Genomic DNA, 144,179 nt, shown 5'->3' on the forward strand with positions numbered 1-144,179 from the left:
TAGACCTGGGGACCTGGCTCTGCACCCACTCCTAAAATACCCGGAGAAAATTTGAAACCCAAGTGCTCTGGGACTCCCAGAATCACAGGGACACAGGAACTTCCACACAGCCAGGGATACCATTTCCTTATGGTTTGAACCTACACTGAAAGACCTAGGTTTCTAGATCTGCATTCATACCTAAGGCACTCAGAGGGAGACTGACTTCCAGGTAGTCTGAAACACACAAGATCACAGGTGAGACCACAATATCTGCCCTAACACCCAGAGTAACTGGGGACCCTTTCCCACCCGGGGATCCAGGGATTCAGGAACCCTCAGCAAGCCAGAATCATAGGTTCCTTCTGGTTTGAATCTCTGCCTGGAGCAGACCTTGGGCACTGGCTCTGCATCCACTCTGACAACACCAAGATCTTTCATGACAAAATCAAAGTTGAACAATATCTTTCAACCAATCCAGTCCTAGAAAGGATAATAGAAAGAAAACTCCAAACCAAGGAAGAACACTACACCAAGAAAAAGCAAGAAGCTAATTTACAACAAACCCAAAAGAAAAGAACCTCGTGGTATTCGGGGGGAAAAAGCTCGGAATACCCATAATACAACTCACAGATAATATAAAACCCAAGAAGAAAGATCACACCACAGTGTGGATGCTATGGTTGTACTCAGAAGGGGAAAGAAAATAATTTCTGTAAAGTAGAGGGAGAGTGGGATCTGGGAGGGAGAGAGAGGGGGTCAGTTCAGATATGGAAGGAGATGAGGGAGAAGTACAGAGGTTCAGTAATTTGAAAGTGTGTAGCAGGTGCCAGGGACCCAAGAGTTTCCAGGACCCAACAGGGAGGATGTTAGTCCAAATACCCCAAAAGGGGAGATAGAACCCTTAGAGACTGTATCCAGTGGATAGGCACAGCCCCCAGTTGAGGGATGGGGCCAGCCACCCACCTCAAAAACATTAATCCAGAATTCCTCCAGTCAAAGAAAATGCAGGGACAAAGAGTGAAGCAGAAACTGAAGGAAAAGCCATCTAAAGACTGCCCCACCTAAGGACCATCCCATCTGCTGACACTAAACCCAGACACTATGGCTAATGCCAAGTGGTGATGATGACAGGAGCCTGATACAGCTGTCCCTTGAGAGACTGTGCCAGAGTCAGAGCAATACAGATGAGGATACACACAGTCAAACATTGGACTAAGAGTAGGGACCCTAATGGGAAAGTTAGGACAAGGACTGTAAAACCTTAAGGGGTTTGCAACCCAACAGGAAGAATAACAATATCAACCAACCAGACCCCTAAAGCTCACAAGGACTAAAACATCAAGCAAAGAGTACACAGGGAGCAACCCATGGCTCCAGCTGCATAGATGGATAAGGTAGATGGCCTTATCTGGCATCACTGGGAGGAGAGCTTCTTGGTCCAGTGGAGGCTTGATTATCCAGGATAGGGGAATGCTATGGAACTGAGGCAGAAGTAGTGGGCAGGTAGGGGCACACCCTTATAGAGGCAGGGCAGTGGGGGGGGGGGAAATAGGCAGCTTGTGGAGAGAAAACTAAGAAGGAGGGATATCATTTGAAATGTAAATAAATAAAATAACTACTAAAAATGGAAAGTCAAATACTAATATAAAAGTAAAGAAAAGGAGGAAGGAAGGAAGGAAGGAAGGAAGGAAGGAAGGAAGGAAGGAAGGAAGGAAGGCAGGAAGGAACAGAAGAAAGCTGAGCAAGCCAGGGGAAGCAAGCCAGTAAGTAACATTCTTCCATAGCCTCTGCATCAGCCCCTGCTTCTTAACCTGCTTGAGTTTCAGTCCTACCTTCCCTTTGGTGATGAACAGCAATGTGGAAGTGTAAGCTGAATAAACCCTTTCCCCCTCAACTTGCTCTTTGGTCATGATGTCTTGTGCAGGAATAGAAACCCTGACTAAGATTCCCACTGAGCCTTATTAGTGCTACACATATATGTTTGTCCCTTTGAACCAACCTACCAGGAACTATATACTGAAGAAAAATCACCACCCGCTCCCTCAGCACCCACTCACCAGTTGCTCTTCTTCTAGGGGTGGGGCTCTTGTTTTTATTAGCAGCAGTCCTAGGTGACCTGTAGGTTTTACAAACTTTCTGCCATCTCTGTGATATTCCCTGATCTTTGGTATGGGAGTTAGATACCTCTTTAGGGTTGAACATTTCTCAGTTACTTTTTCTCTGACCTTTGACCAGTTGTGAATCTCTCTACTAACTGGTGCTTCCCTGAGGAGCACTGAAAGCAGAGCTAATCCATAGGTACAGTAACAAATATTTAGAAGGGAGGCCAATACTGTGTCCACTTAGTAGAATAATAATAATATTAGGTTTTTCCCTGGTGCTTATGAACCCCTCATTAGCCACAATTTCTGGACAGGAGTTTCCTCCTCTGAAGTAGGCCTTTAATTCCTTTTTTAAATGAAATTGTTGGTTAGCCACACGACCATCATACCAACATTGCAGCAGTAAATCTAGATTTCCTGGCTGGTCATTATTTTAGCTCATTGCTAAGTAAGGATGCTGATCACTTTTCTCCCCCAGCAGCCTGCATATCACCTGGCACAGAAAAAAGATACTTTCAGCTGAGTGCCAGGTTAATCTCCACATATTACACAGCTAAAATTTGTGGTATCTTCCTCAACAGGGTCTTACCATCAAGTTCTGGTAAACAACCAAACCATGTATTGTTTGTGTGGTCTCTGGTAGTTTTTTTGATGAATGATACCGGAGATGGTACCAGGATCTTTGTTTTATATTTTATGGATTCTAGGAAGAACATTAACCTTCTGGGTAGGCTACCTGTGCTGGAAAGTTTTATGTGAACCTAATACAAGTTGGTCACCTGAGAGGAGAGAGCCTCAAATAAGAAAATGCCACCATAAGATCATGCTGTAGGCAGGCCTGTAAGGCATTTTTATTGGATATTTTAGATATTTGATTTATATCTTCGGTGGTTTAGTCCTGGGAGCTCCTGGGGTTCAGTTGGTTGATATTGTTGTGCTTCCTATGGGTTGCAAACCCCTTCAGCTCCTTCAGTTCTTTCTCTAACTCCTCCATTGGGGATCCTGTGCTTATTTCAATGGTTGGCTACGAGCATCCACCTCTATTTGTCATACTCTGACAGTTTTCAAATTAGTGATAAGATAACAGAGGTCCCATCCCATTGTGGGTATAGGCCCTGTGTTCTACAAGAAAACAGGCTGAACAAGCCAGTAAAAAGGAGCAAGACAGTAAGCAGATCCACGTCATGATCTCTGCATCAGCTTCTGCCTTCACGTTCATACCCTCTTTGAGCTCCTGTCCTGACTTTCTTTGATGATGAACAGTGATGTTAAAGTGTAAGACAAATAAACATTTTCCTCTCCAATTTACTTTTTGGTCATGGTGTTTCATTGTGGCAATAGAAATCCTATCCAAGTCAGTACCTTCAATAAAAAAATTTTGTATAATTTTACAGAGTTTGTAAAGTGGTAAGTTGCATATTTTAAGCTCCATAGTGTTAGTTAGCACCCTCCAAATCTCTGCTTTACACCTACTGCCTTAAAACCTCCCACTTCATATTAACTCTGCTTCACTAACTCTCTCTTCCCACTTGTGATCTCTCTCTGTCTCTCTGTCTCTGTCTCTCTCTGTCTCTGTCTCTCTCTCACATGCGCGCACACACATACACAATTGCTTTTTGCTAGTTTTCTGGCTTCCACAAGTCAATACATGGCTACTAATTTATAAAATCCCTCAAAGTAATGAAGATGCAGGCATGAGACCCACAGAGGCAGAAATAGCTCAGTGATAATGGGACTGGTCAGTGTGTGCTCTTTACAGATCTGCCTTTCTGGGTTGCTGCTGCTGTTCAGTAAAATATTCATGAAAGTTAAATAAATATTTCCAAGGTGATGAACATGTATTATACTACTGTTTTGTGACTTCTTTACCAAAGGGACCGTCTGAAGCTTTGTTGGGAGTAAACATGCACATGATAAGCTCTGGTCCTCTAGACAGTGATTCAAACCTCTGGAAATGCCATTAAGAAGCAAGAAAGCTGAATGTGTAATCTCTAACTACTAACTAAAATGTGCCCATTGATGTAAGTGCTAATCAAGCTTCATTGTACTCGTTGAGGAAAATATTACTTTTTCTCGCCTATGTAATATATCACATTTATTATAAGCAAAGATTCATATAGAAAGTTTCTCTAGAAAAATGTGTTAACTAAAGTTAATTTGTAAAGTTTGCCCATAATTGTGAATTTTAAGTTTGAGGAGAGATACAACAACAAAAAAAATTGTAAATTACATATTACACTTGAACATAATTATTAATTATACATTTTTGCTGCTCTATACAATGCATCTTCAAAATTCTGAAGAGTCATCAGAAGAATGGTTGGTTTAATTACAGCTTCAGAGAAACAATAAAAATGTTTACACATTATGTTTGTCAATGTTATTGATAACAGCACAAATTATTGGCACTCTGGACCAAGAAGTAGCAACAAATATCCCCTAAAACGAGTTTTCAAAAAAATCCCATTTTATTTCTCTAGACATTGGTTCTGAGATTGCGCAGAATGATAATCCATGCGAAAGGAAAAACAAATTAGTTGACTGTCACAATTGCCCTGGTTTATACCATAGGCAGAGTTTTCCAGAACTCCAGAACAATGCAATCCAGCCTGGGAGTCTCCCAGGGCTAAAGAGACAGGAATGAGGCTGGAGATGGTAAACAGAAAACAGAAACAACTGTGGATGGTCAATCTGCCCAGGCATTCCTCATATCTGCAGCTAATGATGATCACTTATATGAGGAAACTCTGTAAGGGCTTCCAAAGATTCACCCAAGACAGTGAAAGGGTACGAATCAGTTATTACACATGATAATCCTATTTCTGTCTGTAAAAAGCTGTAGGCTAGTAAGCTGCTCTGGTAGAATGAATGGCAGAGAAAATGAACACAGTTGTATTCTGTAGTCTTTATACTCAATGTTTTTAACATCCCTGCACCAGGTGCTGTGTTTTACTTGAACACTGGTTCAAACGGCAAAACATGAAATTGAATTCATAAATATGGCAGTAGGGGAGGGATTTGTAAGAGTGGGGACTGGGAAGGGAGGAGGGAGGGGGCTGTGATCAGAATGTAAAGTGAATAAAAAAAACCTTTTTTTAAAATTTATAAATATTAGGTAATCATCCTGAATGAGCAGATTTTAATTGTAGGATTTAAGGTATGTTGAGGAGTAAAGGAAATATTCTGGGACTGAGGGAAGAGAGGTTTAGCTGTAGAATCATTATCTGGCAAGGGAAAAGCAAGGACCCTGTGTGAGAAATGGGGGTGTGGTGGGGGAATGAATAGAGAGGGGTGAGGAGGAAAGCAAACAGAGAGACAGAGAAAATATAGCCTAGAGAACAAGCATCACCACAAGGGAGACATGTCATTGTCATTTGTCGTCAGAGAAACTGACTACAGAAATTGACTAATTAAAAGAATGGAGACAAGGTCTAATATGGAGGTATCATAAAATGTTGGTTATTTGTTCTTGAGGACCTTTGCATTTCAGGTTGTTACATTGGGTTTTACACAACCACTTAACTCCCATTGTGTGACCTTTTAAAACTTGATCCAAAGTTTAAATTTATGCTAATTACTCAGAAAGAGACTAATGACTCATTTACAACAGGCCATCTATTGATTAAATTCCCCTGCCTCTGATTTACTTTCCTTAAAAACTGTCTTTTAAAATGTTCCCAAGGACCTTCAGTTTGAGCAAAATTCTTTTTGGACAAGGAGGTTGATTACTGTATTATGAAAAGACTTGGTGTTTGGAGTGTTTGTTAGTTTGATCAGTAGGGGAGGCTTAGCCATCCTTGAAGTATTTCAAAATTTAAGACCACCAGAATGAATTATTAGCTGTCATATTATTTTCATAAGATGTCTGCAGATTTATTGCTTTAATATGAAAACAAGGTTTATTTTCTCATTTCAAATCAACTAAATATTTTTAGAATAGATAACTTGCTTATGACCTTTTAAAATGTTTTTGTGAAGATATTGTACTCATGCTTTATGTATCGCATGCCTTTATGTATTTACAAATGGAACTCTGAGATTAATATTTTCATTTGCAATTTTATAAAGGAAAAATAAAACACAATTTTTTGGAAGGAGAGGTCAGATGCTTCCAGCTACAGTACATCTGGTTTTGCAGCCTATCCATTGCATATCTCAGAGCTATCCTTTTCTTAAATTCCATTTGGCCTTCTAAGAGCTTGGGTGTAAAACTTTATTCAATGAATGATAACTAAGATGGTTATATTTGTCACACAGAAAAATAGTATGTAAAATGAGAAGAGAAGAGGGGAGGGAAGGGAAGGGGAGGGGAGGGGAGAAGAGAAGTAGAGTCTGGCCATGAGCATGTGGAGAGAGAGAGGGAGGGAGGAAATGGGGGGAGAGCAGGAAGTAGGAACACAAGGGCAAGAGCAAGAGAGGAGAGGTCACTTCTTGAGCAGCAACCATGACCGTAATGCATAGTGACCTGTATGTGGTGCAGTCTTTACACTCTCAAAGCTCACTTCCAGGAATGCACACCTCCAACAAGGTCACTCCCTCTAACCCACTGGTTCTCAACCTTTCTGATGCTGTGACCCTTTAATACGTGTTTAATTCTCATGTTGTGATGACCCCCCCAACCATAAAATTGTTTCATTACAAATTCATGACTACAATTTTGCTACTGTTATGAATCATAAAGCAAATATTTTTTATGCAAGATCTCTGATGTGAGACCTCTGAGAAAGGATCACTAGACTCCAAAAGGGGTCGTGGCCCACAGGTTGAGAACCACCGTCCTAAACCTTCCTAAACATGAACAACAGCAGGGAAATAACCATTCAAATATTTGAGCCCATGAGGGACATTCTCACCCCAACCATGCTATTCATTGTATAGTGGCTGGAATATGAACAAGAAGCTAAGGAAAACCTTACCTGCCATGACATTTAAAGCCTGCTCAGATGTGTTGTGCTTCGAGGTGCTGACCAGGCAAAATGTCCATTCTTCTTTACACAGTGTAAGCATAGGAAATGTGGATATTTGTTTAGCAGGGACACTATTTGACATATTACAGAAAGACACTATCTTTTTTTAATCTCAAATGCTCAATACTAAATTAGCACAAATAAAAAATTTATAGGATATTTTTTCAGTAGAGTTATGGGGTTCAGACCTATAAAAAATAGACAATCACTAGAGAAGAGCTGTTGGAATTCAAACCATTCTTTTTTAGAAATTGAAAGCTGAGACTTATGGCCATCTAGTACCCTGGGACAACCAATATCATATGATCTCAGAAGACTATGTAACAAATGGGATTGAGCACCAGGTAGCACAACTTTACCCCCATAACTACTATTCCCAGTTTAGCAGATAAATTGAAGCAGAAATAGTCTATTCTGTAATGCACATTTACCTGAGATAAATAATGTATGATATTGAACAGTGCAGAATTCAATATGCCAACACCCACTGCCCCATCACTATATTCACTATGGATACTCATTCCTTGGTTAAAAGCCATAAAATGAAAAATGAGATGGAGACTTCTGCTTTCTTTAACAACTCAGTTGTGTCATGTGATGTTTTTATGGAAGCTGTCTTTTTAACGGTCATGTGATATTTGTTGGAAACAGACACCTCGGAGGTGTTTAGATATTTAGGTGTGATGTTTAGAAAGAATATGAATGGAATCCCACAAACAGTGAGAAGATGCTCTTGCATTGTTACACAACACAATGCTTTGCCAGTCTTTGCCGTTCTTCATCGGTGTTCACTTCATAGAGAGAAACACACCAAAGAACTTGTGGTATTCCGGCTAATCTGTGACCACTTTCACTGACTCGTTCCGATTTGTCAGAGCCTTGCTATTTTTCTGGATTGTGCCACTGCTACTGATTCATGTTTGGTGTTTGCTATTAAACTGAATTGCTAGTTTCCTGGCAACAAAGAGTAAAATCACCCTAAGAAAGTAAATCTAGATGGGTCAACAACTACCTTTTCCTATTAACCTTTTTCTGCTACCTCTGGTCAGAGTGTTAGAAAAGAGGTTGAAGTGTTTGTGAACCCTAAATAAACTAGGTTTTGAACAAATCAAACCTACATAAGAATGACATGACTCTGCACAGATGGAGTTGGGAAAATAAAATTCACCACCACTTAAAGAGCCAAGAACATAATGGTAATATCCCATTGCAAAAGACACTACACACTTTGGTCATAGAACTTGAAAAGATCAAGCTTGTACTACCCTGGCATCTTCATGTCTGCTTTTGTGGTGTTAGAAAGTTGTATGTAGACTACTTGCAGAGAACTGTCATCAGTATACTTGTAAGCCCTGCAAGCTGTAGTAACAACCAACATAACAAGATATACCCATTAGTGGGATATTACATCAATGTTAAAAAAGTAACAATAACTTTCTGATTGAATTTAAGGCCCATTCTATAGAAGTGAAATCATGACTAATACTTTTATCATGATCCTGAACCCTAGATTGGGAGGTCATAGGCTCTATGCAGAACATATTCCTATTGCTTCACTAAATGGATATAGTATGAAACAGCCTTTTGCATACATCTGGCTATGCGGTAGATAAGTTCTCAGCCCTCATCAGAGAAGTTTTGTTTTGCAGCGAATAAGAGTTTCCATGAAGATTCCCAATTGTTCAAAGTGGAGAGAAGTGCAAGTGATTATGGAATGTTCAGTCCTAGTGAGACATCTGTACCACACCCCTTGCCCCAAAGCTCAGGAAACACCACAGAAGAAGAAACCGGAAATAGAAGAGGACGACTGTGAAGCAGTGCCTTCTGCACATCACAGAGCCCGAGCGTTCATACACTCACAGCAGCTGTGCTTCCCTGCACAAGACCTGCACAAAACCAAGCTAGGAACAAGATCAATGCTGCTATATGAATGGAGAAAATGCTCATGAGTCCCATCATTGCCAAGGAGCTAATTGCTGCTGAGAGCTGCGGGGGAAGGACAGTCAGTTTTCTTCAAGAGTGTGACCCATAATAAGTTGCCCAAGCTCTACAGTGAATAACATTATACCTGTTCACATTCGGGCAACATAACTGGAAATCCTGGGTCATAAAAACAAAACAAAACAATTAAGACATTAACTTTGGGAAGCAGTGTAGGATATGTGGAAGAAGTTGGGGGAGGTCAGTGGAAGGTAAAAGGGGTGGCACGACCAAGAGCTTGCAAACATTTTTGTTTAAGATGTCAACACATAAAGTGATAGTCTTTATCTTCATTATTTTTTCTTTGAAACACAAAGGTTAAAAGCTGTTACCCATAAGACAAGAGAGACATGACTTCAATTTTCTTAGGAGAATTCTTGTATATTCACTAACACTATGCACTGAATTTCAAGCCAGCCTATTTGTGTAAAAATTAAGTTAACTGAAATATACAATATGCATGGTTCTATTCTATCTTAATCCCAAATCTCAGACAATACATACTTTGTGATAAAGTAAAGCCTCAAGCCATTAGCGATGAATAAAACATGGTGTATGATAGATCACACGCTGAAGACAACAGAGCTTGGATATGAAACACATCTGGCTAATCTCTAATGCTGACGCCTCATGTGCTTTGCTGGAGGGTATGGTAGAGAGGTTATGGATAAATGTAGTTTCTCCTCTGGTTCTCAATATCTGAGATTTATAGTGCAAAGTGATTTATTATAGCAAAGAAAAGCAGAGATTTGGTAACATCTATGCATCAGCAAATACAGTGGGGATAGCTCTGTTATCTTCAGTGCTTTCAAAAATCTGATTTTTGTAATTATTTCACTGTTGTAATGGAATTCAATTATCATTGCTCTGTTTGTTTTCGAAATTTCAACTTTCTCTTTTAGAAAAGAAGACTCCGCCTAAATCTGATAGACAGTCCAGTCAGCCTAGAACTTTATTTGACTTTCAAACACAAACAAGGTAACAAGGTTGCTTGCAATTGATTTAAATCAAATTAGAGAATAACATCTTATCAACATTAAATACTTGGCTGATGTCTGTCATTATTTCATGGATTTAAACACTTTGAGTCTGATTTTATGCTTATTGCCTTATGTGCATTGGTAAATTGTTCATATTGTTATTTTTCACTTGAATGTATTGGTGTATTGTTTTGATTTATCCTAAATTGCTTTTTAAACTCAAGCATCTTATCAGGACTGCAATACTCATCAACAAACTCGTTTTCCTAGTCTCTTCTGAACTAAACTAGGTTTGCGTTCAAGTGCTGGGGGTAGAAATCCAGGCAAGTTACTTTAAATTCTTTATGGGTTCTTTCCCATGACAGAGTTAGGTTTCTCAAAACAGGTTTAGAGACCCTACAGTATCTTCAGAGCCCTTCAGAAATTTTTTGTTCATTTATTTTTTTAATCTTTTTGAGAGAATCTTACATGAGTACTCTAAGTACATAACTTTCAAACCCCTCTTCCCCTCCAACACCTTCCATGTTGACCTGCAACTCTTTCACCTTCACAACCAGTTCTTTACTGTTGTACACCTTCATGAGCACACACTCGAACACACACGTGCACACTTACACGAATGTGCTGACACGTGTGCACACACACACATCCTACTAAGTTCATTTCATGTTGCTTGTATGTACTTCTATTTAGGCTACCCCCTTGAGACTGGATTAGCTCTCAAGAGACTTGTCTCCCTCTCTCAGAGGGCATGGATTACCTACCTGAACCTTTTTAACTAGGAGCAGGGCTTTGTAAACCATTCCCCAGCCATATTGGCATGTGGGCTCTCTCAAGAATCTATGAAAAGAATTCATGAATGAGCCACGTCTAACTTGTTTGTGAATCTGATACATTGCTTTAAGGTTGTCATTAAATTATTTCCTCATGAAGATAACATTAGATACTCTTGGCCTATACATAGGGCCAAAGAGTTTTTGTTATACCAATGCTCCCACCTAGTATAATGGGAACACATGGTATCCCCTCAAGAACATTATGCATCAATGAAGATGCAAAGGACCAACCCCAGAACCTTACTTGGCACCCAGCTTTTACATAGCAAACCTTTCCTGACTTTTAATCAGTGCTCCAGAAATTGAGATCACAACAGAGAACAGCCAAGAGACACAGAAAACAAAGCAGCCCTGTACTGGCTGGTCTTGTGTGTCAACTTGACACAAGGTAGAGTTATCACAGAGAAAGGACCCTCCCTTGAGGAAATGCCTCAATTAAACCCTGCTGTAAGGTATTTTTTTTTCAATTAGTGATCAAGAGTGGGAAGGTCCATTGTGGGTGGTATCATCTCTGGGCTGATAGTCCTGGATTCTTTAAGAAAACAGGCTGAGCAAGGCAGGAAAAGTAATCCAGTGGGCAGCACCCTCCATGGACTCTGCATCAGCTCCTACTTCCAAGTCCCTGCCCTGTGTAAATTCCTATCCTGACTTCCTTTGATGATGAACAGCAATGTGTAAGTGTAAGCTGAATAAACCCTTTCCTTCCCAACTTACTTCTTGGTCATGATGTTTTGTGCAGAAATACAAACCCTAAGACAAACCTCAATACCCAAGAGACTGAGAGGATTTTTTTTTCCTGTGCAATTTTTTCATCCTGATGTTTTATTAATAACAAAAAGACCCTAATGAATTGAGAAGTATATAAAAAATAAGGAAGGGATCAAATTTTACATGGGGCCTTTAATTTGAGATCATAGCTTTGAACCATTCAAGTGCAAACATAATAATATGTAAACACATCAATGTATGTGTGTGTAACTCAGAAGATAGGCCAAGCTTACCACCTGGATGAGTTTATTCACCTCCTAGTAGAGGATCCCTAAGTTTCATTAATACTGTGCAGGATTCATAGCTTCCTTGAACAAGAATACATGCACTGTACAATTCTTATTACCTCAGTTTTTCCCACCGTCATCAGAATTCATATGGCTGAAATTAAACCAACATATTTTGAGGATTGACTAGAAGTCTGAGAGGGATTTTTAACTGTGGAATGAGGGGGAAACTCGGGGTTTACTACAAACATCACAGAGTAAACATCACAGCAGTCAGACTAGTCTGTGCTACAAACCTCCTGCCCTGCAAAAGCCTAAGCCTCAGCTCTGCCACTGAGATCTTCCCAAACAGCAGCTGTCTCTGTGCTCACACCAGGATGATAGAATCCTGAAAGCACAATAACAGTGACTAATTACAAAAATGCAGAACAGCCCTGCCTTTCTCAGGAGCCAAAGCACAAACTCCTTAACAAAAACATCATCACACAACTTTGTAATAGTTGAAAAAAGTAAAACATACAACCCAGTTTGATTGACTTCCAGTCACTGAATTTTGGCATAACGTATAAAAATCAGTCAATGTAATTTGCCACATTATCAAAAGAGGCAGATGATGCAGCTCATGGTGAAATGGTAGAAATTCCTAACCATTCATAAATCCTTACACCCTTTTAAAATAAGACTATCAAAATTAAATTCTTAATTTAAAGAAACCTCAAGTAAAAATATTTTCAAGGTGAACATAGCTGAACTGACATATTGAATTAAAAAGATCATTATGCTTAATCTATACTCACCAATAAAACTGTTTCCATGTTACATTCTGTCCTACATGCATGCTATCAAACCTCTAAAAGAATTAAGTACTGACAAAAAAAATATTCATATAGTGTTATGCCAAAATGCCTTTAAAAATCTGTATATTTATCCCTCTTTTTAAAAAATAATGTTGTAAGAGAAAAAAAACTTTAAATTAGTGTTGATATTATACAAGTTTTTCATAAAACTAAATAAGAAAGCAGCATTTCCAATTCAGTCTAGTATCAAACTCAAATTCCCCAATTCTAGAAATTGCTGTCTTCTCTGAAGTGGCTCCCTGCTTCTGCACATGGTGATTTATTTCGTTTTATCTCCTGTTTGCTTGCAAGATTATTGATGTTTCGGAAGATGACAACATATCTACATTCTGACACAACTAGCAACAAGTGCTCTTAACTGCTGAGCCCTCGTTCTAGGCCCAGCTTTTGCACCCATGTTCATACTGATTTTCTTCTGTCTTCTGTTGTGCTGTCTGGATAGTAAGGCTGACCATTATTAGAATATCTGCTGTTTTACCATCAAACTCAAATTGCTTAATTCTAGAAGAGTCTGAAGTGGCTGGCTGCTATCATGTATTGTGATTTGGAAAGTCCAGTTCCCCTTCAGGATTCTTATAATCCCATTATAGCATTTGTATTTGGTTTCCTGGGTTTCAACACCCATCTAAACATCCACAGGCAGTATTTTTGTTTTGGTTTGGTTTTGGGTTTATTTTTTTCCTTTTTTTAATTGGATTTTCTCTATATTTATATTTCAGATGTTATCCCCTTTTCGCCAATCCCACGGGTAGTATTACATTGGGACTTCTGGTCTACAGACTGGCCCTTCACACCATACTTGACTACATGGTGTGCTTTGTCCAAGCAAGTGAGCAAACATTCTTCACCATCAAATGAGCCTCACCATCTGTTCTTGTGGGTTTTATAGTAACATTCATGATGGAAGCCAGGTTCCCTGTCACAACACTGAGTTTAGGCCTCTTCTCAGTTTTTTTCTTCTTACCCCATCTGGTCACTCAGTGCTTGTGGATACAGCATGAAAGTATCATGTGGTAGATAGAGCTATTCTGGCTACTTTCAGCATGGCTGCTTTCTTACTCCCAAGCCATGTCTTCTATAGTATCATTCTGAATTCAGGGTTTTTCTAGACAATTCCGTATCTGTAATCTTAATTTTAATCCAGATAATGAAAGATTAATCTCTAATATTTTATTGATTCCTCCCAACTTAGTTGGATACTTTGCTTTGTTCTAGAACTTAAACTCTGGAAGAAGAATGAATCTATTGTCCAATAAAGGTGAGTGAGCTCCCTGCTGATGAAAGCTGACTACTAAAATTTGAGTAGTTTTCTCATCCACCTATAAATCAAAGACATTGTTTTCAATAGATGAACTTAGGGCTAGTAAATGGCTCAGTTGTTAAAGTGTCTGCCACACAGTCATGAGTACCAGAACTCTAATTTCAAAGCTGTATGAAGAGCCAGGAAGAGTGATATATACCTGTAATTGTAGCACTGGGGAGGCAGAAAAGAGGATCCTTAGAGCTCACAGGCCAGCTGGTCTGGTCACATAGGCCAGCTCAAAGTTCATTCAGAACGTAAGGTAGACAACGTTAGAGGAAAATACTTGCCTGCAGCATTTTACACACTCCCTATAACATTCATATTCACCTACACATACTGGTATATATACACATACATACACTATACACCTATAACACACACACACACACACACACACACACACACACATGAGGCAGAGAGAGAGAGAGAAAGAAAGATAGATAGATAGTTAGATAGATAGATAGATAGATAGATAGATAGATAGATAGATAGATGATAGATCGAGAGAGAGAGAGAGAGAGAGAGAGAGAGAGAGAGAGAGAGAGAGAGAGAGAGAGAGAGAGAGAGAGAGAAACTTTTAAACCATTGAGGACCCAAGTTTGGTTCCCACCAGCACCTGTGTAAAACCCAAGCAGAGTTGTGTCTGTTACCCAACTCTGAATGGGAGTGAAAATAAATAAATCTTTAAATTCAATAGCCAATCAATTTAACCTAGCAAATAAGTTTCAGGATCAGTTAAAAATCTTCTCTCAAATACAAACAAAGTTTAAAAAAATTTGAGAAAGAAAGTCAAAGCCTATAGGTGCATATATACAAATAAAACACACACACACACACACACAATTTTCTCTGCTGTGCAGACACATTAAAGGAAGTATCAGTCCACAGCAAGGATAATGCCCTCCACATGTTGCATGTCTGGGGACCTCTGTGCTGCTTTCTAAATGCTAGTGCCTCTGCGGCTCCACTTGCTTGACCATTCTTAAAAGCCATGGTGAGAAGTTAAAAATCCATGAAAAAAAATGATTTGTTTCCTTCAAAATATCCTCTACTATTTAACATAATTCTAGAACTTCATAAGTTCTACTTATGGTCTAATCCAATCCTCAGAAATCTTAAGACCTTAGCGCTATAGCAATACCCAACTTTGCTTCCACAGAACATACTCTTTCCTTATTCCCAGGGGCTCCAGATTTTCTCTCCCGGGACCCTTCCTGATTCATTCTTGCTGATCTTACATACAACCCCAATGCCTCCGTTCCATTATTTGAATCAATTTCATTAGTTCCCAATCTCCTCAAGGCCCTTTGTTCTGTACCATGGATTCTACAAAGAACCCTGCAAACATGGGTCACAGATTAATTCTAAAATCTGCTCCTAATCTTGACTTTCAAATCTTAGAAAGACTGCAGTGAGTGGACTGGGGCCACTTCAAGCTGAGCAGCTTGTCTTCCATCTTCACGCACTAGCTCTCTACCCTCAATACATTAATATACTGAAAAATTTTCCAATGATACATAGGGGGCACCTCTTAGACACCTTAGCTATCACTTATTCCTCTTTATTCAAGATTCCAAAGACAAATGCTGCTTGATTTAAGGTGAAAGAGAGGTGTGCACTGTGCCAACAGACAGGAGGTACTTGCAGGACAAGGATTAACAACTCAGAACAAGCAGTACCAGCTGCTCAAATAGAACACAACCCCAGAAAGCAAATACAGACTGAAATAAGATTGCTGGAAAGTGACTTTTTAAAAGCTTTTTTACAGTTCCCAGATGGTTAAATTTTTCATTATGAGAAACTTGCTCCCCAACACTGGAGGAGAATGTAAAGAAAACATATAGGTGTTAGGTTCAGATTTCGCTTAAACAATGTAATAGTAAGCATGAAGTTCTGACCGTACACCTGCTTTACTTTAAGAATGAAAGATTCTTGGGTTGGAGAGACAGGTGGTCTCACAAGTATGAGGGCCTAAATTGTACCTACAGGAAAAAGCTAACCATGGTAACGGCCCGTAACCTCAGCACTGAGGAGTCATAGACAGATAAATCCCAGATGGTCACTGGCTGCCCAGCCTAGCACAATTCTTCAAGTACAGGCCACTGAGAGATTCTGGTTCCAGGAAGGTGGGTCAAGGCTACTGAAATGACTACTTAAGCCTGCACGCTCAACATATGAAGAAAACAAAAGAGAAAGTAAGATTAGGAATCTTAATATGTCTTGTTCATTTCTCTTGTATACTCTGACATAGCATGGACTTCAGATTCCCAATGTGAACTGAAACACCATCATTATTATATTTTTTTAAATTTAAAATTATTTAAAACATTATTCTTAAATTAAATGTCCTAAATGTAGAATAAATACCACTTGGTGGATAAAAATGCTTGAATTCACATCATCCTATTTCATGATTCTTTTGTTGTTGTTGTTATTTTACTAATGAACTAGATTCCAGTAAGTCCTATGCCAAGTTATTAGTGTTGTGTTTTAGTTTTTGTGCTCTCTACTCAGTAACATTGACCTAGTAGCTTGGAACTATCAATACACAGGAAATTACAGAACATAAATGAGCAATTGGTAAACTGGTAAACATTCACCAGTATATCCAGTATATCCATGGCCATGTGGCAACATTTTTCTTATAATCAAAGAATACTTCTTTGACCTTGCTATGCCCTTCCTCTCCTCTCTCTTTCTTGGTGTTTATCTAACCATTGGTTGCTTTCTGCTTCAATTTTGAAAACACCTTTCACCCTCTCATGATTCTCATGCTTCAGATGCTTCCTTGTCGTTCAAACCTCATATTCAAAATGAATAATAGAGTAAGTCCTAACTAAGGCTTTTAAAATAACCCAAACTTCAATTTTTTTTCCCAAATTCAAATTAATGGAGGTGTGCCAAAGAGGATTTATGAGAACCCATTAGCAACAATTTGTTGGTCCTGAGCTCTGAAGAATTCACAGTGGCAAGTTCATCTCCATACTTGACTTTCTTGGCATTCAGTCTCAACTCATGTAACCATCTTAGTCTGAGAGATAGAGATCTTGTTTGCTCTAATTGGGAATTAGTGAAAACAGTCATTGTGTCCCTTTGGTATCTTCTGTAGCTATAAATATCCTAATGCAAAAATCTGAAATTTTCTAGAATTTTTCCTTATTGGAAAATGTTCCCCCAACCCTGATCATTACATGGTAGTAGATATCTGTAATAACAGTATTTGAGAAGCAGTTATGGGAGGACCATGGTTTAGCACGGCTACAGAGTTGCAGACTCTTCATATTCAAAAAGACTTCTTCATCCCGTCTTCAAAAAGAACAAAGGAATACAAAAATGGGAACAAAAGTCCTGCAGAGAAAGGTTTGTATGTCTTAAAATTGTTAATGGAAAAATATACCCAGCAAATTAAATATACAAAATATATATATTATATAATAAATATATATAAATTATAGAATCTTAACTGAAAATGTGCATTAAAGTGCAGAAGTGCTGACAGAAAATGCAATTCCTGAATGGCGAGAATGCGCTGCACCCTTAACTATAGGATTTCTAGATTTACTCTCATGAACAGCCATGGTCCTTCACAGAGGATTTAACAACTTAGTGACAGAGACAAATGCTAATCAAATAAACACAAAGCAAGTACATAATTGCGCATTGTGAAAAGTATGAACAAAACCAGGCTGCTATGAATAGCATCTGATTAGTACAAATGACAGATAATTTGGCTTTGTGTTAATTAACTAATGCTGCAAAACACTACAACTTCACCTGGTTAGAGAAGGTAAAGAAGAAGTTTATGAATGATTTTCTCAAGTGCTTTCTTTCCCTTCCTGACTTAAATCTCTACCAAATACATGTTTTGTTGCTGATTAGAAGCAAGATAAAGTAGTCGCTTTGTAAAATGACCTTGTCTGATTTCTTATTTCATCTGAATACTTTGTACTAGAAGAAAACTCTTACCATATATACCATTACAGATTATATTTTAAAAACTATATTGGGGGCTGGAGAGATGACTCAGTGATTAAGAGCACTGGCTGCTCTTTCAGAGGTCCTGGGTTCAATTTCCAGTAATCACATTGTGGCTCACAACCACATGTTAAAGGCATCTGATGCCCTCTTCTTGTGTGCCTGAAGACAGTGACAGTGTACCACTCGCTGCCCAGCCCTACCTCCCCTTGGGGATTGGAGAGAAACAAACTCTGGGAGGAGGTGAGAAACACCACAGTAAGCTTTCTGAAAACTGCTGCAAGCTCCCTTAATACCCTCCATCCCCACCTCCATTGTTCCCAAGAAAGCATTCCTTTTAAACAGCAGGTCTTGATAGGCTGGCATTGTCTGCACCATCAATCCTTGGTCTCTCAGGCAGTCCTCAATTAGGTCTGCCTTTTTTGCACAGATGCACTGTGCAGTCCCAACATCTACACAGAGGCAGTCCACAGTTTCTGCTACATAGGGCAAGATATATTTTACCAAAATTCTAGAATTGATGGACAAATTTGAAACAGAAAATAACAGTAGTATAGATTAGCTGATATAAACATACTGATTATATAAAATAACTTTATATACTGTATTAAATTATTTTCCTACTGCTATGATGAAATTGGCCAACAAAAATCAATGTAAGAGAGAAATATTCCAGACAAAGGATAACACTACCTAGTGGGCAAAGCTCCCTCCTCGATTAATATATTCAGGGTGGGGGCAGCGCCAAAGTCCCATCTTCCAGGTGATTCTAGAGTCTGACAAGTTAACAATTAACACCATTACAAGAAGCAAAACAAAGCTAAAGAGACTTTGTACAACTGAAGTTGGTCTGTCCTTAGCTAAAAAGCAGTTGATTCCACCATAATTTATTGCTGAGGATGACTGGAACTGAGGGAGTATTGGAAGTGGAGAGCACAAAAGGATACACTGAATTAATTAAAGACACTTGATCAGTCAAACAAAATTCAAGATGCTCTAAATTTCAAAAAAGAAAACAGCCCTAGGCAAAATGAAAATAAAGCCCACAAGAAAAAAGGACTTGTTGCCTCTAAAGCACCAACAAAGCAGTATTTTCAACCAGAGCTATAGAAGCCAGAAACAATGACATGACACTTTAGATGTCAAAAGGGATGAACTGCTAAGCAAGGATTTTATAAACAGATAAAATATTCTTCAAAGAAGTATTGTCAGAAAAAGAAAATGGAATTCCAGGCTATGTACTTTCTGTCGTTCAATAAACTGCTAAAGTATGGACTTGGACATAAGGAAAGTGAGCCATATAGAAGCATAGAAAGACAGGCTCAGAATTAAATGGTCCATATGTGGCTATATTTGAGCAGATACTAACTTGATAAAGCAAGAAAAGTAATAATGTGTTCTCAAACTTGTAATATTTGTAAAAGTAAAGTAAAATACAACAGTACAATTGCTAATTTATGTTCAATTAGAGAAAGCAAGAACATGTGTGTTGATTTCCTAGTGAACATTAAAAGAATAACAGAAACATAATCACAAACCTAATAGAATACTCAAATTATTTGATGTATTTCAATTGTTTTTCTTTTTTTTTCATGGTTAAATTTGTTTTAATAGAACAGATATTCAATTGTTTTTCTAAAAGAAGATTAAAGGGGCATGCAATAAATAAAATAGTATATAGAAGCTGAAATAAAAAATGATATAATTTATATGTAAAGCTCTCTTCAATAAAAAATGAACAACTTTATGCTATTTTCAAGAGGTATGCTATAAAAATCTCAAAATAAAAGATAAAAAGTATATAGGAAGAAGTCACCAGTTACTTAAAGAATGAGCAAGAAAATCCTGGCTATTATCACTTCATTGTGATATAAGACAGTAACTTCCTACATAACAACTTCAACTGTGTAGGCAGTGTAGGAGCCAGAGGAAAGCGGAGAGAAGATTACGGAGCAGTGCATAGATACTGTAAATAGATCCAGTGCATAGATACTGGTAAAGCACTTCTCACAGCCTCATAGGATGATGCTTTTGTGAACTGTGTATTCAATGCTGATTTCTGTATCCAGAGATCTGGCTGTTATTGTCATTATAAAGAATCTCCTGACTCAGTACTTTGTAAAACATTGTCTTTTATCCCCTTCTATTGGTCAAATAAAGAGCTGAATAGCCTATAGTCAGGCAGATAAGGGAAATGGATTTCCTCAAAGAGAGAGATGGAGTGGGAAGAGAGAGTCTCAGGTGGGGACCAGAGGAGTTGCCATTAGGACACAGAAAAAAAAGGAGGTGCCTGAGCAAATCTAAGATGGCAGGTAACAGGCCAAGTGGTTGGGAAGTAGGCCAGGCCAATGCTTTTGTGTTAGAACATGTCAGAACCTGCCTAACTATAGTGCTTGAACCTTTTAATAAACATAAAAGTTTATTGTTGACTCCATGTCAACATTCAAAGCAAGGATATGCATAGAGAAGCCCACAGGTTTGCAAACATGCAACTGAGTTCATACAGATGCTAATACTCGAAGAACACTGTGCCCAGATTTAAAAGAAACTAAAATCAATATAAAACTATGGCATGAGTTCCTCAGCAATGCTGTAACCAGAAATTCTGTCATTCTTTAAGTCTACATGTATATGAATACACATATTCTCACATGCCAGGAAAATTTGCTATATGTATATATCCACAAATGTACAAACTAAACTTCAAAATATGGATGAATCTATGAAGCACTAGAAATCAAATTTAGAATTACTTTAATTTGAATAACAAATCAACACATCAGATAATAGAATAAAGGTAAATTGGAAGTTAAGAAAAATTTAAAATCTAATGTATATACAAAAAAAGACTTAAAGCAAATGAAATTAGTATATAATATTTTAGAACAATTAATTTTAAGATAAATTGGAAAGAAAAGTAAGAGTAGAAATTTTAAAAGCAGGAAAAATTCTGAAAGGAAAAAATCAATAAAACTGAAAGTTGAATATTTAAAAATACCAACAAAATTGAGAATAAGAGAACAATTAGTAATAATTTTAAATCAAATAATTATATTACTATATTTGAATTTTTATACAAAATAGAAGTTAAAAGATAAAGTCTTGAAAAAACAAAAATTAACTTACTGAAAATGATCCAAGAAATAGATTATCTGTTTAGTATTGTTATGTGGAACCTAAATCTGAATAAGCCTTGAAACTCTTCTAGAAAGAGTCATTTAAAAACCTTCTTTATAAAATAAAGTTACCACAATCTTATATTAATTGTTGAAAATATAATTCAAGAGTAAAACAATATAGAACAAAGTTACATAACCTTATATACATATTAGGATATTAAAGACAAATTGCACTCATTCCCAAAATGTAATAGTTGTTTGAAATTCAAATTTCAATTTCTGTGACACTCTCATACAAAGCCAAAAACAAGGGCTAGTCTAAAAATATCTGACCTTTATTCCTCAAAATTGTCAGATCCTTGAATGAAGATAAAACCTTAGCACACCCTTCAGAAGCTACAAGACATAGAGCAGCCTTTGGAGGAAATGAAATGTGTGATTTTTTAACTGACACTCTGCAGGACAGAAAAAAATTCAATAAAAGATGCTATTCTGATTATTAGTTTTAATAAAACATGATGTAAATGTTTGTTTCTGGATTTGTTCCCTGTGCCTGGACAAATGGAAAGGGCCAAATGTTTCTGAAGAAAGACCTCGTGCTCAGAATGCAAAGACAAAGAGCCCTTATTCTGTAGAAATAACCAATATGTGGGGGTCAACTATCCTCCAAAATGGTGACTCCAGATAAAGATAGGCAGGTAGGCCTTCTTATAACAAACTAGGGAAGCTCTCTAGAAAAAATAGGTAATCTAACATTCCATTGGTGGTTGCTCGGGGTCATAGTTTGTCAGTGGTCTGCATTCTTATGTCATGAATGGTTAACCATAGGAAGAGAAATGGCTACCCAACACAGATGACACTTTTGAGAGAAGGTATTTCCCCATTTTTGTGATTATCCCCAGCCTTCTCTTTGGGAGAAAGTTTTATGTCCTTGTTTCTAGATTTTATGGTCTATTTCTAGAGCTGGTGCTTTATGACATTCTTTTCAAAATCAGGCCTAGTCTTTAGATGAAGACAAATGGGGTTTCTGTTATTCTTTCACAGAGAGTAAATTTGTGAGCTATAATATACTAACAGTAGAACATATCTTTGCTATTTTTGACGCATCTATCAATGGAAAAATTACAAATTTAATTGTTGGTCTCCTGAGCTTTTCTTTGCTTTAGGAATGGAGCCAACTCTATTCTCTAGACGTGAGTTCCTCATGCGTGACTGCAGAATTCAGGAGGACATAAGAAGAGGGAAATGAAAACCCCAATGTTCCCTTATTCCAGGTTACTTTTCAGTGAGAGCTCAAGCCAAAGGGGCTTCCTTGTTACCTGGGGAAACAATCTGTTTTCAGGAAAGGGTACAGTGGCAAATTGCTTTGTTTGGGGATCTGTTTGCTTTCTTTAAGCTTCAGTCTAATTATTTGACATTTAAAAAGAATGAAACAGTTTTATGTGTTGTTTGTTGAAGCCTTGTGGAGTTCATTCCAAAACAAGGCCCACTAGAAGTGTTTGCCTATGATTCCCAAGCCTTAGAGAACATAATAATTATACTAAAGTAAACTATTCACATCTGCTTTCAGCTTGCCAGTTGGAAAACTGCGGGTCTAGTTTAATCACATGCTAGTCCATGCTAAACATTTTTCATACTGCCAGGAAGAGGAAGCTCCTGGCCTCCCTTACCACGTGACAGGGCTATGAATGTACTATGTCCAAACCATCTTGTGAATTTTGCATTTTGAGCTGGCTCATGAGCTTTCCCACTTACCCACTCAGTCTATTGTATAATTGTTTTTCCCTTGTTACTTTTCTCTTGAAATACTCCCAAGATGGAAAAGGGGGCATTTTTATTCAGGGACATTTTCATTCAACCATCCAATTCTTGTAGAATAATGAAATCACAGTTCTGTGAATCTAATTCTCTTGTGCTAACTTCTTTTTCCTGCCTCTACTGACATACACCTCCCTAGTGCACAATATGGCAACAGTATCTGCTAATCGCTAAGTGTCAGCTAGAGAAGAAACCATAGAAACCAAAGCATTTGTTTATTATACTAGTCCCTGAGGCAAGTTCAGCTTCAGTATAAGTGTGTATCTTTCCCCCACAGTAGCATAAATTTTGTGTGTCTTTTATGCATATTCACACAAACACACAAACACACACACATACACACACACACATACACACACACATTGATACAAAAGATTAGAATGGCTAATTTAGAGAAATTCAGGGTCAAAGTACTCTAGCCATGAGAATGTGGTGTAGGATCAGAGAGGAAGACAGTGTGTTTCTCCTTAAGTAGATGTAGTTAAGAGATAAATTTCATTCTCACTTAAAGGCTGTAAGAAGTTCTGGTTGATATGGTAGCTGAACACATGAGCTCATGTTCATCAATCTCCTGTTACAACAGAACAGAAAAAAACAAAGTGATGCAGGCCTGAAGGATGGAGAGAATTGGGGAAATCCTGTTTCCATGGTTCAAACAGTTCAAAGAGTAAAAAGCAAGTGAATGACACTATTCAGTGCCTTAGGTATGGGATGATATATGTTAAAAGGTGAGTACTGAGGTGAGTCAGTTTTTGCCTGCTGGCTGCCAAGGCAAAGGTCTTCTGACTCAAACAGCCAATTATTTCCCATCTTGTTCCAGGAGCAAATGCCATGCTTGGAAAGTCAGATCTTACCAGCAGTAGCGAAGAACACCAGAAAAATAAAATAAAATAATCTATAAAATGAACAATTGCTTGTGTTAATTTTTAACAAACACATAACAAAGCTAAAGTCAACTTCCAACCTTCATTACTTCCCTGAGGAGTAATTGCTGTTTTCCCGTTGGGATGTGATAGGGATTGGCTGAGGAAAGAGGTTGACTATCCATAGAATGGGTCATCCTATCTATTTGATTATTGAACTGATCCTCAGCTGAAGTCGCTTTGATGAGCATTTAAGTGGATCACAGGTATCTTCACATACTTGGACCACAGAGAGATCTATCCACATACTTCTACCCTAGTTTTCCAATCATACTCTTTCCAAGACCCTGACCATCTGGGCAATCTATTAGCTACAGCCATGAATCAGTGACAACCACCCATCTTGCCATTTCTCCTTCCAAATAAAATATATAAGAATGTGTACTGCCCAAAGTTCTGGCCATTGTCAAGATTACCTTTTGCCAGTCTTCCAGGGCTGTGCCAAAAACTGTGTTATAATGTTGTAGCTGTCTACTTCTTGGTGGTACCTGAATAACATACAAAATCATCAGTAAACCAGGCCCTACTCTTCTTTTCTTCAGTCAGCCAATCATAAGGCTACATGTTCATGCTTGGTAACAGAGAGCATTTTAAAGGCAGTAGAAACTATAGGCACTTACACAACGTTTTCACTTCCTTATGCCTTCAGGACCTACTTGGGCTGGATCACAAATACAACACTTCTATTTAGTAATAGATTTTTGTTGCGCATATCCTACTGTTAACCTAGTGAGACACATAACACTCAGATAATAATGGGAAGCTCAGATATCATGGTAATTGGTGGTCCACATTCAAGAATTCAGTTACCACTAAGGCTCAATAGCAGGCAAAGAGCTGTCAAAATGAAAATGGTTTTTGCTTTGTTTGGGGGTTGGGTTTGGGTGGTTTTGTTGTTGTCTTTGTTTGTTTGAATTTTTGTAGATGATGATAGAGCCTTTCTCTAAAATACCAAATATCCTTGCTGTGATTCATCTATAGGGTCCTGCCATAATCTCCAAACAATATCCCCATCTGCCACTGACATCTTAAATTCCATCAGGCATAATGGATCATATGATCCAAGTAATATGGCAGCCTACACAGCAACCTGCACCTGTTGAAAGAGCCTTCTCTTGTTCTAGGTTCCACTAGCTACCTTCTGAGTCACGTGGTATAAGTGAGAAATCTACTGTCTCTAGAATCTAAATAGGTCCACTAAATATTGTGTTTCTTTCTTGATGGTATGGCAGGCCAGGTGCCTTAAATTGTCCTTTACCTTAGAAGAAATATCTCTGCACACCTCAAGCCACTGGACTCCTAAGCATTTCACTGAGGTAGAAGGTCTTTGGATTTTGGATGAATTTATTTCTCCTCCTCTTATGTGTCTAAGTATTACCAACAAGTTCAAGGTGGTTGCTACATCCTGTTCACTTGATCCAATGACCATAATCTCATCAATGAAGTACACCAATGGGATACTTTGTGGAAGAAACTGATTATCAAGATCTCTTCTAACTAAGTTATGACACAGAGAGAGAGAGCGCTAATATACCCTTGAGATAAAACTGTGAAAATACACTACTAACCCTGCTAATTGAAAGCAAATTGTTCCCGGTGGTCCTTGTGTACTGATACTATTTGCTAAATAATAGCTGCATACCATGTACCAGGAGATGTATTAATCTCCTAAAGTAAGGAGATCACATCTAGGACGGGAGGTGCCATCACAGTCACTACTTGACTGTTTTTCAAATACATGTATATAGTTATGCAGGTTTGTAGGTGTGTGTGTCTGTGTGTGTGTGTGTGTGTGTGTGTGTGTGTGTGTGTGTGTGTGTGTGTGCCGCCTGTACTGTTGAGTTTTAGGATAGTCAGTTCCCATTATCCTTTTGACTTCTGCACTGACCAGATAGGAGAGTTAAATTGAAATACCACCCCTGCATTTATTAAGTCCTAGATAGTGGCACTAGTTTCTTGTAGCACCACACTGGTTTTTGACTCACTGTTTTCTCAGGCAGAGGCAATTCTAATGGCTTCCATTTAGCCTCTCCAGCCATAGCATCTCTCACTCTAAAAGTCATGGAACCAAGGTGAAAATTCTGCCAACTACAAATATCTATCCCAATTATATATTATTGGTTTTGGAAAACAGTCATAGACTGAGTTCAGAGATGCAATGGACCTACTGTGAGTCAAACTTACATCAAAAATCCATTAATCACCTGACCTCCATAAGCCCCTAATTTAACTGGATGACCACAATGCTTCTTGGGGGTATAGAGGAATCTGCATCAGTTCAGAAAGAATATTTAATAAATCTTGAAAAGTCTGAATGCTTTCTGTCCCCAAGTACATCTACCCTCCTAAAAGGCCTTAGGTCTCTTGGGGAAGGACTGGAGAAAGGCTAATGGTAAAACTCACATACTTCAGCAAAGTTCTTTCTCAACTTGATCTAAACTTCCCTTATTCAAGGACTTCTGGATCTGCAAACTGGCTAAAATCTGGAAATTGGTTCATCGGCCAATTCCCTTTTGACATAATAAAACATAGCCTTTCTTTCACTTTTTGAGAATTGTACTGCTTACACAGAGCAACAAAAATAAAGTAGGCCTCTTATTATTTCATACTTGAAAAAAAAAAAAAACATGATTGATTAGCCAGTACCAAAGGTTCGTATGAGTCATGCCACTATAAAACCTACTTTGCCTGTACTGCCAATTTACAGAGCAGGCCATTAAGGACATTGCTTTGTCTATGTTGTTTACTATGATAACTATGATTACTTTGGCTTGATGATTCAATGCTGCTGCCATCTGTCCCCTGCTACTTAGGGGCTCAATTAAACCCATTGTATTTATTTCATCCAACCGAGCAGCAGCATCTCCAACCCTCAGGTCTTACCTAAATAAAAGTATACTACAATTTAAGCTTATCCCTGACTAGCTTGCAAATAAATGAGACTTAGACTATGGCTTCGACAATAACTGGGGTGTCACCCCTAATCTACTCTTCTAACTGTAGGCCAGGCTACCTGCTTAGAAGTGTGCCCCAGATTCTTGGTGTTTCTCCTGGCCATGTGCTTATGATTCCTCTCCCTTCATGTCTACTTCCTCCTCTTTCCCTTTTCACCCTCTCTCTCCCTCCTCTCCCCTTCTTCAACCATGTTACTCCAAACTCACCTACCTCTAAGCCCTCCAGTGACTGGCTATAGCCAACTTTATTTAACCAATAGTTTTAACTCAAGGAACAAGTTTTTTATAGCAACAACTTGTAAACATGAGAAGTAACTTGTAGGCCTAGACCTTCTGATATAGAATTTAGCATTAAAATACATAGCAGTAGACCAAACCTCAACAATTACCCTTTTTTGTCTCAATAGAAAAATACAATTTTTGTTTCTCTTACAATAATAAACAATGTACCCTAGGCACAATTATGAAATATTATGAACATTATCAAGTAAAAGTTGCATTTTAAAAATCTAGTCTGTAAACTTAGAAAAGGTATTTTATTATCTATTCTATCTTGGTGAATTTAAAGTTCTGAGTCTAAACCAATTTCTAATCCAACGTGTATTATGCTCCTAAAACTCATTAAGCTCTTAATTAATGTAGTATACTTCCTCATGGACTACACTTTCTATCTCCTGTATAGGAGCCTGCTTAGCCTTTATCCTGGTTATATATCTAGAGGCAACTATATATGGGCCATGAGGGACATCAGTATTGTCTTACCTGGCATTTCCTTCAGGTAAAATCACTTCTGGTTTAGCTGACAATGAAGAATGAATTTCATTGTGGATTGAGATTGATGTTTATATGCATGTGAGGGCAGGCACAAGATAAGGCAAGGCCTAAAATTGGGCAGTGAAAAAAAAGACAGAGGCAGAGTTTTTGAGAGGTAGGAGAGATAGGGGAAGAAGATAATAAACCAAGGTAGAGAAAGAGAAGAATGACCTGGACCCATGTGGCTTAAATAGCCACAGGTAGCTATAAATATCTTATAAGGGATGGATTATTTTAGGACAATTTATCTTATCTAGGTGGGCAGTTTATATCAATATTAATTGTCTCTGAGTTTATTGTGTGGATTTTTGCATGGTGATAATTTACTGATATAAATCTGATAAATTACAAGCCTCTAGAGTTTTGATTTTACCAGGTTGATGGGAATGTGAGCAGAGTCAAGAGCAGAGAGCCACAAAATAAGCAACCATTGCATGGGCTAGCCATGGAGGGGGAGAGACAACCAGGGACAGAGAGTAGCAGAAGGGAAAGGTGCACCTTTATTTTTATTAATGTATACCACTACAACAAGCAGAAGAGGTAATATTTGGTGAATGGAAGTATATCTTCTGCTAAGAGTAGACAGATTACTTTCTTGGGTTAAATAAGCCCTTGAGAATCTGAGGGTTCAAAGTTTTCGGCCTCAATAAGGTCCTCACAAACATCTCCATCCCAAGGTACAAGATCCCATTTACCACTTAATGCCCTTACTGTGATTGTCAACATCCTTCAGGGATGGGACTTTAATATCCTCTGTAATTCAGAGTTATGATGAGGCTTTCACTTGCTTTTTCTACAACTCGAGCTCTGTGGCTACAACAGAGGAGATTCTTTCATGGATCACTTAGACAACTGTAGATTATTTACACATGATGAAGCTGGACAATTTTATCAGAGTTCATTCTTGTCCTTTACCATTTTTCTAAGATGCTAGGAGTTGGTTAATTTTACACATTCTTTTCCTTTGTATCCATAGATGATAGGAGACCCAACCAGCATTATTATTTTGCTTATGTTTCTAGAAACTGTCAAATTATTACAAATAGAGTCAACAAACTTATTGTCTCTCATAAGTGCTAAATCCAGATGAATTTATTAATTCCTTAAGCTTGTAAAATACTTTACACCATGGACTTTCAGTATCCTCTGAGCTTCTAGGAGAGGCTTCAGTAACTGTAGCTGTCAACAGATTAAAAAGCCTATTCTAGATACTTAGAAAAAAGTTATCCTTATACTTCTGTTGCTCTAGAGCAACTTTGTACCAAATTATGTATTTTTCAGGGTTCTCTAGAGTACTAAAACTTATAAGATAAATGTATAAATATTTATATTATACCTATCATAAATGAAAAATATACTCTCATAAATCTCATTATATATACATATATGCATACATACATATATACACATATGCATATATATATATACATATGCACATATGCAGATAGACAGAGAGAGAGAGAGAGAGTAAGATTTATTAGAATGACTTTCAGGTTGTGGTCCAGGTGGCCCTTTACCAATGGAAGTTACAAGAATCCAGAAGTTGTTCAGTACATGAGGCAAAATATCTAAGCTGATCTTCAGTATATGCCAGTCAGTGAAGGAACAGACTTGCTAGTGAGATTGAAAGCAATCAGGCAAAGACCAAAAGCTTGCTTTGTATAAACTTTCATATAGGCTGACACCTGAAAGTATGCCCCAGATTAACATTGGCTATTTCCACCTCAAAAGATCTGGATTAAAAGTGGGTCTTTCCACTTCAAATGATTTAATTTAAAAAAAAAAAAAAAAACTATCACTCACAGATCTACCCAGTTGCTTGGGTTTTAAAACTTCCAGATGTAGACAGGTTGACAACCAAAATAGCCATCACAAATTACAACAGTATATTGTAGCATTTTCATAAAAACTCCATACCAAAAAAAAAAAAAAAAAAAAAAAAAAAAGAGGAAGGTTCCAAAAAAACATGGAAGCAAGATAAATAAACATGGTATCAAGTGCTAAGAAATGCAAAGAAAGATAAGCAAACAAACAAAAAAACAAGGCTTTTATTTAAGGCAGGGAGAAAAACCAAAGTGGTAGAAAGGTTCAAAAATGCAGCTGTAGTCATTTGCTACTTCAAGTTTCATATTTCTGGGGTTTTTCTTTTTTGTCTACATATGTAGATATTTTAATAAAATAAAGAAAATATTTTTAAAATATAAAATTAAATCTACTAAGGACGCATATCAGAATTATTTTTTTCACCTACCTTATATAAGAGCCTGAGAGCTGGTTGCACAAAGTGATTTTAAGTCTATTGAAGAACCATAGCACAGGAGGCTGGCATGATGTGGCCAGGGAATACTTAAAGACTATACAGGACAAAAGAAAGAAAACCTCCTCAGAAGACGAAGACTTCTAATTCCTCTCCCATCTATTATTTGCTATAGTGCCTTGGCTAATTGATTAAATGTCTTGGGCCATATGTTCTCCCTTATTAATAATGCATTCTGGCATAAAAATAGGTACAGTCGCACCAAAAGTTTGAACATCTTTTCAAGCTCAAAGAGCATAAGTCTAGCACCTTCATTCTTTCTCTACACACTCTTTCTCTACACACATTCTTTCATACACTAAAAGGTTCAGGATCAAAAGAGGTCATTTACAAGGTAGCTAATCACATGCATTTGCATCGTATGTCACTTATGTGAGACCAAGTAAACTCAACAAAAGTATTCCACTTAGGAAACACTTTGCTCTTAGTGTCTCAGCAAGAACTCTGATCTTCCTGACCTGTTCTTTTTCTTTTCATAATTTATTTTTTCACATTACATCCTAATAACAGCCTCCCTCTATCCTCCCAGTCCTACTCTCCCTTCACCACTCCCTCCCCTTCTCCTCTAGTTCCAGTAGGACTGAGAACATCCTTTCCCACTGAGACCCAACCAGGCAGTCCAGTTACGGGAAGGTGAGTCAGTGGCAGGCAACAGAGTCAGAAGCAGTACCCCTTCCAATTGCTAGGGGACTCACATGAAGACCAAGCTATACATATGCTACAAATGGGGTAGAGGAAGCTAGGTCTAGCCCCTGTATGCTCTTTGGTTGGTGGTTCAGTCCTGGGAACCTACAAGGACCCTGATTAGGTGACTTTATAGGTCATCTTGTGGTGTCCTTGACCCTCTAGCTCACTCAATTCTTTTGCCCACTCTTCCATGAGACTCCCCTAACTCTGCCTGATGTTTGTCTGTGGGTTTTTGCATCTGTTAATATCTGCCTCTGTATGAAGCCTCTCAGGAGAAAATTGTGCTAGTTTTCTGTCTGAAAGCACAGCAGAGTATCATTAATATCTGGGGTTGACTCTCTCCCATGAGATGGGTCTCAAGTTGGGACAATCATCACTTGGCTGTTCCCTTACTCTGCCTTATCTCTATCCCTGTGCATCTTGTAGGCAGGACAAATTTTAGGCTGAAGTTTTTGTGGATGGATTGATCTGACTGTTCTAGTTCCATTATTTATACTGTCTGTAGCATCCTATTTCATAGCCTGAGTCAAATTTATCATAATCTTTTTATATGTCTTTCTTTTTTATGTAATCAGTTCTGTCTCACTTGCTGTAAGCATGTCCAGTAGAATACTATTGATTTAACTCACAATCCCTTCAAATTTTAAAATGAAGTCAGGCTTACAACATACTTTAATATTCACTGTTAAGATGGAGCTACTCGGGTTAAATAAAAACTGCAGAAACTTGACCACATTGATAGGAGATCTCCTGTAAAAGTAAAATGAAATGACCCCTAAAGAGCTGTCCCCTGACCTCTACTTGTTCCCCATTCTGCACACTAAACACAAATGGTTCATGATTTTTTAATATTGTAAATTTTCACACGAGTTGTGAAATAATTGATCATCTTCATGACATCAAATATGGATTGGGTGATTAATAAGTAAAACCCTTTGTCAGGTCATAAAATGAATACACAGAACAAAATCATTAGCTATGTTCTGGAAGCAGTGGACAAACAGGAAGTAAAGAAGCTTGGATTCTCTAACAGTCATATGTCAACAGTTGGGCTTCTTATGACTGAAATTGTTTTGAATTACTAAGACAATGTTTCATCAGAAATGAGTTATTTCTTTAAAGTCCTTAAACATCTTAACAGTCATTCCTTGTCTTCCTTGTTTGTCTCTTCCCTGAATGCAATCTGATAATTTATGTAAAGATGACTGGGAATTTGTGTCTTTCACTGCCAGAAAAAAAAAAGAAAGAAAGAAAGAAACACACTGAGGACATGTGGGTAAAGAGGTTTACTTGAGACAATGTTCTTACTAAAAGAACTTTAGAAAGATTGATAATTCTTTGTATCTCAGGTACTTCCTTCTGCCTCAGTAATCACAGGATCAACTACCATGAGCTTTCTTTAGGAGCTGTCCATGGTCTCACCATTCAGAATAAAATCTTTTTTCTCAAAGCATTTGTCAGAGCAATTTTGAGGACCCAACATTTTCTTCATTTTCCTTATGACCTTCTTTATGACTCACAACCTAAATAATACTCTGTCAAACAAGTCCACGCCATGCATTTCAACAGCACACATAAAGCTGAAATGGCTTCATCCTCTCATTCTGTTCTCCCCTGTTCTGTAGACAGGAGTTACTACTAGGCCTTACCAGGGGCCACATGGTCTGGTATCTACCCATCTCTGATTTTTTATCTCTGCAGACAGGCTTTCTCTGCTTTCTGCAGTTGGCTTTATCGAACTCGAGTCTCTGAATTTCACTTATATAAAAAAACCATCAACTCTGTGGGACCTGTAGGGGATAGGAACTCCACAGAAAGACCAAAAGAGTCAACTAACCTGGAGCTTTGAGGGCTCTCAGAGACTGACCCCCCCCCCAACCAAACATCATATAGGGGCTGGACCTAGGTCCCCTACAGGTGTATAGCATATGTATATCTAGGTCTCATTTGGGTGCCAAACACCTAGAGCAGGGCCTGGCCTGTGCGAAATACTTACTTCTAGCTAGGCAAGCTTGTCTGGCCTCAGTGGGAGAGGATGCACCTAGTCCTGCAGATACTTGATGTGCCAGGGTAGGGGGAATACCAAGGAGGGGGTCTCTCAGAGGCAAAGGGAACAGGAATGGGGGGAGGGACATTGTGGAGGAGGGACCTGGAGGGGCGGTGGTGTTTGGGATGTAAACAAACAAATAAATAAGAATGGTTTTTGGTTTTAGAAGACACATCTATATATATTTGAGTATACTATCAGAGAAGTGAAAGAAACAATAACTTTACTTTTTTTTTTGTTTGTTGCAGTTCTTTCATCTCTATACAGCAAAGATAATATAGGAAAGGGCTCTGTAACTGAATACTCTGTTATCACCATTGATTCTAACCTCTCTTCTCTGTTCCATTCACTGGGAGCTCTTAGCCCAACTCTTAAACCCTTCTGTATTTTTTTTCGATTTTATTGGATATTCTCTGTGTTTACATTTCAAATGTTATACCCTTCCCCCCCACACACACACTCCTCTCCCTCCTCCCCCACAACTTGCTTCCATGAAGGGGCTCCCTCTCCCAATCACCCTCTTCACCTCAGTGCCTTGGCTGGTTGATGATGTTTAGAAGACACATCTTTAAATAAATATTAGAGAAATGCTTCTAAAAGTCGTGGGTTTTTTTTTTCATTTCTTCTTTATCTACTGTAAGAAATTGCAATTTCTGTGAAGTCAGAATCTTTCACTAATTTTTTTTTGGTTTTGTTGGTTTGGTTTGGTTTTTTTGGTTTTTTGTTTTGTTTGCTTTTGCGTTTTATGCTGTTTAAGGGGATGAAATGGGTCCAGAAGTGAAATTTTTAAAGTGAGTTAATAAAACTATTTAAAAACTGATAATGTTAATAAATAAAGTTCTCCTAAGAGTAAGAGAATGAATGACTAATTACACAGAAAATATACTGTATTTGTTGTTATGACTTTTAACATTTCTTCTGTTTATTTTATTCTCTATCATTTGTTGTTGAAATTTCCAAACAAAATGATTCCCTTTTGAATATTTAGCCCCAGTGTATACCTGGGACCTAATGGAAGAATAAGAATGCATTGAATCAAAAAGGTTAATCAAGATAAAGTTATAGCCTATGAATTTTAGATGGCATATTCACAAATGTGAAGCTTCAGAGATATGTCTTTGGTAATAGTATTCAAGATAACTGAGGCACTAGAGGCCAAATATCAAACCTGAAAGTTGACTCAAAAGTTTACAAGGACCTATCTACCTCAATCAGTGATACCTTCTCACAGGGTTCTGAGTTAGTTATTATCCATTCCAGGTTTTTCTAATATGCTCAAGGGCTAAACTACACAGCTTTAGCCCATTTTCATGTCACTCTCCAAGTCCACAGGAGCTGGAGGTGGAGAATTAGCCACAGAAGTGGAGGTAAATCAGAAAAAATGGGGAAAGCACATACACTCCAAAAGAGGAACTACAAAGTCATCAAGTGAAAGACGTACAATGCAGAAGAAGCGCTTCTTATGATATGTATTTTCTTTTGGAATTATCAACAGGATCTAGCGTAGTCAGGCTGGTGAATTAGGAAACAGCAGAGAAAAACAATGATTAATAAATCTAAGAAATAGGTGAAATTTCACAAAGAAATAAAAGGAGAGGAGGAAGAAGGGAAATGGGGTGAAGGTAAAAATTTCAGGTAATTAAATATTCACAGAGAGGGAATGGGGGGCTTCTTGAGTATCCAGCAAAACGCAGGCATTGTGGCAGGTTCAGGAAACTAGGTGGATTAAGGAGAAGGTGCTGTGGTTGTGATATAAATAGTGGAGGCTGTTGAGAAACAAAAATGGTGTGCAGGCTAATCGTGTCAGGAACCTAGAGCAAAGTGTGTGAGCATGAGGACATTAAACACAATTAATTTAAACTCAATTTCTAGTAATTTTTAAAGTAACACACACACACACACACACACACACACACAAAAGGAAAAGGCCATGGTAGCCCAAGATATGCCTAGTTCTTCTGTGTTGAAGAGTTTCCATCTATTGTTTCCTAAGCAAAGCAGTGTAATTTGTCACTCCTCTTGGTCTACCCAATTACTCACCAACAAAGTACATTCACTGCACTTGTGAAGGCGAATTCGAACCTACAGCATTTGTCTGCTGTAATGATCAGGTGACATATGGGTACACAACATGGGAAAGGCCTGGTTGGTAGACAGACTCAACTTTTCCACTGTTGGTTGCCTTTGACTTGGGGTTTTCTTGGCAAAATCACTTGACTTTCAACCTATTGTCATTAGGAGAGAAAAAATGGTTTCTAACTGAATGCATATTCTCTAAGAAAGATAACTGTTTCATTTTTTTACAGATTTTAAAGGCATTTTGGCATAACACTATATGAATATATTTTTGTCAGTACTTAATTCTTTTAGAAGTTTGATAGTATGCATTGAAATCTACTAGTTACCATAAGCATAAAGTACATGTAGAACAGAGCGTAACATGGAAACTGTCAGAGTTTTCTTGGTGTGTATAGGTTAAACATAATGATCTTTAAATACCAAATTTGCCACAAGGCTATCTTCCTAGCTCTTGGATTATTAATGATTTAAAGACCAGGAGTACCACACTCTGAGAGGGTGCTTCGCTTTCATTCTCTTCTCTTACACTCACAAGTTTTTTTACTAATCAACTGCTAACAGCTTTACACATTATGAAAAGGACATTTTATTTTGATTCTCAGGCCCTGCCAACACTTTTGAAGCCCCATGGTTGCTGAAACACTTCAGAGAGTTAGATTCCTAGTACGTTGGTTCCCCAGCAGCTAATGTCCAAGTATGCCTTACAGAGTACATAAATTCATTATACACGAGAAGAAGACTTACATGCAACTTCATATGGGCACTTCCATCCCCATCTCTAGAATAATCCCTCACTCCACAAGACAAGTAGAATCACACCTACTTTCCAAAGATTTATCTGCAGCAACAAGAGCTATTGCAACAACCCTGAATGTGGAAATCACTGAAAAATAATTCAAGACCATAGAAACTGCTATGCTTAGAATTTTAAGGTTTCTGCTTATCTAAGCTAATTATTTCAAAAGTCAGAGTTTCGACACAATGTTTATTCTGTCAACAGTTTAGGTCACTGTTAGGGCTTTTGGACTGTACCGTCTTGTGTTGCCTAGTAGTATAAAGAAGAACTCTCTGGAGTACCACACAAACCCCTTCTTACAGGGGTGCCTTTTGTTCTTACAGCCATTCACAGTATAGGTTCCTGAACACAGCTGGGTCGCTTTAAAGGTAAGTGATTTAATGATTTCTATCTCCATTCTAACACCTCAAAATTATAGATTATGTTTCCAAATGACTCCCCATGTCAGACCATCAGTGTTTCTTCGTCTTCCTTTTGAACTAAGAAATATCTACTTCATTTGAGTCTCAAAAGAACCAAAGGTTTGTAGACTTTAAGTCACTTGTGAGTTAAACTGAAGTAAATGGAAGAGCAAACACACTCCAGCCAAGGTTAGCTGTGTCTGGACTCCCAGCCAGCAATTAGCAGTGGTAAGTATCTCTTTTAGAGCCTCTGGGGTACCCATAGGGGAAAGTGTGAGCAATGAGCAGGTCAAGAAATCTGCAAACAGATGAAAAAGGAAAGCTGAGCATAAACTGTAGCATCTGCTGAGATCTGTCAGGTCAGATGCACTGAGCTGCCCTGAAGATATGTTGTTTATGTGAGTAATGTGTACCCTAAGGTGACGGGGTACCATGAACTTTCTTCTTAATCAGGATTCCCTAATGCTCATGAGGCCATCTTCAGTGGTTCAGCAAGACTGTTGACTTCTGGAGAGGTCAAGAGGAGATAGCAATTACCAGAAAACTGCAAAAATCAGCTGCTCTTCCACCATGACCCCAGATTAGAAGCTGTTTCTCAACTATTCCAAACAATTCTCTCTCTGTCCCTCTCTGTCTCTCTGTCTCTGTCTCTCTCTGTCTTTCTCTAACCAATCTCACTGAACATTAATTGATATTTTCATTAAACATATATGGCAGTGAGTCACATTTTGCATTGACTATTAGCTACCCTTAAAGTATTTTTAAAAATTGAGAATCAGCAAATATATGTGGAGCAATGATAACTGCAAATTAAATAATATTTCTCTTTGTTTGAATGAGAATTCCTCTTTTAACGTAAAATAACACTTTTTGTCCCTAATTTACTTATCTTAGTGCTTGGGAAATACACTCAGGACCTTGTACATACATGCCAGGCAAGTAGTCAAATGCTGTGCTAGTTGACACCGAAACCCAATAATTTTTCATCAAAACAAAAACTCTATAAAGCGAGAAGTTGACAGCTCAATTACTAGCATCATCAAATAAGTTTGGAGTCATCATCTTTTTTATATTGTTATCCAAATTTCCCCTAGCAGAGTTATGACCAAATGACAGATCAGAATATTTTATTCAAGCTTTGTCCTGGAAATTTTGATGATAATTGTGAAGAAAATCCACCTCTGATTTCAAACATCTACAAATCAAAGCAGATGGTATTTGCTAAGTACTGAGGCCTGATGATTGATGAGTCACACGTTGCCACTATTCCAATTGTTCTCATGTTAAGTCTACAAGATTAACAGCTTGTTTATTTTCTAATATGTGTATGGAGACTCTAGAAGGTGTACAACTTTGCCAAGGATGTCTATTTAAGACTTGCAGAATTTACACAAATAACCACCCAGATTTTCTCTGAACCCTCTCATCCCTGTGCTGTTAAGATGCTGAGGCAAGCCTGTGAAGGCTTGTTTCCCAGTGTAGGGGAATGCCAGAGTGGTGAGGTGGGAGTGGGTGGGTGGGAGGGGGAGCATCCTCATAGAATCGTTGGGAGGGAGAATTCGAGTGGAGAGCGTGGGTGACAGGAAAAAGAATAACATTTGAAATGTAAATATGTAAAAAGAAAGAGGAAAAGATGAAAAAATAGGAAATAGTGAATTACTTACCAGTGAGCAAAAGTGAATAGGCAAGTTGAGTGGTCTGTAAAGAAGACCCATTATTACTACAAAATAGACTAGGACTCAGAAGCTTAAGAGTTGGATTAAGAGAGGTTAGATCAAAAGCATGAGCAAGATCTTTACCTGCCTACTCTTTGCAGACAGTAACATTGGCTTCCATTTCTTTGTATCATATTCATGGCCCAGCAGCATCAAATACACAAATGCAGGTAGATTGTCATTTACATTGAAGAGTGTATTCAACCTGTGGAATGTATCTGGTTGTTTTTATTCTATCCCTTTCCTCTGATCTGACAGATAAGAGTTTAACAAGAAAGTTATTATGTGAGTCCATTGGAGAAACAATTCTGACTGACACCCACCCTTGACTTAAAATAAGATCTATTGTCCTGTTATATTTTTGCTGATATATCTTTTTATCACAACTAAGCAATGTAAGCTCATTACATTAACATATAATCAGAAAATAGCCCTCTGAGACAGCTAAAAGAACTATAATTCAGTGGGATAATAGGGCAATATTAAAACTTTTATGTTTGCTGTCTCCATGGATATGCATCTAAAGTGTACTAACACCTAATTACAGAGTTACAGCAATTGATTATACTGAATTTCCAAAATGGTAATAATTGTTAAATGCAATTAGTGCATAAAATTATGCAGCCAGCAGTAATGAAAAGAAATATCCAGCATTGTGGCCTGAGACTGTAATTCTAGCCATAAGAAATATGAAGAAAGGATTGTAAAATTTCAGACCAGCCTTAGTGATCATTTAGTGGGTTCAAGACTTGTGAAAAGAGGACTGGAGACATAGACAGTGGTGGAATATTTATTTAATATGCATAACGCCTTTGGTTGAAAATTTAATACCAAAACCATAACAAAACTATTATTTTAGAGATAAATAAACTGAGACATAGAGAAGGTAAGTGAATATCATTTTTTTGTTTTAAATGAAAGTTACTATATTAATTGCAAGAGCATCATATAGATATTGTATGCATTATTAGAATATGTAATATCAAATATGAATGTCAGGAAGTACTGGTGACTTTATAAGTAATACCCAGATACTCCAGGCCCTATGACACACTAAGAGAACATACTCATTGTGATTTTTATTCAAGCATTGGTCATGTAAATTCCTTGTACACAGGCTAGTAGAACTCTGGAAATCCCAATGCTCCAATAATCTGATAATATGTGGCACTTCATTCAAGAGTCAAGAGTTTTGAATGAGCTCTTGTGCCGCCTCTACCTTACCTGCTTGGATTTCACTGTCAATGGAGTAGAGAAGTTTGTTTTCTTTCTTTCATTCATTTTTCTTTCTTTCTTTCTTTTTCTTTCTTTCTTTCTTTCTCTCTTTCTTCTCTACTTTCCTTTATTGAAAATAGATTGTTTACTAATCTAAATTTCTTTTTCCCCTACCCCTCCGAGTTTCTGCCTACTCTCCCATTCAGATCCACACCCATCTGTCTCTCTTCAGAAAACAAAGAGCCACTTTTGAAATAATAATAAAATAGAATTAATTAATTATGAGTAAATAAACAAGTACCAAAAGAAGCACAAGAGATGCTGTGAATATTGCAGAATTTCTTTAGGACTCATTTTACTGCTACATTTCTTTAGCAGATCATTTGGGTTTTCCCTCTTAGGTATCTTTCCTATCTAGTCTCAGATTCTTGGCCACTCAGCAGTAATGGGTATGGGTTCCACCTTATGAAGTGGTCCTTAACACAAATCATATTTTGATTGATTACCCATACAAGTTTTATATCACTATTTTACCTGTGCATCTTACAGGCTGGTCAATCTTGTAGATCAAAGTTTAATAGCTATGTTGGTTTTGATGTTTCTTCTTTGGCAACCTGCAGAGTACCTTTCAGTATCTTGAATGATAGTCCTTAGGAGGGAAGGCTTTAAGCACTAGCTCAAGTTCTCCATGCTCAGTGAGTGTGTGTGTGTGTGTTGTCTTCAGCAATAGGGCTTCATTTGGGGCATTTTGTGGAGAATCACCAATAACCTTGGCAATAGCTTGGGTTGTTTAAAGGCTCTTACGGGACCCCTGTAGCCAACAACTCAATTAGATATAACATATTTCAGATGCTGGAAGTTTAATTTGGTGATGAGGGATGTCCAGTTGAGTTTCTGTTACCTCCCCTCCCTATTATTAGGCAGTTTAATTTACATCACCTTCATATATTTATATATTTTAAGAAGATTCTACTGCATTCCATTTCCACATGACTCCTCAATTTGCCGTTAGTTTTCCCTCTCTATAATTCACCCCTTATCCTTTTCCTTTCCCCTCTCTGTTTGGTTCTTCTGTTCCTGTCTCCTCTCATTCCTCACCCATAACTATATTCTATTTCTTATCCTGGAGGTCTCTAAAATGTATCACAGCTCTAACTTTCTATGAACCATCTATAGAGGACCAAGGCAATGAAATCCCTGAGAGGTTCCTGCAGAGTAAGACTGCTCCCCCAGCCTCCAGAGAGTATGAAAAAGTGAATGTGCCCAAGGTAGCATAGCACAAAATGAGTGGCTATTCTGAGAAATATATTATAAAATTTTCAATATTTTGATGAATTAAATGTCTTCCAAATACATACTACATAATTTATCTTGTTGATCACTAGTTACTATAATATAATGGTTATCACTGTTAATATTTATCCTAAAAATATTTTTTAATTAAACGTATATGAATTTACATATGAATTTATGTGTTACCTTGCCCCATGAAACCTAGTGGAATAAACTCGTTTTCTATAATCGCATGAGTCTGCAATTCTCCTTACTTATCTATCCGGCCATTCTATTTCAGAGCCCAGAGACCATGGAAGCATGGCCCGACATCTGACCTTGTGTTTCATCTTGCTGATCATACTGATTGACAAGAGTGAAGCCTGTTTCTGTGACCACTACCCATGGACTCATTGGTCCAACTGTTCTAAATCCTGCAATTCTGGAACCCAGAGCAGACAGAGGTGGGTCTGACATATTCATAATATTCTGAAGGATCTCAAGGATGAGATAAATAATATCAAATAGATCAAACTGTGCAATGAAGATCAATTATACCTCAACCAAGAACTTAGTATATTAGAATTCACATGAAATTAAAATAAAGTTTCTACTTTTGTTCTTTCTATAAAATTACAGGGCTTCGTAAAAACTATTAAGAATTTGTACAGTGTGTTTAGCTTTTTTTTAGCATCACATAACTCTCTGCTTGCCTACAGTTAGTGAGTTAATTATACAGAACTTTGTAGTCATTGAACAGAGCCAAACTGACAGCAACTGAGCAGCCCTGCGAGCTGTTGGCTTGATTGTTGTCACAGGTAATATGGCAGGAAAGTTGTGCTTACTTGCAAATATTTAATAATCCAGTCTTCTAACCTACACATTCAGACTCCTCACCTACACATCTTGCTTGTATCTGTTAGATTTTTCTGTACCCTCAATTTGCTCACATGATGTAGAGAATTTTTTTTTTAATTCAGCAACATGGCTGTGCTGGCAAGGGGTCACACCCAAAAACCTAGATCTGTGGGATCTGACTGGAATGAAGTCTTTCCACACACCTTTAACTCCTCTGGCTGTAATACAGACACTGCCTTAGTACACCTTTAAGGTAAAATTAATTTGTAGAAGAAAGCAGCTAGGTTTGAAAGTGGTGTCTAGTTGAGGGGCAGACAAAATAATGCCTCAGAGAACGATTAGACAGAATGAGTCAGTGATAGGATATGCCCATCTCTCATGAGAATATCACAGAAAAGAGAAGCTACCTAAGGGAAGCACAGAGAGTCAGGCAGTTGGGAGTCAGTGCAGTGCAGTGGAGTTGAGTTCATTTGTGAGTTCATGCAGTTCAGTACAGGTCAGCAGATGCAATTGAAGCCAGGGAATAAGAAAAAGCTAGAAGATTAGGAAAAAATGTCTAGAGTTAGTTTGAAACAGAGCAATTCACTAAGAAAATAAGAAAAGCCACACTAATCAATCCACTTGGAGAGGAGTTTTGAGCCAGAATAACTGAGTTGAACCAGCCAGCCAAAGTTCTAAAAGAACTAGAAAGCTTATTCATCAGTAAGCCTCCAAGACGATTACATCAGGAGAATAAAAGTTAATTTCACAACCTGACTTATGAGAAGAAAGCACAGTTTTTGCTACTATACTTCTTTTATAGAATCATTTTTAAATTATTTTCTATATCTCAATAAATCTACCAATTGACTTCCAATAAACTGTCCATGAGGTGTAAGAAGAGACTCCACTCTTCAAGAGTCGTTCTATAGTTCTCAACTGCCTCCCAGAGGGAACATGATGTAGTCTATCCCTCTCAGCTATGTACTGTCCAGCTCCTCCCTGGATTCTCAAATGCCCTTCAATCTTTAATATTCACTGCTACTTCTATATGCCCTTCCTTTTCTACTTAGGGAATTTACATCAATTTTTAAAATTCTCTCCCATATCTTAATCCAACTCAATCATTGCATTTATGTATTCGCATCTTTCAAACAGGGTAATTCATAAACAAACCTGTATACTTAGAAGGGCTTCTTGTGTGACTTAATGATCTGCCATCACTATCTTAAATTCTCCTCTTTGTATTAAATTCTCCCATTTTTATTATGGTCTTGAGCTCTGTTAAGTTGTACAGATTATATATGCAGCATCCTTACTGATTTCTATGATCCTATATTTTTACTCTTCATAGGTAATGCCACGCGATATTTTATTATTGATGTGAAGGCATTATGAAAACACTGACTCTGAGTAGCTTTTTCTCACTGTTACAGACAAATAGTGGTGAATGATTACTATCGGGATAACTCATGTGATAAGATCTGTACCAAGCAGGAGACCAGACAGTGTAACCTGCAGACATGCCCAATCAACTGTGTCCTGGGAGACTATGGACCATGGTCAGAATGTGATCCTTGTGTTGAAAAACAGGTACGTGAGCCACAGTCACACCCAGATAATCTGAGTCCCAAGTAAATTCCAGTATCCCATGGAAGATTCAATATCAGAGACATGCTAAATTTCTGAAAATAAACTGTCTTAATTTTGATTAGTGGGAAAAAATGTGTTTAGTGGTGATGGTTGTGGAGGTAGTGGTGATAATAAAGCTCCTTTTACATGAACTTTGGACGTATGAACACCAAAACAAAAGTCAGCCTCTGATCACACTTATCCATATCAGAATTGAATAGGCCTCCTGAGACTTCTCAAAGCAAAAGTAAAGGCCAAAAACTTCTGCTTTCATTTAGTGCTTAAAACAAAACAAAAATAAGGGAAATAGGTCAACGTCCTGGCTCTTTGTTCTTCCTCTAAACCCTGTCTTCCCGTGAGAAAGTCCCTCAACTTGTTTATCTCTCACAGCTGCAATATTTACTCAGCACATAGTCATTCCTGTAAAGACCATGTCCTGTGACCAACATTAACTTCAGTCAGTGTCCCGTGCTTCCAACAGCTACATATTAGAGAGGAAAAAGAGACTTCATTTGTGGAAGACAATCTCTGAGAACTGTGCTGGTTCCCTTAAAGAAATCCTGCAAACCACATCCTAGTTTATGTTTATATACAGTATGTTTTCCAGCTCCTTAGGAGGTTTTTAACCAAGACTGTACCATTAATTAATACTGGAGCTATATTTTGAACTTGAGCTTTCCTGCAATTTAAGTCAGCACTGGCTAATTCTGTCATATGTCTCTATCCTCGCTCGCCATCTTCCTCCTCGCTAAAATGTGTCAGTGTGGAGATTATGTCAAACCAGTTTCCATAGTGATTTTCTAATGCAAAAGAATCTCAAGTTCCTTTCCCGTTTATCACTTGACACTGTCAGAGGTATAAAAGGGCTATTTTATTGCCCGCAGACAGGAGACACTCAGTAAACACTTTTCTATTTACTGCTGGTATAACTTAGAATGATATTATTTCAGAGTTGAGAAACAAAGGCAGACCAAGTACTGATTTGCTAAATATTCACCCTGTAATGAAATTGAGGAAAAGTATTATAGCCCAGGTTCTGTCACCATGGGAAAGGTTACAACTATGACTGACAAGGACATCCTAGGACGGATTCTTTACTTTGACTTTGGCCTTGCTTTGAAATTACTCACTCGCCTCTACTTCTCTTTCAGGTTAAAGTTAGATCTGTCCTGCGCCCAAGTCAGTTTGGGGGGCAATCATGCACAGAACCCCTCGTGACCTTTCAACCATGTGTCCCATCTGAGCTCTGCAAAATTGAAGAGACCGACTGCAAGAATAAATTCCTCTGTGACAGTGGTAATATATTCCGCTAAAATATTCAGTCTCCACTAAAAATACTGACTGGCAGGAAAAGCTATGAAAGAATAGTCTTTCTCTAGAGTAAGCATGAGGGGAACTGTTGTTATGTTACCAAGGCACTCAGGTTTGAAATTAGCTTTCAAGGCAGAATAATCTTGATCAGTTACCTGATCCATTTGCTTAAGTAATAGTGTTCAAAGCCCTACTTTGTTATAGGTGTAGAGAGGGAAAGAAGAGGACAAAGGAAAAGACAACAGCAGATTTTTTAATGAATAGATATCAATACACAGGAATCTATAATGAGGATTACTCAACAGAAGTGCTGAGTTGGAAGAGAGAAAAATGTCTCAGTGGATAAAGTAGCCTACACCCAGCCTAAAACCATGAATTCAAGTCCAGATGCCCCTATGATCGAGAGAACTGACTCCTGACAGTTGCTCTGATCTCCACATGTCTGTATAGCATGTACATGTGCACACACACACACACACACACACACACACACACACACACACTAAATAAAATAAATAAATTTAAAAAAAAGTAAACCAGTTTAAATAAGATTTTTAATTGTTGGAACAAGACTGATGAGATGTTATTATGTCAAATGAATCTTAAATTTTCATGATTGGTGCCCAAGGCATACCCCCAATATCACAATAATTAAAATCATATTGGTTTAAATTTATCAGCATTCAAGTATAATGTATGAAGATATTTGTAAGAACTGATAATTAAGTTACATTAGAACATAGTCAAGGCTTATATACTTTAATCATAGGTACTTGTCTGTTAATTCCTAGCTCATTAACTCCTACCACTTTGAACAATTTATATATAATTTCTAGAAATGCTTCAGCAAACATCTCAATGGCCAATGTCAGCTTTACATTTGTCTGGAGTCAGGACTATCTTGCTATCAGCCATATATATATATGGGGGGAGGACATTTTCCAGTGAACCATATTTACAGAAAATCAGTGCAGGACAATTTTAGCATATGAGCCATAGTTCTTTGAACTCCTACATAAATAACCAATTTGTAATTGTAAAAAAGAAAAATTTCAGATGAATAAACCCTGTATTGCTCCTTCATACTAGCAAGTTTTAAATAGTAGCTAGCAAGTTTTAAATTTCATAGATACTTGACTTAAGACATTAGAACTAAAATTCTTCCTTCCTTACACATTGCTCTTGGCCTTCATCTCTGCCAGCTTCTTCTAAATACAGATGGAGGTGAAGTGTCAGGATTTTGCTAATCTAGAAAATGAGGGTAAGGGTTGGGTTTGGAGATATACCTTGTACCTCCATGATGAGGTCACATCATGAATTAACATAAGAAAGAAAATAATAGAAATTTTGATAGAATGGCTGAGAATAATCCAGACTTGAACATTACATCCAAAATCTTAAAATCTAAATTTGCAATTGAAGTGTAGCTATTACAGGTTGTAATGCAGTTATTATAGTGAACAACTGAGAGACTCTATGCAGCAGGAGATAAAGTGATAAAATTGGTTATAGAAGAGGTCAGTGTAGATAAGACGTTCACGAGCCTACAAAAGCCTTTTAGAGCCGCATAGTGATTGCTAATGCACTACAGCTAATTTCAGGCAAGTCTGCAACTGCAGCTGCTGGATTCCAGGTCCACAGCAGTATGTCCACAGTGACTGTTTAAAGACTGGAATGACAAGATGGTTCAGCGTGCTGATGAGCAACCCGAGTTCATTCCCTGAGACTCACATGATAAAAAGAGCACCTAATCCTGCATATTGTCTTCCGGTCTCATGTATCCCAACCCCAACCCCTGTGGCTGCGATGCCATCACCCCTCCAACAAAAACTAATTAAGTACTGCAATAAAATTAAAAATCAATACATCCAAAATGCCACAATGTCTAAAATTGTTGGTAAGCTATTTCGTCCCTGAGCTCTATGCTTACCAAAACATCGTTTGCCTGATTTGAGATGATACTTAGTCCCTGACCTAACAAAGCCATTGTCCTGTCACAGTCTTGCATTTTCTCCTTCATCATACTTATCTTTCAGTCTTCCCAGAATCCTCAGGGTTACAATATCTTTTTAATATGTGTATGAATTTTGAGCCTTATTATGACATTGGTTGTAATGCACTATGCCAGTTTATCTCTCAGGGCTCTAATTTTAAACACTGAATTTAAAAGTAACTAGTTTTTCGGGAGTTTATAAAAATAATATGTAATCACAATAATACAGTCAGTCTAGTTTAAAAACAAAGATGCATAATGTCTAAATGATCACGTGACCCCAAGTAGCAGTCCATTTTATCCACGATTTCAATTTTGTGATTATAGTCACTCATGGTCAGTTACAGTCTGATAGATTAAATTAAAAAGTCCAGAAATAAATAATTTTATCTATAAAATTCTATGTCAGTGTAGAACAAGTAAACCATCTATCACCCCACAATGTCCTTCCCAGGATCCTGATCACCTCTCTGTCCAGCATAGCCACAGCGTACACCACCTGACTATTGTGTTAGATACAAGATCACTGTAGCCATCAGCTATTCATGAACCTTGATTTTACTTATAAATGGTCCCAAAGTACAAGGGTTGAGGTGTCGTCAATCCATATGGCCAAAGAGAAGCATGAAGCATCAAGGTGAAAGGTCTTGACTGAAGAAACATAAGAAAATAGTATGCTGTGAATGCTAAGACTCAGGGTAGGAAAAAAGCTAGTGTTCATGCACTTGTAAAAAAGAGAAAATAAACTAGACTAGTATAACTGTTACATCTCAAACTGCAGGGGTTCAGGACAAAGCATATGATGGGTACTTAAGACATGGATTACAAGGCTTTGTACTCCCCGAAGTGTTAGACATGGGACTGTTATGAATTGTCCCCTACAGATAAGGAAGACTACTGCATACATATGCACTGACCTTAATTAATTCTGCAACATTCAAACTGCTCCTCAGCTTCCCACTCCTCCCCACTTTGGTATAGGCTACATTCATGGCTTATAATGTCACCTCCTTCCTGCTTTTTACTTTATTGAGTTGGTGTTTTCTATGGTCATTCTGAGCTGTGTCCCACCTGGCCTATGTTATCCTGGTCCCCTGTAACTAAACACTACTCAAAAGGTATCTTGGTGTTGCCTTCTCAGCACTTGTTGGCAGTTCCCTGTCAATGTCTAGAAGTGTCAGAGCCTAGTAAATAACTGTGCTCCATGAGTATCCATCGTGCTATCAAAAAAAAAAAAAAAAAAAATATAATGCCTCTGTAAAAGAAAGTACTACCCAAAACTGGATTTTTCATCAATATGTTAGTACCAAAAGTATATTTTAAATATATCATAAGTCAAAACAGCACTCCTTGTTTCAAGTTAAATAACCTGCTCTGTTCTCTTCTTCACTAAAAACAAAATTAAAAATACATAAAACAAAACCCCTAGATTTTATACATAACACTATAATGTATAGTTCCCTAAAAGTAACTTCTTCTGGTCTACATCTTAAAACCAACAGAAACCCAGTCCCATCTTTTAGTTCTGTATGATCATGATGCTCATAGCCACAATTATAATATGTTCATCTTCATTAAAATGAACATAAGACAAGATCTTGAATAATCTAAAGAAGGCAATTAATTTTGAGTATACCCTACCTTCTACATGGAAACTATTAACCAAAAGATGTAAAACTATGTGTTCTCAAGAGTACTCTTTGGAGTAATAAGAAATTTAATTCCACAAATACTCAAGGCCCCCCACTGTCAAGCACTTATTTAGTTTAAGTAGTGGTACAATGTAAGGAAACCACTGGTCACAACTTCTGAAGCTAGTAATCACATGAGATAGATGAAGGCTGGGTGTCTGGCTTCTTCCACACAGCATCAACTTTTAGAGATTGGGAGATGTATTGTTTGCACAAGTAGATTCCAAAGTAGATTTTTGTTCTAAAACAAAAATAATATAGACTCTGCCATAGAAATCAACTTCTGGCTTTCTTCAGACCAATATCTCTATAGAAAACTCACTCTAGGGTAATTTTAAAATTGTCCTTGAAGAAAAAGAAGAAAAGAAAATTCTCTTCTTGCAAATACACCCAAAGCGACTAAAGAATCTTACCGTGACTCTTAGACTCTCTTAGGGCCCTAATGGTGACATCAGTTTGTTACTTTACTTTATGTGTTCCTATACCTTACTGTCAACTCTCTCTTGACATTGGACACCGTGGTTCCTGCCCAAGAACACATTCGTGATGCTGTGGTGTGCTTTCTCGGCCAGGACGCTGTATTCCCAGCAAGTTAGAATGCAACGGAGAAAATGACTGTGGAGACAATTCAGACGAAAGGAACTGTGGGAGAACAAAGCCAGTTTGCACACGGACATACACTCCCATCCCTAGTGTGCAACTGATGGGCACTGGGTATGTAACATCTGTATGTGATTTTGGAAAGAAAGGGTGTCTTGGAAACAATGGTAGGTATAAGAACAACAAAACTATAGAAAGTACACGTTATGGAAAGTAAGCGACATGCTGCTGAGTGACATTTGGGGCTCTGAAGAAGTTGATCAGGAAAAAGAAGACACTGCTTATGGTTGTATTTCTAAGTCAACATTCCAATAGGAAAATCCATCTTTTTTGGTGAGAGGGCAGGAGGGCTTCAGTAATGGATGGAAGAAGGGAAAAAGGAAGAGGGGGAGGGAGGGAGAGAGAGGGGAGCAGAAAGAAAGATTCGGAGACAGAGAGACAGAGAAATCTCATCACCTTCAAGTAGGAGAATCTCATTAGGTATAGCACTGGGCTCCTCCAATGTTCCTGCATCTTCATCAGTACCCAAGCCTGGATTGATCATGTAGCTTGATCATGTGGAGAAGAGTTAGAGTTTCTACTGAAATGCCTGTGCTTTCTTCTGTTCCCCACTCCCATGATTCCTTTACTCTTACCCACCTAGTTTCTCCCACTTCTTCCCTCCCCCTCCCTCCCTTCCTCCTTCCCTCTCTCCCGCTGCTGCTGTATATTGACTGCCTCCTTCTCTACTTTTCCTGTGTCTAACTCGGAAAAATCCCCCTCCCCCACCTCCTCTCCTGACAACAAGGTTGTAAGGATTGTTTGGTTTTATCTAATTCTGACATTAATGTATTCAGAAACGAATAGAAGAAGAAAGAGAGAAGGGATGGGGAAGGGAGGAAAGGGAGGAAGAGGAGCTAAACAGTCATAAAAATACAGAATGGTTATGACCAAATGAAGATGTAGAACATTTCAGTGTGGCTCGAGATCCTCTCCCATAGACAGTGTGGTTTATGGGTAGGTTGGTGGCTCACAGGCAGAAGGCTGGCCTTCTGTTATTATCTGGTCTCAGCTTAATAATGAGAAACTGAACCTCAGAAGGTTCAATTAAGTCTGCTAAGCCATGAATGGTGGAACTAAAACTCAAGGAGAGATGTATTAACCAAATTGTTTCTATCACTCCATAGCAGCAGTTGTTTTTCCTTTAGAAAAACAACTATGAGAAATCTGAGACTCAAAAATCCTCATGTTACTATTTCAGGAGGGTACCTGCAATTTAGCAAGGAGATCTAAATTCATTAGGCTGTGCCCAGGTTTTCAAATAGCTTAAAGAATATAAAAGGATTCAAGTAAAAAGAAACTGAACCTCAGTTTGAAACATACAAGAAAATTCATAAAGATAATCTTCCGTGTCCTTCATTTTCATGATGAGCCCACCCCTTAATTTTTGGGGTCAGAAGGAAGCTAATTAGCTGCCAGGTTCTATTGCTGGAATTTTAAAACATTTAACTCTTCTTGAGATAGAGAGATGGGTCGGTGAGTAAAGGTAATTGTTGTCCAAGCCTGGCCAGCCTCGTTTGGATGCCCAGAGCACATTCTGGGTATGGTAGTATGTATCTGTCATCTAAGCCTTCTCCTGTGGCCAAATGGTGAAAGCAGTTGACTGCTAAATGGTTACAGACCAGATGCTTTGGAGTTTGCAATGCAGAATAAACAAAAAGAAAGGCCCAGTCTCAAAACCAGAGGAAGGACAGAGTAAAATCTTAAAATGTGTCCTCTGACTCTCACGTGTGTGTCACTGCATGCCATTGGGCACGAGTGCAAATGGAAGTGTCAAAATCTTTAAATTTAATTTTTAAAAAATTCCCTCACTGATGTTTTTGCTGTTACTTTTGTTGCCACAGTTGGATGACATGGAATCTGAAGGGCAAAGGGCAAAGCAATTACAGCCTCATTTGATTTACAACAAAAACCAGTAACCACTGGAGCAAACTCCAGAACACTAGTAAAGTAGAAGAGGCATTAGCCTGAAGTAAGGAGCATTGGGTTTCACACATATTTCTGCATTAACTATCACAGCCAAGTTATTTAACATCATGGGCCTTAGTTTCCCCATATGTATCCTGTGTGACTACAAACTGATTTGTGGTTCTGTCCTAAGATGTACTAATTGCTTCCCACTCCCATGAGAGTGCGCTGATGTCTTAATTTTTTTAATCATCCTGTAGAAATATCTTCCCTCTTATCGTTTTCCTGCAAGAAAATCCCACACACATAACCCCCACCCCCATGCCCACTGACGATCAGAGTGTTTCTAAGGCTCTGATTTTCAAGAGTTTGTTATGTTCCAGCTGATGAAGGGGACATTATACCTCATCTCTGATTCTGTGGATCTCAGCTCCAGAGCTGCAGATGAGGAAGACCACATGCTATGTGTACTTTGGCAGGCAAACTGTGTGGCCTTCTGACAACCAGAGCTGTTGTTCCCCAGGCTTCTTAGAAATGAACAGAGGCTGCTGACTCAAGGACAGCCAGTCCTCCTCTTCTCTCCCCAGGGACAGAGTCTTGAGATTTACTGTAATTTCTTTCTAATCAGCTAGCCTCAGAATCTCAGCCTCCTCCCTCTGCCTTCTGATATTTTTCTGCCCACAAAAGATATCTTTTAGACATCTGGTTGCTTTTAAAAATTGCCTCCTTCTGAGAAAAAATTAACAATACTTACATTCCCAACATCAATCACTAAGCCCCATCCATACCTACAGCAAGAATCAGACAGAATGAACACGTGTGATTTGTTTTCTTATCAGGCTCAGCCAAGGTGAATGTGTAAAATTTTTTGGCCACATGTATATATGCATATGCATGCAAATGCATCTCTTTTAAGTTATATGTTTTTAGCTAGGACAAGGCCATTGTCCAATATGTGTGAAACTCCAGTTCCTCCAGCATAGAAAAAGAAAGAATGAAATACAAAGCAAATGTGCTAAAAAGAACAATTCAGAAAGCTAAAGTATTTAGTGTCAGCATGTATTTGAAACATTAACATATGGAGTCAATATAAAAATTTCAATAAAGACTGAAAATATAGACGGTAAAACATCGGGCATAGTTGGTTTATCTCTGACCATAAAGCAACTTTGAGAAGAAAGGGCTTAATCTAGTTTATAGGTTACACTCTATCACTGAAGGAATCCAGGACAGGTGCTAAAGGCAAAAGCCTGAAGGCAAGAACTGAAGTAGAAATCACAGTGGCCCGGCTCCCTCCAAACACACTCAGCTCCACAGCACTGCCCACAGTGGGCTGGGCCCTCCTATATCAAATGCCACACAGATACAAACCAATTCAATCTGGGAGTGTTTTCAGTAGAGACTTCCTCTTTCCAGATAATTCTAGTTTTGTGCCATGTCTACAGCCAAAGCTAACCATGGCAAGCTCCAAAAGATTCCTCATTCAAGTTCTGACAGAGTGACCTTCCTAAAACCCTTGTCTTCGAATTCTGCAAGCACCTTCAGATTCATGGTGACCAGGGAGTTAATTTCCTTTGCTGAAGCCTCTTCTCATTTGTTACAAATATGAGTACACACAGACTGAAGCAGAGTCCTATGCTCTCCTCTTAAATTACGGGAATGCATGAGTCACAGACACTGGCGTTCCTGTTGGGTACTCCACAAAGCTCTTCCCAGATCACCTTTCCATAGTCTGTTAATTCAGATACTCGCTGATATAAAGTCAAATGTGAGTGGACACAAATCTCAAGTTGTACTTGGTGCTATTTGAGTGTTCAATGCTTCTTTTATTTTAATTAATCATTTTATTTGTTTACATTTAAAATGCTATTCCCCTTCCCGGTCCTTCCTCCATGAACTTCCACCTCATTCCTCTCCCCTTTGCCTTTAAGAGAGTGTTCCTACACCCATCCTCTCCTGCCTCACTCCTCTAGGATTCCTCTTCTCTGGAGCATCAAGCCTCCACAGGACCAAGCATCTCCTCTCCCACTGATGCCAGATGATGCAGTCCTCTGCTACATATGTAGCAGAAGCCATGGACTCACCCATGTATACTCTGGTTGTTAGTTTAGTCCCTGCAGCTCTGAGGGGTCTGGATAGTTGATAATGTTCTTCTTATGGGATTGCAACCCTCTTCATCCCTTCCCCTAGCTCTTCCACTGAATCCCCAGGCTCAGTCTAATGGTTGTCTCTGAGTATCTGCATCTGTTGCTGACAGAGCCTCTCAGAAGACAACCACACCAGGCTCCTGTCTGCAAATGCTTCTTGGCATCAGCAATAGTGTCAGGGTTTGGTGTCTGCACATGGAATGGATCACACAGTGGGGAGGTCTCTGGATGGCCTTTCCTTCAGCCTCTGCTCAAGTTTTGTCCCTGCATTTTTATTTTTAGGCAGGGACAATTCTGAGTTAAAATTTTTGAGATTAGTGGGTTGTCCCATCCCTCCACAGGGCCATGTCTACTGGAGGCAGTCTCTTTGGTTTCTTCCTACCAACAGTTTTTATACCTTTCAGGATTCAGGTCACAGACAACTTCTTTTTTCAGTGTATTTCTGAAACATTTTTAAAAATACCATTATATATGGAATTGTTTTTTTTAATGTTGTTTTGGAGTAGAAAATGCATTTTATTTATACCATTGAACATTTTGAGTATATTTTAATCAACATGTGACAGTCGTGAATATCTGTGAATTACAGTGTAGCATTTAAGTGTGTGTGTACAGCATGTCATTATCAGATCAGAAAAATTGACTAATCTGTCATCATTTCTTCTTGTTGGAAACACTCATAATACTTTCTACTACCTACTTGGAAATATTCAATTAAAAGCGGTCAAGTTTACAGCCCCTACTCTGCTGTACACATAGAGGTTACTCTATCTTTATGACTTTACCTGTGTACCTGTTACTCATTCTCTTTTCATTTCTTCCAAGATATCAGTAGTCATTTTTCTACATGTCTTTGAAATCACTTAGCTTCCACATCTAAGTGAGAACATGTGGTATTTGCCTCTCTGTACATGCTTGTTTCATTTCCTATCCTATCTTCCACTGTTCATGTTGGTGGTGATGTGTTTTCTTTGTGGACATGACTGTCACTAGTCATTTGAGTTAATTACATACCTTGACTATTATGAACAGTTCTCCAGTACAATGAGTATAGATGTTTCTTTGACATATACAATTTCTCCTTTGACAGTCAGGATGCTAGATTATGGAACAGTCAAAGTGTATTTCAGGAGTCTCTGTGCTAATTTCCACAGTGAATGTACTGATTAACATTTCCACTGTCCCCTTTTTGTTCTCTGCCCACAAATCTAATTGTCATTTGAGCAATTGCCAGTCGAACTGGAGAAAGATAATTTTTGTTGTGTTTTGGGTTACCATAGATATATAGTTTAAATTTGTCCATTGGTCTTGAATACTACAAAAAAAAAAACTTTTGAAGTAAATGTGCAACTCACTTAATGAAATTAAAATCCACTTTCTCCACTGGAAAATTGGGAAAAGTAAAATGTACGATTTCATCTTGTAGGGCAGGGTAACAGGTTAATCTTGGGCTAACCACTATTAACTCCTCAAACTACCTGAAGGGAGTGATTGTTAACCTCCATCTGTTCATGGGATAAAACAACTGCAGATGGTTTTATATTGTATATTCTACATTCATTTTGGTAGAAAAAAAACAACTATTTCTACTAGCCATATTTGCTTTTAATGTTCTAACTTTATTTTCTAACTTTCTAATTATCTCTGTTCTGCTCCTAACTCTCTTAGTTATTTTTGTTATGACATTTTCATGCCTATGCAGCTGTATTTCTGTGCTGTGTTTACATTTGCCTCCTCAGTCCCCACCCTATCCCGTTTACTCTCTCTTCTTCCTCCTCCAATTGCTCACCTTCCTCTAAGGACACTATGCCAACTGGTTAGAGTTGAATGTCAGAGTAATTAATTCTATAATCTACATCCAAATGCCTAACAGCAGAGTACCCAGATTCTCATATTGAACTGCTTCATGATGCGGTCCTAGAAATGGATATATGTGTCTTTGACTAGTGTAGCCTCTGAGAAGGGGAAGCTATTTAGACACCGTACATTTTTTAAACTACCACTATAAGGGTGTAAGAGAAGCACACATAAGTGAAGCATGATCTTTCTGAGGATGCAAATGTCCACTTGAGCACCCACTCCCATCAGAATGGATAAGTGACTTGTGTATCATGAGTGAGACAGGGAGGGAGAGAGCACTTCCTTCTACTACTTGGAGTTTCTGAATGACATTCCCTAGAACTGCCTTATGTCCGATGGAAGACAAGGTTACCTGGTCAAGTACATATAGAAATTGAATGCATTTTTTAAAGAGTCTAGCATAATCTTTATAAAGTCATTTCTATCATCTATATAAATACAGCATTACTAAACTTTTGATTAAAAAAAAAAGACTTTTCTCAGAGAATATGTAACCCAGTCTCTAAGAAACTGGAAGACTATATGAGATTAATGAAATTTTCTGCAAACTTCTAATAATTTCTTAAATGTACAAATTTAAACAAGCTAAGCTTTGTGCCTCAATTTCTCTATTTATAAGATAAGTGTAAACAATTTGATCAATAAACTAAATCTATTAAATGTTAAATTGCTTAAAATTTGTAAAGTACTTACTATGGTTTAGGGCATAGTGAGCTAATATATGATACATAATCATTTAATAAATAAAACACATTTTAAATGTAATTATATGACAGTATAGGACAATTTCAACACTATTAAAACATTGCTATTGTTATCTTATAATTTACTTTCTCTCAGTGTTCTCTTACCATATCTTAATTTGCTTCTAGTGTCTGTATCAATACTGTAAATGATAAAAATTATAGGCTCAAGTTCTATTTTATGTTGAAATCCCAGAATTTTTTTTTTCTTGAGTCAATGGGGCTGGGTTTAAGGCAGCCAGTCTTTAATGGATGTCTCATTATAGAGAAAAGAATGAGCTTCCCTTTGCAGTCATTTGTCAGAAGCCAAGGATGTCTAGAAAAAGGAATGTCTTTAATATAAGTAATGTAAATTTTTAAAATTGCCCTATATCTACTGAATTGTTCAAAATTGCTCTGTTTCTAGGTTTCATTTTCTGGCAGGAGAGCCCAGAGGAGAAGTCCTTGATAACTCTTTCACTGGAGGAATATGTAAAACCATCAAGAGCAGTCGAGCAAGTAATCCATACCGTATTCCAGCCAATCTGGAAAATGTTAACTTTGAGGTATGACAGTGAGGCCTGGTGGCCACTCCCACACTGATAATGATCATAAACTAAGTTGAGCCGAATGGAAGAATATTAGCAATTTGAATCACAAATTATATGTTTTTATTTAATCTTACCAAAACCCAATGAGGTCAAGATTATTATTTTTATTTTTTTTAACTAGATGGCAAGGGAAAATGATAACAAATTTACGCAGCATCAAACAAAGTAGGAAGTAGTAGTAGTAAATTATAGACTGAAGCCCAGATTTCCTTAACTGTTAATATTTTCTCCATGTACACAGAATTATAAAGCGTATCTATGCCAAAAAAATTATTTATTCAGAGTATTTTCTTACAATAGCTTTTTATTCATTTAACCATGAGACAGTCTTAAGATCCTACAAAACAAAAACCAAAAACAAACAAAAATTATGATGAGTCTGAATATGAAACACCCTGGCTTACCTCCTTTAGTAAAATAAAGTTTTAATTAATTTGATTTTTCTCTGTATAGTAAAGAAGAGGATGCTGTAGTGTTGGATAGTAACCTGGTAACTGGAAAATAATTGCTCTGTTCGTGTTGTGCTGAAGTGAGTGGGTGGTGATCTGAATAAGATAGGCTCATATATTCGAATGTTCAGTCACCAGGGAATGAAACGATTTGGAAAGATTAAAAGGATTGGATGGTGTGGCCTTGTTGGGGCAGGTGTGTCACTGCCTGTAGACTTTAACATTTTAAAAGCCCAGGCAAGATCTAGTGTTTTTTAGATCAGGATGTAGCTCTCAGCTACTTCTCCAGCAACACACTGGCCTGATACTAATGGATTAAACCTTTCAAACTATAAGCAAGCCCCCAACTAACTGCTTGCTTTGGCTGTGGTGTCTGTTTATAGCAATAGAACAGTGATGGAGACAGTGAGCAATCCCTTTCCTTTCATTTTTGATCAGGGCAATACATGCTTTTGGTATTCATGGTCTTGCATGCAGACTATACTGCTAAAGAGATTTTCGACAACTAACCATTTGTGATGCTTTATGGTAGTAGGTACTCAATAAGAAATTATTCCGCCCATCTTTACAGCACTCATAGGTAAATGTGCTTATTGCCAAGTCCAAAGACATAAGTTCAATCCACAGACTTTACATTGTGGGAAAGAGAGAACAGACTTCTGTACACTGTCCTCAGACATCTAAATGTGCACTGGGTTACCAGCCTGCCCAGGCATATAAACACAGAATAAATGAATAAATGTAATATTTAAAAAATTATAATGACACCTCCATACACGCAAACACAGGCATTTTCCAACCTAATGTACTCCATTTAAAACCACATAATATATGCTTCGGGTTATAGAAAGGAACTTGGAAGTCCAATGGCACATTCTAATACCCCTGGAAGACTGATGACATTATTTTAGGGTATACGATATTGAATGGCATTTGAAGAAAGAAACCTATCTGTTTACATGTGATATTCTGCTGAATGGTGTTTTCTAGTTTCCAAACAATCAGTCCACAAGCTTGCTTTCAAAAACACAATTTTCAACAACAGCCCCAGCTTCAGTAATCTCAGCAGGAATCTACTTCACACAGTTTACAGCGCAGCATTCTCAAGATCCTCCATTCCATCTCTGACTTCTTAAGTTCCCTACATTTATTTTTATAATGAGTGTTGATTGACTTTCTCAATGTCCTTAAATATAATCTTCTCAAAATACAAAAGTAATCAACATTAAACAGTTTATTCATGCACTTGGCATTTATTAATAATGTATTATGAGTAAAATACTGCCTTTATTAAGACCTCATTATTATTAGACCTCATTCCAGTTTCCCAGTCTAATATATTTTTGGTCACTGTTCACTTATGAATCTGTCTCCTTCCCAGCTTATGCATTTGGCAAGAATCTTCTATAAGCTTCTGTTCAAGACATCTAAGCCCCTTCCTTACCTGCTAACATCTGGCACCTGACTCTGTCTTAAATAAAATATTCTTATTTTTTTATTTTTATTTTGTATTTATTTGTGTTTGTCTGTGTAAGGAAGAGAAAAAAAACCATGTACACAACTACAAGTTGTAATCAGAGGACAACTTTCATAGTTCCACCTTCTCGGTCTTTGGAATTGAACCCTGTCTTAGTTTCTTGTTGCTATGAAGAGACACCATGACTAGGGCAACTCTTACACATAACTAGCTCACAGTTCAGAGGTTTAAGATATTGCCATCAGAGTGGGAAACATGGAGGCATCCAGGCAGACTTGGTGCAAGACATGTAGCTGAGACTTCTACATCTAAATCAGCAGGCAGAAAGAAAAGAGAGGCCCTGGGTTGAGCATTTGAAACCCCAAAGCTTACCCCTCACCTCCTGTGACACATTTTCTCCAACAAAGCCACACCTACTCCAACAAGGCAACACCTCCTAAGCCCTGTCAAGTAGAGCTCTCTATAATGACCAAACATTCAAATATATAAGCCTATGGGGTTCATTCCACAAACCATTTTGATGCCCCTTAATCTTGTTCCTTAAGCTCATACAGAGTATGAAAATTACAGTCTGGGCTTTTTTAAGAACCTGTGAATAAATCTACACAGCTATATTTGTATGCATATATTCTTTAATAGCATGGTATTATTATTATTATTATTATTATTATTATTATTATTATTATTATTATTATTATTATTGACTGAGAGGTTCGTTATGTGAGCATTTTACATGCTACCCATTGCCTTCTGTGGTATCTGAAAGTAACACTGAGATGTTAGTTCTGTCACCATCATTGACCAGTCACCTTTTGCAGCAGGGTTAGGTTTCCTTCTTTTCTAGGCTGATTTTGAAAGGTGTTTAATGCAACATATGATTTATCTTTCAGAGGATTTTACCAGTAATGAGTGTTTCTATTGCTGTCCAGACAAGGTAGTCCTCATCCATTTTGAGTGGTTTTAATCAACTACTTCCTTACAGTTGTGACTATAGCAGGGGCTTAAGTTCCTGAGACCAGTTTTACTCTTCGCTCAAGTGGGTTTCAAAATTGTCCTGTGTCTAGAGGTATAACCAATAGAAGATTTAAAAAAGAGAGAGAGTCCAGCTAGGGTCATACAGAATCTTCCTCCACCCTCTTTTGTCTTAGGAGTAGATCTCTGAAATATTTAAATAGAATCTCACAATACACTAAAGTCATAAGCAGTATTAAAATTTGACCTCTTCACTGGCAATATCATGTTTTACTTTGTATAATTAAAGATGCCAAAGTAGCCCTTTTGGAGGCTGAAGAGAAACTCTGTGGTTAGGAGCCCTAGCTGCTCTCATAGGAAAGTTAAGTTTTAGTCTCAGTGACTCATGGTAGCTCATGACTAGTTTGGGCAGGCATCAGGCAGAAGCATTGCACAGACATACCCACAAACGAAATGCTCATACACACACATAACATTATGAAGTTAGCCTTTGCTGCTTATCATCTTTCAAAGGCTGTGCTTCTTTGTTCTTTCCTTAGTTCAGATGCTCAAAAGACAATCTCTCTGGATCTTCATTGATCTGTTATCCCATGAATACTGCATCCACCACACTGCATCCTCTCCCTATCTGAATTTGTAACAGTCTGGGTGTAAGGATTAACAGACCTCCTGCTCTCCAGTGTTATGAGATGGGTGATGACTGCTTGTTGCCTGCTGAGTGGATGAATGATCATCCTGTAAGGAGACAGCAAGCAGCTCTTTTATGCATTTCCCCTGTTACGTCGTTTTATACATCCTGTGTTGGCCAGGTACAAACTATCGAAGATGACTTGAAAACGGATTTCTACAAGGATTTAGTCAATCTTGGAAATAATAAAAATGAGGGCAATTTGGTATATGGTGAAAAGAAAGAGGGATTCCATGTACCGATATTCTATTCCTCAAGGAAAAGTGAAAGAATCCAGCGTAACTCGAACTTCAAAAAGGCCATTGAAGCCTCCTACAAGAAGGTAAGGAAAATGGTTAATGATTCATTCTTTCTTCAAAATTAACACTTAACAAAGCGATGAATCAACAAGAAGATGAACATTTTGGGGTCAGTAGGATTTCTAAGAGATGCTTAAATGGACTCTTTCATAAGTCTCACTTTAGTGCTCAGGATGTGCTGCATGAAGTTGTTTTGTCTTACTTTCAGTTTTCTGACCCAAGGAGTGGTCAATATGGGCTGTTTTCAATAAATTTTAGGGCTTATTTTTATTTCCATTTACATGTATGTGTGTGTGAATAAGTGTATGCCACATGTGTGTGGGTATCCACAGACCCAGAAGAGGATGTGAGCTTACCTCAAACTGGAATTAAAAACAGTTTTGAGCCGATGAATGTGGGTGCTGGGACCAAATCCAGGTCCTCTACAGGAATAATCAAGTCTTTTAACTGCTGATCCATCTCTTTAACCCCAAAGAGGGCTATCTTTTTAAGTATTTGAAAATTACACTGAGTAAAAAGTTTCATTATGATGCTGACAATGATGGGGATACTTTTTAGACTGCTTGTGATATTAGTGTATTTTCTTCATTTTAAAAAGTCTTTTAAGACTTTCATATATGAGTATTGTATCTCTATCACTTCTGCCTTTCCTTCTGTCTCTCTAACTCCCCCATTGTTCCTCTACTCTCTCTCAAATTCAATACCTTTTCTTCATTATTTATTATTTGTCATACACACATGTGCTTGCACGCACATGCATATGTGCACATGCATGTACACACTCATATTTACCTTACTGAGACCACTTTGTGTTGTTCACATGTACATGTGTTTAGAGCTGACACCTTGAGGTTTTATAATCTATTAGCTGACTTGTCACGGAAGAAAAATGATTCTTACTTCCTCAGCAGCCAATGATTGCCTGTGCATCTTCCTGTAGAAGTAAGACCTTTTGAAATTTATCCCCTTCACTTCGGCATGTTTATTAGTATAGTCATTATGTAGGTCTTGTTTAAGCAGCCACATTGTTGAAACTTCATGGGTTTCAATTTCACTGTCATGTTTAAAGAAACTTTTTAAAAAAATTATTCATTCACTCAATGTGTGTGTGTGTGTGTGTGTGTGTGTGTGTGTGTGTGTGTCCATGTGTCCATGTGTGTGCATATATACACCCTATAATATGCCTGTGAAGATCAGAATATCATTTGTGAGAATTTATTCTATTATGTGAATCTCAGGGATCAGCCTTAGGTCATCAGGCTTGCCTTAACTAACCAAACATGGTTCTTTTTTATTATTGGATATATTTTATTGACATTTCAAATGTTATCCCCTTTCCTGGTTTCACATCCATAATCTCCCTATTCCATCTCCCCTCCCTCTGCTTCTATGAGGCTGTCCCCCCACTCACCCACGCCATCCTATCTCCTAGCCCTAACATTCCCCTACACTGAGCATTGGCAAGACCAAGGGCTTCTCTTCCCATTGATGCTCAACAAGGCCATCCTCTGCTATACGTGCATGGAGCCATAGGTCCATCCATGTGTACTCTTTGGATAGTGGTTTAATCCCTGGGAGTTCTGGTTCCCACCAAAGGCTTGTTAATTGATGCAGGCCCTTCAGCTTAGCATCATATGTGTTCTTTTCTTTTGTCAGTTTCAGATCTGAATAAACATTCATTGGACAGAGAATCTCTTCTGTGCAAAATAATAACCATATGAGGCTTGGTGGTTATCTCATTTATGCTACAAAGATGAAACCATAAAATACAATCTGAACACAGCAAGATCTCAAAAATTGATGAAATGTGCTAATATTGTTTAATGCCCTGGTGTAATATAACTTCTTGGTCTAAAATTGCCAGTTCCAGCCACCATACAGTAGTATTGTGGCACGCCTGTGCTTCTGTTATGTGGAGCTATCAGAGTTGTGTGTGTGTTTCCAATGATTTAGTCTGTAAGGAAAACTATACATATTGAACCTCCAAAAGCTTACATTAAAGATACATGTTTCTTAACGAATGCACAGAGATGCTCTAAGTTTGAAGCCTGTCTAACAAAATTTAAGTGCTATAGTTCAGAAATAGAATTCATAGGCATCCAAAGAAACATGAACTCCACAAAGGAACCAATGTTCTCTGCCTTGTTCACTTCTCTAACAAGTGCACCTGAAACAACTGAATAAACAGAAATTGAAGACAAGAACATAGGAAGGGAAGAGAGTGGAGTGTGGGAAGAGAATAAATGACAGCTTCTGTTTAACTTTGCCATGTTTTTGGTTTTTGCATTAGCCCTTTTTTTTTTTTTTTTTTTTTTTTTTTTTGATTTTGTAATTATAGCATTCAGGAAAATGGCTGTTTTATAATTAACAGCGGCAATAAAAATGCTTTTGCTAAAACATGGTCGTTATTCTATAATTATTGCTTGTATAACACATTTTTGTAGAACCAGGAGAACAGATAAAACACATAATTTGTAAATACAGCATACCTGAATCTGCTTGTAAATGCCACTAGTTATGTGGGAGAATGCAAGAGAATGAGATCACAATACAGTATCAATTGTTTGACCTGGAATTAACCTACATAGTAAGTGAGAAAAAGAAAACAGCAGATGTGTTTGCAAAAAAGCAAAAAAAAAAAAAAAAAAAAACAAAAATAGGTTCACACTTCTATATATGGGTGTCAGAAAGGAATATAAAGAATTTGTTTAATTTCATTACGTAGTGAAGGAGAACATGGTGTTCTTTGACTTTAAGAGTATGAGATGTCACACGGTATTTCTTCAGTCTGACAGTAGACAACTAACATCTACAGAATTTAATGCTTTTTTGTAGCTAGTGAATATCACCTTAACACCTCAGTTGAATCTTTATGTATTATGTTTTTTACTCTTGTTTATTTGCATTAAGGCCTTGCAAATAAAGACTCACTGGTGGTACAGCTGTGCACTGACACCAGAAAGATTGATGCTTCTGATCACTGATCTCTTCTTCGCTAGAGAATACATACCAGAGGCACTAGATGTACATTGTTGAGGTGGTCTCATTTGTTTAGTTCTTTGGACATTGAAGGGGAAAGATACGGGAGAGCAGCATGAAGATTATAGTTTGTGAGAATACCAAATAGAGTTGAATTATTTTCATCCTGTGATGGGAATGGGGCTAATGAGAAGTTGATGACATTTAAAAAATCGCTCTTCAAGTTTCCAGTATCTCTGGCTCCATCTCATAAATGTTTTTTCTTATGCTTTTTGCCCCTTTTACGCAGGATTCTAGCTTTGTTAGGATCCATAAAGTGATAAAAGTCTTAAACTTCACAATGAAAACGACAGACCTGCAGCTTTCGGATGTCTTCCTGAAAGCCCTTATCCACCTGCCTTTAGAATACAACTCTGCTTTGTACAGCCGGATATTTGATGACTTTGGGACCCACTATTTCACCTCAGGCTCCCTGGGGGGCAAGTATGACCTTCTCTACCAATTCAGCCGCCAGGAGCTACGAAACTCAGGTGTGTGGACTTTGGTTAATTTGACCCAAGAATGACATGAAATGCACCTTTTCTCCTACTCCCTCATTCTGCTACTCTCTCATTCTCATGGCTCTATTCTGATTTTATTTAGAACTTTTGTTGTGTGGTTGCCAAAAGTGAGATGAAGAATAATCAAAATCAAACACACTTAAATAAAATAAAAATAGTAAATAAGTACCAAAAAGAAGAATAAAGGATATTTTACCTCTATAGCCCTATATCAGTCATGGTGTCTAAGAAAGAAGATGCTGGCCAGTACCAGAACAAGAACAAACAGAATTTCTTTAATTTTATATAATTTACATATAATGTTTTATAGAAAATATATAATGATTTACAGCAAACTCAATGTCAATTGTTCTCCTCTAATGATTTTAGATAGACCAATGGTGTAAGTCAAAAAAATGACTAGAGATTTGACAAGAGACTAGGTTAATATAGGCCAAATATTCATAACTGTTTAAACTTGCAAATAAGTGCAAAATATTTTATTTTTAAGAACATTTTCAATGGTATGCCCTCAGGAACAGAGCAAATATTTGAGCATATACACAAAATTGTACACACACACACACACACACACACACACACACACACACATGTACATATACTTTATATTGCTTTTAGACACATGTGTGAAATAAAACAGTGTTTTTGTAATGGTTTCTCATGTGCCCCTTGAGACAAAACCTGGGAAATAATGGTAACTAGACAACATGTAAATTCACCCAAATAAGAAAACCATTATTCATCAGTAAATTTCTGTACTAAAAGATGTAGGCATTCATTTTAAGAGACTGTAGCAACCAGCACTGGAGTTAGTATTTCTCTGTTCTTATGTCTCATTATAGAAAATACTGATACGCCATATAGGTCCTTCCGAACCATGAGCTCCCTCTTGACCTGCTTCTTAATAAAGGGGATGAAACAAACGCCTTGCAGGTTTTCAGTAAAAGAATTGTAAAAGTTGATCTGGTATAAAGATATGATACAGATAACATACCATGCCGTTCTATCGATAGGACCTGTCCATTGTGTTCTGTTTTAGTCATTCTTTCTATTGAAGCAAGACGTGTATGATGCACTGGATGTATCCCACCACGTAAAATGTCACCAACATTATCATCGTGCACAAATGGTTAGAAGACACCTTTAGCTCTACCTTGACGTCATCTGGCCTGCAGATGAAATTATTCTGGACACTGCTGTTGTACCGTAGGCAATAGGTTCCCATTTAATGACTGTTATTATGCATTCAGAAGAAAGCCTTTAAAAGTTTAGAGACTAGATCAAAGAACTGTGTGAGTCTTCAACCAATTACCCAATATTTCAGTTGAAGGTCTGTAGCCAAAATGGAAAAATAACAGGCTCTGCTTTCCTCCTAAAACATCCTCACCTTCAATCTCTTCCTCTATAAACAAAGGTAAAGATCAACAGATACAGAGCAAAACAAAAAAAGGTTGAAACAAAACGTAAGGTTGTGATAGGAAACAAAATGTAAATATTAAATTAATATGTACATATTCATATATATGTCTATATAGATGTCATATACACCAGATATATTCACAGATATACGTATTTAATATATATAGTATTCACAGCTCACATATGCATATGGATATGCTCCATATATCCAATAACATTGTGTTTAATATTCTTATGATTTAAACACTTTTCATTCAGTAATGTTTCAAGCTTCATTAGTTTTGAGATGCAATCTTAATTATGATGAAAATGAAGCACACTGGGAGAGAATAAATCTTAAATGAATAAAAATCTACAAAGGGTGCCTCTTCTGCTTTCAGAGCCTCCCTAAATAAACCTCTTTTTCTCACGTTCTCTTTTTTTTTCTTCATGTCTAGAAACAAAATTAAAAGCAGACTGTAAATTGAAGGTATTGTTAGGCTTTGTTTAATAGAAATTACACCTTTTGTTGCCTTCCTTTAAATTAGCTTCGATGTTCCATAGTGGTTTCTCTCCCCCACCCCCAGAAGAATGCAATTAAATCCAATTGTGTTTGCTGTGTTCTTTCATCCTCTGTTGGTCAGTGCTCTATTGGTATGCTAACCCTTTGCATAAAAGTAGGTGGGACTTCAGTGGACAGAGTGACAGAATTTCAGTTACAGTGCGAACTGCAAACAGTGTGGCGATATTCTAAACAAAAAAGTAATTTTTAAAGTCCTTTCCTAAGGAAGTCATCATCTGCTCTGGATGTGAGGAAAAAAAACAGTCACCCCACTATTTCTCAGCAATGGTTATTCTTTTATTTCTAAGCTTTTACTGTGTAATAGTTAAAAAAAAAAATACTCGGTTAAAAAAATCCAAGCATAGTTTTTTGATGAGTGCTGCCAATTTGCTCATTCAGAACAGGCTGAAATGCTACAGAAATGACTCATCCCCCACCATTAACATGAAGACAACCAGGTGTCTGGGAGATCCCTTGTTAATATGTGCAGAGACTATACAAGGTGATATGTATGGGGACAACAGGACACAGGCATAGATAGTCACCAGTGAGACTTTTGATTCTTTAATCACAGGACTACCAACTCCAAAGGCCAAAGCATTCACTTCTTTAAGGATTCATGCATGGCCCTCAAATATATGAAATGAAGTTTACCCTTAAGTCAGTTGTTGTGTTATAATCAGTGATGTAAAATTTATTTCTAACTAATAAACTTTGGAAAGAACTGTAAGAATAAGAAGAGCAAACGTGCACCATAGTTGCAATAAAGCTGTATAGTCACCTCAAATTCTGACTTATAAAAAAAATGTTATCAGATATCCATACTCACTCTTCAAGACTGAATGAAATAACCATTTTTAATTGTTAGAGTTGAATATGTAAATACAGGGACCTCAGGACTATCTGTTTACTCCTAATAATGTGTACCTTTAAATGGGTCAGACTGAAAACATAAAAAATAAGAGAAAATTGAAGAAGATGGACCTAACTCCCATCTGCCCACATCTCCACCGAGAAATCTATGCCTTCATGTCTTCATTTCAGCATCAGACCTGATCTGCTGTCTGCCTAAAGCTCTCCCAGTGCCTGTCCCTGAGCAGTCTAACCTGCAACCATGTGTACCATAATTTGATAGAGTCTTGCTTTAAACGGGTTAACCCTGTGTCTCCCGTGCAAAGCTCTGTGAAGAAAATAGGAAGCATCGATTTCCTTCACATTAGCCCAGATAAGTAGTGCAGACTCTGACTTTAAGTACACTAACTAGTCCCAGCCTCAGAGGTCAGTGCTTACAGTCATTGTGAGGGAAGTAATTCAGGTATTCAGATGTCGAAAGCTTTAACAGTGGATGGTAAGAAATCGGTGAAGCGCTGGGGTTGGTTAAAAAAAAAAAAAAAAAAAAAAAAAGTCTTCTAATGGAATAGTTGTTGCCTCAGAGCATCAGAGTTTTCACACGGCATGTAAGACAGAAGATGGACACCCAATGAAAGCAGTACTGGGAATCCTGGAAGACGGTAATCCTACCTCCCAACCTGAACAGACAGGAGTTACATAGTCCTGTGTCCCTTGAGTCAACAGAGAAATAACGTCAAATATAGATTAGAATTCAGATAAGAAGACAAAACAGCCGACAAAGAGTCTGAAGAGTTCATTTGTCAAGCAAGAATTTAGAATTTCTGTTCTAATAAAAAGGTTTGGGGAGCGGAAATGGAATGAGTGACCAAGTGATGGGGAGCAAGCCTAAATAAATAAGAAAGTGAATGAGAGTGACGGACAGGGGACCGAAATCCCCACTTGAGAAGGCGCACAAGCCAAGTGGCGTCCGTCTCACAAAAGAAGCTGTGGGTCCAAAATGTGCGGCACGCTGAAAAGCATGGCGTCCAGGACAGAAGCAGTGTAGAGCAATAAGGATTATCCATCCGGTCCATTGTGTACTGTGACAACAAGGGCCAGCTCGGAGAGAGCAAGAGCCGTATGGGATGGTCTGCAGTGGTTTCACAAACGCATCAAAACTGAAGACTCACAGAATCAGTTCTGTTTGCAGTTTCCTCGGGAGCCATGTGGGGCTGACTCGGAACTGAGCAGGACAAAAGCTGGCGATCATATCCAGCCCCTAGCGTGGTCAGAGTTGTGTGGTCGGCTTCGTTGAATTCCCAGCAGTGCATTTTCAGGGGAGTTTGTTTGTGTTTATTTTTCAGGTTTAACAGAAGAAGATACTCGAAAGTGTGTATACTATGAAACAAGGAAACGTTACTTCATTGTTACAAAAACATACAAGGAAACCCGGTGCACCACAAATAAGCTGTCTGAAAAATACGAAGGTAACCGTGTTCTCTGGGCACTTTCTGCAGTGTGTCCTGAGGCTGCCCGCCATTTAACCACTTTGCACATGACTGCTGTGTCTTCATTTATGTTATTTATCGGCCTCGAAAAACCATATGCTGTGAGGGGAGGTAAAACATAAAATATCATCAGCACTGCTTACAAAGTAGACATGGTTAAGGTGTTCTTTTCCTTATTCTTAGACCGTTCAATTCAAAAAACAGTATACTGATTTTTTTTCCATAAATAGAACTCTTTATCCAGCATTGAAAAGTAGGCGGGACTATAAACTGGACACCGCTACTAAGAAACTTAGAAAGCAAAGATATATAGGTAACTAAGCATTAAAAATATAGATTTGTAACAAAAATGCTGGAATTCATGCCATCTGTCACCAAATAGGCATGTGTGCATAGAAAGGAATTGAATTGTTTAAGTTCTACTTTATTCAGACCTGTGATCTCTTAAATTCATGACCTCTCTTCTATAATTGTTATTATATACTTATACATATATATGTTTACATGTATACACATACATATGCATTTGTATATAAAACCTATGAGTCCATATAGTATTGCTCATATAGCCATGTGTTCAGCATCATCTATTCGGGATTATACAACATAGGTGGACACTCAACCCTAAAGAATACTGATTCTCTTCTCTCAGTAACAATCACCTCTATTTCTTTCTAGAGATTGAGCCTTGTGAAATGCCCCCCATCCACCTGGCATGTTGACTGGAGTTATGAATATAAGGTCTTGTTTCCTCAACCATACTGAGATTTTATAAGTTCAAATCCCCTACATGTCTAGCAGATAGTATCCATCAACAGGCATACTGGTTCTCTGGCTTTGCAACCTCTCTGGCCTCTTTTCACCAGTCTTCCCTCAGCCCTAGTGTGAGATTACATTTGAAGTTCGAGTTGGGGCTGGGCAGGTCATGGTCACTTATTTGGCTAATTGTGGAGCTATGTAATAGCATCTATCTGTTGCAAACGGACACTTCTTTGATGAGGGATGACAGGCAAGTATCTCTGTGGATAGAAGAATAACTTCTTAGAGGGGAATTTGTTAGATAGAAACTATAAAGTTTTTGTTTGTTCTTAGGACTTAGGCAGGCTTTATTGCTATCAGATTTTAAAGGTTCTTACAAATTATTTTCCTTGCCTCATAAGCATCTGAGAGCTATAGAGAACACTACATTCTAATAAGAATTGTCCAACATAACAGAGATTTCAATGACCTTGGACAGTGAGCCCTCTTGTCTCAGGAAAAAGGGAAAGAGAATACAGAGAAAGCCTCCATTCTTTATATATTCACCTTAATTGGGGTTTGGGATACAAAGGGCATCTGCTCTCTGTAGAACTGGGGAGAAAGCAAACAGCTACTTTTTCTTTTCCAGAAAGGCATAAGGACAGTTAGAGCAATTTTTCAGAGCCTTCTCCCAAGAGACCATCATGGGGAATGAAGCCTGTGCCGCCCATTCCAGCAGCCACAGCTCTGAAATAAATCAAACTAAACCGACTGCACAAAAATGTTCCCTTTGAGGTCACAAAGGTCTTGATGGAGAAAGGAGAACAAAATAGGCCTGAGAGTGTTTTAAAACCAGAGCAGTTATGCCCTGGTCCCACCTGGATGTGAGCCTAAGACCTTACCTCTTTCTCTAGAGAGCCAAACTTTTCCAATATGAATGACTCATGTTTTCACCGATGCCTTGAAGTTATAACTAACTTCTACTTATATAAACTCTTCATTTACCAGACTCACTGAATGCTAGTCATTCTGATCTAAACACACAGGAGCTAAATCACAGAAACCCCCAGACTTGAAAATCACAATCTCATAAGGAATACAGACAAGGAGCAAACCCAAGTGTTTTCTTGCAATAAATAGAAAATGCTAAATATAGTATTAGAAAACATATCAGGTGTGTGTGTGTGTGTGTGTGTGTGTGTGTGTGTGTGTGTGTGTGTGCATTTGTGTTACACATAATCAAAATAAAAATAACAAACTTGGAAAATGCGTTTACACAATATTCTACCTTCCAAAAAAATGAAACACAGAAAATAGTTTGTAAATCAGACTGGTCATTTCATAATATAATAAAAAAAATCAATAGTGTGCTGGGTAGTTTTATGTTAACTTGATACAACTAGAGTCATTTTGAAACTGGAAACCTGAGAAGTTGAGAAAACACCCCTCTCAAGATTGACCTATGGTCAAGGCTACGAATTATTTTCCTCAATTGGCTCTATTCTCACACATACTCAGAAACTGGCTCTAAATGACCTTAGTGTGCCACACACACACACACACACACACACACAGAGAGAGAGAGAGAGAGAGAGAGAGAGAGAGAGAGAGAGAGAGAGTGAGAGAGAGAAGAAAGACATAAAAACAGGAGAGCAACATATTGAGAAGAAGAATACCAGTGGTCCAGAGGAAGGTATAAAAGAGAGAAATGGGAGGTGAAACTAGTAAAATTTATTATGTATATGTATTAAACAGTCAACCATTTTTCATAATCTACACATTCATGGATAGGATTTTCTGTGTCCTAAACAGAACCCAAAACACCTCTCAAATTCCCATTCCTCCTTAATAGTAGAAAAATACAAAATTACCATTGGGATATCATCTGTCACTCTGTGTTTTTACTTTTTAATTTTTACTTTTTAGTCAGATATAGGATTCTGACTGTTCACCTTTGGTGATCCCCAGGGCTAATTTTAACATGTAGTTATGTGTGCACATGAGCACAGGCACGTGTGGAGGGAGCACTGGAGCATGCTGGCGTCAGAGAATGAATTAGAGCTTTGTTAGCTTGTGGCCCTTGTGTTTCCTCTCACCTACCTGCTCTGGTCCCTATCCCTCTGCTCAGGATCCTGTGGTTATTGAGTCCAGAGTCTCTGTACAGACAGTCTGTCTCTACACAGTGAGACTATGAAGCTATGAAGTTTCCTCATCTTCCTCTAGGTTCAGGGAAGTCCAAACTGTGTTATGAACACAGCAGATAACTGTAAATGACTTGTAAAAGAAATTAGCACTAACTTGCACAGAACATTCGATGAAAATATCTATTCACATACAGCTAGAGAAAAATACAAATTTATTTCCATCAGATATCTTTAGTAGTACTAAGCCCGCCAAAACGCAACTCAAAGTAATAAAGCCCTCATTCTCCACTGCAACACATATCAATCACCATTCATCCTATAACTCAAAATATTTTTGTCCTTTGGAAAGGAAAATGGCCCAAGTCATTGCACATTTCAATCATTCTATAATTAATATTTTAACTTTCTGCTCTGAATCATAGGAGGCTTGACTTTCAATTTTTCATTTAATATTAAGAGCTGGACAATGACTTTTTCCCCTCAGGAGATTGGTCCTACACAGTGAAAATCATTGTCTTCCAATCTATGATTCTCACCAGATTTATGAAAGTGTACTTGAACATTCAAAACACAGAGCTTCCTGTCTTCCCCAACCCAGGGCTATTTATATGTAAAGCCCTTGATGCAGCTTGGATCGGGAGAAGACTGGGGAATATGGAGTTTAGGAACACAATCAAAATAATTAATATCAAGAGAGTGAGTACAGAGCTCAAGAGTAGAGACGGTGCACCCAATGAGGCCCTGGGAACAGAATCATCTCCTATGTAAAAACACTGAGGAAAGGGAATGAGTGTTTCTGAACTGCATAAATGTTTACTATGCTAACAATGTGATTCCTTATTTACATCACCCAGTCTTGAAATTATAATTTTTATGAAGCAGTGTAGGAGTGACTCCCACATCCGACGTACCTTCCCACGGGTTCACACTGCCACCTGCACCCACGCTGCCTCGGCATCCACCACACTGCGCCTTGTTTTCTATTCTTCTCTTTACTAACTTTGTAGAGAATCTAGGACATTGTCACCATCTCTAAGTTCTCTGTACTTAGGGAATTACAAATACACATGACAGGCAGAAATAAAGAGAGAATGAGATAGGGAAAGGAGGGGGGAGAAGGAAGAGAGAGATGGAAGGGAGAAAAAATCAACATTGATCAAGTTCTTACTATATCCCAGGCACGATATTGTTGTGCGTATGAATTGATCTCTTCTGATGTTTAATCCCCATGGAGCCTGTGAGGCAGGTATAATTATGACTGCCAGTCTAGATCAGGAAATGAAAACAGAGAGAGACAAAGAGGGAACACACACAAACTAATAATAAGTATAGCAATTTGACTTGAGCATAAATTTGTAAAATAAAGCTGACTTTTGAAAAGAGCTCTGGTAGAAATTAAGCAGTTCTTGCATGCCCTGCCAAAATCTTTGAATTTAATCCTAGCAAAGATTGGCAGTATCCCACTTACAAATCAGGATGATGTTAATAGGCAATCGTAGTCATCACATTTCATCGTTAAATTTGAAAGCTGTGACAGGGTTAAAGAATTTTTTCCGGAGTTCTTAAAATTATTAAATTAAAAGAGACTCTGACTTTTCCAGTAAACTGACATGGTGTGAACCACAAATAAACAAAGAAAAAGATATTACCAGACAGTATTCATGGACAAAATTGGGCAATACATTCTCCAGGGAAACAGAGTGAGGGGTGGAGAGGAAGGTAACGGGTAAAATCAGAAAAATCAAAACTGTGGTCAGGATGTAAAGTTAAGTAATTAATTGGCTAACTAATTAAAAAGAAACATTAAAAGGTGGTGTTTTTCTAGTTGTGATATACACTGAACACATTCATTAAGCAACACTCTTGCAGGACCCACTGCTTGTATTCAAACTTGGCCAGCAATGTTGATTGCCTATGTGACCAGCATCAAGAGCTTAATCTTTCCTTGTCTATGGTCTCACACACACATGAAGTGAGAAGAATAGTAGTATTCACTTTGTGTGTGTATCTTGAGAATCCCCATTAGATGAGCACAATATCTGCCCCACATTAAACACTGAGTTTATATCACCTACTTTTACTTCGCAGTTGACCATGCATCACATGATAAAAGGCTACTGTAGATATAACTTTATGGAAGAATACTTGCCTAGCAAGCAGAAGGCCCTGAGTATATTGAAATTGAGTTCCGTTAAAAACCAGTTAATAGTATTCTATTAATGATTTTCACTCCTTAAGACCCCCATGCCAAGCATACATAACTTTTATTAGGATCAATCTGTGGAATACGTGGTTTCAATCCAAATATTAACTACACAACAGTCACTGTCGTGTCAGTAAATACAACATCGACGTGAGATGAGATATTAATTTAACCTCCCCACCCTGCTATTCAACAAAAATTAATACAAAGCCGTCTAAACAAATTTTTTTCTTATACTGTCCCTTTGAAAATGTTGAGACTTCTGTTTTCGTATGTGATTATTTCTCCTATCCTATACCACCTCACTTGAGAATCTCTGGCAATAATGACGTGGCTAGCTTTTACTGAAAGTCTAGAGCAGTGGATCTCAACCTTCCTGTGATTGTGTTGTGACCCTGTAACATAGCTCTTCATGTTGTGGTGATTCCTGGGCATAAAATTATTTTTGTCACCACTTCGTAACCGTAATTTTGCTACTGTTATTAATCGCAATATCTGTGTTTTTTCAATGGTCTTAGGCGACTCCTGTGAAAGGGCCATTTGACACCCAAAGGGGTAAGACCCAAGGGTTGAACATCTCTAAACACCAGAGTGCTGCTGCTAACTCCCAGCCATATCTCGGGTTGTCATTCCATTCGGTCTATTTCTCTCTAGTCATGCCCCACCCATCTTTAAAGTTTTAAGTTTTCAAACATTCTCTCACATTTGTGGGGGCTGGAATTGCTTGTTCTCTAGCATAGCAGTCAGGAGGTACATGGTTTCTGTTATTCCACAGACTCCAAACTCAGGAGAGGATAAATCCAAAGCTAGGAAGTTGGCTTCAGATCACGAGCTGAGCAGTTGTTGAATAGGTTGCTTGTGCACTCCGCTGCTGCCTGTTGTTAACTCTACGTTTCAAAACAAATTGCTTTCGGCTTCAGTATCCACAGTGACAGTAATAACTACTTAGCATTGTCATGACAATTATGTAGGGTAATGTGTGTGAAGAGCCTGGTGTGTACCCTGTGCTGTCCAAATGGCGCCATTGTCACCGTTACTGTAATGTGTATTATTAATCCCCTCGTAGAGATAAGAAATGTCCTCTCATGTTTTCCTCTGAGCTTACATCTTGGGAGGACCTGACTGTACTATCTACATTGCCCTCCTGAGAAAATTGACTCGTCTTTGAAGTATGAACTTTCAATAAAATTAAATGGATCATTTTCTTGAATCATCTTGCAGGTTCCTTTTTGCAGGGAGCAGAGAAATCGATATCCCTGGTCCAGGGTGGAAGGAGTCGGGAGGCAGCTGCCTTGGCTTGGGAGAAGGGCACCTCTGGTCCAGAGAAGAATGTCTTCTCTGAGTGGTTAGAATCAGTGAAGGAAAACCCTGCCGTGGTCGATTATGAGGTGAGACTGAAGAGTTCTGAGGGAAAGGGGTCACGACAATTCACCCGCCCAGACTGCATGCCACACCCTTCTCTTTTCCATTTCCTTTTCAGATGACAGTCAGAATGTCTGTTTTCCATGTACACCCATGCACATTTAGAAAGAAATGTTAAATTGTACATAGATTGATTTTTATAATTTAAGCCAGTGTTCTAGGACAGGATTTAGAGCTGCTAGCATCCATGAAATACTGAGAAGGGGGCTCTGGTGAACAAAATTGCTCACACTCGCCTGAGAATAACGAATGTTCTTCATCTCATGTGCAACAGTGACTCTTGGGTTTGTGGGTTCCATGCAACTCTACCTTGTGAGCACATGAGGAAGTTCTTAGATCCATTTGGTTTCCAGCTTCCATCACAGTAGATTCAATCTTCCAGTGCTGTATTTGTGAGTTTTGTCACTCATGGGATTCTTTGTAAAATATTATGTCATCTAAAGTCAGGTTTGTCAATGGAACAACTGCATCCAAAAAGGCACTCCAAAGCTACTCTAATGATTTCATTTAAATAGAGTTGGGATATTGGATCTTTATGAACATGGAATCATTTACGTGCAGCAAAACTATGTGTGTTCCAAGAGTTTTACGGTAGGAAAGAGGCCAGCTGCCCTCAGGTGCAACATTGTAGCACGCACAAACCAAAATGGCTGTTTCTTTGACTGGAAAGAAGGGCTTCAGAGAAAGCATGTTTGCTCCTCTTGCCCCTGTTGCCTGCTTCATTTGTTACTACAGTCCTCCCTTTCTCCTGAGTGGCAACTTCACCTCTCTGTTTCCTCCCACTGTGTGTTTTTTCATCTTACTCCAACAAAAGCCAGCCGGCAGGCATCAGTTGACAGAGAACAAGGGAACCTCCCTTCATTTTCTCCAGACCTCCTGCCTGAGTCTAAGTTAAGGAGCTAACAACAGAGCACTAACGGTAGTTCTTGGTGGCCTAGCTCAGCACTTTCTCAGCTTATGTTTGATGCTTAATAAATAACATGATGCAAGCCTAAATAGGAGACATATGTCTTCCTTCACGGCAATCCTTCAGGGATGGTTAATTCTATACAGTTTGCTCCTACCCTCGGGTTCTAGGCTTTCCCTTCCTGGCTCTACACTGGATTCTTTAATAACTCCTTGAGAATGTGGGGTTTTCTCCTGTTAATCACTGACTTGATGAGAATTATTAGGTGGTGCTGGCTAAACACCAACTGCCTAAGTGGAAGGGACCAGAGCTGTCTCTGTCACCTGCTCACAGCTTGCCCCGATCACCGACTTGGTCAGAAACATCCCATGCGCAGTGACAAAACGGAACAACCTCAGGAAAGCGCTTCAAGAATATGCAGCTAAGTTTGACCCTTGCCAGTGTGCTCCATGTCCAAATAATGGCCGCCCCAGGCTCTCAGGCACGGAATGTTTGTGCGTGTGCCAGAGTGGCACCTACGGTGACAACTGTGAGAGCCGGTCCCCGGATTACAAATCGGGTAAGTATCGGGAATTAATTAGGAGGTCAGTATCTTTATCCCTTGAAATATATATTATAGCTTGATGGATTTGACAAAAATAAAAGTCCCTGGCAAACTTCACATTGTAAACAAGCCTCCAAATATGAGACTCCAAAGACAAACAATGCTAGACTCTGCTGTAACCCATGAGCTGAATAGCACTGGAAAAATTATCTAACCTTTCTATGTTACAAGATCCTCACCCATAAGATGAGGCTAATTATATTATTCCTTGAGTGTTGACTTGTGTGTGTGTGTGTGTGTCTACATACATGTGTGTGTTTAATTATGTTCTAAGGTACATATAAAGAACTCATAGTATAATGCCTATATTAGACATTATAAAATAAATGCATGATAGTGTGTCTTAGTTATTTTATTGCTATGATAAAACATTATGAACAAGGCAGATGAGAGAAAAAAGGTTTCTTTGGAGATTATATTTTCCAAGAGTTGGAGTGTTTTGGAAACACTAGAACTAGAAAGAGAACACTAGAAACAGCTTTTGAAACTTTGAAATCCACCCCAGTAACACACTCCTTCCAGCAAAGCCACACCTCCTAAGCCTCCCCAAAACAAGGATACCAACTCAAAATCCAATATCCAAATGCCAGAAACTATAGGGCACATTTATTTCTCAAACCACCATATTACTGCCACATGTTCCCAGAGAAGTATATTAGTGTGTGTGTGGTAATGTATAAGCATGACGTTTTATAATAAGGAATAAATTAAGCCATATGCAAAACTTTCATATGTGGATAAATAAATTGACTCATATTTTTCTTAGAGAAGAAATCAGGCCCATAATAGTGTAATTTGGTATACACTTTTGTCTTAGTGTTCTATTGAAGATATAATATTCCCACTACAACTCTTAGAAAGAAAACATTTAATTGTAGCTTGCTTAGAGATCCAGAGGTTTTGACCATTATCAGTATAGTGGGGAGCATGGAGGCACACAGGCAGACAGTGTACATCTACTAAGAGTTCTACATCCACTACATCCAGATCCAATTGCAGCAAGAAGAGATATTGAGCCTGGCTTGGGCTTTTGAAACCTCAAAGCACACACCGAATGACACATTTCCCTCGATAAAGTCATACTGCCACTCCTTGATCAGCAAGCATTCAAACATGGAGGCCATTCTTATTCAAACAAGGCAAAGATTTTCATATTTAAACATACATATGTGTATATGCAAGTACATGTGGTTTTATATGTGTGTATGATACATCACTGATATATTTATTGATAATTTAGATGATTTCTACCTGTCGTCATTTTATTCATGTCTGTGAGAACTGGATAAAGAATCCGGTAACATATCAGACCCCTCCCATCAGGGCTTCTTGCAGTCCTCACTGTAAAGCTGTAACATCCCACAACGCATGTCAAAGCAAATGTGAGGAGACCAGGTTGTTCTAGCCTCAAAGCCCCAATTTTCTTGCAGCATGATGGCTATGGGTCTTCCTCTGTTACAGATGCAGTGGATGGAAACTGGGGCTGCTGGTCCTCCTGGAGTGCATGCAATGCTGCTTATAGGAGATCAAGAACCCGGGAGTGTAATAACCCTGCGCCACAGCAAGGAGGGCAACACTGTGAGGGCAAGCATCAGCAAGAAGAAGACTGTACATTCTCAATAATGGAAAATGTGTAAGTTCGGGTTCGAGGGCACAAAGGATCGCTGGTCTGTATTTATTACTGTTAGTTGAGAAATGCTTAAAATTTTAGATGTGCCTACGTGATGTATCAGTGAAGCACAAAATCTGCTACTGCCCTTAGCTCACCAAGTAGCAGGTTCTGTATTTAATCAGTATCAGTATATGATAACTATGTAGACAGATTGCCCATGTTGCTTTAATATATGCATGAGTGAATATATGTATGTGTGTGCCCATGCACATATTTATTCTTTCCCTTTTAGTGGACAACCATGTATCAACGATGATGAAGAAATGAAAGAGGTAGACCTTCCAGAGCCAGAAGCAGGTTCAGGTTGTCCTCAGCCACCTCTCCCAGAAAATGCATTTGTCTGGGTAAGTGACCTGATCATAATTCTTGGTTTGAAGTTCAAAAAGCAGAACTTGAAATGTATGGGTTTTCCTTTAATTGGAGTTGTTATTTTTCTACTTTAACAATCTGCTGACTCAAAGAACAAAGGGACATCATCCGGAAATGCTGGAACAGCCTTTAATCCTGAATACCCTGGGGTATCTTCATGCCTGCCAGTCAAGGAGGAATCAGGGGATGTTTTCCTTTGTACTGCTCAGGCCAAAAGAAGGTGGCAGACTGAGTGAATCTTCATGGAAGCAGGGGGTGGAGGAGGGGAGAGCGGTGGAAAGGGAATAACATATGAAATGCAAATACATAGACTATCCAATAAAAAATGACAAAACAAAATGAATGGAGGTTCAGTATAGGGTAGCTTTGATTGGCTGTTAACAGTTTGCAACTATTACCCGGCTCTTTTCTTCTGTTTCTAAGGCACATTTCATGAGAGATAAAAGAAAGTGGACATCAGCATTATAGTTGAGCCTGCACTGTCTGGTTAGGTTAAAAATTTGTAGACAAATTGAGCAGTCAAACAATCTTAACATCTTTTTAATTTCATCTTTTTTATTACGTCACAATATGCTTCTATGCTTTTTATGAGACATGAGTCCTGTCACATGAGGCTTTACACTGAATTCTTTAGGAGGTATATAACATTAAAATTGATCACAAAGCAATGCCCTCCAGCCATTTTATATTTTAAAAATGAACAAAAACCTTTGCATTCATCCTTTTCCAATAATGCATTTATTATCAAAACTCAGTAACATACAAATCGTCATGATTCCGTCATAGATGTCCATGGTGGATAGCCTACACTGTGTGTCCTAGTGTACCTTGCCTTGTGGTCATAAGAGGAGGCATTTTGAAAGGAGGTCATTTCAATCAGTCTTTATTCCGGGCTATAGGTCTTGGTCTCACCAATGCATTGGAGGGCATGTTAGAACACAGAGCAGCCACTTCCATTCCCACAATCTGGTTCACGAGGCCTCGAGTGGGGCCTCAAAGGGATGATCTCCACAAATGTCCATACAGTGCTAACGCTGCTAGGTTGGAAGTCACACAGCAGAGAGCCATCCTTTAGAATAGGGGTCAGCAAAGTGCAGCCTCCAGGCTCATTCTAGTTTGTTACTTTAAAAAAAATTTTTACAACACAGCCATATTAATTAATTTATATATTACCTATGACTGCTTCCGTGAAATAATAGATAATATGAATAACTGTGACAGATATTCTTATGGCCAGCAACTAATGCAAGCCATTTATTAAAAAAAACATTTTCTAACTCCTGCTTTAGAATATCAATGTCAAAATTATATATTGTCATATCCAGCTGCCTAAATAATGCTTAACATGTTCACACCAGCTGTGTGTGAAAACTGTTAACATTTTCTGTTGTTTAATTTTTAAGACCCACTGGGGCTTTAAAGAGGAGTTCATTGTGCGTACAGATCCTGTTATAAAATAAGGTTATGTTCCTTGTTCCATCCCTGCTATGTGACCAAGTCCCATAGACTAGATCAGTGTATGTATTAGGAAGTTATTTAAACGTGGTGTGATGGAGCACATCAGCAGACAAGTGGATCTATGTGAGTTCAAGGCCAGCTTGATGTACATTGTGACTTACAGGCTGAGCAGGATCATGCAGTGGAACCCTATCTCAAAACTAAAATCGTGCAAACAAACCAAGTAGTAATTAGCAGACACTCGCGGTATTTGGGGAATAAAATTGTTTGAGACCATCTCTGCCCTCTGAGCTCAGTGACTGCAACATATTTGCAGTGACTTATTTTAGTAAAAAAACAGCAGGAGGTAAGAATCGTAGCACATGTTAATTTAAACTAATAATTTAAGAAGTGCTAGACCCATTTTTTTAATCTTGAAATTTTTAGTGAGTTCCCCTAGGACAATGCCTTATCCATTATCTGGGAAAATATATAGAATGATTCATCAGCTTCTAGGAAATGAATCGTTTTTAACTGATTCCAATGCATTCCTCACAATGTCAATGGTGCTTGCTTCTTATAAGCATAGGATGACCACGAAATGAACACTCATAACACTGTGAGCACAAAGCTTTTCTTTTCTAGAAACATTATGTATTTTGTCACTTCTCATTGTTGTGACTCATGTCCCAGTAAACGTGTAGGGAGAAAAATGAAGATGACAAAATCCTTGAATGATGCCTTACAGAAGTAACTCCCCGGAGGATGTGTGTTGGCTCATGGTTTCAGATGGGAACGGTGTAACTGAACAGGCAACAGCAAGGGAAGCTCCTGTGCATGGTGGCAAGAACCTGTACCGGCCTGCTGGCATCTTCACAGACTAGAAAGCACACAGAGCCCAGGGAGAAAGTGTGAACTGGATGTAATCTCTAAGGCCTGAAACTCAGGAACACACTCCCTCCCACTAAACTCCATTTCTTTAAGGCTTCTGAACCCGAACCTCCTGTACCAGCTCTACCATCTAGGGAACAAGTACTCAAACAGAGGAACCTGCATGGAATATTTCACAGTCAATTCATAACAGGAGGCATCATCACATATAGAGGGGTGATTTTTGGTTGAGTGGCATGTGTGTGTGTGTGTGTGTGTGTGTGTGTGTGTGTGTGTGTGTGTATGTATGTGTGTGTGTTGTATGCCTGTGTGCACATTTGTACATATGTATACACAGGTGTTCGTGGAGATCCAAGGACAACTTTAAGTGCCCTCCTTTGTTGCTTTCTTCTTTATTATTTTTGAGACAGGACCTCTCACTCAACCAGGAGTTGGCTAGAGTAAGTGGCTAGCCAGCTCCAGAGAACCTCCTGTCTCTGTCCAGAACCAATGCTGGAGTTGCAGATGTTGTCACCACATCTGGATTTTACATTGGTGAGGGAGATTAAATCAGGTCCACATGCTTACACCGAGAGCCCCAAGGAGCAAGTTTTGTCATCTGTTTGTTTTTGTTTATGTCGATGGTTACAAGGGCCCGAGGAGGCTTCCTCAAATCTCCAATGACCCTGGAAGCACACAAAGATCAGGTAGTAAGTGTAAACTGTCTATAATCTATAAGGCATATATGTCCCATTGTGTAGTCCTGGCTGGATTTAAACTCATAGAGTTCTACTACCTCTGCCTCCCAAGTGCTGTGATTAAAGGCATCTTACTCAAAAGCAGAGAGACATTCAAGGACAAAAAGCATAATTAGTTTGAGGCAGAAAAAAAATGAATTCAGAGAATGAAAAGCAGAAAAGTTATAAAGAACAAAACTTAAGAGGAGGAAGAGAAGGAAGAGGAGGAGAAGGAGGAGGAGAAATGACAAGACATTTGGACTGAATTTAGGAATAGACTCTTAAGAAGACTGTTGAGTGGGGAGATAGTAAGGGTTTGCACTGGGCAGAATCCAGGGAGAGCCTAATGTATCCGAAGATGACAATTCATCACATTTATCATTTCTGCTTTCGGTTTTAATTCTAGAATGAGAAGAAACTGTACTCAGTTGGGGAGGAAGTTGAAATCTCTTGTCTTACTGGATTCAAAGCTGTTGGATACCAGTACTTCAGATGCTTACCAGACAGAACCTGGAGGCAAGGAGACGTCGAATGCCAACGTGAGCACAGGGCGAACGCGAGCATTTGCAGGTCTCCCCTGCAGAATGTCTGTGCCCAATGCAAATAGGGAATAGTCAGTTCATTTCATTTTACAAATTCTTTAGCAACAGTGGTGAAAAGACTTGGTTAGCAAATGGAGCTCATTTGCTAACATTATATTTCATAATACCAGATTTCGGCTCTTCTGCCCTTGCATATTACACATACACACAGCACTATGAAGTGTGCCTCTGAAGAGAAATTCATAGAACCAGAGAACTTATCTGACCACATGCATCTGCCTTGGGTGACATAAAAACTGAAACAAATGGATAAATTCCAAAAAGGTAATACTCAGATTTGAAATTTTGTATAAGATGCCATAATCTCCAAACCACTATTTTTTGAAGGGTGCCTTCAAAAATATTTCAGAAAGGGACCTTAAACACCTTCTGGGACCACTCACATAGAGTTGTGAGCAGTTTCAACTGAAGTGATCTGGACCTGTCACTCACCGTGTTGTAATTCACCTTAAGAAAAAGACAAAGGGAATATAATTCAGTAGTTAAGAACGCCACTAAAACAAATCCTTTAATTTCCTACTCATGCCAAGGATGTAGATTTGATCGCAAGAACCCCAGGGTAGCTCACAATCATCTGCATATATAGTTTTAGGAGATGGGCATCCTCTTCTGACTCCTAAGGCATGGCACCAAGAACATCTGTGGCACACACACACACACACACACACACACACACACACACATACACATATGGGCAAATATACATATAGATAAAATAAAAAATAAATACTTAAATAGGATAAAAAACTCAAGAGGTAGAAAAATAAAAGAAATTATTTCTTGAGAGAAAAAAAAAATATTGAAAAGATATGACAAAAGTTGAGTGTTGGGCCAGCTCCTCAGCAAATAATCCTTCACTATCAGGATTAACAGATTTGTTTTAGTGGAGTTACTGAGGAGAAGCTGGGGGTCTTTAACTACACACTTCACTGATTAAAAGGAGTTACCACAGCTGAGCAAACACAGTAAATCTCACTATCACCTCTTTGGTCCCACATCATCTGCCTGTATTTGTTGACTCTTCTGTTCCATTGAACACATCTGAGATACTCTTCTCCCTGCAGGGACCGAGTGCCTTAAACCAGTTGTTCAGGATGGCCTGACCATCTCCCCATTTGAGAGAGTATATAAGATCGGGGAATCCATTGAGCTGACATGTCCCAGAGGCTTTGTTGTTGCTGGGCCATCGAGGTATACATGTGAAGGAGACTCCTGGACACCTCCCATTTCAAATTCATTGACTTGTGAAAAAGGTGAGCAGGGACCTGGAATTTGCAATTCTTAAGGTATGGCTCCAGAGGGTTCATAATTCAGCGTCCAAAGCGTTGCTACCGCTCAAGTAGATTTCAGAATGGAGGGAGAGCGTATTTCACCCTGTACAGATGATGAGATCATACCTTACTGTCCAAGTGAGTACTTGTGTCTTAGAGGGTGAGTTCATTTTCCCTTTCCAATAGGAAACAGTGACAGGGAGTCCACGGTCTCTCATCTAACGAGACAGAACTGATAATTAACTGAAAGTGATGGTTCCAGTAGAGAATAGTGGAAAACATATTGTTAGGCATTGCATTCATTACCTATATCTGAGGTTTTCCAATCCTTTTAGTGTCTCATCTGTTTCTCCTTATATTATGTTTCTCAAATAATGTCTTTCAGTTCTGTGTAGCATCTCCTTAAAATCTGCCCAAGCCCCATCTTCCTAATGTTGATGTTACCAAACCAGAACAAAATTAGTGTCTAGTATTGGTCTAAAATACTCCCAGCTAGAGGGGATGTTGAATATTTTTACAACAAAGAGATAGAAGAAATCGATCTTTTAACCTTGATTTACACACAAATATGTACACTAGCAAATGACACAGGAAACAGCACAACTATAAACACTTTATGTACCAATTTTAAAAGGTTTTAGCCAATATAAAATTTTAAGAACCCTCCCCTGGTGAACCTTGCATTGCTGGAGCTGAAAACAATTGCTTGGAAGAGAAGAAATACTAGACATATCTCTGAAACAACTGTCTAGAGAACACTGTGAATTTTCATATTTCCCTAAATCATCTCACTGCTTTTATCCACAACTCATTTTAAAAATGGTTTTGGAAATTACTTTTATTTTACTATTTAAAATCTTTGTAAATCCATTTTTTTTATTTTGACAGTTTATATACTGATCAGTTTATATAAAAAAACAAGGGTGGCTAGCTTTGTCAAATAATGACTAATTACTTTCTGGAGAGAAAGCGAAAAAGAGGGGAGGAGGAAAGGAGGGAGAGAGAGGATATGTTTCTTGTGTTGTACATGCATGTATGTGAGTGGGTGTTCATGCACATGGATGCCCACATATATGGAGGCCATAGACTGATACTGATGTTCCCCTCAGTCTGTCCACCTTATGTGTTTAGAAAGGACTTCTCAGTAAACTTTACCTCATCTATTTGGTTCCCATTTGGCTCCCTGGCCAGAGAGGTCCATGAATCTGCATGTTTCCACTTCCCAGTGCTGGGAATGCAGGAACATTTTGCTGCTTTCAGCTCTTTGTAAATGCGTTGGACATCCCAAATCAGATACTCCGGCTTCTGTGGCAAGCACTCTACCGGCTGAGCATTCCCCAGCCTTACAGTTTTCAGCTTTCTGAAACTAAACTTTACAATTTGTGTCCAAAATAATGACTTTTGTTATGATGCTTTAATTTATGTGCATCCACGTTTCTGGCCCATATTTGTCCCCACTTCCCTGTTCCTGCTCTCTCTCTCTCTCTCTCTCTCTCTCTCTCTCTCTCTCTCTCTCTCTCTCTCTCTCTCTCTCTCTCTCTTTCTCTCTCTCTCTCTCTGTCTGTCTGTCTGTCTTTCCTCCTTCTGTGTATTTATTTCTCCTTCTGTTTTTACATTACACATGACATATGTACTCGTAGGGTATAGATAAATCTAACCCCTGCATAGGAAAGAAAACACATTATTGGTCTTTCATCTGGTCACTACCCTCTTGTGTGCCCACTCTCTTCCACTTGGGTCTCTTCCAATGAAAGGACTCATCTGATATTATCTGATATTTGTACTTTTGAAGAGTGTCTCACTTTTAATCAGAATTTTTGAGGACGCATCTGAGGTAAGATATTAGGCTAATTTCACTTTTGAAAAGAACAGAAACACACAGAGGGAAAATTAGAGCAAGTTTATGAATCAACTCTGCTAGCTCTGTGTGCTTTGCCGCCCTGTCCTTTCTTCTCTTCTGGGATCTCATAGTATTTGAAGAAAATGAAGAAAGTTAACCTCTCAACTAACATTAAGTAGATCCTGTGGGAACTGGTTGGGACTTCAGGCAAATGTTGTATCTTGGATCACAGGTTCCCAGTCAAAATAATGATAAGTATTATGAATATCAGAAGAGGTGTGGTTGGACATTTCAGGCTCCCAAAGATAAGATATTCTGAGTAGCGTTTTGTTCATAAGAACAGAATTGGAATATACATACATGCACACACACATACATACATATATATATATATATATATATATATATATATATATATATATGTACATACATATGTGCATAGCCAACTCTGTCTTTGGAAATTAAAATTATAAGGAAACAAAGTAACATGAGATGAATTACATCTAGATAAAAGAAATAAAATGTCTGATATGCTCTATTTTCCATGAGAGTAGTGGAAAGACTCCAGTCAAAAGAAAAACAAAGACTTTTTTTTTAAGTCCAAGTAAGATAAAGACACTTCCAGGTTGTAGCTGGCCAAAGACAGACTCTTTGACCTTCCCTTGTGAAAAGCTATTTCCATCATAAAGAAGCAAGGTGCTTACACTTTCCTCTACCACTGTGTTCTTCCTTCTTTTCAAGACCAACCCCTACACACACCTCAGGAAATCCTCCTTCTCTCAGCATTGCAAAGATTACAAAGTACTCTTCCTATGCTGCTCTTGAGTTTGGCCTTTGGTCCTACTCAGTGTCAGCACCAGCTTCCTCCTGAAAGATGGAAGAAGATGGGAGGCTCCAGTGTGGTCACATCAAACTGACAGTGACTAGATCATGTCTCACTGCAAACAGCACATAGCTCTGAGCCTCCCATGGCTGGGTGAGAAGGGATAGAAGAGCAATTGTGTAAGAAACAATGGAAACCTCTTCCATATCAGTAGACATCTACAGAGCTGCCGAGGACGTAACTCATCTCTTGTGGCATTCACACTACTGCTCACGGAATACAGTCCTCCAGATTTACCTAGGTTCCTGGCCATATCTTGACAGATGAAAGGAGAATTCAAAAAGAGATGTTGGTGGGAAGTAGAAATAGCAGTAAAGAAAAAAAAAACTGTGGTTATTTTCAGCATTCAAGTGTGTCTCAACAAAAACCTCATTCCATCAAATCTTGTCCATTGTAAACAGAGTCTGATCCTCTGTCCTGTATGTAATTGAATGAGAACCAGCATATGGCTGTTTATTTTTTCTCTTAACAATTAACTTGTTCACTAAGGCATTCTTGTCCTGTGAATGCTGATGGATCAGATCTAGCTCAGGGAAGTTTGACTTATCCAACACAGCTGGGACTAAAGATGCTCACCATTAACACCTGGTAATCAAGCTTTTTATTTAGTGCCTACCTCACTACCTGTTTCCTTGTTGTTCACTGGTTCCTACCTTAGACTAAGATCTGCCCCATCACCTCATTCTGCAGTCTTATGCCAGGGAATCCTATTCTCATTGGCGGCCTTAATGGTTTCTTAACAGATTTAATGAATTTAGTCTTTAGCATAGATTTCTTTGGTGAGTTCTATTGATTGATGTTGGTCATAGGTGCCACAGCAGACAGAGATGCTCACCAAGATGCTAAACCTTCATTTTTAAAGAAGAGAGTTTAGCCTTCATGGAAAAGACTGACACCCAGATAGCTCACTCCAGTTAAAACACTCAAACATTATACAAGGTTAATTGGGGCTTGAAAAGTTTCTAGCTACCAAAGTTATCTTGCCCTTGCTGCCCATGAGAGGAGACAACTCATACAAATCTCAGTCACGTTAGACCATGGCCAGCCATAATCAAAAGCACTCTAGGTTTGCAAGGAGTGCCTTTGGATCAAGGTTGATGCAGCCTCATGTTCTCATGTAATACCGAGTATAGATTCTCTAGAGAGACAGCATTTTACCAAGGTTTAAACAGTCTCAAAACAATGTCTCAGCCTCTACTGATTGACCCAAACATAGCAAAGGCTTTGCTGAAACATTTTACTCAAAGCCAGACACAGACACAATGGCTTTACTACATATATTACTACAGAGTTCTAAACAGGAATACCCAAATTCCTCTAAGTCTACTGTGCTCGGATGGATATACTATGGATATCACAAACTCAGTATAAATAGAAAGAGATCTAAATTCATCTTTTCCTGCCTGTGATGGACCGTCCTTTGATACTTTCTCTTTCAGAAATGGTGCCGGTGCCTTTTCTCATGCAAACAAGACAGTAATAATTAAACTTGATTGATAACATAACTTACCACAGTATTACCAGAATTAGCACATGTACAAATAGATTTCATTCTAGTGTGCCACATACTCACATACAATATGTCTATAGCTCTCTTTTTTCACATCTGGCCCTTGTTCGAAATTAGCATCTCTTTGTACCTGAATTACTATAATAAAGCCATGGATTGTGTACCATATTCCTCTTCCCTATACCTTTCCAAACTGAGTTTTCCACAGAAGTTGGAGCCTATCTCATTTTCAAACTCTAAACCTGCTGTTGTCATGTGCTTCCTTGCTTACAAACCATCAAAGATGTACTTCTTGGGAAATAAAGTGGGGACAGCCTTCTTAGAGTTCTTAATTCCTGTCATGTGCTACTGTAGCTACATCTCATTGTATGCTTTTCTTTTTCTGTGCTCAGCCACACACTGGCCTTCTCTAAATACCAGGAAAGTCACATGCTGTCTCCTTTTAGAACATTTTCATAGTGATGTTCTCTCTGCTTCCATCAGTCTGCCCGTCCCCTCCCTGCTACACTCAGGTCACTGTTCCCGACCTTCCTGGGAACATCAATTTTTCTGATTGTACACTTTCCTTTTAATATCTCTAATATTGTTAGCAATTCTCTTTGTATCACTGTGTTTGTCTGACCAACATCTGTCTTTCCCCACATGTCTGTACAGAACGTGAGATACAGCTCACTCTGTCCAGTCTCAAAACTTAGCAGGGCCCTAGGAGTATCACAAATAATCCATACGTATCTGAAAGACAAATGAACAAAACTCTCTTCATTTCCAGTTTCTGTTTTACTTTTATGAGCTCAACAGCAGTTTTGGTTTGGAAAGTCACAAAGGGCATAAGCTGGAAGGGACTTTTCAGATGGAATGTTTCACAATAGTCTATTTAAACAAGCCATGATGAATGAGCTAAGCCAGCAGATAAAGGAGAACCCTTCACCAATCCCTGTTCTCCAGAGTTTAAGCCTAGCAGTCAGAACTCTTAAGGACACTGCCTTTCTCTCTTCTTTTGTTTCAGATATACTGACAAAGTCAAAGGGCCTTTGTCAACCAGGACAAAAACAATCAGGATCCGAGTGTATCTGTATGTCCCCGGAAGAAGATTGTAGGTATGAAATACTGTGAAGTGTATTTGCAAGTCGGAGGATCTATGTTGATCAGGATAAGCCAAAACCACACTTAATACAGGTAGAAAAGAGAAAGGATGCCATGCTGGTGGGTGTTAGCAAGGAAATAATAATACAAGTTTAGAAATGTAATTGATACCATACCAACAATAAGGAGGGACTTAATGGGATGGGAAAATAAGACGAGACAGTTGATTGCAGTTAGTCATAGAAAACCTTGTTTATTCCGTTGGTCAGACTCCAACTTGAATTGGGTTGGAAGCAGTTGCAAGATTAAGATAGAAGTTCATGGATGAGTCAAAGAGCCATACAGGATGGAAGTGGGAGGGGTATATGAAGAGAGACTGTCAGTGCAAAACCTGGTGGAGAAAACTCGAGTGGCCAGTCACCTGTGCATGTCATCTGCATTTTCTATTCACCATTGGACATAACACTCGATTCCCATCCTCCCACAGCAGTCATTCGGAAGATCTCTGTATATTTGATGGAGAATCCAGCCAGTACTTCACTTCATCTGCTTGCAAATTTTTGGCTGAAAAATGTTTAAACAACAACCGGTTCCACTTTGTCCATGCTGGTTCCTGCCAAGAAGGCCCACAGTTAGAATGGGGCCTTGAAAGGCTAACACTTGCATTGAATAGCGCAAAGAGAGTGCCCTGTGGATATGATACCTGCTATGACTGGGAAAAATGTTCAGGTGAGCCAGTGTGGTAAATATATACTAGAAATGGTCTTGCTCCGTTCAACTCACATGGTGCATCATATTTACATATATATGACTTCATATAACCTGACATTAATCAAAAAAGTGTTTATTTTTATTCAAATTCTCATGGCCTAAACAGAAAGGGCAAAAGATAACCAGCCATAAAATAAAATTAATAATTCAGGTGTATATTTCTGCAGTGTTTTTCTGTACACAATGTTCTCCTTAGATCCCAGTAAGAGAGTGGTTTTCAATATGCAAGTCATGACCTTTTTGTAGGTCAAACAACCCTTTCACAGGGGTTGACTAAGACCCAGAAAACACAGATATTTCCATTATGATTATAACACTAGAAAAATTACAGTTATGAAGTAGCGACAAAAATAATTTTATGGTTGGGGGTCACCACACCATGAGGAACTATAATGACAGAGTCACACCACTAGGAAGGCTAAGAACAACTGCAGTAGGAGGAGCAGTGTTCTGCTCTGTAGCTTTAAGCAGTGCTTTCCCTACCCCCACTGAAGAGTCTTCCTGGGAATTATTTAATTTTTCCCTATTGGTTTATACTCAATTGATCCAAGAGGAGTGCTATCTAGATCAGATTCGGATTCAATGTGATGCCAACTGCTGAAATATTTTCCTTAAGTTTCTTTAATTCCTCTATTCGTGGCTGGCACCTTCAAGGACTGCTAGTACTATTCAATCAGATATAATGAGCCCAAGTCTAGAGTCTCACTGGACTCAAGCACTGGTTTTCACCTATGGAACAATCTTTGATTTTTCTTCTGTGTCTCTTTCTAACTGTCCGTGAGATCAAACAGATGTCCACAAAAAAGGCTCTGTAACCCATGTGTACAATGTCATTTGTCATCCAGGGGTAGATTCTCATACCCGGGGCACAGCTTAAGGAGTAAATAATTCCTATTTGCCTGGAAAGGACTATTTGCTCAAAATTGCTTAAAACTGAACCAGCAATGTTGTACTGATATTCTCATTTGGATCACTATCAAGACAATCAACTCCACTAAAAATTGCCCCTGGTGCTCCACATAACTCAGGTATTGACCTACATACAATAAACATATATGAAATGGGAACATATTTCATACAATGTTTTACAAATTGATCTGTTCATTTATTATAGCATGTTATAAGTATAACTTTTTCCATGTCCTGATATTATTGTCACATAATGTTAAATGTCTACAAAAGCCTGTGTGACAATATTAAATATGGTTTACTTAACTAATATTTAATTAGATTAACTTTTCCCTGACACATTTGTATTATAAACAGCACTATGACAGATAAATTTATCCCAAAGAATTCTGTTGATCTAAGATTATTTTTAATATATACCTTAGAATATGAAACCCAAAAGTAAATATTATTTAATGATGTTTTCTTCATACAGTGACAATTCCTTACAATATGGTTTTATCATATTCTTAACCTTCTCCAAACTCCTTCCAGATCTTCTCCATAAATATTATTTTTAAAGTATAAAATATTAACTGATACGATGCATTAGCTTATTTCCAGAAGTATCTCTGTGACAATATGTTCAACTTTACCATAAATGCTACTCACTCGCTGACACCCTAACCAAGCCTAGTTGTTGCCACTTCTTTATAACCTGTCAACTTATCCTTAAGATGCAGCATTGCATCTCCATCTTCCCAAGTGGAGTGCCGCTTGTCTCACGTGTGAACTGAAAAGAAGCAGTCTTCATGGCACTACACCAGGAAAACATCTGCCCCTGAATTGGGCTGTCTCATACAATTGACAAAAGTAATTAGAGATTAGGCTTTAACAGAATCAAATGGGCATACACATTCCCCTTATGACACATTTTTAATAAGTGTTTCTGAAACTTGGAAATAAAGCATCCAGCAGAAACCTGTGGAGTTGGTCCATCTAAAACCACTTCGGGTTTGTAAGTATCCCTTTTTAGTTCCTGGTCCAAGGTTCTTCATCTCTGAAAGAACCATCTTATCCATGTATATACTCTTTCTGATCAGTTTTAAACTGAGGACCAAAATCATCATTTTTGGCAAGCCACAGACTCTTCCCATATGGAGGAAAGGTGTGACTTCACAGAGCTCATATCATCTGGAGCACTCACTCAGAATAATACGCTTGGGTCTTGAACCTCCATGCCACAGCTGAACAGGACAATTCCACACAAGAGACAGGAAACAGGGGCCTCATGTGCCACCCAGCTCCAGTTACTATGAAATCTGTATAAATAAAATCTCTACTATCTATATTTTAGCTATTTTGGCAACAACATCAACCACCTAGCATCTCTTCAGAAGTAGTATTTTGTGTATAAACTACCTGTAGGTGTAATCCAAGGGCCTCCTTCTATTTACATATAAACATTTTCACTGGGAATTGTAGTACAAAGATATTACTGTCGGAAATAGAGAGAGAGCCCAGCATGTGAGCTCCAACCTGAGATTCTAGGACTTGAGAAGCAGATGCAGGAGTATTTGATGAGTGCAAGACTTGCCAGGGATACACAGTTATTTCCAGACCAGGGCTAAAATGGGAGACTCTGTCTCAAAAATCTATCATACATAAATCAATCAACCAATCAATCAATCAATCAATTAAACGATTTTGGACAGACAGATGTTTTTTTAATGGCCTTGACTTTACTGGTTAAGTCAGGATGTACAGAGATGTTTAGAATCATCTTGCTTTCTTCCTTGCAATAAGGAAGGCCTTTATGAAACTCTTCCTTTCAAAAGGTTTTGTTTTACTATTTTTTATGAATTGTTCTTTTCAAATCTGTATGACTTAGAAATAATTGCTGCAATACAACTTCACCAGAGCATCTAATTTACGTGTGTCCCATCACTAAGTGCCCACAGACTCTACAAACTCAAGTTCATTTTAAAAAGAAATATTAATAAGTTTTAACACTTAATCAGTATTGCTCAAATTGATGAAATGGTTGGGATTATCAACCTAATGTATAAGCATTTTTTCTAAAAATATTTTACTTACATAATTAAAAAATAATTTTGGTTTTGCACATAGTCAAGGAACTAAAAAACACTTTTTAACAAGAAATGGTCAGCCTCAAATAGTATTATTTTGTAATTTTATTTATCTTTGTCAACTTTGTAATATATACATATCATCATATCTAAGCAAATCCTTCCATCCCCATTCTCCTTAGACATACTCCCAGTACTGCCTGTATGTTTCTTTTTTCTCTTTTTCCTCCTTCTCCATTATCATCATCATCACCACAATCATTATACATATCCATACGTACTACCCTGAGTACACTTACTGCTTCCCTGCATGGTTCTGTGGCCGTCCACCTAAGCAATGGACAGTGTACCAATAACCCCACCCAAAAGAAAAATGATTTTATTTCCCTCAGCAAGTATCACTTTTCAATAGCTCCATATCTCATGAGCTTCTCTCCCTCTTGACTGGTTTGTTTCATGTGGGTCTTGCATAGATACGTACAGCTGCTTTGAGTTCATGCCAGTTCATGAATGCAGTGGCCATGTTATTCTCAGAAGACAGCATTTCATAGAACTCCTCCCCATACTCCAGCTCTTACATCCTCTCCATCCTCTCCTCTTTGCTGGTCCAAGCCTTCTGGGTGGGTGGAATCATATAAATGTCCTATTTAGAGCTGGGGATTCAAAGTCTCCTATTCTCTGCACTTTCACCAACTATCGCTCTATACGTTGACTAATATACATCACCCACAAAACCTCCCAAAAATATTGTTTTGAACAAGGTTGAAAACAGAATTAATCTATAGGTATAGACATAAATATTTAAAAGGCGGTTTGACAATCTGTCTGCTTAAAACACTAACAGCAGGGCTATCACACACACACACACACACACACACACACACACACACACACACACACACACACACACAGCCCCTAGAGCCTATGGCCTTCCTGGCTATAGGCTTTGAACCAGTTTTAGAACACCAGACATGAAGTACCTCCTATAGATTAGGACTCAAATCCAGTCAGAAAGTAGCCAGTTACTTCTCTGCTAGTCTATAATCTACCCAACATCAGCATCACAGTGAATCACACAAGAAGATGCACTTACAAAGAAACAACTTTAGAAATGTATTTTATACACAACCCACTCACTCCAAGTTGCGGCTGTAGTAACGGTAAGTTGAATTGAATGTCGTCTTGCTTAAACTATGCTCATGATTACACTGTGCCTTTTGCTACTCTTTTTTCTTTCCTATCTGAGATGAATTTATGAAGAAAAAAAAAGAATCTAAAGTGGAGTATCAAAGTAGTAAGATGTTCTGTTTTCAAAACTTAGAAAAGGAATGGCTCCCTAAGGAAGCCTATTTTTATGGATATAAGATGTTCTGTCTGAATTGCAGAAATATCCACTACCACCCAACCAACAGGAAGGGGAAACTCATTCAGCAAAACACCATTTAGCATCCCACCTATGGAAGTTCCCACACAGTCTGGTGAGGGGGTTGGACATAAAGGGCTCTTTGTTCCCTTCAGATTGTTCGCTGTGCTTGGTGAACTCCTATTAAACAGTTCTTGCATGACTCACTCTAAGGCAAAGTTGTGGGATGAGAACTATGAGAGAAGACTCTTCTGAGTTGGGTTTTGTAATGGTGAAAGTGTCAGGCCTGACTGTTAAACAATTCATTGCTAGACAGGGTAAAAATGTCCCTTGAGTGTTGAAAACAAATAGACTTGTGCACAAAGTCACAATGACACACAAAAAGTAGTGATGCTGCCTTCATCAGCCCTGAGAGAGCTGGTTTCTTAGGCAAGATGAAACAGTCCTTTGGTCTTCTCCAACAGCATCCTTTTTGACAATGAATGAGATTTTTCCAGAACCTTCTCCAGATGGCTACAGACTAGTAAAGATAGGCACATTCCCAGTTCAACAAGACTCTGTAAGATAAGGTAGACAGTAATCCAATAATTCATCTGATGACACCCTTGACACCTACACATACGCACACACACTCACACATACACATCACAAACTCACACATACACTCACAAACAGAGACACAAACACGGACACCCACACAAAATAAAAAGGAAGACCACTTCCTGAAATCAAGGTTTGTATGATTTATGCAGTGATTAGGTGCCCCCAAAGCAGCCCTCACAGGAGAATCAACCAAATTAACTACTTGTTAAAACTACAGGCCACAGAAAACCACAGCCAAGTAAAATTCTAGTATAAAATGAGTACATACAACATAGGGTCATGTCAATATGCTGGGACTTGTGGCTCACTTATTAAAATGCCTGCCCCTAACATTCTAACTGTTCAATCCCAGGCAAACTCAGCAAGTTAGGCCATAGTATTGTAAGGATTTAATGCAGTATGCAAAGTGCATGGCATACTGTAATTTTTAGCATGCATGGCCACTAAATAATAACCATAATGTTAGTGAGAAGTGCCCAGAGAAAAGGAAGGGACAGATAACAGACTTTGTATAAATGATGTTAACTGAGTAAGTGTGAGATGTAGCTCACATCTTGGTTGGATGTGGACCATGAGGCCCAGAAGTCGATCACAAGGGCCCAGTTCTAGAATCTTCCTAGCTTAGGAGAGATCAGTCTGTGGTCTTAAATTCTTACCTCACCACCCAGCAACTGCTGGTTACTTTGGGATGCCACCCTAGCTTCTGCTTTCTCTTAACTGCTTCAGGGAACCAGGCACTATGGAGAAGGGTTAAATGACACCAGGCTTCAGAGGATTGTAGGTGCTGACTCACACTTTCTCTGTCATTGCAGCCCAGACTTCCAACTGTGTTTGCCTGTTGCCCCCACAATGCTCCAAGGATGAAAACCAACTCTACTGTGTCAAAATGGGATCATCAGTGCGTGGGAAAACAGTAAACATCTGTACAGTGGGAGCTGTGAGGTGTGCAAAGAGGAAGGTGGAAATACTGAACCCTGGAAGGTGCTTGGATTAGTGTGGCCTTTGGTAAATGAATTTACTGTTCAAAAACAATGCGCAGGAAGAGAGAAAAGTGAATGGATGGGAATAAAGTAGAATGACAGATGTTCAGGCATGTCATGATAAAAACCCATTACTTCGTATAATAACCTAAAAAGGATTTTTAAGTCATTATATATAGAATAAACTGATATAGCTGTAAATTGCTGGACAAAAATTCTCTTTTTTTGGATATTTTGTGTATTGACATTTCAAATCTTATCCCCTTCCCAGGTTTCCCCTCCAGAACCCCCTATTCCATCCTCCCTCCCCCTGCTTCTATGCAGGTGCTCCCCTCCCACATCTCCCTGGCATTCCCCTACACTGGGGAATCAGGCCTTCACAGGGCCAAGGGCCTTTCCTCCCATTGATGCCAGACAATGCATCCTTGGCTACATATTTGGCTGAAGCTATGGTAACCCATCAACCAAAGTGGAAAAAATTTTCTTCTGTCATTGTCATATTGTTACTCTCCCATCCACTCTGCCATTTGAACACCCCCTATTTAATGCCAGCATATGTTGTCCTGTGTCACATTTCTGAGATGACCCACTCGATGGGTGCTACAACCTCTTAGAGATGGCTATGGCCACTCCACCAACCAAGAAGGACACAGTGGCATCTGTCCTGTTGAGAGAGAGAGAGAGAGAGAGAGAGAGAGAGAGAGAGAGAGAGAGAGAGAGAGAGAGAGAGAGAGAGAGGCGAGTGGGGGACAGGACAGGCTTGACAACCTCTTTGACTCCCAGACTCTGGTGGGGCAGTCTCTGAATGGCCTTTCCTTCAGTCTCTGTTCCACACTTTGACTCCAAATTTCCTCCTGTGAATATTTTTGTTCCCCCTTTTCATTCTTTTTCTTGAGCTTCATGTGATCTGCAAATTGTATCTTGGGTATTCTGAGGTTTGGAGCTAATATCCACTTATCGGTGAGTGCATACCATGGGTGTTTTTTTGTGATTGGGTTACCTCACTCAGGTATTTTCTATATCCATCCATATGCCTAAAAATTTCAAGAAGTCATTGGTTTTAATAGCTGAGTAATACTTTATTGTTTAAATGTACCACATTTTCTGTATCCATTCCTCTGTTAAAAAACATCTGGGTTCTTTCCAGCTTCTGGCTGTTATAAATAAGACTGCTATAAACATGGTTGAGCATGTGTCCTTGCTGTACATTAGAGCATCTTTTAGGTCTGTGCCAAGGAGTGGTATATCTGGATCTTCAGGTAGTACTATGTGCAATTATCTAAGAAACTGCCAGAGTTATTTCCAGAGTGGTTATATCAGCTTGCAATCCCAACAACAATGAAAGAATGTTCCTCTTTCTCCATATCTTCACCAGTATCTGTAATTACCTGAGTTTTTGATCTTAGCCATTCTGACTGGTGTAAAGTGGAATCATGGGGTTGTTTTGATTTGCATTTACCTGATTACTAACGATGTTGAACATTTCTTTAGGTGCTTCTCAGCCATTCAATATTCCTCACTTGAGAATCCTTTCTTTAGCTCTGTACCCCATTTTCAAATAGGGTTATTTAATTCTCTGGAGTCCAACTTCTGGAGTTCTTTGTATATATTGGATATTAACCCTCTATCAGATGTAGGAATGGCAAAAACCTTTTCCCAGTTTCTTGGTTGCCATTTTGTGCTAATGACAGTGTCCTTTGCCTTACAGAAGCTTCACAATTTCACAAGGTTTCATTTGTCCATGCTTGATCTTAGAGCATAAGCCATTGGTGATCTGTTCAGGAAAATTTCCCCAGTGCCTATGTGTCCAAGGCTCTAACCCACATTCTATTCTATTAATTACAGTATTATTGGTTATGTGAAGGTTCTTGATCAACATGGATTTAAGCTTTGTACAAGAAGATAAGAATGGATTGATTAGAATTCTTCTACCTGTTGACTGCTATTAGAACCAGCACCATTTCTTGAAAAATTCTGTCTTTTTTCCACTGGATGGTTTTATCTCCTTTGTCAAAAATCAAGTGACCATAAATGTTTGGGTTTATTTCTGGGTCTTCAATTCTATTCCATTGATCTACCAATTAGTCTCTTTACCAATATCATACAGTTTTTATGACTATTGCTATGTAATACAGCTTGAGGTCAAGGATAGTGATTCTCTCAGAAGTTCATTTAGTGTTGAGAATTGTTTTCTCTATCCTGGGTTTTTTGTTATTCCCAATAATTTGCAAATTTCTTTTTATAAGTCTATGAAGAATTGAGTTGAAATTTTGATGGAGACTACTTTGAATCTGTAGATTGCTTATGGAAAGATGGCCATTTTTACTATATTAATCCTGACAATCCAGGAGCATGTGAGATCTACCCGTCTTCTATGATCTTCTTCAATTTCCTTCTTCTTAGACTTGAAGTTCTTGTCATACAAATCTTTCAGTTCTTTGAATAAGGTCACACCAAGGTATTTTATATTGTTTGTAACTGCTGGGGAATGTGTCATTTCTCTATTTTCTTTCTCAGCCTGTTTATTCTTTGAATAGAGGAAGGCTACTGATTTGTTTGAGTTAATTTTATATCCAGACACTTTGCTGAAGTTGTTTATCCACTGTAGGAGTTCTCTGGTAGAATTTTTGAGATCACTTAATTATATTATCATATTATCTGAAAATAGTGATATTTTGACTTCTCCCTTTTCAATTTCTATCCCTTTGACTTTGTTTTCTTGTCTAATTTCTCTGGCTAGGACTTTGATTCCTATATTGAAAAGGCAGAGAGAGAGTGGGCATCCTTATCTAGACCCTGATTTTAGTGGGATTGCTTCATGTTTCTCACTGTTTAGTTTGATGTTGGATACCGGTTTGCTGTATTGCTTTTACTATGTTTAGTATGGACCTTGAATTCTTGATATTTCCAAGACTTTTAATATAAAGTGCTGTTGAATATTGTCAAATGCTTTCTCACCATCTAATGAGATGACTGTGTGGTGTCCTCCCCCCCTTTGAGTTTGTTTATATAACGAATTAGGTAGACAGATTTCTGTATATTGAACCATCCCTGTATCCCTGGGATGAAGCCTACTTGATTGTGATGGATGGTCATTTTGATGTGTACTTGGATTCGGTTTGTGAGAGTTTTATTGAGTATTTTTGCATCAATATTCTTAAGGGAAATTGGTCTTAAGTTTTCTTTCTTTGTTGGGTCTTTGTATGGTTTAGGTATAAGCATAATTGTGGCTTCATAGAAAAAAATGGGATACTGTTCCTTCTGTTTCTATTCTGTGGAATGGTTTGGAGAGTATTGGTATTAGGTCTTCTATGCAGGACTGATAAAATTCTGCATTAAACCCAACTGGTCCTGGGCTTTTTTTGGTTGGGAGACTTTTGATGACTGCTTCTATTTCTTTAGAGGTTATGGGACTGTTTAGATGGTTTATCTGGTACTGGCTTAACTTTTGTACCTGGTATCTGTCTAGAAAATTGTCTATTTCATCCAGATTTTCCAGTTTTGTTGGGTATAGGCTTTTGTAGTAGAGTCTGATGATTTTTTGAACATCCTCAGTTTCTGTTGGTCATGTCTCCCTTTCCATTTCTGATTTTGTTAATTTGAAAACTGTACCCTCTGGTTAGTCTGGATAAGGGTTTATCTTGTTGATTTTCTCAAAGAACCAACTTCTGGTTTTGTTGGTTCTTTGTATAGTTCTTTTTGTTTGTACTCCATTGATTTCAGCCCTGAGTTTGATTATTTCCTGCCATCCTCTTGGGAGCATCTGCTTCTTTTTGTTCTAGAGCTTTTAAGTCTACTATCAAGCTGCTAGTGTATGCTCTCTCCGGTTTCTTTTTTGGAGGCACTCAGAACTATGAATATTCCTCTTAGCACTGCTTTCATTGTGTCCCATAAGTTAGGGTATGTTGTGCCTTTATTTTCAATAATTCTAAAAAGTCTTTAATTTCTTTCTTTATTTCTTCATTTTCTTCCTTGACCAAGTTATCGTTGAGTAGAGCATTGTTAGGCTTCCATGTGTATATGGGCTTTTTTTTTTTAATTGAAGACCAGTCTTAGTCCATGGTGATCTAAGAAGATGCATGAGATTATTATAGTCTTCTTGAATCTGTTGAGGACTGTTTTGTGACTGACTATATGGTCAATTTTTGAGAAGGTACCATGAGATGCTGAAAAGAAGGTATATTATTTTGTTTTAGGATGAAATATTCTATAGGTATCTGTTAAATCCATTTGCTTCATAACTTCTGTTAGTTTCACTGTGTCTCTGTTTAGTTTCTATTTTGATGAACTGTCCTTGATGAGAGTGGAGTGTAAAAGTCTCTCACTATTATTGTGTGTGGTGCAATGTGTTCTTTAAACTTTAGTGGGGTTTCTTTTATGAATATAGGTACTCTTACATTTGGAGCATAGATATTCAAAATTGAGATTTCATCTTGGTGAATTTTTTCTTAGAGAAATATAAAGGGTCCTTCCTTATCTTTTTTTTTTTTTTTTTTTTTTTTTTTTTTTTTTTTTGATAACTTTTGGTTGAAAGTCAATTTTTCGATAAAGAATGGCTACTCCAGCTTGTTTCTTGGAACCATTTGCTTGGAAAATTGTTTTCCAGGCTTTTACTCTGAGGTAGTGTCTGTCTTTGTCACAGAGGTGTGTAGCAAAATGTTGGGTCCTCCTTATGTATTGAGTCTATTAGTCTATGTCTTTTTATTAGGAAATTGAGTCCATTGATGTTGAGAGATATTATGACCAATGATTGTTGTTTCCTGTTATTTTTGTTGTTAGAGGTGAAATTATGTTTGTGTTGCTATCTTCTTTTAGGTTATCTGAAAGAAGATTACTTTCTTGCTTTATCTAGGGTTTGGTTTCCCACTTGTGTTGGAGATTTTCATCTATTATCCCTTGTAGGGCTGGACTTATGGGAAAGTATTTGTAAATTTGGTTTTGTCATGGAATATCTTAGTTTCTCCATCTATGTTAATTAAGTGTTTTGCTGGATACAGTAACCTGAGCTGGCATTTGTGTTGTCTTAGTATCTTTATGACAACTACCCACAATCTTATAGTTTTCTTAGTCTCTGTTGAGATAGGCCTGCCTTTGTATGTTACTTGACCTTTTTCCTTTACTGCTTTTAATAATTTTCTTTGTTTTGTGTATGTGATGTTTTGACTATTATATGACTTGAGGAATTTCTTTTCTGGTCCAATCTACTGAGTTCTTTAGGTTTCTTGTATATTTATAGGCATATCTTTCTTTAGGTTAAAGAAGTTTTCTTCTATAATTTTGTTGAAGATATTTACTGGCCCTTTAAGTTGGAAATCTTTGTTCTCTTCTATACCTTCTATCCTCAAGTTTGATCTCATTCTGTCTTAGATTTTCTGTATGTTTTGTGTTAGGAGCTTTTTGCATTTTGCGTTTTCTTTGACAGCTGTGTCGATGTTTTCTATGGTATCTTCTGCCCTTAAGATTCTCTCTTCCATCTATTGTATTCTGTTGGTAATGTGTGCGTCTATGATTCCTGATGTCTTTCCTAGGTTTTTTTTTAATCTCTTTGTGATTTTTTTATTGACTCTGTTTCCATTTTTAGATCCTGGGTGGTTTTGTTCAATTCCTTCACCTGTTTGCTCGTGTTTTCCTGTAATTTTCTAAAAGAGTTTTGTGTGTTTTGTGTTTCCTGTTTAAGGGCTTCTATCTGTTTACCTGTGTTGTCCTATATTTCTTTAAGGGAGTTATTTGTGAGCTTCTTAAAGTCCTCTAATGTTATCATGACTTGTGATTTTATATCAGGACCTTGCTGTTCTGATGTGTTGGGGTATCCAGTAATTGCTGTGGTGGAGAATCTGGGTCTGATGATGCCACAGGGCCTTGGTATCTGTTGCTTAGGTTCTTGGACTTGCCTCTTGCCATCTGCTTATCTCTGATGTTAGCTGGTCTTGCTGATTCTGACAGTGGTTTGACCCCCCTGTAAGCCTGTGTGTCAGCACTTCTGGGGGACCAGTTCTCTCCCAACAGGGTCTTGGTAGAAATAGCTGTGGCACGGGGGTTCAGTACAGGGTGCATACAGAAACCAGAATGATCCTGTCTCAGACTGCTCCTGGGTTCCTTTGTCCTGAGTGCACAAGGCGGTTTCCTCTCAGGCCAGGAATTTGAGCAGGGGTGATGGTCTCCCCTGTGCTCTCAGACCTGTCAGCACTCCTGTGAGACAGGCTCTCTCCCAGCAGGGTCTGGGTGGAGAGTTCTTGTACCAGGTCAGCTCCAGGCACAGTCACAATCCAGAAGTATCCTGTCCCAGACTGCTCCTTTGTTCCTGTGTCCTGAGGGCTGCAGGCGGGACCCACAGAGCAGACGTCTCCGGTGTTTCAGATTCTGGGGAACCAGCTCTCTCCTGAGAGCTGTAGCACAGGGTCAGCTGGAGGGGGGGGAAGAAACCAGAAGGCCCATAGCATTTTTCAGTGAATCGATAAGCAGAAAGCTGCAGAGTCCATAAAAACACCTCACAAATTCTCAACCACCGTGCATTCGTTCCACATTCCTGTCTCAGTTTCCACGGTGGAGCAAATTCTGCTCCAGATCCTTGGTTCTGCTGGCTGCCACCGCAGGGTCACTGTTAAGAATACCTAGTTTTGAGACGAGTCACAACCCAGCTGACCCTGATCTTAATAGTTGATCTCCTTCCTCACCCTACAAGGGGATGTGTAGAAGCTACTTCCGTACATCTCCAAATCAGCAGGGTCTCCACTTCAGGGAAGGAGCCACAGCCACTTGGTAGAAATCTTCCTAGACTTTGCATATTAAATGAGCCCTTCTTCCTCATTAATCCTGAAACCTTGACAACATCCTAATGGTCTTGTAATGGAAATGAGAAAAGTGAGCAGGAAAGACCCTGAGAAAACATATTTTCCTGGTGTAATTGGGGTTGAGTGGGCCTCACCCCTAGGATCCCATCCTCCTCCTGCTCCAGCTACCCACTGGCTTCTGGCAGTGGGATTATGAAGGCTGGTATGCCTCCTGCCTTCCGCCTTCCTGAGACAATTAAAGAATAAGATCCGTTAAATAGGACCGCATCCCAAAGTAAGAAGTCAAGAACGTTTCTTCAAAGCTGACTTGGCTCTAAGCCACTCAGTACTCCGGTAGGTCCCACAACTCTTCCCTGCGAGAAACAAATCTCAGAGAGGAAAGGAACCCAGTTAGGGGGAGATGGGAATATAGTATAATCATGTAATGATCATAATGGAGGTTTAACTCCTTTCTCCCTCCTGGGTGATAAAAGGAATACGCTAAAAATCTCTTCCCCACCCCCAAGTGGCATAACCAAAGCCTCCAGGGAGTCATTTGTGAGTCAGGGGGCATCTACAATTAAGTGCAAGCGAGTACAGCGAGAAATCACTGAACACGGCCATTCTCATGGATAGAAAGAAGAGTTTTCATAAAAAGAAAACTGGGTGCCTTAGAAAGTAGAGAGTAGCAGCCAGCTGCAAACACTTGTAGAGTTCACAGGGGCGGAGGCGGGAGGAGGGGCCGGGGAGGGGGCGAGGGGGGGAGCGAGGGCGAGGGGGCATGGGGGACCATGGCTCAAAAAGTAGAGGCGCTGCAGCTGTGGTCAGAAGTGTTTCAGTGCTGACTGGCAGCTGTGGTCAGGAGCATTCAGCTAAACCATTAAGGGCTTCTGAAAAAGACTTTAGGTTTCTGTTTCCATGAAAAACCAAACTCAGGTGGGGGGTCGACTCCTAGGATCCTAGCCACGTGCACTGCTGCTTTGGGAGATGGCTTCTTGGTAACCTAAGAGTAAGAACGGGGCACATGCCCTGGAATGTCGGCTCTGCTGAGGGTGGAGGGGGCGGGAGTGGGGATGGGGTGTTCTGAAAGGGTCCTAAAAATGCTGATCCATGCTGAGCTGACAGCACTTCCTGTTTTAAGTGTTGAAAGCAGGATCTTTCCAAGAGTGGCTGCCTGCGCACTCAGAGAAAGAGGAAGAGAAGAGTGAAGTAGTATATATAGGGGTAAGATGGAAGTGACTCTGCACCCCAGGCCCAAAGGCACAGGGAAGGACAGGGGAATGGCAAGCGTCTCAGTTCTGAAGAGAGGAACACTGAAACCAGGACTGTCTGGTGGTGGCCACAGGTTAGGTTAGGAAATGAACATCAGCCCCGTGAGATGGAAGACCAAAACGGAACTACGTTTTCAAAACAGAAACAGACTGGAAATCTATCTGCTCTGTCCCAGACTTAATTAATCTGAGCAGAAATGAATTCGACAGGACATAGTGAAAGCTGTGGCTGTCACAAGCAAGAGCTACAAACTGGTTGGCTGAAGCAAACATCTCTTCCCTGACAGTTCTGCAGGCTAGAAACTGGGAGTATGATGTCTTGGGGACGAGCTCACTCTGACATCTAGAATCCTTCCTCTTCTTGTAGCTTCCAGTAATTGCCAGTGGTCCTTGACATTCTTTGGTTTAGGGATGTATGGTTCCCATCATAACCCTGTCCGACTCTTCTTTCTGCAGTGCCTAGATCCAATCCACCCTCTTCTGGGATTCCTTAGGGTATCTGCATTCACATGTATAGACCTGCACATGTGTACGGATAATTAAAAATAAGGACAAACCTTTAAAAGTATTTCCTATTTGTTGTCCATACGATAGTCAAAGACCACACCAGCAATAATTATCCTTTTGATTAAAAACCAGTCACATTTGCTTTAAAGTATTTCTCTTTTCCTTGTAACAGTCTTTCTGTGACCTCTTCAGTTACTTTTGTCTCCAAGAACATTTTTAGTGCACTAACCCATTAAAGTCAGCATTAAGCTAATTTGCATACCATTTGCCCGTTGAATTCTTCACACTCTGATATTAATATTAATATGGCAATTTAGTACAATAGGTGTTAAGAGCTAGTAATAAAATTATCATCAGGAAACAGAGAGCAGCGGCAGAGCATATTAAATACATGGATTTTAGATTGGGAATCTCCAAGTCTGTCCTAGAATATTAAATAAATTCCAGGTCAAAAGTAAGAGGTTTCTCTTCCTAGTCTAACGGAGACAAATGCTAAGCATCTCTGTGTTACCTGGATGGCTGAAAATTAAATCATGTCTTTTCAAATATCAATTTTCAGTTTGTCGACTCTGCAATATACCGACAAAATAAGTGCCTCCTCCACTAAAAAAACTATATGATGTTACCAGGATGGGGGTTGGGGATCATTGTAGGAACATAATCTCAAGTTTCCCGTTACTCTAGTTGTGTGATATTTCAGCTTGACTAAGGGTTCCCTTGTCAATCTTCAATAAAGATCACAACATGTTAGGTAGATTTTTTTTTCTTCCCCTTTCCACAGAGGGATTCCACTTTGTAGACTCAGTGCTGCTTAGCTTTGAAGGTTGAAAGTCTCTATTGTTTCCGAGAGATCAGCCACAGCTCCACCTTATCCACATCCTTATCTAAATTTTAATCCTCAATGAGAAGCTGCCAGACTGTGATGATTCTTGTTGCTCTTGGATGCCAAACTGCCCTGAAGCTTGATTAACTGGATTCTAAATGGCTGGATTCCTCTAACGTCACCTTTGTTCTCTTGGAATACACTGCAAGCGTCCTACTTCTAACCAAAGAAATGGACTGTGAAATCAGAGTTGTCCCCAGTCTGTTTATGCATGTGAGTCAGGCCACTGCTTCCCAATTTGTCTTCTTGACAAGCTCTGGCTGCTCAGCTCTAGGTCCACGTGTCCCCTGTCAGTTAGTGAAGGTAGATGTCACCAATCAAGGGGCTCCAGAGGACAGATGGTACACAGAAAGTCATTCAGAGATTTATATAGAAGGATGTTTATCACAATATTATTTATAATAGCAAACAATGACAGATCTTAAGTATCCAATAATAATTTATGGTCACAGCAGATGATAGCACAGTGTGAGGTCACTGATATCTTTTTTTTTAAATAGATGTTATGATAAAAACTTAAAAAACTATACTGTGAACGTTCTCTGTGTATATGAATGACTTTCAAACAGGCACTGTGGTACGTATCTCTAACACCATCAGTTGGGAGATGGATGCAGCAGTGGTAGGGGTTCAAGATCAGCCTCAGTGATATAGGAAGGTGGAGACCAAACTGGACACCATAAGACCTTTTCTCCAACAAACTAAAAATAAAATGAAATGAAATAAAATCATGCCTAGAAGAATAATGACCGGGAAAACAAGTATTGCTAAAAGGTAGAGTAAATATTTTTTTGCCTCTTGGCTTGTGTAGTATAGATCCTTTTTCTTCTAGATTTTATCCAAATAGCATGCATTTTTTAACTTGGTGTGGACATTCATTTTTACCTTATTTGTAAAAACCAATTGTTAATTCTGCTGTGTACATAGATGGACAGCTCAAATAGTCAATACCTCCTTGGTCTGATTTACTCATGTGAGGGATGTTTGGCCATTTTTAGCTAACTTTGTTACTCTCACATGGATCATTCATTATTTCCATACAAATCTTAAATCTCTTCCAAGTCATAAGAGTTAAGTTTGTAATCATGCAGACATCAAAGATGAACTTGGCAGTTAATGTAGAGATTCTGAGGATACACTTAAACCAGTATTGCACATAGTAGGAAGTAGTGAGTGACAATTAAATATTATAGATAAAAATAATGTCCCAAAAAATAAAAAATTTTATATTAAACAGTTGAATTTAAAAATCACCCCTAGACTCAAGAAGTTAGACACCAACAACCCAAAAACACAATTAAAAATTGGGATGTAAATCTAAACAGAATTCTCAACAGATAAGCACTTAAAGAAATGCCCAAGTCCTTATTTATCAGTAAAATGTAAATCAAAACAACTTGGAGGTTCCATCTTACACACATCAGAATGGCCAAGATCAAAACCTCAAGTGATAGCACATGCTAGTAAGGATATGGCGGAAGGGAAGCACGTCTTCATTGCTGGTGGGAGTGCAAACTTGTACAGCCACTTTGAAACTCAATTTGGCAGTTTCTCAGAAAACTAGGAATAAATCTACCTCAAGACCCAGCTATATTCCTGGACATATACCCAAAAGATGCTCCAACTTCCCACAAGGACACCTGCTTAACTCTGTTCATAGCAGCTTTATTCATAATAGGCAGAAACTTGAAACTACCTAGATGTCCTTCAACTGAAAAATAGATTTAAAAAATGTGATACATCTGTACAATAGAATACTATACAGCTATTAAAAATGAAGACATCATGAATTTTGCAGGCAAATAGCTCTTGGGACTATCATCTTGAGTGAGAAGATATCAGTCTCAAAAGGACATGACTTAAAAGTGTATATTAGCCATAAAATACAGAATACCCATTCTACATTCCACAGATCCAAAAGAAGCTAAACAAGAAGGAAGTCACAAGAAAGGATGCTTGAATCCTACTTAGAAGGGGAATAAAATAGTCACGAGAGGCAGATGGAGTGGGGACCTGGGTGAGAAAGAAGATAGGAAAAGGAATGTGGGGGAGTTCCGGGATCACGTGTGTTCAGGGACAGCAGGGATGGTCGGTTAGCTATGAGAATTGATGGAAATCTGCAACTGACAGGGGTATGGAGGTGGGAGCACCTCTAGAAAGGGAGACCTAGGATAGGGAGGCCCCTAAGAATCAGTGGGGTGATTTAGCTGTCACTCACAGATTTGGGGATATGGAACCTGAAGAGGCCACCTCTAGTAGCCAGGCAGAAACTTCAATAGAGCCACAGGGACACCAACCCACCTACAAAACTTTGGACCCAAAATTTATCCTATCTATAAGAAATGCAGGGATAGGGGATGGAGCAGAGACTGAGGGAGTGAGCAACAAATAACCAGCCCAACTTAAGACTCATCCTATGGGCAAGCACCAATTACTGACATTAATGATACCCTGCTATGCTTGCAGACAGGTGTCTAGCATGTTTATCCACTGAGAGGCTCCACCCAGCAGCTGACTCATACAGATACAGACACCCACACCCAAACACTGAAGGAAGCTTGGGGACTCATACAGAATATTAGGAAGAAGGGCTGTAGGTCCTGGAGGGGATAGGGACTTCACAAGAAGACCAACAGAGTCAACTAACCTGGACTCTTGGGCTCTCAGACTCTGAACTACCCAACTAAAGAATATATACAGGCTGGATCTAGGCCTCCCTGATCATATGTGGCAGATGTGCAGCTTAACCTTCATGTTAACAGTTGCAGTGGCTGGGATTGGAGTGGGGGGGCTTCCCAACAGCTGTTTCCTGTACGTGGAATGTGTTCTTCTAGCTGGGCTGCCTTGTCTGGCCTCAGTGAGAGAGGAAGCACCTAGCCTTGCAGAGACGTGAAGTTCCAGGGTGGAGGGTTATCACAGGGGCCCTCACTGACTCAGAGGAGAAGAGATGGGGGGGGATGAAAGAATGACTGTGGGGGGTTGGGGCATAACCAGGATGAGGGCAGTAAGCAAGATGTAAACTGGATATGTAATAAAAAAAATCAATTTAATTTAAAGAAATAAGGCCCAGGAGCTGAGAAGATTGCTCAGCCATCAAAGTGCTAACTGCTCAAACATAAGTTCCTGAATTTGGATCCTTAGCACTCACATAAAGAAGCAAAATATGGTGAGACTCACATCTGTAATCCAGACAGAAGGATTTCTGGAACTTGCTAGCCAGTCAGTCTGACTGAATCAGTGAGCTCCAGATTCAGTGAGAGACTCTCATGGAAAGCAACAGAGGAAGACATCTATGGTCCACCTCCAGCTTCCAGACAGATACATGTGAACATGTACCCATACATACATGAACACACACACACAAATATACACACAAAATTTAACCCTACACCTCAACACTGTTAACAAATCCTGAGTTGCTATTTAAGCTCAAATAAACCTATCTGGTATCTAACTTCTGTATGCAAAAGTTATAATAATGAGATGAAAGACCAGCTCACTTTTCTTCTGAAATGTGAAAAGAGGGGGAGAGAGAGAGAGAGAGAGAGAGAGAGAGACAGAGAGAGACAGAGAGAGACAGAGACAGAGACAGAGACAGAGAGAGAACACTTTGGGGAACTGGTTATCTCCTTCCATCGTAGAAAGCAGCAATGTAGAGTTAATTAAATCTGCTTCATATTTTGATTGCCAAGTCAATCCCTAAGCATATTTTATGCTGATTACTTATCAAACTGAATTCTATAGAGCTCTAGATCTCATTTACTATACTGTAGATACAAAGTCTTTATTCCAGTTTCTAACAGTGTGGTGGAGCTTAAAAACTAACATGTCTGAAGTAGTAGGTAGTAATTTGTTCCCTGTCTTACCCCAAACCCATCCATTTCTCCATTTAAAATCAAAAATTTAAAAAACACTTGCTCACCTCTGTCCTAGACTCAATGAGTGAGTCTCAGTTGGTTCAAGTTAGTCAACAAGGTCCCATCTTCCTGCCCATATGGCTTAGACAAGTGTGTGTGACACAGGTCCCTAACTCAGGTGACAGCTACATCTGGATGACTTCTAAGAAGAATATTCTTTATATATTGGATAAACTTACTCTGTACTTATCAATTAATTTTTTCCTGTTTTATCACAACATTGTTTGTTATGTGAATTTTTTTAACAATACAAAGAATACAAGTATGCAACATATGAATACAACTAAATGTGGAATGGTGACCTTTTTCTCTTCAAGAAACCTGGTACCCATTGAGAAATGGAGATTTCTGAGTATGCGAATGAGTCTCTACACCTTTATCTGTTTCTTGTAACTTTTCTTGGCTTCTTATCTGTGTTTTGCAGTGTTCCAACGTGTTAATTTTTGTTATAGCATAGCATAGCACAAGACAGCTCAGCACAGCACGTACAGCACACACACAGCACACACACACAGCACAGCACACATAGCCTAGCACACAGCACATACACACAGCACAAACAGCACACAGCACACACAGCACAGCACACACACAGCACACACAGCACACACAGCACGGCACACACACATAGCACACACAACACAGCACACACAGCACAGACAGCACAGCACATACACAGCACAGCACAGCACACACAACACAGCACACACACAGCACAGACAGCACAGCACATACACAGCACAGCACAGCACACACAGCACAGCACAGCACACACAGCACAGCACACACAGCACAGCACACATAGCACAGTACACACACAGCACAGTACACACAGCACACACAGCACACACAGCACAGCACACACAGCACACACAGCACAGTACACACACAGCACACACAACAGCACACACACACAGCACACACAGCAGAGCACACACAGCACAGCACACACACATAGCACACACAGCACAGCACACACAGCACAGACAGCACAGCACATACACAGCACAGCACAGCACACACAGCACAGCACACACACAGCACAGCACACACAGCACAGCACACATAGCACAGTACACACACAGCACAGTACACACAGCACACACAGCACACACAGCACAGTACACACACAGCACACACAGCAAAGCACACACACAGCACACACAGCACAGCACACACAGCACACATAGCACAGCACACACAGCACAGCACACACACAGCACACACAGCACTGTTTATTTTCTAATGAGAGACAGAAAGGGGTAGGTCCAAGAGAGAGCAATTAGGAGGTATAGAGGGAGGGAAACCATAATCAGAATATATTATATGAGAAAAAAAGTATAATTTCAATAAAAGGAAAAAATACTTTGTGTTCTTTGGCTGCACTTTGGGCTGCTGGTTCTACATTGACCATTGAGGATCACAGCTCAATTTTACACAAAGCTAAATTTCAGGATCCTGAGCAGACAGGTTGATGACAGAGCTACGAGGCTGTAACCTATATAAAGTGACTGACTTCTTGTGATCTATATTCCCCCCCCCTTTTTTTGGAGAACTATACTGTTTACTTTATTTTTTCCAGAAACAATATTGAAAAGGAACAAAAGAGGGCTAAATCTGAACCAGGGGGCGGGGAGGGGTTGCATCTTCTATCAATATGAGAACAACTAAAACCAAAGTTCATCAGATATGCTTTCAATAGACCATGGACAACTGAAGGCAGAGCAAGGAAGGAAGGTGGTCCACCAGGCCTCAGCTCCTGAGAACATTTATTATCATAAGATGTGCATTTCATTAGCACTAATAAACTTCTGATTTGCCCTCAATTTTCATGTGGTGCACTGGTTTTCTATTGCTTCAGTAACAAAGCAGCTTAAAACAACCCACCTTTTATTAGTTTTGGTATGGTAGGGAAGGGTCAGAAATGGATCTTGTTGGGCTAAAAGCAAGTTGCCAACTAAATTGCATTCTTTACGCAGCTTCCAGAGAATAGACCCTCTGCTTATGTCCTTCTCGTTCAGACACTGTCTCCATTTCTTGGCTCATTGGCTCTCTTTCTTTGTCCATCCTTGGCATCTGTTACATATCTATCTACTCTACTCTTCCTGGTTTTGTTTTTTAATTTGTCTCACCAGAGCCTGGGCAGTTGTACAAGATCTAGCCGGAGAATCCAGAGTAACTTTCCAAACTTTAATCACCTCTGCTGTCTCTTTTGCCATGAAACAGGTTCTGGAAACAGAAAGGATGAGTTTCGGACTGTTTCTGTTTACTGACAAATCCTCCATTGCAATAGATTATGGATCTTGGAATGTTTTTAATTAATTATGAACCATTTCAGAGGCAGAAGACCAAAATCATTGCTAACAGAACTAAGGCTATTCTGATAGCTTGGTTGCATTGTTCCCTTGATGTGAGATTAGACCACGGTTCCAAGAATCCTCAAAATAGTACTGTCTGTTATATATCAATTTTATTATGCATTATTTTTTATTCTTGCTTCATATAGCAGTCAGAAGTTTAAGGCAAAAAATAATAAGAATAAACATAAATCTTCATTGTCTGAGCTTCAGGCTAAAATGACAGGATATACACATCAGTCCAACTTCAGTAAGAGTTTCCCTCCCCCACCAACTGATTAAAAGGCAAAGCCATATGAGAAAGAGGCAGAACACTGTCTTCCCCACACAGAATCTCCACAATGTCTATTGTTTAAGATTACTCAATAATAGAGGAAAATTAGAACAAGAAAATGACAGACAATTGTGATAATCAGACTGCTACAACAAGTATGTCATGGTAGGAGTGTGAGATTTATAATTCATGTTAGTATTATAAATGTGAGAACAAGATCATTTGTACCAAAATCACCTTAAATAGTCCCATGCCACATGAGCTCTGCATATTTCTCTATGGTCCCCCAAAAGATAATAAGGCAGCATTACCTATTTAATCGAATCAATTTAGTCAAAACAATTTAAATCAATGCTACCACTTTTATATATGAGAACAAAAAGCTAAACAAAGTGCTACAATTATTAATAAAGTTTACATCCACTGTGACAGAGATCATGATCTATGAAAAACAGCAAAAATAAAAGCGTATTCCTCCCAGGTATTACTACTTGAGGTACTATTTAAACAGTGGTAAAAATAATATATTTACCATTTACTATATGATAGGCATATAGCAAACTTTACATGGAATAATACACTTAAACCTAGATGTAACTTTGTGATAAATATTTTTCATGTTTTTAAACTTGTGAAAACTAAACACAAATAATCTAAGGGCATAAGAAGATAAGACTATCCTTTGCTATTATTAGAAGTCTACTGAATCTAAATCTCTTAATACAGAACTCGGGAATTCTTATTTTTATCTCTATCTCCAGACTATCAACTTTGTGAAGGCAACCCTTGAATACATTAGAACAGAAAATCAGACGATGGTAATTTTCAATTAGACAGTTAACTCTTCACCTAAGAGAAGAGTCTACCTTGAGGGAAGAAAAATCAACAATTCTAAGACTAACTAGTGAACTCTCTTAGAGTGAGTCCATGAAAATAAAGAAGGTCTCATCGAGGCAAAAAACTCAAATCAAAAGGACCAATATCAATTTGTGCTAAAGACAGAACAGAGCAGAATCATTCATCAAATATTCTCTGTTGTCAGGTACTATGTCCATTTTTTATGTATGAGCTTGACAGCAAGTACATGCTATATGAATAATTTGTTATTATCTTAGGCCCACCTGAAACTGAAACTGGCACGTTATCACACCTCTAGAGAATATCACTAACTAATACATATTTACAGAGGTGTTATAAATTATACCTCAATCTACATAGCCTAGGAATGCTGAAAGACAACCCTACATTTTTCAAAACAAAGTCATAGCTGCAGCTCTTACATGGCCACAGCCATGTCTCTGTTTTCAGGTTCTCTGGTGGCTGTGCTCTGGTCTTCTGTGTCTGTCATGACTAAAAGTAAATGAAGGTCAGCAAATCAGTTTTGTCTAAACAAAGGACATTCGTGTGTTTCTTTCTTGGGCACATTATGGCTCTAAGTCAGAATGGCAAGTGTTTAGAAAAAAAATAGTAACACATGTTCCCAATACTCCAGACACATAGAGCCCTTATAAACCACCAGATAAAATGTAAGCCAAGCCAGCCACTATGGACATCAGTAGAACAGTATCAAGGTGGCAAAAGGCAGATCTGTCATATGACCCAGTGACACCACTTGGTTATTTCTCCAAAAAAACCTACAAGTCTCTATGTCACCAAGATACTTGCACACTGATATCTCTCTCTTCCAGCCCTGCTCACAACAGATCACTGAAGGAGCCAATCTAAGTGTCCAAAGACGGAGAACAAGAGGGATCCCTTGGTTGTAAAGATCTGCTGTGATAAAACTGGAAAAGTGAAGGGTCTCAGGGCCATACAGATTTCCCCCTTCAAAACAGGCCTGAAGCAAACATACATGCATACATACATACATACATACACACTTAAATGAATATACATATACTGTGTGTATGTGTGTACAAAAACAACTAAAAATTTTTAAAAATGTTATTTTGAGAGAAAGAAACTGGGGGAGGGAGTTATTGGGTAGGGTGGGGAAGGAAATTATGTAATTCTACTTTAATTTTAAAAAATGAGCTACCCTTGCCATCTGAAAACAGTGGACATCTGAACTTTAAGAGGTCTGGAGATAGCCTGGCACAGCCCCAAGGAAAGAGGCAGTCCCGGGAGACAGCTATTGAGAGCAAGACGGGTCAGACAAGCTGATGAGGACAAATTACAAGGTTTGGCTCAGGCAGTGAAATGAATAGTTCAACTCCCAATGCCCTGAAGTGGATCTCATCAACTGAGCATAGTTTGGAAGTTTGTTGACACTGATGTAAGGTCGGTGGATGGGTAGATCGACATGTCCACTGTTCATTGCTCTGGAACCAGAGAATCCAGAAGTGCATACATTCATCAGGCTGATTAATACCTAGAATATCTTAGAGCTAGAAGAGGTGTCTCCACCTCTAACTCACTCTTAAGGACCTGAGTTTTGTTCCCAGCACCCACATGGGGCAGCTCACAACTTCTTGCACCCACAAAAGTTTCTGTGACTTTTGCTGGCTCTGCACAAAAACTAATTTTGTTCACACATTATTTCTTTCACTAGTGGACAATCTTGCCTTATTGTTTATCTTCTTTTTTTCTTTGTTCACACTATGAAAGGCAGAAAGAAGATACAAGATGAGAGGGCCGTGGGTCAATACCATGCCAGCAGTGAGTGAGTTTTCTCAATGTCTTTTGAAGTCAAGCAACAGAAAGTATGGCCAATTCCACAATGATCACAAATGCTTATATGTCAACTCTATGGTAAACAGTATCTGTGTTTGATTAAGGCCCTTTCCTTCAAGCTTGAATAGTCTGTCAAGGACCTGTGTGTAACTGGAGAAATTTAGCAGAATATAACACATGTATTAAATAAAAACAAAGACAGATGTCAGCAGACTCATTCATGATTAATTACAAACAAGGCATCAGCCAAAGTTAATGCTGAATGTACTCCCCACAATCATAGAAGCACAAAATGATACTTTTACACACACACACACACACACACACACACACACACACACATACACACACACACACAGGGTCATGTTTTTATAACAGCCTGCTCTTTTTCCATGAGCAACAATTTTTAAGGCCCTTACCCTGTCAGTAAGTGTACTTGCTTACTCTTTTTGAAGTATATGAATGTCACAAATTGAATTGTGCTCCCTCACAAAGGGATATTAAGTTCTATCTTTTCTAATCTTTATTGGAAATAGAGTCCTTAAAGATATTACAAAGGTAACACCAGTTCACACTAAATTAGCCGGTGATAAAGCCCATGTCTTAAGAGAAACAGAGATTCAGACATGGAAAGAAGGTTGCTATGGTGATGGTGATGGATGGACGTCTAGGTTGCTATGGTGATGGATAGACGTCTAGGTTAGGCTACAAGCCACAAGGACCAGAATCGCTGGTAAAGTAACAGCGGTCTAGAACAACTCAAAACCATGAAAATAAAAATAATAAGTGTTTCAATCCTCCTGTTTGGTGGGACATTTTTAAAGCAGCAGCTGGAAAGCCCCAAGTTGAATAGTGTTTCTAGCTATCTCATTCATGTAGGATTTCTATGCCCAGGGATGTCATGACCCAAACCAAACCAATCAACACTTCCATAATGTTTTACCAATAGAGGAACCGACTTTAAGATTCTAGTGGTTTTATGCGAGATGGAAAAGTAAAATTCATGTGATTTTTATTTATCCTTTCAAGAACAATGGCAGAGAGGAAGTGTAATTCCTTCATTGTGGGGAGACAGCTCTTTTAAATTCTTGATATGCATTTTTAACATTTAACATTTCTCAAAGTGTTAACATGCTAGACGCTTTCTAAAGGTCTTGCCTAGACTTGTGTTGAGGTGTGCCATGTTCTTGGCCCACTGTGTGTGTGTGTGTGTGTGTGTGTGTGTGTGTGTGTGTTAAGCAAAAAAATAAAGGGGAAACCACTTTCAAGGCTGGGGTTTCAAAAGCAAAATGTTGACAAAATATTACCTTTTCTTTGGTCAAATCATTGCTCTAACATCTTCATTTCTGTACTCAAAGTTTGTAGTAAAATATCTGTATAAGTGTATACATAATTAAAATTAACTCGGAAATAAAAAAAATTTAACATTTCTCATAACCGCATTATATAAAAACGGAACAGTGCCAAATATCATAATTTTTCAAATTGAATAATGTATATATATATGTGCATGTTTAAAGGAAACAGTTCTTCTGTATTAAAAGCATTTATTTAATTTATTTTCAATAAAATCTTTAGAACAAAAATTTTCATTCTAATTACTTTTTAAAATAATTTTGGTCATCACATGATATCTCTTGATATCCCATGGTACATTGTTTAGAACCTTTTTTCACTTACTATGGTTTACATATTTTTCTGAAGAAATACATACATAGAATGGCCATATTTTTGCTTTCTAAAAATTGCCTTATCACTAGAATTTAAGAGGCAACTGTTTTTTGGCCATTACAAGTAATTCAGTGTTAAACCTCATTGAGGATAAAGTTTTCACAACCCTTAGTTTGTTCTGATGGTTAGTCTTGATTGCCAACTTGACACAGTCTGGAATCAATAAAGAGGACAAGCATTTGGGCATGCACAGAAGGAACTGAATGTTTGGATCACATTAAATGAGGTAAGATCTATACTAAAGGTGGCTAGTGCCAGTCCTTGGGTGGGATTCTAGATTGAATGGAAGTGAGCTGAGTGTGAATAACACTCTCTGATCTCTTAGAGGGGATACAATGTGACCAGTCCCTATGGCCATGTCTTCAATGAATGAATGTAGCCTCTCAAACTGTAAGTCAGAATAATCCCTTCCTTTCTTGTTTCACACAACAATGAGAATAGCAGCTATGACATACATTTAAGTATTAAATTTATGTAATTGGGGCTTTAGGCACAAGTATATATGTTCAATAGTATATAAAATAAATGAGCATAGAAAGCAACTGATTATCATCAATCATTAGAAATTTCCGAATTAAAATAGATATAACACTAACCACCCATTAGTGCAGCTGGAAGCCAAAGCACTGAAACATCAAATTCTCCCAAGTACATGAACAGCAATAACTTTCATCTGTTACTTATGGGAACAAAAAACAGTGTAGCTATTTTGGGAGACAGAATAGCAGTGTCTTATACACTGTAACTTGGAGTTCTGACCTTCCCATACCATCGAAATTCTTGGTATTTTAAAAGGTTTCCATTTGTACTCAAATGCCCATCTTGCTCCTCCACACAGTATTCTGCATCTTTCACGGTATTTCTGCACTGAAACCCTTTTCCCTGTTGTGCTAACCCAGGAGAACAAGATAGGAAGTATTAAAGGACACTGACTAGTTGTATTTGTCTATCAAAAATAAACACATAGTGTTCAAAAGAAGCAATAATTATACATTCTGAACACTATTAAATTTTTTTTCTTTCCAATTATGTGCTATTAGAGAACAAAATGTAACTGATGCTGCCTTGACAAATCAGTGATCAAAAAAACCTGCAGTTATCCATCAGCTGCTAGTCAGAGCTGAAATCAATAAATGATGGCCTCAAATCCCAAGACAATTAAAGGATTAGGGATATTTGTCATTGTAGTTACAGAAAATTCTAGGCATTATATAAGGGTAATAAACACAAAATTAATAAAGTAAACAGAAAATTAATAAAGAGACATGAAAATGACACTTTATAAATGCTGCTCCTCCAAACAAAAATCTCACAAACCTACAAAACCAAATGGTGACCAAATAAAAGGCAAAAGTAGAAAGAACCAGATTACAGATTCAGTGAGATCTGCTTGCCGCCTGCAGTGCCTCAATTTTCTTCTTATTAAACTCAAAATATGCTGTCAGAAAAGTTGCTAACCTCCTAGAGAGATGAAAACTCACAATTCAAAATAGAGAGCTAAGAAGTACAACTATCTTGCCATAAAAATAGAAGGATATATCACTGAAAATAAAATAAAAAATTCCTAGAATGATGAGCTCAAATGTTTTATAGTATGATACTTAAGAAAGTGTAAAGAAATAAATTCAGAATGTAAAAAAGTAATTCATAATTTTGATATGTATAATTTAAAGCAAAATTATAGTTATCAAATTTAAAACTTAATTTAAGTTGATAAAAGCACAAGAGATAAGTAATCGGATACATCTAAAAAGAAAATTGGTGAGTTCTAAGAATGTTAGAAGTTGTCCTGATTAAACAGGAAGAGGTAGCGCACAACTACAAGAAGGAAGGTGAACAGATGAAAACTGAATTATTAATGATGATACTGACAAAAGTTAGTAACAGACATTTCAAAAGGAGTAGGAAAAATAATGAGGAGATATTAAAAAATATTTTTAAATGAATGGCTCCCCTTCTGAAAGAGCACATAGCATACACAGTGGACAAAAATAAAGAAGAAAGCATGATGTCCTCTTCAGCAACTTTTCTCTGTATGACTGTAATTTAATGAGATAGCATTACATTCAGAGTTTTTTTATCATTTTGAGTTTACATACAGGATGATGGTGTACCAGCAGGCACAGTAAACCATTTCAGTTAATAAAATATTGAACTGTTTCCCTGGTGTTTGAAAATGATTCCTGTGCTGTCTTGCTGTTAGCTCCTAGCAAATTTCCCTTGACCCTAGCACCTGGTCAACTAGCAGGCTATGTCTAACATGATCAGAAAGTTCCAAAACTCTGTTCCAGAACCATTAACTAGTATTCAGTCTGAATTCAACACCTATACTAGACAAGATGATGAATATTTATGTTCATGTCATTCATATTTTAAATGATCATGATGGCCATGTGGTGACTATGCCATGATTTATTCAATTATCCATTTGTTAGTTAAGAAACACCTTAATTTCTTCTTTTTTATTGAAAATAGATCTGTTCTCATAGAATAGTTCTGACCAGTTTCTTCTCCCTTCACTCCTCCCAGCACCCCCTCAACTCTGCCCTCCCGAGACCCACTCTTCATTTCCTCTTAAAAAAGAGCACAACTCCAAAAGATAACAACGAAACACAACAAAGTAAGATACAACAAGACAGGGAAAAAGCTGAACAAGATAAACCAATAGGACAAAAAAACATGCCAAGAGCAGACAAAAGTAAGATACATCTCTCTCCCATAATTAGGAGTCTCACAAAAATATCAAGCTAACACACATAACACATACACAGAGGACCTAGTGCAGACCCATGCAGGCCCCATGATTGTCTATTGATTGGCAATAAAAAAATACATAAATAAATAGGAACGATGAAATGATTTCTAATAAAGTATTTTATACTCATATATCAGTGTCTTGTTTAGTCATCACAGGAAAAGCTTCTTCCTCCAGCAAGAGATGGGAGCAAGTACAAAAACCTACAGCCAGACATTATGTATTCAGAGAACGTCTAAATTGGAGGCCTACATCAGGTCCTTCCTCTCAGAGATGAAGAAAAAACTGCAGGAGGCAGAGGAAGTGGAGAGCACCAGGAAAACACAGCCTACCCATTCACCTTCTAAATGCCACCACAAAAACTATAGTTTTATTGACTATATTATTGTAGTTATATATAACATTGATAAATAAAATAAAATAGTAATATTTTAAAAGAACTCTTTGTGGTATTCATATTAGTTCATTTGATATACAAAGGAATTTTGGAGAACTGTTGGGATAAATATCTCCATCAGTAACTTGTGCAAAACCAATTAAGTCTTTTTTAGCCATGACTGAAACAAATTTAACCCAGTGCATTCTCTCCCAGATCTTTCAATTGTTTGTATCAATTACACACTTTTCATTTATGGAATTACATATAAGACATTGAATATTATTATGACATTTTCCAACAGTACCTTTTAGTACATTCTTCTTCCCATGCACCTTCCTCACCCATTTCAGACCTCCCTCTACTAACCACCTCCCAGTCTCCACTCCGATTTGTATCACATGTGCCTTTCTACCCTCCCCATTTTCCTATGATCCTTTTAAACCTTCTCTTCAAGTTCTTTCTAGTTTTATAGGCTTTATACCTGCCTACTTATAAGCATGCATATACATATTACAGGTTAGAATCTTCATATGAAAATGAACAAGTGGTTTTGTTTTTCTGACTTTGGGTAACTTTGTTTCATATTATACTTTCCAGATCCATCAATTTTCCTGGAATTTTCAGAGTTTCATCTTTCTTTTCAGCTAAATAGAATTCTATGGTGTGTGTGTGTCCAATATTCTCAATGTCTGCTGATCTGTCTATGGGTATCTAGGCTGATTCTGATTTCTTGCTATTGGAAATGGGGCAATATCAAACATGGTTGCATGAGCATCTCTGTGGTATGATATGGTATTCTTTGAGAATGTATCCACAACTAAAAGAGCTGAACACTAGCACCTTTCAACTGAATCTTGGTGAAGGCTTCTTCTCATCCTTCTCTTTAACTTTGACAGAGAAACATTCATGAGTACTTTAAAGTTTTTTTTAGTGGGTTAAAGTGTGTGCTGTGCAAGCACTGTGATCTTAGCCTGGGTACCAGCAGCCACATAAAAGGCTGAATGTGGGGAACTTCACTTGTAACCAAGGACTGTGAGATGCAAGAAACAGAAATGAATTGCTGGAGTTCTCTGGCCACAGGCCTAGAGCCAAGTTCAGAGAGAAGCTGTCTCAAAGAAATAAGACAGAAACAGACAGAGTTGGAGATTGGGGCAAGGGACTCTTCATTTTTTTATTATTTTTCACCTTAAATAACACTTTCATTTGGCATCATTTGGTTCTTCTCCAAAGAAATTAGAAAAATGATATCATTAAATTGTCAAGAGGCTATATTCACCAATATTTCGAATATTCCTTCTAAAGAGTAATTTATATTGAATTTTCTCTGTATTTACATGGCAGGTGTTATCCCCTTTCCATCAATCCCATTCCCCAACTTCTTCCGTTGCCTCCATGAAGGTGATGTGTCTCCCAACCTCCCTCTTCTACCTCAGCACCTTGGCATTCCCCTACACTGGGAAATGAGCCTTCACTGGTTCAAAGTCCTCTCCTCTCATTGATGCCAGAAAATGCCATCCTCTGCTGCATATGCACCTGGATCCAGAGGTCTCTCCATAACAACTCATTCACTGGTGTTTTAGTCCATGGAGGCTGTGGTGGGTTTGGTTAGTTGATCATTTTGTTCTTCCCATGGAGTTGCAGACCCTTTCAGCTCCTTCAGTCCTTTCTCTAGTTCCTTCATTGGGGTCCCTGTGTTCATTCTGATGGTTGGCTGCAAGTATTCTCCTTTGTATCATATGACTCTGGCAGAGCCTCTGAGGAGGCATCCATATCGGGTTCCTGCCAGTAAGCACTTTTTGGCATCAGCAATAGTGCTTGGGTTTGGTGACTGTATATGGGATGGATCCCCAGGTGAGACAGTTTTTGCATGATCTTTTCTCTAATCCCTGCTCCTCTATTTGTCCCATTATTTCCTCCCATGAGTGTTTTGTTATCCCTCCTAAGAAAGACTGAAGCATCTACCTTCTGGCCTTCCTTCTTTTTGAGCATCATAAATTCTGTGAATTTTTTCTTGGGTATTCCAAGCTTTGAGGGGCTAGTAATCAATTATCAGTGAGTACACACCATGAGTGTTCTTTTGTGACTGGGTTACCTCACTCAGGATGATAGCTTCAAGTCCCATCCATTTGCATGGGAATTTTATGCAGTCGTTGTTTTTAATAGCTGAGTAGTACTCCATTATGTAAACGTACAGCAATTTCTGTATCCATTCCTCTGTTGAAAGACATCTGGGTTCTTTCCAGCTTTTGGCTATTATAAATAAGACTGCTATAAACATCAAAGAACATTTGTCCTTGTTAGATGTTGGAGCTTCTTTTGGGTATATGTTCAGAAGTGGTATAGCTGGGTCCTCAGATAGTACTATGCCCAATTTTCTGAGAAACTGCCAGACTGATTTTTAGAGTGGTCATACCAATTTAAAACTCCACCATCAATGGAGGAGTGTTCCTCTTTCTCCACATCCTCACCAGCATTGGCTGTCACCTGAGTTTTTTATCTTAGCCATTCTGACTGGTGTGAGGTGGAATCTCAGGGTTGTTTTGATTTGCATTTCTCTGATAACTTGGGATGTTGAGCATTTCTTTAGGTGCTTCTCAGTCATTTGATATTCCTTAGGCGAAAATTGTTTGGCTCTGTACCCCATTTTTAATAAGATTATTTGATTCTCTAAAGTCTAATTTCTTAAGTTCTTTGCATATATTGAATACTATCCTTCTATCAGATGTAGGATTGGTAAAGATCTTTTTTCAATCTGTTGGTTGCCATTTTGTCCTTTATACAGCTTTGCCTTACAGAAATCTGCAATTTCATAAGGTCTGATATGTCGATTCTGGATCTTAGAAAATAAGCCATTGGTGTTCTGTTCAGAAATTTTTTTTTCTTCTTGCCTATGTGTTCTAAGCTCTTCCCTTCTTTCTGTTCTGTTTGTTTCAGTGTACCTGGTTTTATGTGGTGGTATTTGTTCCACCTGGACTTGACCTGTGTATAAGGAGATAAGAAAAGTACAATTTGCACTCTACTGCATGCTGACTGCCAGCTGAACCAGCACCATTTGTTAAAGAGGCTGTTCTTTTTCCATTGAATTTTTTAGCTTTTTTTGTCAAAGATCAAGTGACCATAGGTGTGTGGGTTCATTTCTGGGTCTTCAATTCTGTTCCATTGATCTATCTGCCTGTCTCTGCACCAGTTTTGTTGAGTACTAGCTTTTGTAGTAGGATCTGATGACTTTGTGAATTTCTTCCGTTTCTGTTATGTCTTCCTTTTTATTTCTAATTTTCTTAATTTGTATACTCTTGCTGCACCCTCTCAGTAGTCAGAATAAGGGTTTATTGATCTTTGATTCTCAAAGAAGCAGCTCCTGGTTTTGTTGATTCTTCATATAGTTCTTTTTATTTCTATTTGGTGGATTTCATCTCTCTTTGATCATTTTCTGCCATTTACTCCTCTTGTGTATATCTGATTCTTTTTGTTCTAGAGCTTTCAGGTGTACTGTCAAGCTGTTAGTATATGCTCTCTCCACTTTCTTTTTGGAGGTACTCAGAGTTATTAGTTTTTCTCTTAGCGCTGTTTTCATTGTATTCCATAATTTTGGGTATGTTGTGCCTTTATTTTCATTAAATTTTAAAAAGTCTTTGATTTCTTTCTTTATTTCTTTTATGACCAAGCTATTGTTGAATAGAGCATTGTTCAGCTTCTATCTATATGTGGGCTTTTTGTTGTTGTTGTTATTGTTATTGAAGACCAGCTTTAGTCCATGGTGATCTGATAGGATACATGGGATTGTGTCGATGTTATTGTATCGGTTGAGGCCTGTTTTATGACTGACATATGATATACGGTCAGTTTTTAAAAAGGTGCCATGAGGTGCTGAGAAGGTATATTCTTTTGTTTTTGGAGGAAATATTCTACAGATGTCTGTTAAATCCATTTGCTTCATAACTTCTGTTAGTTTCACTGTGTCTTTGTTCAGTTTTGGCTTCCATGATATGTTCATTGTTGAGAGTGGGATGTTGAAGTCCCACTATGTGTGGTGTAATATATGCTTTGAGCTTTAGTAGAGTTTCTTTTATTAATGTGGGCACCCTTGTATTTGGAGCATAGATGTTCAGGATTGAGGGTTCATCTTGATAGATTTTACCTTTGATAAGTAAGAAGTGTCCTTTCTTATCTTTTTTGATGACTTTTGGTTAAAATCTAATTTATTCAATATTAGGATGGCTACTCAAGCTTGTTTTCTGGGACCATTTGCTTGGAAGAGTTTTTCCCAGCCTCTTCCAAAGGTCCTGAGTTTAATTGCCAGCAACTGCATGGTGGCTCATAGCTATCTGTAATGAGATCTGATGCTCTTTGCTGGTGTGTCTGAAGACAGCTACAGTATACTTACATATAATAAATAAAATAATTTTTAAAATGAAATAATGATTGTTGTCTCCTGTTATTTTTGTTGTTAGAGGTAGAATTATTTTTGTGTGCCTTTTTGGTTTTGTTGCAAGAAGATAATGTTCGTGCTTTTCCTAGGGTGTAGTTTTCCTTCCTGTGTTGGAGTTTTCCATATATTATCCTTTGTAGGGCTGGATTTGTGGACAGATATTGTGTAAATTTGGTTTTGTCCTGGAATATCTTGGTTTCTCCATTTATAGTAACTGAGAGTTTTGCTCGATATAGTAACCTGGGAAGGCATTTGTGTTCTCTTTAGGTATGTATGATGTCTGTCCAGGATCTTCTACCTTTCATAGTTTCTGTTGAGAAGTCTGGTGTGATTCTGATCTTTGTATATTATTTCTCCTTTTTCCATTACTGATTTTAGTATACTTTCTTTGTTTTGAACATTGGGTGTTTTGACTATTATGTGTTGCAAGGAATTTCTTTTCTGATCCAATCTGTTTGGAGTTCTATAGGCTTCTTGTACGTTCATGGTTATCTCGTTCTTTAGGTTGGGGAAGTTTCTTTCTATAATTTTGTTGAGGATATTTACTGGGCCTTTCAGTTGGAAGTCTTCACTCTCTTCTACTCCTATTTTCGTTAAGTTTTGTCTTCTCGTTGTGTCCTGAATTTTCTGGATGATTTGGGTTAAGAGCTTTTTAATTTTTACATTTTCTTTGACTGTTATATCATTGCTTTCTATGTTATCTTCTGCCTCTGACATTCTCTCTTCCATCTTTTGTATTCTGTTGGTGATGCTTGTGTCTATGACTCCTGACCTCTTTCCTAGGTTTGTGTTTTCTTTATTGTTTCCATTTCTGTTTTTAGATCCTGGGTGGTTTTGTTGAATTCCTTCACGTATTTGCTTGTGTTTTCCTGTGTTTCTTAATGGGCTTGTACTTGTTTTTCTGTGTGCTCCTGTATTTCTTTAGGGGAGTTATTCACTCACTTCTGGAGGCACTCTATCATCAGCATGAGGCATAATTTTAAGTCCAAATCTTGTTTTTCTGATGGGATATACTCTGCTTGCTGTGGTGGAAGATTTAGGTTCTAATGTTGCCAGGTTGTCTTGGTTTCTGTTACTTAGATTCTTGTGCTTGCTTCTTGCCATCTTCTTACCTTTGATGTTAGCTGATCTTTCTGTCTTTGAATGGAGCTTGTCTTTCTTGTGTGTCTGTGAGCTGTGGGCTCCAGAGGGTTATTGGTCCTGGGTGTTCGGCTTTTTATGGACAGGCTGTGAGTTGAATGGCAATGGACCAGCTCCAGCTCTGGTTGCAGATGAAGGTCTGAAGGGTACAGACCCAAGTTCCTGAAGAGCTCTTCCCAGACAACCAGTGGAGAGAGAGTATGAGCTCACCTGTGGGTTAGTGTAGAGAGCATTCCTGAGTCTCCCTGGGGCGTTTAGTAGTCTGAGGGCTGGCTGCAAGTCCTGACAGCAGTGTGCCTGATCTTCCTGCAGCTCCGGTCAGAGTTGGAGGCTAGACCAGTCTAATCCCAAACTGCACAGTGATATCCACACCCCCAAGAGTAAAGAGTAATGTTTTTAATTTCATAATTCTACCGTGATCTGTTTCCATCCAGTCCCATAACGTCTGCTTGGCTTCCACCACATTGCCTCATGCACTGCCAGCACGAAGCATCCCTGGCAATTTAGAATTCAGTCTTCTGAGGCTCAGAGATCACTGTTGTCTGTCTGTGATCTATGTTTATTTTTAGTTATGTGACTTTTCATTAGAAATCCACAAATCTGTCTTAACCCAGTTTAGACTCCTGTGCTGTCAGAAATGCTCATGTCAGGAATTTCAATGAACGTCTTTTGAAAATAATTGAAGGAACTGCTCCTGGGAGGGATGGTAGCAGCAGCAGTTTTTACTTGTTTCTCTTTTGTAGAATTAAAAGAATCCCCGTAGGTATCTGATTCATGTCAAGGAACAATAACAGATTAGAGGTTCATTAATGACAGAGATTATGTGCATGATAAACAAGAGCCTTGTGAAGCAAGATAAAAAATATGTAAGAAAAAAAACAGTTTACAAAGGAAGAAATGTAGTGTTCAATAATCCCCTTCCAGGTCTCACAGATTTTGTGCAATCTTTTTTTTTAATTGAACAACTTTATTTTAAAAAACAGAGATAAATGTACAGATTTTAAAAGCATTTTTGCATAAAAGTATATGAATACATTTTTGTCAGTACTTGATTTTTTTTAAAGGTTTGATAGTGTGCATTAAAATCTTACTATTTACAATGAGCATAAAGTACATGTAAAACAAGATGTAACCTGGAATTAGTCAAAGTTTTCTTGGTGTGTAAAGATTAAGCGTAATGATTATGTTTTTTTTCTTTTTGGCCTTTGTTTAGATTGAACTTCATATACTCTGTAAGTTGTTTCTGAGGTGTTCAAAGCTTTCTGGGGTTAGTATCCAATTCTCAGTGACTGCATATTATGTCTGTTGTTTTGTGACTGGGTTATCTCACTCAGGATGATATTCTCTAGATGCATCCATTTTCTTAATAATTTCGTTAAGCCATTGTTTCTGATAGCTGAGTAGTACTCCATTGTATAAATAAACCACAATTTTTGTATCCATTCATCTTCTGAAGGACATCTGGGTTCTTTCCAACTTTTGACTATTATAAATAGGGCTGCTATGAACATTATGGTGCATGGGTCTTTGTTGTATGTTGGAGCATCTCTGGGGTATATGCCCAGAAGTGTAATAACTGGGTGTTCAGGTAGTAATATGTCCAATTTTCTGAGGAACCACCAGACTGATTTCCCGAGTGGTTGTACCAGTTTACAACCTCACCAGCAGTGGAGAAGTGTTCCTTTTTCTCCGCATCCTTGCCAGCATCTGCTGTTATCTGAATTTTTTACCTTAGCCATTCTGACTAGTGTGAGGTGGAATCTCAGGGTTGTTTTGATTTGCATTTCTCTGATGGCTAAGGATGTTGAGCACTTCCTTAGATGCTTCTCCACCATTCAATATTCCTCAATTGAGAACTTTTTGTTTAGCTCTGTACCTCATTTTTTAATAGGGTTGTTTGATTCTCTGGTGTCTAACTTCTTAAGTTCTTTGTATACTTTGGATATTAGTCCTCTATCAGATAGAGGGTTGGTAAAGATGTTTTCCCAATCTGTTCGCTGCCATTTTGTTTACTTGACAGTGTCCTTAGCCTTAAAGAAACTTTGCAATCTCATTAAGTCCCATTTGTTAATCTTTGACTTTAGGGCACAAGCAATTGGTGTTCAGTTCAGGAAATTTTCTCCTGGGCCTATGTGTTCTAAGGTTTTTCCTACTTTCTCTTCTAACAGTTTCAGTGTACCTGGTTTAATGTGGAGATTTTTAATCCACTTGCACTTGAGCTTTGTACAAGGAGATAAGAAAGGGTTTATTTTCATTCTGCTGCATGCTGAGTGCCAGTTGGACCAACACCATTTGTTGAAGAGGCTGTCCTTTTTTCATTGAATGTTTATAGCTTCTTTGTCAAAAATCAAGTATCTACTCTGATAGCCTATGTCTTTTTATTGGGGAATTGAGTCCATTTATGTTAACAGATATTAAGGAATAGTGGTTGCTGTTTCCTGCTACTTTAGCTTTTAGAGGTAGAATTGTGCCTGTGTGTCTTTCTTCTTTTGGTTTTCTTGCTTAGGTATTTTCTTGTTTTTCTAGGATGTAGTTTCCCTCCTTGTATTGGGTTTTCCACCTATACTTCGTTTTAGTGATGGGTTTGTGGTCATATATTGTGTAAATTTAGTTTTGCCCTGGAATATCTTGGTCTCTCCATCTATGGTGATTGAGAGTTTTACTGGGTATAGCAGTTTGGGCTCACACTTGTTTTCTCTTAGGGTCAGCATGATGTCTGTTCAGGATCTTCTAGCTTTCATAGTCTCTGTTGAGAAATCGGGTGTGATTCTGATTGGTCTGCCTTTATATGTTACTTGACCTTTTTCCCTTACTGCTTTTAGTATTCTTTCTTTGCTTTGGGCACTTGGCGTTTTGACTATTATGTGTTGGGAAAAATTCCTTTTCGGGTCCAATCTATTTGGACTTCTTTAGGCTTCTTTTATGCTCATTCTTAAAGGTAGAGAAGTTTTCTTCTACAATTTTGTTGAAGATATTTACTGTGCCTCTTAGTTGATATTTTTTGCCCTCATCTATTCTTATTATCCTTAGGTTTGGTCTTCTCATTGTGTCCTGGATCTCCTGGACATTTTGAGTTAGGAGCTTTTTGGCTTTTGCATCTTCTCTGACTGTTTTGTCTATGTTTTCAATGTTGTCTTTGGTCCCTGAGATTCTCTCTTCCATCTCTTATAGTCTGTTGGAGATGCTTGCATCTGTGACTACTGATTTCTTTTTTAGGTTTTCTACTTCCAGGATTGCCTCTTTTAGTGTTTTCTTTATCGTTTCTATTTCCATTTTAAATTCCTTATTCAATTCCTTCATCTCTTTGGTTCCGTTTTCCTCTAGTTTTTTTTATTTCTTTGAGTGTTTTTCTTGTTTCCTCTTTAAAAGCTTCTATTTCTTTATGCTTTTCCTCCCGTTCTTGTTTAAGGATCTCTATTATCATCTTGAGGTATGATTTCGGGTCTGAGTCTTCTTTTTCTGGAGTGTTTGCCATTCCACTCTTTGGTGTGATGGAAGAACTGGGTTCTGGTATAGTCAGGTTGTCTTGGTTTTCATTGGGTAAGTTCTTTTGCTTTCCTCTCGCCATGTTGTTGTCTGTGATTATACATGGTCTTGTTGTCAGTGATTGGGTTCCGTCTCTCCTGTGTACCTTGACTGTGTCCCTGGATCTCTGATGTTCCTGTTAGAAGATGTTCTGAGCATTTGTTCTGAACGCACAAGCCCTCCGAGTGGATACTGAGTCCCTACAACAGAGTTTCTGCTCCCCTGAACCAACTGGGGGTGGGGGGTGTGCTTTCTGCGCGCTCTACCCAGACCTCTCTGCCCCCCTGGCTACTTGCAGCACAGTCTCACCAGACCTGCATCCCTGGATCTCTGCTGTCCCAGGTCGATTTTGTGCAATCTTAAATGTATATGTCATTATACAAACATGTTGTGTGAGAGTTTGAATGAAACAACATATATATACATACATTCATAATATACATATACATATATATCATATACATATACACATACACACACACACACACACACACACACACACACACACACATATATATATATATATACATATTCCCCACAAGCAGAGACCCCATGAGAGTCAGAAGTAATAAGTTTGTCAAAGTCTAAGGTGGTGAGCTGGACTTTGGGGAAGTTATAGCTGTTGTGAGTCTGTGGTCATTCACAGATTCACGACTATGTCTCAACTTTGGTTATGGCTAAAATTTGTTCGTTGTAAATTAGAGGCTTTTTATTTAATAAGAGACTTGCCAGGACCAAAGCAGAGAGAGTTCTCTAAGTAATGTTCTAGCCATTATTGACCCAAGGATTACAAAGGCTGAAACAACAAATTTATAACATTTTGGGCAGCCAAATTAACTCATATCCAGTCTAGGTACTGATAAGACTTGTCACACGCCCACGCTTCCCGCCGCTAGGAACAGGCGTGCAACAAAACAAACGGCTTCTTCTGCGGATAACCTTTATTGAACAGCACTTTGAGCAGGGGCTTCATGAGCAGGAAACTTGTCTCTGAATCGGGGACTCCCTACCGAGTTCTACTGTCTAGACGGCCTCTCACGCGCAGTCCCCCACGAACGATCTCTCTGTCCAGTCTCTGTCCACGTGGGACCTCCCGCAATCTATTTTACCAAGTCTCTCTCCACGTGGCACCTCTCCGCCATCCCTCCACGTGGGGTCTCCTGCAATCTCTCCACTGTCTTCCTCTTCTCTCCTCACGTGGGGGAGAAAATGCACTGCTATACATGCCTAGGAGACTTGTCTTGCTACCTGATTGGTGCATTCTCCTGTAGCTCAATCACGTGCCCCGGGGGGTGGGCTGTGACTTATGTGGTGCATGCGCATTAAGTCTCTTGGCTGGGCAACAGCTCTGTTTGCTGAGTTCTCGGCGGGAAGCTGGCACCATGTTTGGGTACAGCACAAACGGCTCCCTACAAAGACTTGATTTAGTAACAGATGTCCAGTGAGTGCCTCATCCAGCCAAGCAAGCATTTCCTACAAAAGCAGAACTTAGCAGTTAGCCTGCTTGATCATGTGACCCATTACTTTCTAGAAATATATTTATAGCTGAAGGAATGAAATATTTTGAAACAATCATCAATTATGTTAGAACAGCCCAACTGTACCAGATGGTCTAGAGATGGGTGGGGACAGGAATGGAAAGAATCAGGTTGCAGGGAGGATGGAAGGAGGGACCACTGGAATTGGAAGACAATTGGGAGAAAGGTAGAAACCTAGCACAATGAAAACTTCCAGGGATCTATTAAGATTATCTTAGCTAAGACTCCTAAAATGGGGAATCTGGTGGACTCATAACTTTTGTCTGTGATAAGTTTTCTGATTTTAGTGAGTAGCCGTATATGTGTTGTCTACTTCATCTCACACACCATATATGTATAATGGTAGCATGTATTTAAGATTGTTTTAAAATCTTTGGACCTGTAACCAGGCAAAACTCCGGTGGAGGGATTGGGTTCAAACCCAGCCACGAAACTTTTGACCTACAGTTTGTCCTGCCAATATGATGTCCTGGGGTAAAGATAGCACAGAAATTGTAGAAGTGGCTAGCCAATAAACAACTGGTTCAGCTTGAGACCCATGCCACATGAGAGAGCACATCCTTGACACTGAAAGTCCAGAAACCAGAGGCCAGATGGCTCAGAGACCTAGGATAAAACCAAGCATGACTGGCAAATAAATAAATAAACAAACAAAGTAAAAAAATTATAGTCTGCTATACTCATAGACAAGAACCTAGTATAATCATCGTCAGAGACACTCCATCATCAACCGATGCAAACAGATGCATAACCCCATGGCCAAACATAAGAGAGAACTCCGTAAATCTTATGGAAGAAGGGAAGGAAGGCTTGCAGGACCCAGCGGTGTCAAGAAGATAGAAGAAAACCCACAGAATCAACAAACCTGGACTCATAGGGCCTCATTGAGACTAAACCAACAATTAGGTTCTAACCTGTGTAGGTCTATCCTAAGCCCTCTGCATATATGTTATAGTGGTATAGATGGCGTTTTTGTGGAACTCCTGATGGAGGGAATGGGAACTGTTTCTGATGCTTTGCCTGCTTTGGAGAACCTATCCCTCATATTGGGTTGTCTCATCCAGTCATGATGGAGGTGGTGGGTGGCTGGTCTTATTAAAACTCTACAAGCCATGTTCAGTTGTTAACTCAGGAGGCCTGCTCTTTTCTTGGAGGAAGCGTGGATGGGGAAATGTCCTAAGAGAAGTGGTCAGAGAGGAGGCTGCTGTTGAGATATGACAGAACAAATTAATAAAAAAAATGTGTGAAGGAAGGAAGGAAGGAAGGAAGGAAGGAACACAAAAGAAAGTCTAACTACAACAGGAAGTCACCAATCTTCAGACTGCTGGTGACAGAGTACATTTAAGGTAGGAGCAACTTCCTTGTGGCTTGTTCAAGCTAAAAACAATTTTATTTTTACAAGCTTAGCACTGTGAATGAATCTCCTAAACATAATGCTCGCCATCACACAGGAGTGTCGCTGAGGCATTACTTGCAAGAGCAGGAGAATCACAAGCAACTGCATCACCAAAAACCCCCTCCTCTGTCTTTGGTGGTGACTGACTGGCAAACACCATATCCCTGGAGCACTTTGCCTGGCTCACAGACAGCTTAACAAGTCTGAGAATCATCTCCCAGCAATTTGTCAGGTCTGTCTCCTTCCCCAGTGACTGTTTGCTGCTTCCTTAACCTTGAGGAAGGAAACCTTGTAAACGTCAGCTTCCCCAGACTTGTGAAGTTTGTTTACTGGCCAAGTCCCTGGAGCCTCCTCATCCCTTCCATGGAGGAAGCTGCTATACAAGATGGTTTTAGAACAGACGAGTGAGCAAACAAACGGCAGACATGAGGTTTTTTTTTTTTTTTTTTTTCCAAACCAACCATCTTTTCTGCTTTGTGTACGATGGTGTACACCCTGAATGGGAGTGTAACCTTACTCGGGGTGGTGAGTGTTCACTTTTTCCTGAGCCTGAACCATTTACCACACAGTTTTATAAGGCCTTCTATTATGGAAAGAGGGTAATCTTTTTCTATCAACTCAGTCATCCAGATCACATGATTTGGCCAATGGGATTTTGCTGAGTACAACGGATAGGAAGACTTGAACAATATCCATAGGAGTGGTGTCAGCCTTCTGCAGCTGTATAGGTACCACTGAGAACATTCTACAGTGCACAGAGGGAAATGACCAACAGAAACCAAATCCACTCAACCTGGGTCAGGTGAACCTGTAGGGTAAAATGTCTGATCTCACTTCTTCTACATGAAAAAATATTACCGAACCCACCAATCCCTGAGCATGTAAATCCACCAATCCCTCCCCATGAAAACCTACCAACTTCTGGCCACAAGACTCCACCCATCCCTGGACATGCTTCAAGCTCAGGTCTCCTTATCCTGGAGCTCTCCATCCTAGAAAAATTCTCTCCCTAAATAAACAAAAAACTATATAAGCCTTAATCCTGCCCAGTTTCCTGCTGCTTCTCACCTAAGCAGAGGTAGCCAACCTCTTGGGGCTCTCCCAATAAATTCCTTGTGTGAGGTTTGTTGTACAGTGTTACCTTGTGGTATTCCTTGGTTCCTGCCTACCAGGATACTGTCCCCCTGAGAGCTATAAAACTTCCATCTGAGAAGCCTTCCGTACAGAGCTGCAAAGCCTCTGCTGGGGAAGTTGTTCCCCTTACAGCTCTAATGCTTCCATAAGGAAGCTTCCACCCTCAAAGCTGTCACACTTACAGAACTATCTAGCTGAAAGTCTTGACTTGGCCATCCACACTCATTCAACACCTTTGGAAAAGCAAAACCTGCTGACTTTAGTGATTTGTTTCTATGAAAAAAAATTAACCAAAACGAAGAAATACAATGATAAAATGGGATGATATGAAATTTTCGGTGTGTGAAAAAAGTCAGTTTATAGAAATTGACACAGGGGCTGGGGGTGTGGCTCAGTGGTAGAGCACTTGCCTGAATGCATGACGACCCGTGTTCAATCTCTGGTACCACAAAAATGAATAGAGGAAGGAAGGAAGGGAAGGAAGGAAAGTGAGAGAAAAAAATTAAACAACTTATTTTTAAAATTATTTTGACTTGTGTGTATCCTGTATTTCCATAGTTATATGTTTATATATTATATGTTTCTACAAAATAAAGGCTAGCAATAAATGCCGAGTGGGATTCAGAACACAAAGGAAGAGGTATGGAATCCGTAGAAGACTTTCACCAAGAGTCACAGTTCACACACGCTGGCACTGCAGCAACTCGGGCCACCTTTCTTTTTACATGTATTTTTTTTTCACAGCTGAAAAGGTTTTCTATTCATTTTCATACTCCCATGTACCATCCTTTTTAAGAACTTTCTACATTTAACAACAATGTGCTCACTGTGCTTTTTTCCCCCTTCCTTATCGGTCTCCGTGGTTTCCTGCTAACCCATGAACTGTATCAAGAAAGAGGAAACATGGCTTCAGTAGGTGGTTAATAATATCTAGCCCAGCACATTGTTGCATAACCAAGTAGTTGTGGTTGGTAGTAACTGTGGTTACAGTGTAGAGAGGTGATAGACTACAAACCCAGGAAATTCTGATATAATTATTGGCACCAAGCATTTCCTCTTATCCTAATCTTGAGATCTAATTCCTCTATTGCCCAGGGATCTCAGCAAATTAGGAACCTGAGTCCATTCCTCATCCTTGCTTGGCTTACTTCTGACTGTTCCTATCAGGTCTTGAGACCAAAGATCATGCAAGACGTTCCTGACCTTATGATTTTTATCTAGCTGTGGCTTGGAACAGGTTGGTGGGCAAATTGTTGATAGAATCAGGTTTCCACTGGAAAATATCATCCGGACGTTAGCTGATATACCCAGACCATTGCCTTGTGTTGACTCAACCCCATCACCATTTTTAACAGAGGAGTAATGATCTGTCCCATTCCCACGATCCTTGGAGAAAAACAAGAATGGATCATAGTCTAAGCTTTCTATCTCTGGTTCTGGGGAAATGTCTGTCACAGACAAAGTAAAAGTAAAGACTGCCATTAGCAAAGCCAAGAATGCAAATGTAAGGTAATAGCAAACCAAACAACCTCTCAAGAAAGGCCAAGAGAGATTCTGAGTGAATATATCCCCATAAGTCCTTGCCATGTGGGGACCTAACTGCCGAGTCCTTGCCATAAAGATAGCCTTCTGCATTGCCCTCATGCCTGTTTCCCAACAGAAGCGTGATCCCCTCCATCTCCCTTTCTGTGTTTTAAACCGGGTCTCTCAAAATCTGTCAGTAAGTAGCCACCAATCTGTGATTTATCTGCCGGAGAATGGGTGGAACATGAATATCAACAATGACCATCATTCCTAGCCTTACACTCAAAGTTATCATAAAAGACCAAAAGTTCTTAGTCAAGACAAAAGAACTGATGGAATAAAGAAAAATATTAGCCACCTCCTGTGTTGAGGAGGTGTGTAAGTGAGCACGTGAGATGGTCTGAGCATGAAGCTTATGTATACCCATGGCCAAGTCAGAATTTGTCTATGTTCCTCGGAGGTGGGCCTGGCTCTGATTCCAGGCAAATTTTGGGCCATTGTATTATAAGAGGATATTACTAATCCATTTATATCCAAAATGGTAAGCTGTGTGTATGTCAATCTAACGTTAAGATTTTTGAACTTGAGTTCTCATACATATAATTGCTTCCTCTAACCTATTAATTCTATATATTATTTGCTTGTCTATCTGTTTTTGAGTAAGAAGAATGAGGGATAGATTCTCAGATAACCTATTAACATGAGCAGCTGGAATACTACTAGGAAACCATAGGGATTGAAGAGGAGATAAAAGAAAAAAGTACAGTGTGCACATGATTGTTAAATGTGGGAAGGTCTTAAGAGAGATTGCACAGATTAATAAATGTAAAACCCTTTCAGCTTTGAAAAAAGCAAAAATATAAATAAAGGTGGCCTGGGTTATCTCGGTGCCAGAGTGTGTGAGCTGCGAGTCTTGGTCAAAGTCTTCTTCCGCCGATTCCACACATCCTCCTTCCAGTTCTGAACCCCTCTGGGGCTGGACTCAAGGCCATCAGTGAATAAGATGATCAGGTATATGTCCATCTGATTGTGTTCACCCTTACATAGTTCACATACCAATTAGAACCTGGAGTCTCTGCTCACTAGGGCCTATGACTTCTACAGTCACAGGCTTTTGCAGGGACCTCTGTGACCTCCATGTCCTACAAAGAGACAATCTTCGGAAGGCAGGACAGCAGCTTGGTTGAGCAGGACTAAGTAGATGGTGTTGGTTTATCCTTCAGGAGTCTGACTGCAAGTGGTTTATCTTTGACATATTTTAAGTACAGCACAATTTGGTATTCTGGTGATAATTAACTCAGTTCTGCCTTTTCCACAAAGCACACATAAATCTTTGAGGGAAAAAACTGAGAAGCTAAATACAGATAGGGCATGACTACGTTAAAAATACTTGTAAAATTCATATATGTAGGTTTTGTAGCTTGACTAAGGACGAATTTACAATAGTGGTCTGGGGGAGGATTCAGTATCCTTTCTGACCACACAGAAAGCACAAGAGTCACCAGGCTATTAACCCTATTAGCTCCCAGCCTTCTGGGTGGATAACAGGGTATGCATTTCTGCCTTTGAAGGAACAACCCTGTGTATTTAACATTCTGGGTGCCCCTACTGCTTATCTGTGAACACAAAGAACTCTGTGCCTCCTACAGCTTTTGAACAGGTTTAGAATCCTAGGCATGAATTCCCTCCTGTGGTGTCTGACTGGGATTCAATCAGAAAGTGGTCAGCTGCTTCTATAACTGTAATGCCGACCTCACCAAAGGACAGACACCACCTGACAAGCCAGTATTCAGTGTCTGCCACTGGGTAAGATCCTTGTTGACCTTTCTAAGAAAACGTTCCAGCACAATCAAAGGTGGCCAGGAGGAAGTTTCCCAATCATTTTGATACTGGCTTCTGTATGACCTGTAACCAAAGAGTGTAGCGTGTTCAGCAACAGGGTCTTAACCTCTAGTTATTGGGAAAGCAATCAAGAGTAAGAAAAATAGTTCATGTTCTTCTTCAGTATCTCTAGGGCCTCTCTAACCAGCAGCTCATGGAAAGAGGTCTCACATCTGCTGCAGAGACCTATGGCTTCGAGACCAGTGTTAATCCATCTATGCAGGGCCTTTCCATTCCAATATTTGCTTTACTTCATTTTATACAATTTATTTACTTACTTTACAACCCAATATTAGCCCTTCCTCTCTTCCCAGGACCCTCCTCACATAAGTCCTCTCCCATTCCCCTTAGAAGGGGAAATCCCCCCTCTGGGTATCAAAACTCCACATGTATATGTATTTTTTTAGTCAGATTACAAAATAGTGGGTTCCCACATGACTTTTCAATAAATCCTCAATTTTGGATCTAGCCCCCCCACCTATCTTCTCATCCCCAACTGCCATGAACAAATAAATCTTTCTGCCCCTCCAAGCATTCCTCTCAGAGCACATGTGCCCTGGTTCAGCCTTCCCCATAGCAATTCCTCTTTACTCCCGCATGGTCCCCTCCTGATATCTTTAAATTATCATCACAAAAGACTTTCACCTAAATTTTCTTAGGTTATATCTTTTGGGGGGGGCATTTTGAATGAGATGATTTTTTTTTTAATTCTCTCTTGGCAAATCTGTTATTGGGATACAGGAAAACTACTGGTTTTGTATGTTAATTTTGTATCTTGCTACTTTACTAAAAGTGTATAAAAGATCTAAGCGGATTTATTTGAGTTCTTTGTTTTGTTTGGTTTTCTTTCTGTAGGTCTTTAGATCCTTTAAGTATCAGGTTATGTTGTCTGCAACTTGGGGATATGTAACTTTCTTCCTTCCCTATTAGACTCCCTTTCATCTATCTATCTATCCTTTCTTAGTTCTCTAACTATAATTTTGGCACTGTTGAGTACTAGTGAAGGTAGCAGATCTCCTGGTTTCAGTACAGATTTCAAAGGAAATGCTCTCATGTTTTTCTCATTTAGTAAGTATGATCTTGACTGTAAATTCGTTATATCTTATATATATAAGATATATAGCTGATATCTTCAATGATCTGAGGCTTATTTGAGATTGTGCTGTTTAATCTTTACACATTGATTTCTGTAGTGTTTCCTGGGGTACATTCCTTCAATCTTATCCTTACTAGGTGCTCAGGGGTCAATTATTTATTGGGTCAAACTTAAAGCCTGAGTCTCCAGAGGCAGATATGAATAGAAAACTGTGGAAACTCAACCAACAGATGTTGTCTTTGAGCCTAGGCCCAGGTGAGGCAGCTTAGTCTACGGGGACTAGTGTTCAGTGTGGTGGGCCTTGAACCTGGAACGTGCCAGTAGTTAGTCCTGAGTAACATGGACCTTGATGTCATCCAGGCTCCTCTGGCATTGGGGTGGACCTACAGACTTTATTCACAAATACTCATCTAAAACCTGAGGCAATGGATATCATTGTATTCAGTTTCATTGGTGGAGAACTCAACTTAGAAGATTCACAGCAGATTTTTGGTGATAAATTCACTATTGGTTCTCCCCCCTGCCCCAAGAAAAGAGAGTGACTCTCTCTGTATCATAGATATAGCAGAGGTCTGTGGGAAAATCACATGGACAATGTGAAACATGCTTGCTTTAATGTTTTCTTACTTCTGTGACATACCTAAGAACTCTGTGCTCTCCCTTGGATTCCCTAACTACTATGAAGATGTTATTTATTATTATTATTTTTTTTTCAAAAAAATGCATGAATTACTTAAAAAAATTCTTAGCAAATATGAAATGATGGCTGATATTCTAATATATCTAATTATACTAATTACATAAACTCAGCTAAAGAAACCCTAAAGTAGTAAATATGTTAAAATATGTTAAAATCTCACAATGTGATGGCAACAGACAATTCTTTTTTTTTTTTATTTTTTGAACGACTTTATTTGGCAAAACAAAGATAAATGTAAATATTTTAAACATTTTTTGCTTAAAATTATACATTTTTGTCAGTACTGTTTTTTCAGACATTAAAATAAATTTTACATAAAACCATGTGAATATGTTTTTTAGTCAGTATTTGATTTTTTTCAAGGGCTTGACAGTATGCATTGAAAACCTACTAGTTGCAATAAGCGTAAAGTACATGCAAAACAAAACGGAACATGGAAATAGTCAAAGTCTTCTTGTTTTGTGAATATATGTATATTTTTTGTTTTCTATATTTCTTGGACTTCATACAGTCTGAGAGTTGTTTCTGGGGGAGTGCAAGCCTCTGGGGTTAGCATCCCACTATCAGTGACTGCATATTATGTCTGTTCTTTTGTGACTGGGTTATCTCACTCAGGATGATCTTCTCTAGATGCAGCCATTTTCTTAAGAATTTGGTTAAGTCATTGTTTCTAGTGGCTGAGTAGTATTCCATTGTGTATATGTACCACAATTTTTGTATCCATTCGTCTTCTGAAGGACATCTGGGTTCCTTCCAGCTTCGGGCTATTATAAATAGAGCCGCTATGAACATTGTGGTGCATATATCTTTGTTGTGTATTAAAGTGTCTCTGGGGTATATGCCTAGAGGTGGAATAGCTGGGTCTTCAGGTAGTACTATATCCAATTTTCTGAGGTATCGCCAGACAGATTTCCAGAGTGGTTGTATTAGCTTGCAACCCCACCAACAGTGGAGAAGTGTTCCTCTTTCTCCGCAGCCTCGCCAGCATCTGCTGTCATCTGAGTTTTGGATCTTGGCCAATCTGACTGGTGTGAGGTGGAATCTTAGGGTTGTTTTGATTTGCATTTCCCTGATGGCTAAGGATGTCGAGCACTTCCTCAGATGTTTCTCGGCCATTCGGTGTTCCTCAACTGAAAATGATTTGTTTAGCTCTGTACCCCATTTTTTAATAGGGTTATTTGATTCTCTGGTGTCTAGCTTTTTGAGTTCCTTGTACACCTTGGATATTAGGCCTCTATCTGATGTGGTGTTGGTAAAGATCTTTTCCCATTCTGTTGGTTGCCGTTTTGTTTTCTTGACGATGTCCTTAGCCTTACAGAAACTTTGCAATCTCATTAAGTCCCATTTGTTAATCTTTGACCTTAGAGCTTGAGCCATTGTTGTTTTGTTCAGAAAATTTTCTCCTGTGCCTATGTGTTCTAAGGTTTTCCCTACTTTCTCATCTAATAGTTTCAGTGTATCTGGTTTAATGTGGAGATCTTTATTCCACTTACACTTGAGCTTTGTACAAGGAGATAAGAACGGGTCTATTTTCATTCTTTTGCATGTTGAGTGCCAGTTGGACCAGCACCATTTGTTGAATAGGCTGTCCTTTTTCCATTGAATGTTTACTGCTCCTTTGTCAAAAATCAGGTGACCATATACATGAAGGCTCATTTCTGGATCTTCTATTCTATTCCATTGATCCACTTGCCTACTTCTGTACCAGTACCATGCAGTTTTCAGCACAATTGCCTTGTAATATAGCTTGAGGTCAGGGATAGTGATTCCCGCAGATGTTTTTTTGTTGTAGAGGATGGATTTCGCTATTCTAGGTCTTTTGTTATACCATATGAAATTGCACATTGATCTTTCCAATTCCATGAAGAACTGGGTTGGAATTTTGATGGGGATTGCATTGAATCTGTAGATTGCTTTTGGTAGGATGGCCATTTTTAAGATGTTGATCTTTCCAATCCATGAGCATGGGAGATCTTTCCATTTTCTGAGATCCTCCTCAATTTCTTTCTTTAGAGGTTTGAAGTTCTTGTCATACAGATCCTTCACTTCCTTAGAGTCACACCAAGGTATTTCATAGTTTTTGTAACGATTGTGAAGGGTACCTTTTCCCTAATTTCTTTCTCCACATGTTTGTCCTTTGAGTATAGGAAGGCTACTGATTTGTTTGAGTTAATTTTGTATCCGGCCACTTTGGTGAACTTGTTTATCAGCTGTAGGAGTTCTCTGGTGGAATTTTTGGGGTCACTCAAGTACACTTTCATGTCATTGGCAAAGAGTGATGTTTTTATCTTTTCCTTTCCGATTTGTATCCCCTTGATCTCCTTTTGCTGTCTAATTGTTCCAGCCAGGACTTCCAGTACTATGTTGAATAGGTAGGGAGAGAGTGGGCAGCCTTGTCGAGTCCCTGATTTTAGTGGCATTGCTTCAAGTTTCTCGCCATTAAGTTTGATGTTGGCTGTTGGTTTGCTGTATATTGCTTTTATTATGTTTAAATATGGGCCTTGGATTCCTGTTCTTTCCAGGACTTTTAACATGAAGGGGTGTTGGATTTTGTCGAATGCTTTCTCAGCATCTAGTGAGATGACCATGTGATTTTGGTCTTTAAGTTTGTTTATATGGTGGATTACATTGATGGATTTCCTTATGTTAAACCATCCCTGCATCCCAGGGATGAAGCCTACTTGGTCATGATGAATGATGGTTTTGATGTGTTCTTGGATTCGGTTTTCAAGGATTTTGTTGAGTATTTTTGCATCAATGTTCATAAGTGAGATTGGTCTGAAGTTCTCTTTCCTTGTAGGGTCTTTGTGTGGCTTAGGTACGAGGGTTATTGTAGCCTCAAAAAATGAGTTGGGTAATATTCCATCTGACTCTATCTTTTGGAATAGTTTGGCGAATATTGGTGTTATATCCCCAATAAATGTCAGGTAAAATTCTGCACTGAACCCGTCTGGACCTGGGCTTTTTTTGGTTGGGAGGCTTTTGATGACTTCTTCTATTTCTTTAGGTGTTGTAGGGTTATTTAGATGGTTTACTTGGTCCTGGTTAAACTTTGAGACCTTGTATCTGTCTAGGAATTCGTCCATTTCCTCCAGATTTTCCAATTTTGTGGAGTATAAGTTTTTGTAGTAGGATCTGATGATTTCTTGAATTTCCTTAGTTTCAGTTGTTATGTCACCACTTTCCTTTCTGATTTTGTTAATTTGGATACTCTCTCTTTGCCCTTTAGTTAGTCTGGCTAGGGGTTTATCAATCTTGTTGATTTTCTCAAAGAACCAACTCTTTGTTTTGTTGATTTTTTCAATGGTTTTTTTTGTTTCTATTTGGTCTATTTCTGCCCTAATTTTGATTATTTCTTGCCGTCTACTCTTTTTGGGTATATCTGCTTCCTTTTGTTCTAGGGCTTATAACTGTGCTGTCAGGTTGCTGATGTGAGCTCTCTCCAGTTTCTTCTTGGAAACACTTAGGGCTATGAGTTTTCCTCTCAATACTGCTTTCATTGCATCCCATATGTTTGGGTATGTTGTGTTATCATTTTCGTTGAATTCTAGAAAGTCCTTAATTTCTTTCTTTATTTCTTCTTTGACCCTGCTCTCCTTTAACAGAGCGTTGTTTAGTTTCCATGTGTATGTGGGCATTTTGTTGTCTTTGTTGTTGTTAAAGACCAGCCGTAGACCATGGTGATCTGAGAGGATGCATGGGAGTATTTCAATCTTCTTATATCGATGAAGGCTCATTCTGTGTCCAATTATGTGGTCAGTTTTTGAGAAGGTGCCATGGGGTGGTGAGAAGAAGGTGTATTCTTTTACTTTAGGATAGTATGTTCTGTATATATCTATTAATTCTAGTTGGTTCAAAGTCTCTGCTAGTTTTGCAGTGTCCTTGTTCAGTTTCTGTTTTCCTGATCTGTCCATTGGTGAGAGTGGGGTATTAAAGTCTCCCACTATTATTGTGTGGGGTGAAATGTATTTTTTGAGCTTTAGTAGAGTTTCTTTTATGAATGTGGGTGATTTTTTATTTGGAGCATATATGTTAAGGATTGAGAGTTCCTCCTGACAGATTTTCCCGGTAATGAGTAAAAAGTGTCCTTCTTTATCTTTTTTGATAACTTTTGGTTGGAAATTTACTTTATTTGATATTAGAATAGCCACTCCAGCTTGCTTCTTGGAGCTGTTTGCTTGGAAGTTTTTTTCCCACCCTTTTACTCTGAGATAGTGTCTGTCTCTGTCTCTGAGATGAGTTTCCTGTATGCAGCAAAAGGCTGGATTTTGTTTATGTATCCAGTTTGATAGTCTATGTCTCTTTATTGGGGAGTTGAGACCATTTATGTTAATAGATATCAAGGAATAATTGTTTCTGTTTCCTGCCATTTTTGCTTTTTTGGGTTGAGTTGTGTCTGTGTTTTTTTCTTCTTTTAGTTTTCTTGTTTAGGAGTTTTCTTGTTTTTACTAGGCTGTATTTTCCCTCCTTGTATTGGGTTTTCCACCTATAATTCGTTGTAGTTCTGGGTTTGTGGTCAGATATTGTGTGAATTTTGATTTGTCTTGAAATATCTTTGTCTCTCCATCGATGGTGATTGATAGTTTTGCTGGGTATAGCAGCTTGGGCTGGCACTTGTGCTCTCTTAAGGAGTGCATGATGTCTGTCCAGGCTCTTCTAGCTTTCATAGTCTCTGTTGAGAAATCGGGTGTGAGTCTGATTGGTCTGTCTTTATATGTTACCTGACCTTTTTCCCTTACTGCTTTTAGTATTCTTTCTTTACTTTGGGCACTTGATGTTTTTACTATTATGTGTCGGGAGGTATTTCTTTTCTGGTCCAACCTATTTGGAGTTCTGAAGGCTTCTTTTATGCTCGTGGTCATCTCATTCTTGAGGGTAGGGAAGTTTTCTTCTATGATTTTGTTGAAGATATTTACTGTGCCTCTTAGTTGATACTCTTCTCCCTCTTCTATTCCTATTATCCTTAGGTTCGGTCTTCTCATTGTGTCTTGTATTTCCTGGACATTTTGGGTTAGGAGCTTTTTGTTTTTTGCATCTTCTCTGGCTGTTTTGTCTATGTTTGCAATGTTGTCTTCTGCCCCCGAGATTCTCTCCTCGATCTCTTGTAATCTGTTGGAAATGCTTGCTTCTGTGACTCCTGATTTCTTTTTTTGGTGTTCTGACTCTAGGGTTATCTCTTTTAGCGCTTTCTTTATTGTGTCAATTTCTGTTTTAATTTCCCTCTTCCATTCCTTTATTTCTTTGGTTCTGTTTTCGTCTCGTTCTTTGAGTTCTTTGAGTGTTTTTCTTGTTTCTTCTTTAAAAGCTTCTGAATCTTTTTGCTTTTCCTCCCTTTCTTGTTTAAGTAACTCTATCAGCGTCTTGAGGCATGATTTCAGGTCTGTGTCTTCTTTCTCTGGAGTGTTTGGAATTCCGATGTTTGCTACTATCGGAGAGCTGGGTTCTGGTGTTGCTAGATTGTCTTGGTTTCCTTGAAATATACTCTTTCTCTTTCCTCTTGCCATTTTGTTGTCAGTGATATGTTCTTGCCTTTCCCTTGTATCTGGTCTGTGTCCCTGGTACACTTTCCATGTGCACTCCGCAGAGATCTCTCTACTCCCCGGCAGCCCAGGTTCCGGGTGGCAGCTGGGCCAGGCTCCGCTCTGCGTACTGAAGTCGCCTCCAGGTGGGAACAGACAGACGTCCTAAGATCTGTTCCTGGTCACAGATGCTCAGCCTCTCAGAGCCACCTTTCCGGCTGGCGGTTGGGCCAGGCTCTGCTCTGTGTCCTGAAGTCGTCTCCGGGTGGGAACAGAAGTTCCTAAGATCTGTTCCCGGTCACTGGATCAGGGAGGACAGGGCAGGTCAGGGCAGGGGGTGCCCTTTTTGTGTGCACTCCGCAGAGATCCCTCTGCTCCCCCGCAGCCTAGGTCTCCCACTCACCAGTTGCTCAGCCTGTACAAGCCGCCTTTCCGGCTGGCGGTTGGGCCAGGCTCCGCTCTGCGTCCTGAAGTCGTCTCCGGGTGAAAACAGAAGTTCCTAAGATCTGTTCCAGGTCACAGTTGCTCAGCCTGTAAGAGCCGCCTTTCCGGCTGGCAGTTGGGCCAGGCTCCGCTCTGCGTTCTAAAGTCGTCTCTGGGTGGGAACAGAAGTTCCTAAGATCTGTTCCCGGTCCCAGTTGCTCAGACTGTACCTATTATTATTATTATTATTATTATTATTATTACTACTACTACTACTACTACTACTACTACTACTACATGGTTGGCCTTTATGTTTGATGTTTCTGCAAGTAGATGAGTAGTGGACAATTCTATGTGCCATCTTGATGACGTCGCTTAGCTACATTTTTAACATTGCACTTTAAATCTCCTTCATGCACATATAAAGTGAGAGACATCTAGTATGCTTACAACTTAGTTAAAAGGTGTATGAGCTGACTCAAGCACAGAAATCTAGAAGTTTGCTGAAGGAACGACTAAGATATCAGTGAAAAGTTTCATGTCTAAGAAATAGAAAAACATTAAGATTGTCCACAATTTCTGGAAATCTCACCAATTATGTCAAGGACTGCCAGTTGCAAAAGAAAGTAGAACTCTATCAGTACCAAGTAAGGACCACCAGATCGACATCTACTTTCAAAGCCAAAGAAACTGGCTCACATTTTGGGGCTTTCCAGTAATTTTACTTGGGCCAAAATGGTACAACAGCACACATCTAAATGGTGAAGAACCAGTCCCTGCCAGTTTCTCCACAAATCATTACCTACTAAGAATAGGAAAGCATTTTAGGACAGAAGAGAAAATTTCCATTAGAACAGGCAAGTCATCCAGGATCCTCTCCAGTTTTAACGTTCTATCTTCTACTTCTTCAGCATTGAAGGAAGCAATGATCATCACAGAGCTCCAGTGAGGCCTGATGAACTAACTTCCTGAATGGGGAGAACACTCTGTACAGCAACAGTCTGTGAAATTGAGTAAAATGACCTAGTGTGAACGGTTAGTTCAGTAGATTAAGTAAGAACTGTCTAACAGTGCATATGGTGCTCTGTTAATACACTTTAGAAGTGGCAAGGAAAATATTTAAGTGCCAATTTCAAAACTACAGAGCTGTCTAAATATTATATCTTTTGAGTGAAATACTTTGCCAATTTATAATACAAATATGATATGCAGACATATTTTAAGACTTTCTTTTTGATTGTATACATTTATTTTTATAAGAAAGTGTTTATAGATGAACTGGACAGTGTTAATAACTTTAATTTTCTATTCCTTAGCATTGCTTTTTTTTTTACTATAATTGTTTTATTCCATCAAAGTGTGTTAATATGCTCCAAATGACATAAGTAAATTTGTTAGATTTGGGCCGTTACTGGAAAGGTGAGAGAGAATAACATCTTCCTTTAAATGAAAAGCAAGTTAATAAAATTCTAATGAATAGTAATATTAAAAATTTTAGAGACATGCCAACTCATATCTGTGTATAAGCCATACTTGAATATTCTTCAAACTCAGTGATGATATGATGAAACAGGGCTTGGGCTAGATACTTAATGGTATAAGAAATTATCTAGGGAAATAGCAGAATAGTTAGGTGGGGAAAGCACTTGCTGTATTATTAGAGGACCCACACACTCATGTCAGAGATCTTACAACAGCTTGTAACCCAGGCTCCAGTGACCTGCCATCCTTTTCTTGCCCCTATGAATACTCACACACATGTGTGCACATGTATTGACAGACACACATTCATATACATAATTAAAATATACCTAAGGACAAACTACTATTAGGGATAGCAGGAAGTAGAAAGGGAGAAGGCATGATTTAGCATTTAGACAGAAATGACACAATCATAGCAGATGGTCATAGATAGAATCACAGAAAACAGAAATCATACAACACAATTATAAGCAAAATATGTGCAGCTTAAACACATTCATAAGATGCAGAAGAGATCTGAAAACCACTTCTCACCTGACAGATTGGGTTGTGGTTCTGAGGCACAGCCTCAGTATTTCTCCTCCATGGACCAGTTATACCAGGGATATGATGGACAGGACCCTCCCCATCCATAGACGAACAGCCTTTATTTACTTTGTGACAGATTAGAATAATCTGTAA

The 144,179-nt window shown here is 38.7% G+C and overlaps 1 protein-coding gene across 1 annotated transcript; it reads left to right on the forward strand.

Moving 5' to 3' along the window:
• Nucleotides 1-35,791: 35,791 nt before the first annotated feature.
• Nucleotides 35,792-94,421, forward strand: C6 (complement C6). The gene is made up of 18 exons (XM_080933539.1): nt 35,792-35,898; nt 40,435-40,597; nt 42,407-42,563; nt 43,754-43,898; nt 48,170-48,311; nt 55,301-55,439; nt 59,192-59,392; nt 62,638-62,878; nt 67,064-67,186; nt 73,514-73,680; nt 74,955-75,180; nt 76,687-76,858; nt 77,130-77,241; nt 80,717-80,849; nt 81,977-82,165; nt 87,423-87,513; nt 87,987-88,228; nt 94,027-94,421. Exons 2-18 carry the CDS (start codon nt 40,455-40,457, stop codon nt 94,206-94,208), a joined length of 2,805 nt encoding a protein of 934 aa, XP_080789665.1. The 5' UTR covers nt 35,792-35,898; nt 40,435-40,454; the 3' UTR covers nt 94,209-94,421.
• Nucleotides 94,422-144,179: the final 49,758 nt, after the last annotated feature.

The sequence above is a fragment of the Micromys minutus genome (assembly GCF_963924665.1).
Source record: "Micromys minutus genome assembly, chromosome: 20".
Taxonomy (NCBI): Eukaryota; Metazoa; Chordata; class Mammalia; order Rodentia; family Muridae; genus Micromys; species Micromys minutus.

What these genes read in the sequence shown, in the direction of transcription:
- C6 (XM_080933539.1), top strand. Translation starts at nt 40,455, where the DNA reads ATGGCCCGACATCTGACCTTGTGTTTCATCTTGCTGATCATACTGATT. An exon ending in TAAATTCCTCTGTGACAGTG is followed by an intron (nt 43,899 to 48,169) that starts GTAATATATTCC and finishes TTTCTCGGCCAG; the next exon opens with GACGCTGTATTCCCAGCAAG. An exon ending in GTGCAACTGATGGGCACTGG is followed by an intron (nt 48,312 to 55,300) that starts GTATGTAACATC and finishes CTCTGTTTCTAG; the next exon opens with GTTTCATTTTCTGGCAGGAG.